This window comes from Biomphalaria glabrata, chromosome 3 (genome assembly GCF_947242115.1).
Source record: "Biomphalaria glabrata chromosome 3, xgBioGlab47.1, whole genome shotgun sequence".
Classification (NCBI taxonomy): Eukaryota; Metazoa; Mollusca; class Gastropoda; family Planorbidae; genus Biomphalaria; species Biomphalaria glabrata.
Window position 1 is genome coordinate 45,198,673 of NC_074713.1, and position 118,735 is coordinate 45,317,407.

Sequence of the window (118,735 nt, forward strand, 5' to 3'; positions counted from 1 at the left end):
CATCCCGCTCGTGCATAACACAAAGCGCGGTCTAATGTTTTGCAAATGATAATAAGTACAGTGTATAGTGAAACATTTTTTTTATATTCTTGGTGAATTTCGAAAAAAAAAAATTAATAATAGCAATAATAATAATTAATAATTTAAAAAAACACACAAGAAAAAGTGTTCGGGCATCTGTGTCTTGCTGCTGTCCCTTTTTTAAAAAGTCTGCATTGGAAAAAAAAAATATTTTTCTTTGGTTGCGACCAGACCGGCCCATTTGGTGCCTTCCCACCTGGCATTTGCCCGTTAGCCCATATTGCCAGTTCGCCCCTGACATTTTTATCTATAAAGTAAGAAATCTTGTTTTTCCCAAGTAGATTTAGTAGACCTATGGCCTAGACTTATGAAATAAAAACAAGTTTGGATTTTTTTTTTCTTATGTAGGTTAATAAAGATAAGTAGGCCTATGTATCGGCTAGTTAGCTGGTAGATTTTCAGCGAACGCGAAAAATTGAGCGTCTGCTAAGAAGTTTATTTTGCATCCCACTCCCCTTCCTTTCATTGAGCTCCCCTCCTCGGGTCAGCTACGCCCGAGTTGTTATGGTCATGGTCAGTGCATTATTGTTGTGGGTGTCAATGTCGCAAGTTTTCATTGTCGTAATACGATGCACTGTCTAGGTCGTAAGCGCATGCGTGAAACATTTATCTGCATCCGATTCATAAATGCGGAAATTGTACCAATAATAATTAGTAAACACGACGCATATACAGCTTAGTCACCTCTCATTTTCTAAAGAAAAATATTTTTCGAATTGTTTTAAGTTATTGAAAGATTTAGGAGGAGTTATAGACATTTGTTATCATCAAAGATAGATATTTGATCTATCGGTGACCCCAGTGTACTGGGCAAGGTTATGTCCCTTGTATGATAAACATGGCACTAGCAGGATTTGAGAAAATTTCATAAATCCAGCTGAGTTTTAAATTGCAAAGTCGCAGGTTTACCCTTCTAATTTGGCGATATGTTTCCGTCATTTTCACCTGGAGAAAATCAGTTACAACAGGAAAATGTATCAAAATGGAAGGGGATATTTACATCGGCATTGAAAGGAGTAAGTATAAGAAGACTAACTAACTGAGTAACTCACTAACTTCATTTAACTTCAAACTTGACTCTATAACTATAAGATAAGACAAGTCCTAGTCCTAGTCTAGACTCTAAGTCTAATTTAGTAATTAGTCTACGACTTGATTTAGAGTACGAGTCTAGCCTAAGGCCTAAGTGGACTACACTAAGTCTAAGTCTTTATCTAAGACTAAGTCCACTAAGTTGACTAAATGACTAAGTAACTTCAATCATCAATATTCAATGGCAATGAATGTCGTGTCTTCATCTCAATGGAATGGACTTGACTTCACTATCAGTTCAATAATTTCTTCTAAAGACTTAACTGACTGAGAGTAAATAGTGACTTTTATTAAGTTTTATAGACTAGATCTAGACTAGACAGTAGTCAGTAGAGACTAGTAAGTCACTAGTAGAGTGTAGACTAGTCTGAGATTCAACTTCTACTAGGTCTAGATCTAGAATCTAGAATAATCTAGATAGATCTAATTAAATCTAATTCTAGAATAAAGCCTAGCTTAGAATCTAGATCTAGTCTAGATTCTTATCATTATCAAAATCAAGTGGATTACAATCATAACAATGAATCTGAATGATTTCATTCTATATTTCTAGATCTATGACCTATGAATAGAGAGTGATTGATTTATTTAAAATTTGTCATTTGAACATTTAGCCTTAGGACTAGAATCTAGATCTAGACTAATGAATCAATCTAGAGTTCTAGAGAAGAGTGAGACTCCAAGATGATCTATTTGACTAATATCTAGAGCAGAATATATTATAATATAGAAAGCCTTCAGGATAGAAGACTTAAAAGTAAAGTATCAATTTTACATTTACATAGAATAGATATCTAAAACACTGAACCATGATCTTTGATATATAAAAACAAAACCTCTAATAAAATACTCAGAAAGACACTAAGATATAGGCACATTCCTTGTTCCATACTAGGACAAATTTCATTGGTTAATATGCATGACTAGATTGATTTAGGAGCATGCATAGGATGTAATCATCGATTTTGAAGTAATCTCTGTATTTTATAAGATAAGAAATGATAAATTTATTATTAGATCTAGATTCTTATAATTATAGAGGCATTTGAAGTGTTTTTTTTTTCTTTTTTAATAGTAATTCAATAAAATTATAAGTCAAGTACTCATCTAGATCTACATTCTTACAGATAGATCGAGATCTGTCTAGAATACAATGTATATCTATTTTTGTCGATAAGTGTTTCACAAACATTTTTTTTAAAAGGAACATATTTATATATTATATATATATTACATTTAATTTCCCATTTTTGGAGAATTTAGCAGAACCCTTCACTTCTTTTTTAGGTTGGATTATATTTAAATAAAAAATAGTTCTTAAATCTATTCATTAAACCATATTTCTAAATATTGAATTAAAAAAAAAAATTACTCACATAGAAAACTATAATAAAATACATTTTGTTTCTGTGTATTTAGCAATTATTACTAAAACATTGATTTGTTTTCTTCTGTAGGTACAAAAACAAGTACATCCTACCTTGTCGACCAAAGAGGATGCATTAGAATATATCGAGACTCTAATGATACGCCTCCTTATAACACTTTGTGCATCTCAGCCACATAGTATAGATGATGTAGATGATCGTATCGGCAAGACCTTTCCAGACCCAATTGACAAGTGGGCTATGAGAGATGCCCAAAATGCCATAAAGGATGGAAAGAAAAACTCTAGCATTCTTCTTCCTGTGGATAAAATCCATCCTTTACTTAAGGTAATCAAATATTAATTTACACTTGTTCTGTTCTTTGCTCACATGAGGGGAGGGGAGAAGGGGACGTTATCCATGTTTTAATTCAACTTTACTGCCTTATCTGAATTTACTGTTACATATATATATATATATATATATATATATATATATATATATATATATATATATATATATATATATTATATAATTCTTCAGAGTGCTCTGAGGTGGTCATGTAACTCATATAAAAAAAATATGCTTTTAACTTTCTAAATTCTTTATAAAGACCGTAACAAGCTATTTTAAAGGTTTTAACCTTTTACTCGTGTGGCAGTTTAGCCTCTAAGCACTTTTAAAGTAAACCTTCTTCTTCCAGAATGTAACTAATGCTTCCCTTATTTCCTTACAGTGTAGGCATACACAAACTGTATGATCAAAAAAGTTTCAACAAAGATAAGGGCTACTACATACTCTCATTTATCTGCAATATTTTAAGTTTGAACATCTCTGCCTGGTTTGTCGATCTAAAAAAATTTAAAATAAACTTAGCCCTAGATGTTGTTAGTAAGAATCAAGGCAAGAAACAAACGCCAATTGGACCCTTATTCACGAAAAAAGTAGTAGAAAGTTTTAAAAATGTTAAACATAAAAAGAAACACCCTCTGGGTCTCTATTTTAATATCTTTCTGATCTAAACTTCAAATGTAATGTTTAAGTGAAATTGTGCTATGAACGTATATTTTGTGTGCAATTATATAATTTATTTGTTTGTATTGTTATGTGTAATGCACAAAGTTGAAAGATAATGAAGGTTATTATCATTATTATTATAATTGTTATATTTCTCTGACTATCGTGAAGTCACCATTTCATCTCATTCACTTACTCTATGATTGTCTTATCTCATCATATCTATTATATAATAAAGCTGATTTGATTTTTTTTTATCTTAGAGACAATTGATATTGTTTTTTATTAGTTATTGGCTCAGTACGTCCGGATAAAATTTTGTGCATTTCTTTCACTAACAAACAGTTATTTGCTTGGTAAACTCTTGTTGCTGGGGAGATTTTACTGGCTTTTTAAAAACTTTACTTTATAAAGTTATTGTAATTTTGAAGAGAAAATTCTGTTTGCTATAAGGAATATTGTGAATTAGTGACTGAATTTTGTAATTAGAATGATATTTTGAGTGTTTAACAATGTCTGTGTTTGAATTGTGCAGGATGAGCTAGGCTACAGAGTTGATATTTCTTTAGCTTTATACATCACAGCTGTGCTTGAGTATATAGCTGCTGATATACTGAAGGTAAGCTTTTATTTATTCATGATTTATGTGCTGTAGTTAAGATAGGTATATGCATTCTTCTAAACAGTTTATCCCCAAATCAACTATTTGGGGAATCAAAAAGTTTTGAGGATAAAGTTTCATCTCCTCTTTGTTAAATGCATATTTACTTTTTTTTTCTCCACAGATATCAGGAATATATGTTAAAAATATCAGACACTTAGAAATAAGTTCACAGGATATTAAAGTGGCAATATGTGCAGATCAGGTTAGAAGACTGTTTTAGTATTTAAGTAATACCATTGTATCTTTTATTGAAAATGTCGCTTGAAAATTGGCTTGAATAAAATGTAAAAAAAATTTCCTTTTGATGCCAATACTGTATGTATTTCTTCTTTTACCAACTCTGAATTTTTTTCTCAAAACTCTACCTACTGGATTGTCTGATTCTCATCTTGTCATCTTTTAATTGGCTTTGATGGTCATGAGGAAGAACTGACCTGGACTGTGTATTTTACAAGTTTTGGATGTTCCTTCAGAAATTTGTACTGGATTAAGAGATGGTTCTTTGCTCTGTAAAATATAAGCATGCTAACTTAATTTTTCAGGTTTTGTACGATATGTTCTTTCAAGAGGAGGAGCTGTCTGTGGGGATGGAGGACGAACCAGTGAGAAGGGAGATGACTTATGAGGAAATTGTTAAAGACTTGATCATGGAAGAAACTCAATACCTTCGAGATTTGAACATGATCATCAGGGTTTTTCGTGCTCCATTTGTGAAACTCTTCCCTCGTTCTAAGGTAATCTGAGAAATAGTTATATGTTAACTATTTAATTTTTTTTTTAATTAAAAAATTGAGATTATTGATTGTGCTGTTTATGTTAAGTAGGCTTTGTAAGATAATTTCTATGGAGTTTTTAATATTGTATTTTGTTTTTTTTTTAGAATTAAATTCACTATATGTGACACTTAAGTTATTTTTTCTGTTGCTTTTAACTGATGCTGGGATATTTGAATAGTACAGTGATGTTCTGCTATTTTTAGTTTCCCTAACTAGTAGTAAGTATCAAATGCTAGATGGGTTCAAGGATTTCAAGCAGTTCAGCGTAAGAGTAATTCAATTATACTTGTTTTTTCAGGATCCTGAGATTATCTTTAGCAATATCCTTGAGATTTATGATTTTTCCACGAAGCTCATTAGTTCAGTAGAAGATCAAGTAGAGATGGCTCAGGAAGGTGATATTCCTCTAGTTGGGACATGTTTTACCGATCTAACAGAGGTATGTTTAACAAAGATTTTTTTCACTCATTTAATGATGGGCCTTTTTTTTTCTTTTCGACCATAGGAATTCTAGATTATCTTTGCGCATACACAAGCTGCAACCTTCCCTGTACCCAAGCTTCATTGTTTATCATTAGGGAAGACTTAGACTAATATGATGATTATGATACTTCAGGCAGAAAGAGCAATATTGTATGATGTTACCATATGTTTATGAAATAAGAGAGGAAATATCCCATGCACACCATTGAGCCTCATCAAAATTGGAATGTACATTTTGCTGTGAACATTTACTTAAGTTGTGCATCACCTGTCTTGTGTGTCACGAAAACAATTTATTGTTATCCACAGGGGGAAGAATTCAGTGTGTACGAAAGATATGTCACTGACATGCTGGCCCCTAATGGTAAAGCGCGTTTAAGGACACTGCTCATGAGAGAAGATGTCATTGCATACTTAATGGTGAGTACAAATTAGTTTCTATGACCATGTTTGGAATCTCAAATGGGTTACAGTAATGCAAGGAAAAAATATATTGAATTGACTTTTTTTACAAAGCTTGTATCAGCTCACTCTGTCGTACTTGTTATTTCTCCGACGCCCAATCTCAGATCAATCTGAAATTTTGCACAATTATTTCTTTTACTGGACAACACAAAGAATCAATAATAAAAAAAATTAGTTAATTAACTATTGGTAATAAATTACTTTGGTTGGTATCTCAAACACAGGAAAGAAATATTACTTGACTGAATTAGTTCCCTTTTATAGATTGTTGCCTGAGGCTTATTACAAATTTAATTAATTACCTGACTGATCCAAACTAATTGATACACTTAATATAATCTTTTTTTCTTAAAAAAGTTTTTTTTTTTTTTTTTTTGTATTTTGCTTGTTAAATATTACATACCAAGTTGTTCCACTATTGTGTCATGGTTGAAAAGCCCTTTTTTTGTTGTTTCATCAGCAAGCAGGTAATGGCTTTCGTGAAGCTTTCAAATATGTTCTGCCAAAATTACTCATGGGTCCAATTTATCATTGTTTGCAGTATTTTGACATTGTTAAGGTAAGAATGCATTTCTTAATTTTCGTATTATTGTATACATTGTTTGGATATTAATTTCATGTCGTGTTTTAATTTGAGCTCTTTTTAGTGAATATCAAAGCAGTATTCTCATGTATATAATGTTAGGATAACTAAATCCTTTGTATTTCTACAAATCTTAAATATAAAAAGTTTGTCAATACCTTTGAACTACTGAGTATGTTATGTATTTTTTGACAGGCATTGATTATCGCAAGTCCCACTGATGAGGACAGACAGTGTCTAACACAAGCTGATGGCCTTCTGCAGGCTCTAAAGGCAAGACTGGAGAGAAAACTTGGAAATATACCCAAGAGGAAAAACTGGTTGGTGTTTTACTAAAGTCTTCTCATAAACCTAAAACATTTTTTTTTAAATTGTACAGTGCTCTTGCCTTTGAACATTGTGGTTGAAATCTTGGCTGGGTTTGAATGTTGTTAAAAACTTTTTATCTGTGAATATCAAAAATATATCAAATCATCCCAGATTTTAAGGAAAAAAGAGGTGGTCACATAATACACTTATTCCAGAAATAGATCTGCTCTATAGGTAGAGCATATTTTTAGGAAATTATCTCACTTGCCTGTAAATTACTCTCAGAAATTGTTTCAGCTCAAAAATTTTAGCGAAGATATAGAGGTTATAGTCACTTACAAGTTGGACAAGTAAAATTGTATTAGACTTTGTTGCATGGAATTTCTTTTCAAATTCATTGTAACACTCTTGTTTGTGCATTATAACTTTCAGGGAGCTTTCTCTCAGGCTACACCCACACTCCAGGTCAGCTACTGTACAAAAGATGACTGAGATTCAAAAGAGTATAGACGGCTGGGACGGTAAAGATATTATTCAGATGTGCAGCGAGTTTATTATGGGTAAGTCTCAGTGACTGCCGATTTGGATAAATTCCTTTTGAAGATCAAGTTTTATCTTTGTAACAAAAATTTTCAGTACATTAAATTATTGGCTATTGGGTTGTTGTTTTTTTTTAGCTCTTCACAATTATAAAATTGAGTACTTTTTGTTAAAAATTCGACTGTCAATCATTTCTAGAATATCTCTTCAATACTGAAATCAAAATGAGATAGTTGTTTGAATTTCTTCACTGCAAAGTTATAACATTAATAAACCATCATTTATATCCACTCTATCATATCTAATTTTTTTTAGAGGGACCCTTGACAAAAGTAACAGGTCGTCGAACTAATCCTGAGAGGTATTGCTTCTTGTTTGATGGTTTGATAATTCTTTGTAAGCCTACTCCAAGGCGGACCTCTGGGACCGGGCCTGTGTCAGAGTATAAACTGAAAGAGAAGTTTCTGATTCGTAAAGTGGAAGTTGTGGATAAAGAAGACAGTGAAGGTTTGAATTAGTCTTTTTGTATTAGCATTAAGTTATTAAAATTATTAACGTATTCTTAGTTTGTGAGATTGAGGAGTCTCATGTTGGTTTCAATGCTACCAAACCAATAGTGCAACTGTATACAATTTTAAATGATTTTCTTGAAGTTTAAAAACTTTGAATGCTGATGAAATAGTCAATTTTACTTTTTAGACATGTGTCATTGTTTCACCACTTGGGTGCCAAAAGTTTACTTTTTTTTTTAGCTGGCATGTTAACAAAATGTTGCAATAAGTTAGCTGTTATGCTGGAGCTGTTGAGCTATTTTATGTGATACTTGTAGTTGTACTTTCTCTGAAACTTCCTTGTAGCTGATTTTGAAAGTTGAATGTATATATCGATAGGTCCAAATCACTTTTCTAAATATAGCTCATAGATGTTGCTTATACACCTTATAAAGGTGGATATTTTAAATTAACTGCTACTTTAGTCTTACAGTTACCCAATTTTTTTTTTTATTCTAAAAAAAGTTTTATTTTTTGGTACCTTGAACAATCAGCTTGGAAAAATGTTGTCATTCTCCTTTTTTGTACATGAAACATAATTTTAAAAATTTAATTACGTTTTTTGTAGATTTGAAGAATGCATTTGAAATCCACCCACGTGAACATATGCATTTAGTCCTTCAGGCCAAAACTGTGGAAGAAAAAACTAACTGGATGGCTGCCCTTGTTTCTTTGCAGACTAGGAGGTGTGTAGCAAACTGCAGTGTTCAAAGAAGAAAACTGATACAAAATTAAATTTGAACATTAGAATTTTTGTTGTCTACATTTTAAAAAATTTTCTCCCAACAAAAAAAATAAAATTTTGTTATAGTTTATTAGAGAATCTCATTACTCTTTAATTCTTAAATGAAAAATTAATTAAATAAACTAAGTGTTCCTCTACTTTGTGCAAATTTGCATCATTATTTGTGAAACTACATGTAGAAAAAAAAATGTATTAATTTTTCCTATTAAGATTAAGGTCTTCAATGATTTAGTCAATATAATTATTGCCATCTTTTTTCCTGAGAAATAATGCCTTTCTTCATTGCTTCTCTCTGTAGCCATTCTTAATCACTTAAATAAAATGGAATTTTTTCTTTAAATGAAATATTTAATTACAATAGCATAATTGTAGTGCTTTCTTATCTATGTACACTGTAATATGTATAAATACTTTTTTTTTTAAACCATTTTTCCAGGTTTCTACGACTATGATATTATAATTTTATTGAAATTCAATTACATTTTCTTATATAGTAATTGTTTTGATTAACTGTCTATGTCTTAACAAGCTTTTATCTCAACTTAACACGATGTATCAACACATTTTTGTTGTTTCTAGTATGCTGGAAAGAAGCTTAGATAGCAAGCTTAGGGAGGAAGAGAAAAATAACCCTCTTGTTCTTCCGCAAGCACGTCTGTATGAGTTTGCAGTGGAAGACTCGTCACAGAATATTATATTTGAAGATAATCAGGACTCTTCTCATGAAAGTCCTCTTATAAAGGTAAGACCAACCTAAGCAAATGTTTTGCTGTTTGTTAATTTTCTCAGCCCAATAGCTCCTATTGCTTTAGAATGAGGTATTTATAGTAGACTACTACTGCAGTATGATGTGATAGGAAGAAAGTTACCAGCAGTTTTTTTTATTTATTTGTGTATAAGAACAGGTCATCCCATCTCCTTCAGAACAAGAACTTATAAAATTAAATACTCTTTATTAGTGAGAACTGTACTTGTAAAGTTGTATTTTTTAAAAATGTATTCATTTAATTTCTGAATTAAAAGTTTTAATACTTTTGGGACATACCCAGGAGAGTTCATGTTTATGAAGCTTTTTTTTCTACATGTAGTATAATATATTAAAGAAAACTAGACATATTGTTCAATTTTTAAATGTGTTTATTGTTTTGATTTTTAAATGTATTCAATTTTTTTTATTCTATTAATTAATTTAAAAATTTTGCTTTTATTATTTATTTATTTATTTTTTTTTTGCATAGAGGTAATATCTATGCTTAGAAGTAAGGCACAACTTTTTAAAAGCATTAATATGAGATTAAACTATTTGTTTTTATTTATTTTAATGTCTAGTTGTAGGCAGATAAAATGTTAATTTGTTGGGCAGAAGGTGTCAACAATTGAATTTTTAGTTGATTGATAAGGTTTAGGTATTTATATATTTGAATTTGTGCTTAAGTGATACAAAGTCTAGTTGGAGATCATAAAGGAATTGAGTACAATCCTAACTGTGCTTTATTGCATAACAAATACATGCTCCATTTTGTAAATCATTTTGATAAGTCAAAATCTGTAGTTAAATGCTTTAAAAAAATAACACTAATGCTATTGGACCACTTTTACTAGCTCAGTATGTATCAAGAGTTTATTGCCATGTCACATTATTCAGATTGCACTTTAGATGCACTTTGATTTTGTTTAGGGTTCTAATGTTAAAAGTGAGATTTTTTTTTTTGTTTTTGTATTATTTTTTATGTTAAAAGCTATATAGTTAATGCTTAACATTAGAAAAAGAGTGTAAAAAACAACAACAGACCCTTAAAATTGAAGAGTACTTTGTAGGAGCTGTACAGTTTTAGAGTTGGGACTCAGTTACAGTAAAGTTTAGCAACTCAGTTACAGTAAAGTTTTGGGTCTCAGTTACAGTAAAGTTTTTACAGTTAAGTTTTTTAATTTGACTTCATGCAGTTCTGCAATTTATTACTTGTTTCATAATTCTGCAGTTGATTTTGCAACAGCTTTGAGCACATACACATTACAGTATGATATTAGCAGCGTGACTGTATTGATAAAACTTGATTAAAATGGAAAAACTGAATGATAACTTTCTTGTTTTTATTCCCCAGGGAGGTCAGCTAATCAAGCTAGTCGAGAGGTTGACCTACCACATGTATGCAGACCCTCGGTTCCTACGTACATTCTTGTTAACTTACCGGTCTTTCTGTAGTTCTAGAGAGCTTCTAGACTTACTAGTCAAAAGGTAGGAAATGTATGGGCTCAGCAGAACTGAGTTTAAATTGTGTGGTTAGAACTCTTTCTTCCGTTTGTTAAGTCCAAATGTATACAAGTAATTGAATAGTTAATGTAGTAGTTATTGTGACTTGACATTTCAGATTTGAAATTCCTGAACCTGTTATACCATGTGAAATGGATGATATGGCTCAATTGAAAATGAAAGAAGATTTAAAACGTTTTCGTAATGAATATGTCAAGCCTGTCCAGTTCAGGTAAATACAAATATCATGGAAATTTTTTTTAATTCTTAGACATGTTAGTGAAGGAAAGATTGTCAATCACTTACTAGGTATTTTATAGACTTGTAGTCTTCACTGTCCTGTGTTGGATGGACTCTTAGCCTTCAATGCATGATGTAAACCTTAACTAAAAATATAGTCATGATTAACAGGATCTAAATATGACATTTTAAGGTTGCTGTTTAACAGCATCTGTGCATGGCTTGAAGGTTGTTGTATTGTAAGTAAGCACAAGAATTGGTCACAACACCATAAAAGTGTATAGCAGAAGAAAAGTGACAAATAAAAAAGGCTCTGCCGCAACGGTATGCTCAGTTTGTATCCAAGCATTCAAATAAGCCTCACCTGCCACATGTGGAATAACAGAAATGCATTTCTAAGCCCTCTTTGCATCCAGTATGATGAACAAACTTGAATGGAATGAAACGTTTTGTCAGCTGTTTGTGGTGTACCACAAACTGTCCTCCCTCCTTAACACATTTTAATAGTCATTATAAAAATAACTAAACAAATGACAATTCTAGTTTGAAGTCTCTACCCTTTCTTAATTTTGTAGGGTGGCCAATGTATTCCGTCATTGGGTGGACAACCACTTCTATGATTTTGAAAGAGACCCAGAGCTGTTGGACAGACTAAAAGAATTTCTTCTTTCCATCAAGGGTAAAGCCATGCGCAAGATGGCTGACATCATTTCAAAAAGTATACAGCGAAAGGTAATCTTTTAAATTTTCAATATGTAGCATGCTTTTATTAGAGAACTCAAGGACTGTCTTAGTTTTAAATGAGCTAAAATTAAACCAACCTTAGCATTATCATTGAATGTTTGGCATTACCTGCAACTAGAACAAATACAAAATAGAGCTGTGAGATTTATAACAAATGAATATTCAAATTTGATTTGTGTCACACCATTAGTAAAATCACTTAACTTAGAGACACTTTAGGACAGAAGAATAAAAAGTAAAGTAGCTATAATACATAAAACACTGAACCGTAATTTACAAATAGAAAAACAAAAGACTAATGAAATACTCTGAAAGACATAAAGAAAGAGGCACATTTCTTATTTCCTTACACTAGAATAAAATGATACAAATGCTTCTTCTTCCCTAGTGTCATTAGAAAATGGAATGTGTTGCCTGAATCATCCAATGCATGACTAGATAAATGCATTAAATGCGTAGGTTGTAATTATCTTCTTTTTTTTAAGTAATGTCTGTAATATATAAGATAAGAATTATTTTTTTGTTGTTTTCTATTTCCAGCAAGACAGCTCAAGTACAGAGAGAGAGTTTACTTACCAAGAGAGTAAGCCCAAAATTGAATGGTTCATTGCCAGGAAACCTGAGGATTTTAACCTGATGACTGTGAGTAGACTGCAATACACCTAGTAAAATGTAGTGATCTAGTATGCAAGTGTTTTTGTATCACATTCATTGTCATAAATAAATAAATTATGGCTTTTATATAGCGCTACTTTCATGCTTATAGCATGCTCAGGGCGCTTTGGTCCAATCTCAGTTGTGGACCAGTTGGGGGGGGGGGTATCTAGGAGTCGGGGTCGGGTGTCGAACCTCAAGCCCCCTTCATAGGTAGCCAAGCCAAGTTCAAGCGCACTTAGCCTCTACCACGCTTAGCACCAAAATGTTACAACAAAAGACACTAAGACACTGCTCAGTTCTTTACAATTATTGAAATGTGTAATAAAATGAAGCCATTAAATGATATTTAGTTTTAGAGAAAAAAATATAATAGCCTTTAAAAGCATGCTTATGTCAGGTACCACTGATGAGTTTTTTTTTAAGAAAGATGACATTTATTGTTTTGTGTGTGTCCTTTTTTTTTTTTTATAAACTTAATACCGAAATAAAAAAAAATTTTTAATCCTCAAAAGTATGTAAACATTTTTATGACAGAAATTTACCTGCATAATTTTTGCTTACTTAAAAATACATTTTTGATTTGGAATTAACAAAACTTACAGAAGCTTGCTTACAATCTTGTATTAGAACTTTGAACTTTTCAGTTTTCTATTTGTCAATGTTTTATAAATCAAGTTTATAAATCTAGATTTCAACATAACATTGTGACTATATTTTTTTAAAAAGTTCTATATTTTAATTAAATATAATGTATCCTTTGCCTGCAGCTGCACCCAATTGAGATAGCTCGCCAAGTGACATTATTAGAATTTGACTTGTACAGAGCAATCAAGCCATCTGAACTTGTTGGAATGCCATGGATGAAGAAAGATAAACAGCAGACAGCGCCAAACTTGCTCAAAATGATTCATTTCTCCACAAATGTTAGTATTTCTTTTTTTTTTTTTGGGAAGGGGGGGGGGGGACCATAATATACTATATTTAGTCTGTTTGAAATCAATCAAAAATACTTTGACATACTTGTTTTTTTTTTGTATTAAAAACAAAACAAGATATGAATAGCAATTTTTATGTTACTATCAAATCAAATAAAGTTTTTTTCAGAAAGAACTTGTTCAATATCTTTTATTTCCATCATCATCTGAAGTTATTGATGAAAAGTTCCTCTTACTGACCTTGTGGTCTACTGGGCAGATGATGTAAAGGTCATCTGCTCTGTGGCCTACGTTTAACGAGGGTGTCATGTGGCCTGCACAACGATCAACCGCCTTTACTTTTCCCCAACGAATGTCAGGTACCCATTAGAGCTGGGTGGACTCAGAGGCGCCCAAAGATTTGAAATTAAAAATCCCAGTCTTCACCATGATTCAATTTCAGGACCTCCGGTTCAGAAGCGAAGCACTTTACCGCTCAGCCACCGCTCCTCCTTGTTTTTGATAACAATGTGGGGAAAAAGAATTACACATCGCTTGGCACCTGGGAATATTTTTTAAATTTTAGTGGATGATTTCCCTCTTGGAAATGCACTAAAAATAAATGGAATCCAATTATAAGGAACTTTGTTAAAAGCAAACTTGAGATAATTGAGCCTCTTTGCCATTTGTTATAATCATTCTTGCTTAACTCGTTTTACTATCTATCAGATTATTGAGAAACTCTCCATAATTTACACTTGTCAAAAGGTGTTTTTTTTAGTATAATAAAACATTATTTTTATTAGATAGTGATTTAGAATACGGTCAAATAATAAGAGAATTTGATAACATTATATTTCATAACATTATATTTCAATTTCTAACTGCAATCCTGAAGGAATATGGATTTTTAAAAAGGATTTTGGGACTTGTTTTGAGTCATTTCATCTTATGGGTTAAGGTGTTGGTTCTTGTGCTGGCTGCATTTCCCCCCCCCCCCCCCCCCCCAACTTACTAATTAACAAAATACCTTTCTATTTCTTTATGTTATAAAAGATATTTTATTACATAATATCTACACTATTGATTCTACAGTTTACATACTGGCTGGAATTGTTTATAGTGGAGACATCAAACCTTGAGGAGAGGGTTGCGGTGGTGTCCAGGGTCATTGAGATCATGCTTGTATTTCAAGAGTTAAATAACTTCAATGGTGTTCTGGAAGTGATTGGTGCACTCAACTCTGCCTCAGTTTTTAGATTGGAACATACTAAGAAGGTGGGTGAAGCTAATGATCTTAACATATTTAGTAGGGGGTTTACACTTACATACTAATTTCTAATAGTGGTTGGTATCACCTAACTAGTGTTGCTAATTTAACTATTTTATAGCAAATTTTTTTTATATACTACAGTAAAACGTTATTTATCTTGACATCAGTCATATATCTGGGCTGCCTTTTTTTTTTTGTTTGTTTGTGTTTCTGAAGCGTGAACAAGTGAACAGGTTTAAACTTGCAAGGGGAGGTGGAAAACATGGCTTTATCCACGCTATGTACTGACGACGGAATTGAAATTGGAAATCTTAAATCGCCGTGATAAGGGAGAAAATGGAGCTTCTGTTGCCAAGATTTATAGCCTTGGCACGTACACAATTTCGGACATTAAAAAATAATCAAGGCACCATTGTAAAATTTGTCTCACAACTTTTGACTCGAGTGAGGGATCAAGGAAAAGGAAGACAATGAGGAGTTTTAATGACAGTGCCCTGTAGTTTACACAATGGCAGAGTAAAGACAATCTGATATCGGGAACTTTTGTTGGTTCCCCTGTATATTTTACTTGAATTTCTGTTTACATATGGCACAATACCTCCATATGAATTTTCTTTAAATTGTAGGAGAAATAGGCTGTTTATAATATTCTCCATTTGGTTATCCAGAGGATATTTTCTTGAATTAAGGAATCCCAAACAGAGGATACGTATTCTAATTTTGGCCAGACCAATTTTAAAATAAAGTCATCAAGACTGTGTGAAAATTCATAAATGACTCACTGAATTAGCAATATAATCAAAATTAAGATTGATTAAAAAAATAAGGGAAAGCTTTTTCTATTTTGCTGTAGTGTAACTTGTTGACACTTTGTTGCAGGAGCTGCCTCACAAGTATCAGAGAGCTTTAGAAGATGCCTCTGAGCTGAACAATGACCATTTCAAGAAATATATTGAAAAACTAAGATCAATAAACCCACCATGTGTGCCCTTTCTCGGTAAGTGCTTCATTTCATATTACCCTTGATTCCATTTTTGTTTTTATGAAGTGTTTTTTATTTTATTCAGCAACATTAATTTCTATTCAGTAGTTACTTTAAGTTGGCCATGTTGATTTATTGTGGAAATATTAGCTTTAAAAAATGCACTTTTAAATCCCCAGTTGCCTTAATCTTAAGTAATGAAAAAAAAAAAAGGATTTTTTTTAAATTGTGTTTTTTTTGTTACTATTTAAATTCCATTGTCTTGTACAGTTTTTGTTTAAATAACATGATTTGGAGAATAAAGGGCAAGTATGAAACAATCCAGATGATACTAACAATCCTGATTTCTTGCTAGTTATTTGTAATGATATATATTTTATATAAAACTGTAAGTGATATTGTCTTTTTTCTCATAGGCATGTACTTAACCAACATTCTGAAAACTGAAGAAGGTAATCCTGACTTTGTGGCTAACGCCCCAGAGGGAATCATTAACTTCAGCAAGAGAAGAAAAGTGGCTGAGATCACCGGGGAGATACAGCAGTACCAGAACCAGCCCTATTGTTTGGACCAGGAGAACTCCATCAGGGTATGTCAAGTCTCTGGGCTTGGCAGTCCTAGACAAAGAAAGAACATAGGGTACAGCATTATGGTGTTAGGTTTATTTCTAAAATATGCCAAAGTTTGACTTTGTTTTTTCTTTATTATATTTCAGGAGTTTTTTGCTGCACTGGATCCTCTGAAAGGAAGAAACATCACTTCAGAAAAAGACCTGGAAGATTATTTGTACAAGACATCATTAGAGATAGAACCCAGAGATGGGAAATTGCAACGATTTGTTAGTAGAATTGAATTTAATTTTCAACATCCCTTTTCTCATAAAGCAGAAAACAGTTAACTTCCAAATTACATTTTTTAAAAAAAAGGCAAAAGCTTAGCATTTCACAGCCCAGTGCAGTTTGGGGCACTGAAAAGAAACTTAGGTAGTTTGTTTTGGTATTCCTACCCCCCTCCCTCCAATTGTCCTAAATAATAGATGAGATCTTTTTAAGATTGTATAGATGCTCTTATTCTAAATGCTGACCTGGTTTGGTGTAGCTGTCCTCCTCTTTCCCCTCCCCTCCTTTCTCCCAAAATGATAGGTAACATTGTGTAGATAGTGATTTGCTTGCTTATTCATAGTATTATTATGCCATGTATTAAACTTGTTTTTATTTTATACCCATCAGCCTAAAAAGTTCCATCCTGATGCCCTGAAATCTCCAGGGATCAAACCAAGTACCAACAGACATGGCAGCAGCACAAAGAGTACCTCCATACCACCTTCCTTGCCCAAAATGTCAGAGGAAGAAGACTCGTCTCAGTCAGCATGTGCCACACCGACATCCCCCAACAAACCACAGAGTCCCATAGGGAGCTCATTGATGAACAATGTGTTTGCTAATTCACCAGGTGGGTAGCAAAATACTTTCTTTTTATTGAACAATATGTTTTGCTAATTCACCAGCTTCATCATAAAATTGAAATATATATATATATATTTTTTACTTTTTTTTTGTCGTATCATATTTATGGGTTAGGGTTAGACTGAGTGGTGTAAACTGCTTGGCTGGTTATCATGCTGGCTCGAGTTTGAATCTTGCCTTGAGCTAAGTAGAGTTTGCTGCGCACCTATAGGCGGCAGGGAAAACTTTTCCAAGATACCCTTCAGGTCCACACAAGAGATTAAGCCAGAGTGGACTGAGCATGCTAGAGCATAAAAGATGCACTACTGGTATATAAAAGTAATTTTAAAAAAAACTTTTCTAAAGGGTACGGTGACCAAGTGGCAAAGCGCTTCCAAAGTAAGGGTCCCAAGTTCAAATTTAGTTGAAGGTAGAAATTTTCGCAGCATTTAACAAAATACCTTAAAATAAACTTGGCAATCTAAAATAATAATTGAAGATGCATATTCAAAACTATAATAAAAATTTAAAAAAATAGGGAAGTAAATCTAAATTTATATTATAGATTGTGATTTATATTTTTTTAACAATGAATATTGAATCACAAAAAGATCTTAAATAGAGGTACGACTTTTTGTAAATAATACATTTCAATTTCTTTTTAGCTTGAATATTACGATATTATGATATTATTTTGTTATGTGTAATTGTAAATTGAATTTTCTACTAGATTATAAAGATATTAAAAAACATTGTTTAAAAACTGTAATGACAATGTACAATTGTTCTGTTATTTGTTTTTTTAATAAGAAACATTTTTGTTACTGAGTGATCTGTGCACCTTCAACATGTTGAATATTGTTTAAGAAAAAGGATTTAAATGATAGATGAAACTTTCCTCACTTATTAAATGTCAAAACCTTGTTTTATCCAGTTCCCATATATCAAACACAATAATATTTTTAATGAATGTTTGCTCATGGTTGCACCTCTGGAAGTTTGCTTTCAAGGGCAGTTGCACTGAAGTATAGTCTTTAAAACAAAATATTCCTGCTTTGGGTTTTAAAGGGAAACTCTAATGGTTTTGACAATGTTTATATATAATATGTGTTTTGATTTACAGATAATAATATTTTTTTTTTTTTTTCAATTTGCAATAATAACTTAGTAATTGATGTTTTTCTGACGTAATGTTCCTGCGCATCCAAAATGGTCAGACTTTCACCGGGTTTCTATGTGACTTCACACAAACCTATTAATTTAATCTATTGACTTACTGTAAAACGGAAAACCATACAGTAAAGTTTACATTCTCGTAAAAGAAATACATCTTCGTCTATGCAGTTAGATCTAGATCTTATAATCAAAGAAAAAAATGGGTGTTAAAAGTAGATTTACTTGCTTGACTAACCACGGCAGTGTGTATTTTCTCGCCTGACCACTCAACAAACAACAAACACTATTGCCTGGTTGTCTTGTCATGTCTGACTACTGTAGTCTAGACTAGCCTTACACTGACCAGTTTGTTAGAATCAGTCAGACACATGACCTATTTACTTCTTGGAACAGGGAGGGGCTTAAATGTAAATGTTACTTTTTTCTCCATTTGGTTATCCTTATGCTTTTAGATCTATCTCTCTATATATAACTGTACCATAGCTCTGGACTAAGCTGTCACTAAGCCTAATAGCCTAACAGCTACTGCAAATCTTATTTGAAATCTAGTTTCCCTTTCAGTATAGTTGAGGGAAGTGACTCTTGCCTAAGGTTAAAAGCAAAATCTCAAAGAACCCAGTTTTCCTTTAAGGTTATGGTTAAGTTATGAAAAAAAAATGTTAATAAATGAATAGTATGTTGATCAAACAAAATGAATCATTGTAAGCACATGTTGTTAATTTGTTTTATAGTAACCCTATTTATTTGATCTCTTCAGAGCCAAGTTCTAGTCCTCCGATACATTCTCCTGCTTCCTGTATTGAGTCTGACTGTTGGCCCAACACACCGCCACCTTTACCTCCTCGCAGGGGCAACCATTCTTATGAGCTGCCACCCACTCCACCTCCGAGAGAGCCTCCTCCAGTGCCCCCTAGGAGGGAATCTATCCCACAGCACAATCAAAATGGCCGGGTGTCCAGTTCCACTCGCACTCACAGTCTGCCACATTCGAGAAACTCTAGCTTGTCACTTGAGAACTCTTTTCATCAAATGGACTTAAACGGTAATGAGGAACAGATGGACAGGCCTGTTCTACCGCCAAGGACATATCGTGACCATCTTCGTAAACAAAGTAATTAGCACCTGGCCATAAAGTCTTAACCATTTGGAAACTTTGGGTTGCACTTAAGATGATTTTCAAAATAAACCCATCGACCTAAATATAACTTACAATGCTGCTCATTGTGGGCACTGGTCACTGATAGCAATAGAAGCATTGGGAGATGTCGGGCTTTGGAAGCAAGCTTGACCACGTCACATGTTGAACTTCTAAATTTAGAATAGAAGCAGGCTGGACAACACTTGGCACCTTTTTCTGTAAGAGAACATAAATTCTGTGAATGTTAATTAATTTTCGACATGAAATGATTTGGTGGCAGAAGTAAACTAGCAGACTGTTTTGTTTATGCATTAATTATAAATCTAATGTGGATAGAGCTTATAAAATTTTCAACATCTTCAAATAGCTATATCTGAATTCTATGGAAATGGAGCAGATTCATTAGCCCACTTTAAAAACAAAAAAGGAAGAGTCATTCTAAATATTTTGTTTCCCCTTTCAATAGAACAATCAAATTCTCACGACTTCAGTTTGTTTGAGGAATGGTTTGTCAAATAGGGAAATCTTCCATCAATTGGAAAAGTGACATTTCCTCATGACAGGAATTCATCTCGAATTTTTTTTTATATGGAAAGGTCACAAAAGACTGTGCTTAGTTTGAGTTGGACATCTGCTTTTAGGTCAAAAGTTAATGGTTCAACTAATAGACATCTATCTTTATATAAAAGGCAATGGACAACACATGGAATGTTGGTCCCTCATCTGCCATTCCCCTGTGCCACAGATGTGGGTGTTGAATGTTTTATTTTTTTGTACCGGTACCTAAAACTGGCACTTGTTCTGCATTGTTGTTGTTTTTTTTTAAAACTCAACTGCATTTATTCTTCAAAGAATTGACCCCCCCACTTCACCCCACCCGATCAGAAGAGTAATTTTATCCTAAAAACGGAAATGCTTGGCATTTGCCATGATGTTTAGGATGCAACAATGGAAGAGCACATCTACTCTACAAGTCATATGATATTTAATTGATATTTGTTCTTGTCATCTTGACTACTACGTGTGTGTGTGTGTGCGCGTGATACAAAACCCTAAATAAACCTAAACACTGTGATGCATGTGCGGAGATAGTACCTCATAGAAGGTTCCCCGCATAGGGATTAGTCATGAACTTGGATTATTTTTTGTAAATAGCGGCTCGTGCAAGAAATAGTGGTGATTTGGTGTGGAGGCTGCATAGAATTAATTGGGTGATCAAATGATATTGTACATTCTTGACCATGTCATATTTCTTTTTTTCTCTCCCCTTCCCTTTGTGTCCCATATCATTGTTTTGTTTGGATTCCAAAGCATTGTATCCACCAGTTCTCTGTAGAGGTTTTAGAGACCAAAAGATTCTTTGTATGTATGCACAGTTAGGAACCAGTTGGTGATTTCACTTGATTTTGTTGAGAACATTGGATTTGTTTGAAGATGATGCATAAATTGATGGGACACAAAAATGGGTCCTCCAGTGATATATCTAGCTATACTAATGACACGATACCCTTGGTGTCAATTTGTACACATTTTATTATTAGTATTTGGTTGCCATGCTCATTAACACAAGTTCCTCATGAGGTATTTTTTTTTTTAAATAATTTTCTCATCTTCATAGTAGTTTAACAATAGTAAAATGTATAACTTTAAAAAAAAAAAGTGAATACTGTACCACGAGTGGTTGGGAGAGGGCAAAGAATTTCAAATGCCTACAGATATTCAAGTTCTATTTTTAGATTGTTTGTTTCAAATGCATTGTATTTATGATAAAAAATAGTTGAGTGAAATTAGCTGAAGCTGATTCAACAAAATGAAGCTAGTTTACTTGAACTTGATAGTCTTGGTCAATATCAAGTTAGTTCAAGAAATGTATCTCCTGATCACACCAGAGTAAGCTAGACTTGTTTTGCCAGTTCAGAGTTTTATAAACAGCCATGTATTTGATCTTGTGTTCCAATGCCGTGTTCTTCCAGTACACTACAGATTACATGGTAATTACAGGCATGCAAAATAAATTGCAACATAAGTTTTTTTTTGTTGTTTTTTTTTTGGGAGGGTGGGGGGCTTTGAAGAATTTTCTGAAGAAAAGGTGTCAAGGTATACTGGCTAATAAGATAATTGTATTGTCCTTACGTCAAATATATACTCTTCATATAGTCTTCCAAAATAACACTTTCTGTATCTTTCTGTCTAAAGAGATGTTTGCATTTGTTTTGTAAATGTTTCTTTTCACTCAAGTAGAAGTATAGTTCAATGTGCATAGTATTGGAAGAAACGTTTTTCAGGTGAATGTTAGGGAATAGGTGTTTTTGAGAGAATCAAGGATCCTTTACATTCTTAATTGAATAACTTCATGAATACCAGGACATGCCTAGAGAGTTCTCCACTTACTGTGCCAAGTGAATTATGACCTTTACCCTCCCTCTTTCCCAAACAATCAAAGTATACAGTACTGTTAATAGTTTAATAAACTTTGAAACATAACCTCTATCTCTTCAAGGATTCTAACCTAATAGTCATATTTTGTTAATACTGTTGTAGACATCATCAATTTTCTTAGCTTTATTGATACAGTGGACAATGCCGTGATAATAATTATGACTGTATAATATAGATCCTTAGATATGGTGAATTCAAAGTTAAATTTTGTTGAAGCCAATCCTGATCTTGATCCAGCTTACCATCTTTTTTAGTTTCATACAGTGGCTCACTTTTTCTATCTTGAACCAATGGCCAAGTACCATTTCTATCCTGAATCGATGGCCAATTAATTTTTTTTAAACCAATGGCCAACCACCTTATCTATCCCAAACCACTGGCCAACCACTAACCATCTCAAGCCTATAGCCAACCGCCTTTCTTTGCATGTCCCAGTGTGACAACCATCTTATTTTTATCGGAGCCAGCCAACCCAAAACTAAACCCAGCTAGGGAGCTTAGTTCTTAAAGTTAGGAGTATTCTCACACCCTGAGTTGGGAATCCCGTTTCTTCCTAAGCACTAAGTTTCTGTTAGTTTACTTATCAAAGAGGCCAAGATTATGACCCTGCATCCATTTTGGAACCCTTTTAGTCCTACCAGGTTTTAGTCCTATGTACTTCTGACTGTATTATTACATTTCTTCTTTACTATGTTATTGGTGTTCTCATTTGAACTCTTCCAAGAATATTGAACAATTCAAGATCTTAAACTTTGTCAAATACAAGAAATCATCTCCAAGTAAACCACTACAGTCAGATACAAGAAATCATCATCTCTAAGTAAACCACTACAGTCAGAATTATATGTATGTCTTTCATGTCACTACTTTTTTGAACAAATAAATATCAACTTCATATATCTTATCTACTCAAAACATCCAGACGTCATATCTAAAGCATCCACTTCTTACATCATAGCCTTAACATTCACTTACTGTATCACAACCATAATATCTACACATCAATACCTAAACATCTACATATCATTACCAAAACATCTACACATCATAATCAAAACTGTTGCACATCATTAAACATCTACACATAATCATAACATTACACATCAATACCAGAACATCCACACATTATACTCTAAACATCTGCACATTAACACTAAAACATCTACATTAAACCAAATGTTGTGTACATTGTATTATTTTTTAATGAATTTTTTTTTTTTTTAGTAAAAAAATGTTGAGAAATAAAATGTCTTCATGTAATGTAATAATTTGTGATGTCTTTTTCTATCTGTACATAACAGGCATACATTCACACTCATTGTGGTACCACCTTACACAGACACTCATGTATGCCCTGGTACTAGGCCAACACAAAACATACAATCAAACAATACAATAATATACTAGATACAAGTATATAGCAGTGGCTCAGCCCTTCTTGTAACTGGTCTTGTTTTAGTTTGTATAACTTGTTTTAATTACAATAATTTCAGCTGTGAAATAGTAGATCTCTAGTTCACAATATACACACTCTTTCATTCAGATATATTGTACTTCAGCTTATCAGCCACTGGTCAATTCTAAAAAAGCATATCTTTTGAACTATTCAAATAAAGCATAATTAAATGTCTTGACCACATTTCATGTTATTTTTGATATCGAAACATTGTTATGATCTTTCTTTTATTTATTGTAAATGTAATATAAAATAGTTGTGACCATACTTTAATAGTAAACTTTTTCAATCACAACATAACAGCAAATCATTTTTGTTTATCATTAGGGATAAAGGTACCATTTGAGCAGTCTTTTTAAAACTTTCTAGAGATTTTGGATTCAGTTTTGTAGAAAGCATGTTAACAACAAAATTCTCTAGCTATTCATAACAAATATGATGCTTGAAGCATTGCAACACACCTCCAAGACTCCAATGTGCAATATTATGACTTGTATCTTGCTCATCTCTGATAGGTTGCTGTAAGCTTGAATAGTCTGATGTCAACCTGTGGGTTCAATCAAATGTTCTATTGTGTTGTCTGTCAATAAATCTTGTCTATTTGAACTGCATTGTTTAAAGCTGTTCTAGAATTTGATAATTTGTCACAAATGCCAACGTTCTCGATTATTTGTTCTCTATTGTAAACACTGAATGCTTTTGTTCAACTTTTCAAACAAAACACAAAAGAGGCACAAATTATCATCATAATGTGTTGGAGGGTGGGTCTCATCAGTACCATGTCACTTTCTGCATTATGGCTATTCATACAATTTTTTTTGTGTTGGTTAAACATTGAGATGTGTGAACAAAAAAAATGTGTGTGGGGACATTACAGCTTGACCTGGGGGAGAGGAACCACACCAGGTGTACATGTCACTAAACAATTACTTTTGTTTTGCTTTAGTTTTTTTGTTGTTTTTTTTTGAGAAGTTTATGTCTTCTTCTTGATGATAACCTGAAACAAAACCATGTAGACCAGTTGAGGAATGTTACCATTGTATTCATTCATTTTGTAGACACCATGACTTGGTCAAGGATCAATGTGTTTGATAGCACATTTCATTAGTAGCTTGCACATAGTGTGCTCTGTCACATAACATTTGGATGTGTGTGTTTGTGGGATATTTTCAATCCATACTTTGCTTAGTCTACAGAACTTGGTGAAGTTTCAACATGTGTGAGAATGATGTTATAGTCAATGTTTGGGAGTTGGTATATGATATTACAGATGGAATGATTTCTAATGTTTGTATCAGCATGTAGATCTCATTGTTTTTTTTTTTGTACCATTAAAAGTTGTGCCATGTTGTCATCTGTTTTGTTTTCTAGATAAGAACTAAACTTAATGAACAGAATCAAAAAATTACAAGAATTTATTAGTTATTTTTATATTAGAAGAAAAAATAGAAATACAGTGGCATCCTTAATGATTAAAATTGATGTTTGAAAATGTGCACAAAGATGAAGCAACCATCTCATATTAGTACTGCTGGTGGGCTACACAACATCCTTATATATTACAACCACATCTTACTTAGTTGTAAAAACACTATTTCTTATACTACATCACAGTATTCATTTCCTAAAATAGAACTTTAGAAATACCTTTGAATTCTAGATTAGTTTTTTGTCTTTGTGAGTCATTTAGAAAAAGGCTTCAGTTCTGTAAAATGTGCACAAATAAATGTCATATACAGGTGCTACAAATGCATTGAATGCTACATATTGATTCTTTCATTCTTGATAATAAATATTATAATTCTACGTTTATTCTCTAACAATATGCCATATTCCATTTTTAATCAACACTTGTTTTTGACATGACAGTTTTGGTTCATAAATATGATTTTTTTTTTACTTCCACTATTGATATTTAAAACAAATCAGTTCCTATTGGAATATTTGCAAAAAAAGGTGCTGTCAGCTAAAAATACAGTGTGAACCATTATGAGATCAAAGTTGTAGGCATTTAAAAAAACAAAAGAAATATTAAGCAGATTGGTACATATTTTAGAGATGTTTAAATAATAGAAGTAAACAATAAGAGTTGCACCAACACTTGAAAACATCTAGAAATGACTGTTCTTATGTTGTCAATTCTGCTTCTTGACATACTGATTCAACTTTTGGCACTCATAACAAAACACCCAGCCATCCCTAATCAACTGGGAAGTTAATATAAAACTAATTCCCCATGGTATTTTTTTATCTACTACCCCAAATAATAATAATTTTCAAACAATTCATTAGAACCATAGAACTCTTTGGCTAAGTAAAGGAAAAAGATCACCAGGTGTTCAGTGAAAACATTTCACAGTCCCTCAAGTTATCTTAAAGAGTATTCAGTAGTGGCAGTGTCTTTCAGGGAGACCACAGCTAATGTCATAACTTTTTAGTTGTGACATTGAAGAGAAAACTGGGATAATACAAGATGCGCTGAAGCTGAGTATCACGATGCTATTTGAAGAGATAGACTTATGTTGTATCTACTCTGAATCATCTGATGTGGATGCGGAGGTGCTGTTATTATTAGACAAATACTTCTAAGATGCAATAAAATGACACAGTGTAGATATAATTTTCTTAGTTTAAATCTTCTAAACTCGAAATTAAAACAATGACTATAGTTACAGTAAATACAATTCAGATACAGGATACTATAATAGTACTGATCAAATAAACTAACCAACTCTGTACCTTAACTAGCAACATCTAGCTCTCACTCAAGTAAGTCCTAACTCTGACTTTAAAAAGAACAAACTTCAACTAATTAAATAGTCTCCACCCCAAAACCTCTAGAATCTTCTTTTCACGCCCACAATAGTTTAACCTTCAACCTTCTTTTCCAGCCTTTTTTTGTCCTCATCTAACTCACGCTTATTGACCTTGCATTCATGATCATCGGATCATACAATGTCCCATTCTTGCTACACCAGTGATGCTCAACCTTATACGGCCTGCAGGCCATTTTAATTTCTAAAACTCGTGTCGCGGGCCACATTAACAAAAAAAGATACCAAAAAATGAAATAGAAAATAAACCATTTTAAATAGTTATATTACAATTTCGTGGCTCCAATAGGCCTACTTACACCATAATTACGTAACATAGGTTTTCAGATGTCTTATAACTGAAAAAGTTCTCTACTAAAATAAGTACTTGTAAACATTGTGATCATACCATCAATTTTTTTTGCAAATGTGCAAGGCTTATGTAGACAACCTGGCATAGACATCTATTGTCCTCATTGTTCGAAATCTGGATTTGTAAGTCAATCAGTTCCAGCAGCAATAGTCATTATTTCGAAATCTGCTGCTCTGTTATTTAGTTTTGAATGGAGATTTTCACCAACATCGTCTGCTCGACTCGTTTTGCTATTGTCATGCCAGAAAGGCGGCACAGCTTCATTTTTTTTCACGCCGATTTAATTCCATCACTGCTAGCAAGCACTCTGTTTTGCTTCATTTCTCGCTAAACATCCAATTTTCGTTTCTTCAGCTCTCCCATTTCATTAACGTGCAAATGTGACACGACACGGCACCAATCATGCTGACGTCAGAAGTACACGAACCAAAATGATGCAGAAAAGATGTGCTGTGCTACACACATGAGATGTCATGAACACGGCTAGCTCTAGACAGCCGCGGTAGTGTCCAAGACTCTAAAACAACTGTCAATTCTTGTCGCCGAAAAAAAAACAAGAAAATAAACATGAATACTACAAGAAAATAGATTAGAATGAAATCCATCAAAGAAAAAGCTAGAGTCGTATCAAAGAAAAAAAATACATTTTTCTACCTTTTTTCCCCCCACATTTTGTGCCGATGTTTTGACGGGCCGGTCCAAACCACGTCGCGGGCCAGATGTGGCCCGCAGGCCGTAGTTTGGGCATCACTGTGCTACACATTTAAGCCCGACACAAAGTGGCGCACACCATCTACTGAAACATTGCAATCAGACATTCTGAACTGAAGAAGGCTGTACTAGTCACTTGCACAAGCTTAGAAATGCAGACTGTTCACAAGTCCCTGGATAACATATATATGCTGATATTATTAATGAAAAAACACCAACATAATCCAGATATGTAATAATTTCAAGATATAATTTTGCACTTTTCAATTATGGTAGCTAATAACTTTATCCTCAGTGCTAGCTATCTTGATAATTAAAAAAAAACTTCTTCAAAAATGTCATCCAAAACATTTCACTGCTGTCATTTTCATGTGTCCAAGTGTTAGTCTTTAAGTAATTGATCTTTTTTTTTTTTTTTTTGAGGAATTTTCCAAACCATTTCCATGCAGAAGAAAGTACAATATCACTTCAAGGAAATAAAATATGACACTAGTGTTACATGAAACTAGTAGCCTATCTCTAGAATGAACATATTTTTTTTTTCTTTAAGTTTTAAGATCCTCGACATCAGAGGTCTGAACTATGTGACACCAAGGCATGGAGCTCTTCAGTCGATTCACAGACTTATTTAGGTCAGGAACATCTTGAAGAGCAGACAAAATTAAAACTTTCAGATTTCTGAAATAAAAAAAAATATTTAAAAAATACTACTCATATATCAAGAAAGATACTTTTCAAGAGCAGTTGATAGAGAAAGCTATTGATAGAATGTATTAAACTACAACACAATGTAAAAGCCAGAAAAAAAAATGCAAACCTAAAACTAGTTGAATGCAAATGTGAGGACACTGTAGTGTTCTTGGGATATACAAGTACAAGTGATGAAGTGACAGTTTGTTTTTTTCCAAGAAAATTTCACTTCAAGTTTTAAATACAAATTAATTAGAATAAACCTTTGATGAGATGGCTATTTTTAATCTAAGTTCAGACTGAAAACAAAAAAACTATTTTAAAACCTTGAGCATATTGTCTCACCAAATGTTCAACTTACAATGTTTTGAGAAAGAAAAGATTAGCTTGTTTCTAAAGCATCATAGAGATGTACTTATAATAAAACCTCATGTAAGCTATTTTATTTATAAGACAGGCAATTAGGAGTAGGTGGTCATTTTGCAAGCAATTATTGAAACATAAATCTTCTGACTCCTCATGAAATTATTTCTACCTGAGTTTAATCAAATGATTCAAACCAGCATCTGTAATCATGGGGCAGTCAATTATTTCCAAATGTTCTAAGGTGTCTTTCACATGCTGCAAGTTTTTCAAGGCATCATCCATGATGGAAACACACTTGTACAGTTTGACCTTACGAAGATGTTTCAAGTTTTCTGATAGATGGATTATATAAGAGATCATATGCTACTTAAAGTTTAAGAAAGAATAACAATAGATGGATGCTGTGAACCAAAGCTCAGTTGAAAACAGGCACATGATTAATTTTATTTCTATTTTTCTGCACTTCAATTGCTGGGCCACCGAATTGCTTTAGGGGATGATGAGTTTTTCACTTCACCTGGTCACAGGCCATCTGCAATAGCAAAGTGAAAGACCAGCCTATCCACAACCTCGAATGTGTACACTGCACAGATGGTGTTACTTTTCCAGATTTTTCATAGTCTGACCAGTACTGGTATAGATAACTGTTTTGTTTTATCTCCATCCCTTTTTATGTCAGACAAAATTTATTTGATTGTTTGACATACAAAAAAATAGTGGTTGTGCTGTCAATGTCAATAATGAATGCTCGTCTATATCTATCTTCATTTTAGAAGCTCTAGTTCCAGCATCCAGTTTATTTTATTTTCAAACCTATATATTGTCAGTCAGTATGTACTAGATCTAGGATTTCAAATCTTTTATTCAAATAATACAATATTCTTTAAGCATTACAGTGGAACAAAATACTTAATGTTCATTATAAAATATTTCATGGAATTCTGCTTTAATTTTTTTGTTTTCATTTATATACTGTATATAATATAAATAAATAAATATATATAAACCCTGAACCAATTTAAATTTAACACTGCTGGGTCACATTTTAAGCATTTTTTTAAAATAATATCTATCTATTGTATTTCTTCTTACTATTTATCCTTTAGAAGAGTTTTTATAGTGTGTTTTTTAAATCAAAGTTTATCAGACATTTAGTAACTTAAAACCACACTATTTTTAAAATGATTAATTTAAGTCACAATTTATCCTTGGGTTATGTTCTTATGAATAATAAACATCAAGATAAAAATAACACATCACAAACATACTTAGGTGTTCAAATCCAAGGTCAATAACTTTTGTATTAGACAAATCAATTTCTTCCAATTTGTATTCTTCAAAATCTGATCGAGGGAGCATATTATAGTCATTGAGATGTGCAGGAGATGTTGTCCACTTGATAGAGCCTTCATTTCTAAGGACCCATTCTGCAGCTGCCCGGTCAGGTCCAGCCAATTTAACACGCTCTTCATCTACTCTAATGAAAAAAATAAACATTTTAAAAAGATACTACTGCATTTAAATTTTGTACAGTTGACCCTTGATAGTTGAATGGTTACAGGACAGGGATGGTGTCAGATTATTAAAAACGTTGGATTACCAAAGGTTAGATGTACTTCATAGAATTTAGCCAGGAAGAGAGAACGTTTTATGTTTACGTTGGCCAACTTTGCTCTACATCATACAAGACGTAACAAAAACTTCAACACTAAAAAATACAGGTAAACAGTCTGAAAGTAATCACAGAAAGACAATAAAGAATATATCAACACTTAAAAGAAGCACATGAGAAGAGGAGAGACTGAGTTGGATTACTGAGAGAGCCACATTAAAAGTGCTGGATTATCATGGGTCAACTGTAATTAAAGTTGTTGTTTTTTAACTGATGTGATCTACATTTAGAAAAAGTAATGACATACCAGGTATGCATATTGACATCAACATTTGGATTGTATTTTGGATATGTAAATGTATGGTGCATGAAGAATTATTATAGAACTATAGTAAAAGTATCCTTTTTCAGACCATGCTATAGAAAGGCAGATGATGTAAAGGTAATCTATTTCTATGGCTGATGGTTTCTGAAGGTGTCATGTGGCCAGCACAATGACCAACTGCCTTTCCTTTCCCCAACTAATGTCAGGTACCTATTAGAGTTGCGCCTTTAGTTTAACAGGGCATGACAGCTGATGGAGTAGATTAGTAGCTGCACAATTAAAGCTCTTGGGCTTCAATCTTGATGAAGTTGGAATTCTCAATCCAGTATTTTCTATCATTCATAAAACAACATACCTCTGATAGTACCTGACAACCACTGAGATAAATGATTGCAGTTAGAAGTTAGATTGCAGTTAGTCACAATTCTAGCCACATAAACTATAGAAACAGTCACAACTTCCAGTTTTACTTAGATCTTACTTTTTTTTTCAAAGGAAAATCTTAATTTAAAAAAAGAAAAACTCACTGATTAAATGCAACAGTTACTCCCCAGAAAGATCGACAAGATAGATAGAAATGTTGAGGACACAGTTCTAACAAAGGCTTAGAGTGTCTTGGTGCAGTTGGTCCAAGCTTTAAATTTTGAGCCTTATGGATTGGTGTCCCCTGATTGAAAAAAAAATGTATAAAGAGACTTTTGAAAGCACTGATAAGTATTGTTTCCAGGCTGATTCTAAAGCTTACAGGGTAAGGGAGGGCCATTGCATCTACCAGGTACTGTACTGCCCCAAATGATCTGCGTGCTACTATTTTAAAAAATATATTAATTATAATGATTAAAATAATAAAAGGACATAAATTATTTTAAAAAATATAAATAAATAATTATTTAAACATGGTAATTTCTTCACATAAAAATGCTTGCACCCATCCTCCAAGATAAAAGTTCTTGGGAATGGGGGGGGGGGGGGGGGGGGGGGGAAGGAAATCAACAGTGGAACAAGATAGATTGAGATCACTAGTAGCCTACTTAGTAGAGATCTTCTCTTATCTCTACTATCTATTTACTATCTCTAGAAATAGGAAGTATAATCTAATACAGAGATATATGTAAATCATAAGTATCTCTAATTTATGTGCTCTATACTAATTATAGTTTATTTATATCCACTCCAGACACTGAAAGACTATTTTCTTTTCCTGTATACTGCCATTAGAAAACAGAAATTTAGTACCGGTATCTCTAGATTTACAAGTCAAGTCAACTGAGTCTGAATGACTAAATCATATTTATATAAATTTGATTCTATATTGATTAGACTGACTAGAGTCGCTAGAGTGACTAGACTCTAATCCTCTAATCAACTCTAATGACTAATCTCTAGTCAGATCTAAATTATTCTAAATCTAGATCTAGATCTATAATAGTACTTTGAAATGGCTTTAAGACTTTAAATATAAGAGTCTAGATTATTAATTGAGATCTAGAGTCTACATAGATCTAGATCTGCATCTAGATTGGACTATTTTAGATCTAGATTAAATTTATATCTTACCTGGCTGAGCTGAAGCTGTTGGTATGAGTACATTAAATTCATAGAATCATAATCATAATGTTTAGTAGTTCGACTTCGAGTAACATACCCATGATCTTGATAATTATAATCATGCCCATAATAATTATGAGAAGGGGCATATGATCCATATCTTCGAAATCGAAATAAAATATGTGTTCTCATTATAAGAATCTCTAATTTTCTTTGCATTTTCATCATGTTTTGATTTTTGTTTATGTCTATAACTTTACTCACTGGACTGTAGTAATTTAGTAACTGTAACTGAAGAATGTGTAGACTGTGATTTCAGATTTGTGAAGTCACTCAATCAAGTCGCTGTGTGTGTAGTGACCAGTGTTACGTGAGTGTAGTCTGTAAGACTCTGTATCAATTTGATATCATGTCGATTCACGTGTACTGTATCAGTGTATGATATGTATCACAGTGTTACTGAGTGTGTGTGAACTAGATCTATGTGACAGTATGTCTATGTGACTATGTCCTATATGATTATGTCAATTATGTGTAAACTAGATTTGTATTATCTACTATTACTATGTTACACTATGTATGACTATGTAATGTTACTTAATGAAAGTTAATGTATACACTACTACTAGTAGTACTAGTACTACTAGTATTATTCGCTCTGAGCTTAAGATAAATGTATGACTCCAAGCTTCTCGATGCTATGTATCTAGATTTAAAATTCTAGATATCTAGTAGATTAAATTTAAATAGCTTCAAGCGTTAACCACTTAGTCTTTACTTTCACTTTAGAAGTGAAAAACAACCTTGTATCAGTAATATAATCAGTATGGTAAATAAATCGAAAGTTGAGTTGCTTTTGTTGTCAGAAGATGTATGTAGGTTAGTGTCTGTTATGCCAACTCTACACGCAAAAAAAATATGATGCATACATATAATAATTATTAAAAAAAAAAAAAAAAATTTGTCATGACAAAAACAACAGTAAAACAATTTTATAATGCTTTAATATGAAAATCTACAAATCTAGATATAGTTAGCTAAGTTCTAGACTTTATGACTGCTATGACTAGATCGCTAGTTTGGCTAGATAGGCAGCAATATGACTTTTTTAACTCTGACATTCTTTTTATACGAAGTTCCAAAACTTCTTGACTTTTAGAATATGGCAGAATATTGTAAACAGATAATATTTGTAAGTAAAGATATTTTCCCACTCGTCTAGTAGATCTAGATTCTAGATCTATATAATCTAGATCATACTAGATGTATACTTTTTACACAACCCAGTCATAATTATATAGTGAATTATTATTATTGTCGAATCATCTAGTGATGATCTAGACTAAAATAAAAAAAAAAGTGTATAAACTTTTTACTTTAACTTTAGTACTTTAGTCAGTTTAGTCTTTATATAAAATTATAAAGTAATAAAGGCTGCTAAATCTAGAATAATTATAATAGATCTAATTTTAATAAAATAAAATTAAAAGCGTCTGGATTGATGATGACCGGTATTGGTATTCAGAACAGCTAGATCTAGATTCTGCTAGATTACTCAAAGAACTAAGCAATGAGCTAGCACCAGTGACTGGCAGTGTTCAAAATACTTTTTCAGGCATCTTTTATTAGTTTAACCAGGGCAGAGTACAAACTAAAGTTTACTAAAGGGACTGGAAAATCTGACCCAGGACGTATTGTCACTACTATAACTATTGTAACTATTGTAACATTCCTCACAGTATTGTATTGTAATCATCTTCTTTTTTGAAGTAATGTCTGGATGATACTGTTACTCACTGTTACCTGTATCATAGATTATAAGATAAGAAGAATTAGACTAGATCATGATGTACAATGAATATCTAATATATAGATATAGATCTATGTCTAGATCTAGTTCTAGTTATTTTATTATATTACAGATTCTATCTAGTTTTAGTAATAGATCTAGTAATTACACTTATTTATATATATATATATAATTATATTAATTATTTTTTATAACTTTTAACTTTTATTCTATTTATAATATATATATATATATATATATATATATATATCTTAATCTTATATAATATAGACGTTACTTCAAAAAAGAAGATGATTACGTTCTACACACGTCATGCATTTAAATTAATCATTCATGCATATTAACCAATGACCTAAATTCTGCCAAGTCACTGGTTTTCCTGGCTAGCTCAGGCAACCCATTCCATGCTCTAATAGCACTATAGGGAAGGAACATTTATAGTTACAAATTTGTCCTAGCATATATATGGAATGAGGAATGTGCCTACTATATAATATATATATATCTGATCACTCATAATTCAGTATAACTACTATACTATAACTTCTCTAGATCTAATAAATTATCCTTACTTTAAGTCTGTTTTAAGTTATAATTGATATAAATATATATTAAATAATATATATACATATATACAAGTTGATTAGAGTAATACCATTAGTAAAGTCACTTTATTCTAATTTAGAGACAAGGCAGAAGAATACAAAGAAAAGTAGCTACAATATATATAAATACTATAATTAACTATAATGCATAAAATACTAAACTTGACTAAACCATAACTTACAAATAGAAAAACAAAACCTAATGAAATACCCAGAAAGACACAAGGATAGAGGCACATTTCTTATTCCATGCACAAGAACTAATTCGTACAAATGCTTCTTCTTAGAGCCCTATTGCCATTAGAGAATGGAGTTTAAGTCAGTGATTAACATGTATGACTAGATTGACACATGAAATGCACCAGACATAATTAACTTTTTTTTGAAGTAACGTCTGTAATAGATAAGAGTATAGATCTATGAATGAATACATGTTATTTTATACTACTCTATTAGTAATTAGATCTAGATCTAGAATAATTTAAATCTTTTCTAGATTAGATCTAGACTCTAAATCTAAGTTAACTAAGACTAAGTTATTCTAGATTGATGACATCTATATATATTAATTATTATTAGTAAATAACTAAATATTAGTATTTGTATGTGCTAAATCTAGAGCTGTTAGATATAAGTAACTGAAAGTAGCCTAAAATATATAGATCTATAAATGATATTCTAAGACTAACACTAAATAGCTCTATATAGAAACTAACTTGATTTATATATCATAATATAATAGACTATAGTCACTAGTATAGTAACATACTGAAATAATTACAGAATATATTTTATGTAACTAGAACAGAGTTAAATAGAGTAGTAGATCTATTATACCTAGTGCCATAGGCTATAGGGTTAAAGGGTAAAGTGGCCCAGACTCTACTAGGCTAAACTAGACTATTCAAGCCCCAAGAAAGAAAAAAATATAAGACAGTGAGAAAAGTCACATTTTATATATTCTAAATATAATATACTTATATATAGCATCATTTTGTACCATCTATAATCATTCACATTGTTATTGTTCTGTAATAACTTAAGGGAGGCAACTCAATGATATTGATCCTAGATGCTTATTCACAGGACATCACAAACACATAAAAACAATATCTGCCTTGATCACAATCTCTTCATAAGCTCTAGACTTGGAAAACTTTCTGTTGCTTTTCTCTAATATTTATAAACATCCTTCTCTGTCTAGTCTCAGTGCACACCTTCTGCACTAGCTTGGATGGCAGTGTGCATGGCAGGGTTATAACAGTACCATTAGATATTATATTGTGTTGACTAAACATAGCACAGTTCAAGCCAAACTTAAACAGTTGTTCAAGTTATGGTGCACCCACACTGCAAGGAAAAAGAGTTTGCCTCAGACTTGTCAAATTCTGCTCATGCTCTCGACTTGTATATAATATGAATATATGCATTCCACACAACCTATGGGTTTTTATCCTGGATTTTTGGAAGAAATGATTCAAACACTTTCATGGAGCTAAATTATAAAAATAATTATAATCTTTATTATTCATGAGGAAATTTGTCTTACAATTTGTGCATTTTAAAAAATACATCATTATATAATGTTAGGCGCATCTGCTGTGTCCAATGCAAATAAACCAAATGGAGGTAACACTCAACTTAATAAAACCGTCGAAAGGCCGAACAATTAATAAAAGTTAGTCGAAGCTGATACTGGATACTGAATGTCGAAGAAGTTTAATAGCAATGAAGGGAACCTTCAAAAGTCTGCTAACTCTGTATGTTTATAAAAGGCTTCCTATCTCTAATGTGTCCTGGAAGTACTCTGTTTACGTTGGCATATATTTCACTCTATCTAAAAAACCTGTTCTTGTTTTTACTAGTCACGTCATTGTCACTAAGTCAAAATTTCCCCTATTTCTGAAACAATTAATTCCATAACAACAGGTAACTATCAAAACAAAATATACATTCACACTAGTTTCACTCAAATGTTTGATGATTTGGTCAGGAGGTTCAAGGTATTGAGTACAAGGATCTCCTAACAATTGATATATACAGATCTACTTTTCTTTTTTTTTTTTTCCAGACAAGGAATTTCTTCAAATTATGTCATTTATCTAGAAGTTTAAAAAAGTTTTCTTGTAGAAGTTACTCCAAATCCAGTGAGCAAGAAAAAAAATCACCAAACAATGAACTGGCAGAAGTAACAGAGGATGAGAACGAGAAATTGATTGAAAAGTTCTTAAGGGAAAATCCAGTTCCCAACCCAGTTAGGAATACAGAAAAAGAGTACTTTGACAGTATGAAAGACTCCAAAAGAAGAGGTTTATTTGAGACCTTGCCTACTCACTTAACTTCTTGGTTGTATAAAGACTATGTTATTGATGACCACACAGAACTATTTTTACAGCATGAGATTAAAGTACGCCAGCTGCTACGTGAAGATCATAAGTAATGTATTCTACTCATCAGACATAAATGTTTTTTTTTAGTGATTAAATTAGAATTGTTAGCTCATTTATACATTTTCAATAAAGTCTTATAAAAATATCCTAATTTGTGATGATATTGCATGGAAGTCTGCAAAAGAAAATGAGTTTTAGTTGTATTTTTAAATGAAACCTAAACAAATTAATTTTTACCAAAATCATTTATTTGAAAATAAAATTTTCACCAACTATGGTTGTTTGGCTCCTAGCTATAAAATGTGCCATTTTATCAAATTAAAAAGAATATTGCTAAGATTACTAAAATAAAGACAGTTATTACTTTCAGACCTTGCATGGAGCAGATAGTGTAAAGCTCTTTTGTTTCTATGATTAACTATTAATTAACAAGTCTTGTGAACAGCTCAATGTCCAAGCACAGTTAATTTCCTCAACTAATGTCAGAATACCATCAGAAATGGGTGGACTCAGGGACATCCTAAAAATTCAGAAATTCAATATTCCAATCTTCAGCATCATCCGAACTTGTGACCACTCAGTTCAGAAGTCCATTGAATTAACACTTGGCCAGGACCAAGATGAAAATGTATTTTATAACTTTGTGAAAATTCAAAAGTAATAACTAAATTTATATAAATACATTTTTACAACTGTACTAAGACTAAGAGAAAGGCTTTTATACACTTATAATGGCAGTGTTCAAAATGTCAGGAAAATTTAACTTAATCAACAAATGTATTCTTTTTTTTCTTTTTTTTTATGAGCTATTTTCACATTTCATGCAAGTTTCTTGTTAAAATCATCACTTTCTACATTTTTGTCTTCAAGATATAGAGAAGATAGAGTCAAAGTTCTCGGCCATGACCTTGCAGCTGCTCATTTCATTGTTCATCGTGGAGGAGCAGTAAAATTTGTTGGCCGTGAGACTTGGCTTGTTAAAAATAAGGAAGGACAAGTTCCATTACCCAACACATGTATAGACAACATGCACCTTGAAGCTGTGGATCTCAGTAATACGAAATTTACCCATGTCTCAGCTGAAAACTTAGGTACTGGTATTTATAGCTAGTTAAAAGTTTGAAACATTCAAAACTACAATGTGATATTGATTACTGGTCTGTTGCATACTTCTAATTGCAACGGAAACATCAATAAGTTATGTCTTGCCAAGTCTATACAATCCACTTCTCTCATCACCCTGTTACAAGTCATTTACTACAAGTCAAAAAGGCACTCTGGGTGATTATGGAATGTTTTAGCATTCCAATGACATGATCTTTAAATTGTTGAACTCCATAACCCAGTAAAATTCTTCAGACTCAACAATGATGTCCTCTATCTAATTCCAATCTTGTTCTGGAAACATACCCTTCTTATACACAAATGATTGAAAGACGAAGCTATATTTACTTGAACATGGTTTTGAGGACTTAAGGTTCATGGCTCTTGTTTAAAATGTACATCATATAGATTTCACTATACTGCTGATAATTGCACTGCTTCATGGCATGACATTACTATCTCTGGCAGCTCCTTTGTCACACCTGCGCTACATCAGGATGCACAACTGCCCTTACCTAGATGACTGGTTTCTAGCTAAGCTTCATCCCTTAAAAGACACCTTAGAGTTTTTAGACATCAACAACTGCCCAGAGATTACAGATAATGGTCTGAGTTGCTTGCACCACTTCAGGTAAGAACATGATCATAAAGACATTGAAGTTGTAAGTACATTGAACTGAGAAGAGTTAACTTTCTTTTTAGCCTTGGCAGTTAGATGGCTTTATGGTGGGCAATATGGTGGGAGTTGATAACCAAAGGATAATATTGAAATTTTGCAAATTAAGCTATGTAGTTATACAAGTTTTTATAATGGAATAATTAGGTATAAACTGTGACATTATTTTGTTAGTCTTGGGCAATAGTTTATAAGAATCATATAAAATGGCATTAGTAAATTTGCTCTAACTATGTTCTGTTTTTTGTAATGCACAAATTTCCTCACTGATAATAAAGATTATTATTATTATTATTAATGTAGTTGTAGAAACGAACGAGTATTCCTTCTCTGGCACTGTCAGGGCCGAGTTTCATTAAAGAGAAACAAAATTCATTGTAGTCCCTTTATTATTTTTATTATTATGCTGTCATGTAATTCCAAAACTAGACTAAATTTCCATATCATCCATTGACTTATTTATAGCTCTAAAAATTAGCTTCTCATCTTCTGTACTTTTGTTAGCCAATGTAAGATTTCTGCAAATATTTGATAGATGAATTCAACTAATTGTCTGGGACTGCCTGAAAATAACAATTTTATGTAAATTTAAAACTAAATAAGATTCACTAACTGTTGTTGTTTATCTGGGACTCAAGGCTGTTTGCCTTAGTTTAAAATTATCCTCAGGGTAGCACAAGCAATCCTTGTTTGTGCTAAAACATGGTCAAGAGTGCACAATTTCAGGTTTCTGTTTTGCTTTTCCTGCAAACCAGAAACAAAAAGGTTCTAAAAGTAGATGTAGCCAAGGTGTGACTATAATCTAAAAAAATATTCTTCTCAGAAACCTGATAACTCATAAGACTCAATAGATTAATATTATATTATGGCTTAAAAAAAGTTATAAATGTAATCTTGTGAGGTTTTTTTACTAACTCATTTTTTTTTTATTCACCATTTTCAACTTCCCTACCATATTATTTTAAATTGAGCAACATTTGATGTTTTAAATTTGTCTCTGTGTGACACTACTAGCAATGATTTGAAACAGCCCAAATACATGAATGCGTTATTCCTTTTGTTTTTCTCCTTTATGCTTTTGTTTTAAACTTTGAAATCTTGAATAGTGTTTCCCTTTCATAAGCATCCAGAATTTCCTACTTTTAACTTTTTTGTTAAGAAGAATGTTTTTAATAAGCTGGGGCTTAAAAAAGGCTCTATTTTGATGTTCTTGATGGTAGCAGTATAGGATAAGGAGCTCAAGACAAGCATTTTGAGTTTTCAGATGTGTTTTTTATATTGTTTTGTGAAATATGAAAAAATATCGTAAAAATAATTTTTATTAATTTGAATCATAATATACATGGGGTTGCAAAAGTAGGTTTAAAAGTTCCCCTTTCAGACCTTGTGATCTATAGAGCAGATAATGTTAAGGTCAACCAGCAGCGCATCAACCAACCACCTTTACTTTCCTCAGCTAAGTCAGGTAGAGTTGGGTGAACTCAGGGGCGGGGCGCCTAAAAATCCCTAAATTCAAAATCCCAAATCCGAACCCAGGACCCCATATTCAGAAGCCAAATGCTTAACCACTCAGCCTTCGCGCCCCATAAAAAAAAAAGTAGGTATACAGTGATTAAAAAAAAAAGTAGGTATACAGTGATTAAAAAAAAAAAGAAAACGTTTTCACTCCATTTATGGATTTTTAGTTTAACATCTATAATACTTGTCCATCAAAATGTAATCTTTTGTTATAAATGACAGACGTTCCTTTTAACAGAAGAGAAGATAGTCGTAATAAAATAATGTTTCAGATTCTTTAACTTCTTGACTAGATCTACATGATGAAAATGAAAAAGAAGTAAATTAAAATTAGGCCAGCTGGAGCAAACAGGAAGTAGAAGAGTTTTTTAGCTATTAAAAAGAGGAAGTGCAAATGTTGTCTTTCAAAAACATTATGGTTCGAAATTGCGAAAAAAGGGATGGAGTTTGAATTTTCATGCATGGTAGCACAATCCAAAAGTGGAAAATAATCCCAGAGAGAGTTAAAACTGAGTTTTCTCTAGTACTGCATGTAATAAGATTTATTAATAAAAAATTGTATTGTCTTGAAAAAAAATCTGTGCTTCCGGTTTTAACCAAACCTTTCATTAAATGCATTGTGTTTAATTATTTTTTCCCAGCAATCTTCAATGTCTACGAGTATCTAATTTGGAAAGAGTGAAAAATATTGGCCTGATATGTCTTTTATTGGAAGATAAAATACCAAACCTGCTTGTGTTAGGCTTAACAGATGACCAATTACGGCCAGATCACTCGCAATCAACTGGGGAAAGAAAACTTGTTCGTGCGTTGTTAGGTTTTACTAGTGAGAAGGAAGATTTTATTAAAGGCAGCATCCGAGAAAAATTTGAAAGTACACCCTATCTGAAGGAGATGTATGGTGTAATCAAGAAAGTAGAGTAAAGTGTATGGCTAGATTATTAAGGATTCATCCTTAATGTAGTAGTGTAAAATGTATTATTTATTGAATTGTATATATTTGAATACAGATTTAATGCAATCATTTTTATTTTTACTTGTTTTTTTCTTTTTTTCATTCCATAGTTTTGGTTTAGAATGTCAGGTTCACTTAATAGTACAAATAACAAGAATGTTATTAATATGGCAATTTATTTACTGAATATGAACTGGAAAAAAAAAGCCAGTTACTACCATGAGATGGATGGAAAGGATAACCTTGCAATGGTTGTAACTAGAATTTTTTTATTTTTTTTATATATTGTCACTATGGTAGTTAAAGATTCAGAACTAATGATATTGTTCCCTATCTCTCATATGGTCATGGCCTCCACAAAGACAACAATGTTGTGATCTAGACATTCTAAATCTAGTAGATCTACCTACACAATTATATTAATTACTTAATTATTCTTTGTAATTTTAAATCAAAGATCTATAGATCTAGACTATTTCAGATTCAATTAATAAAAATCAATGAGGCCTTAGAACACAACGAGGAGACATGGGAACAACACATTAGATGTAGCTACCAGTATTTGATATTATAGAGTTTTTAGAAATCAGAGTAAGTCCAGAAAGAGAACTATTACTCTTATTCTCCCATGACCTGAAGATGACCAGCCATTTCGACAAAAGAGAGATCAATAACAGTGTTAATAGGAGAGCAGTTAAAGTTAGACATAGGTAGACTAAAGGCAGATGATATTGGGGTGTAGTTAGTTCTCTTCTAAAACTTGTGACAATTGTAAAAATAAATATCCCCTAGGATTTAAAGTGTAAGAAAGTATCGCAGTCACCTAGTGGTAACTACAGATAGTACATCAATATATAGCCACAGGAAGTAATGCATTCCTCATTAATCTTGAACTGGAAGACATAACATACCAAAATATTAACTTATCATCTAGCACTTTTATAACTTTTCATAAAAAAATGTATTACATAAGCTTGAAGCCTCTACACACAAAACAAAAAAACAACAGAAGAGTCAATTGTAACATTTATTATTGATTTAAAACTGAAATAAATGTATAAATAAATATGAATAGAAACATTTACACTTCAACATTTCTGGTCTTGAAATAGCAAAGTGAGCAAGTCTAAAGTAATAGCTTCCTCTCTTTCCATCTCTACACCATTCACTAAGTCAGCTCAAATGTATTCAAGTCTTGATAATCATACAGTTAGAAAAAAATCATTTCCATTTCTACTTAAGGTTATGATGTCATTAAATTTCTGTGAACATATTTTCAAGACTATGAACAGTATTTTGTGAGAGGTGCTTGATAACTCTTGCTTAATAGCTCATCAATATTTTCACCTTTTACACCATGACATGCATTTAGTGGATTATGTCAAAAACATAAACAAGTTGGGAAAATAAAGGGTATAGTCATTTTTCTCTGTGTATCCTCTCTGTATAAATTAAAAATTGTATAACCTAAATCAATAAACTACCAGTTTTGTTTATGAGCATGTAATATTGCATAATAAAAAAAAAAAAAAAATAGTCCTGAAAGATCAAATAACTTATCAAGCTATATTTATCAAATGGTAAAGAAATCAGATTTACTACACACAAGGAAAAGAGGTCAAAACTTAATAAAACACAGGTCCTCATTTTATGTAAGTAATCAATAGCATTTTGTCTACTTAATAGGCTTAGCACAATAATGATTTGGTTTCAATCATCCCACTGCATGTTTAATTAGAAGATTTTAAAGTAATGTATCATACTTTTCCCCGAAGTAGTGAAACAACAAAATTTTGATAGAAGTCAAGTAACACAAAGAAAAACAAAAATCTAAGTATACTTGTAATAATCATTTTAAAAAAATATCTATATACCGGGGTATATTTAAAGGTTGACCTGAAATAGAACATGAGAGTAGAAAGACATAATTTAAATTCTTAAGGGACTGGGAAGAGCTCAATGAGTAGCCAACAAATTGAACACAGAGGACTGGACTCTTGGTGTCACTGCTGCTCCTAAACTTTCATGTAGTTGTGAACTGTCCCTTCATCACAGATCTTATCTTTCAATCACATGATGAGCCATTAGGTTGGTTGCCTAATTGATTTAATATCCATAGTAGTTGTAGCCGGAGGGGTAAGCAGGGTAAGGGTATCCTGGGTAAGCGTTAGGCTGCTGAGAAAACAGAAAAACACTTTCTTTAGACATTAAAGGAGGTAATTTTTGTTTTGTTTGGTCTTATCAATCAACCATTTATGGAATCTCATTACACAGTCATTGACATGGTTGGAGGAATGTATTTACATAAAGTATTTTGTTAATTAAATTTTTTAACTTTTTTATTTACATCTTTTTGAGAACTTGCAGCATTAGTAAATAAGTTTAGTGTCTAAGCAGGTGTAACAGTAAGTCAGGTTTAGGTTTTTATAGGTCTCACAAGCCACATGAGGAGGCACAAAACCCCAGTGCAAAGCCCTTAGTCCCATAGATAATAATAATAATAATAATAATAATCTTTATTATCGGTAAGGAAATTTGTCTTACAATTTGTGCATTACACCAAACAAAAAACATTATAACTATAAGAAACCAAAGTGTACATTCACACCAGACTCACTCATAATTTACATGTGACAAAGTATATACCAGATTGTTCTTATTTAATGATTTGATTGCCAGGGGAACAAAAGAGTGTTTGTGTCTGTTTGTCTTTGCTATCGGTGTCTTGTATCTCTTTTGTGATGGTAAAATCACAAAATCCTGACACAAAGGGTGATTCTTTATTTCGAGGATCTTGTTAGCTTTTTTAGAGATGTTTGTCTCAAACAACTGCCCAAATGGGGTTTGTTTTTTGCCAATGATTTTGCCAGCAGCATTTAGGATTCTATTAAGTTTATTTTTAATGCTCAGATTGCCATACCAGGCAGTGATATTGAAACTTAAAATATTGCAGATGTGAGCGTGATAAAATATAGCCAAGGCCTTTTCGCTTACATTAAACGAGGACAGTTTTCTTAGTAGTCGTAATCTTTGCTGCCCTTTTTTGCTGATATAATCAGTATTTGCAGTAAAATTTAGTTTATTGTCTAGGATAGTACCAAGGTATTTAAAGGTTTGCACAATTTCAATAGTCACTCCAGCTACAGAAACAATATCATTTTCCTTCTTGTCCCTACGAAAATCGATTATCATTTCTTTGGTTTTTTTTACATTTAATAATAAAAAAATATTTTTACAGTATTCCTCAATGTGTTCTAATTCTTTGAAATACTCATTTACGTCTGAGCTCTCTGAGAGCAGGGCAAGAAGAGCCGCATCATCAGCGAATTTTGTGAAGGAGCAACAAGAACTATCGGATTGAAAATCATTGGTGTACAAAATGAACCACAATGGCGATGTTACAGCCCCCTGGGGCGCCCCTGTGTTAACTATGCGTTCATTAGATATAACATTGTTTACCCTAACCCTCTGAGCTCTCTGGGTCAAAAATTCATTAGCCCATAGTATTATGTATGGACTAATCTGCAACGCTTTCATCTTTTCAATGAGTAAATGAAGTTGTATAGTGTTAAAAGCTGATGAGAAATCCATAAAGAGCAATCTTACATAAGTGTTCGGTAAGTCCAGATGTTTGTAGACACAGTTTAAAATATTTAGGATGGCATCGTCTACACCTTTACCCTTTTGGTAAGCAAATTGTAAAGGGTCTAACTTATTACAAAGATCATTCAGAAGAAACATTTTAACCAATTTTTCTAAACATTTAGACACAATGGAAGTAAGTGAAACAGGTCTATAGTCATTCATTTCCTTCGGTTTGGAAACCTTTGGCACAGGTACAATTATAGATGACCTCCACACAGGTGGTATCTCATGGTTTAGTAATGAAGTAGAAAAAATATCTTGGAAAGGTTCAGCTAGTTGTTCAGCACATTCTTTTAAGATTCGCTCTTTTATTCCATCAGGCCCACCAGCTTCCATTGGGTTGACGTTTTTGAAAATGTTACAAACTTGCTCTTTAGTAATCGCTAATTCTAAGCAGTTGTTAACATTGACATCCTCAAGGGCTTTGAGTCTTAGATAATTAAAATCTTTCGTGTCGAAGCGACAATAGAAATCATTTAACTCGTTGGCCAATGTTTTTTCGTCTCTTGTAGCAAGAACCACGATGGACGAACTATATACAAATATACATCTTTAATTTTTGAAAAAAAAAAAGTGAGTGCCTTTTATTTAATATACAAGATACCACAAATTACTAGTCATGGCAGTCACCAGTTTTGATCTTTATGGTCCCAGGAGTAACATTTAACAAGACTAGACTGATCTTTTGAAGGAACAGTACTATATCATTAAACAAGACTAGACTGATCAAGGAAGTGAAATAAGTCTCAAAATGTCGGAGGAAGGGATTTTGTTGTATTTAAGAATGTCAGAGTCCATACAACTTTATGAGACAGCAAAGCAATAGCAGTTGGTCACTGTCCCTTGAAATCTTCTTAAACTATTTTCCAAAGAAACAGGCAAACCTTAAGTCATCTTGAGGCATGTATCACTGAGTAACCAAACTATATTGCAAACATATAACTTGTTGACAACAACAAGGGCAGTTAATAACATATAAATTTCACTAGAGAGTTATCTCTTGTGTTATTCTGATGTATACTGTCATGAAACAGAAGGGTTCAAGGCCATATTTGAAAAACAAGCTGTTAATTATTTCACTGGGTTATCTTTTTTAACAGAATAATTACGTAGCAAGGTCGCAGATGAAAGTAGTTTACTAGTTAGTTTAAATTTAATGTGTAATTAGGAAATTCCCTTGCATGTGAGAATAGGTTAAATGGTTCCAGAAGAATGGGCAAGATGGAGCTTGTAGAGGATTCATAAAAAAACGCATTAACTATTTCAGGCCTTCAGTATTGTACATTTATGAAGTGTGTTTATCATCACAGTGATTCCAAGTTCTAGAATAAATGTTTTATATTTATTTGAAAAATATTTCTGTTTGAGTTTATATTTTAAAGTAGTATCTCCAGCATCACAATATTGTTTGAGTGATCAGAAATTGCTTTGAAGAGAAAGCTAGACAAAATTGAAACATTTGAAAGTTAACTAAAATCTCTGAAATTGCATTGTCTGATCTACACAAACCCATCGAGACATATACCACTAACAAGAAAGAAAGCCTATTCTACTGTCAAGCACTTACCATTGGTGCCCCATAGGCAGCACTAGGCCAGGGTGCATACCCATAGTGTGGGTCAGGTGGTGGCGGACCAACAGGTGGTAGTGGGGGCATATTGTGATCAACAGGAGCAGGTGGTATAGATACTGGGCCGCAGACATCGATTTTGACTTTTTTGTCTGGAGGCTCTTCGACACTGCAGTAGAGAGATTTAATACATTAAAAATCTTCAACACTGTAATATACTGATTACAATTGTTTCTATACTGCTATAAAATAATGATTTAATACATAGCAAATTTTCACAATTGCAATGTTAGGATTTCATAAATTTAAAAAATAAATAACCAATCCATACATTTCTTTCTAAAACAACAACAATGGTATAGTTATAAGGTATAAATCATATCAAAGTTGGAGCTATAGATATCTTTAAGGAGTAAATGAATTTCTTGAGCGATGCAAACTGTAATTATTTTTGTTATTTTTTTACATTTATAGCCAGTAAAATACAATATTGCATAAATAATATGTTTAATTTAGGGCTACTCTTTACAAGCAGATGAGTTTCTAATTGCCACGGGTGTCTTGTTTGAATTTCAAAATTGAAATTCAAATCTATCCGTTTCCTAATTTTGCTAGGATTAACTTCATAAGTACAACTCATTTTAACAAATGAGTAAAAATGTTTAAAATTTGTCTTTTTTTTCATTTTTGTTGTACTATATTGGTAATAAACAAAAGATGGTAATAATTCCTTCGTATAGATAAATAAATTATGTAATATTTCTATCTTCATTTGTCACAGGTTAAATGTCTCTTGATTTATAACCAACATTGTTTCTAGGGTCGCTTATTTTTTTAAAAAGCTACAGTGCTGTCATGTAGATAAAAAAAGACTAAAACCCATTTCCTTCATTTGTTCAATAAAGGTCTTCTGAAACCTGTATTACTGTGCTTTAAAATCTAGCGTGCATCAAAAATAATAATTTTTGTTCAAAGCAGGTCTTTTGTCTGATCGTCACTAGAAGTAAACCATTATTAAAGCAAAGTTCTGGTTCAAGATAATCATTTTCTCCAACAAAATCTGATATTTGTTAATTCTAGGCCATTGTTGTGAATGTGGTATATTGAGATTGATATTAAGAAAATCTGAGAGTACAGCTGCCCCGGAGGGGTTATTTATACATACATTGGCCTCCTTCAGTCGTAGAACGACTATGGTTCATCTCAAACACTTTTTCATATGGCTTTGGAGCCTTATTTTGGAGAGACACTCCCGTCCACATATATTGCAGGTCAAGGTGGCTTTTGCTTTGGTGGTAGAGGAGCTGGCCATTTTCTGTGTGGCACGCTTTTCTTCATGATCTGAGGCCCATGTTTTCTCGCTGTCCATAGCTTTCTTGGTCACTGTCTCTCTCCAACTAGTGCGGTCTAAGGCTATGTCTTCCCAATGATCAGTATCAATGTTCACTGATTTTAAATTCCTTTTTATCACATCAATGTAATGGAGGTGGGGGGCGACCAGTTTTTCTTGAGCCAGACGCAAGTTGTATAACATAACACACCCCTCTCGACATCACATTGTTTTGAATTTAGTTCATATAAGTTATAAAAAAAAAATTTAAAAAAAAAACATACATTATTTCCTTATCTGGTCTTTTCTTTTTAGCATTGGCTTCTTTAACGAGTTTTTGATGTTCATCATAGGCCTCAGATATCCTGTTCAAAAAATAAAATGTTACATATAATTAAGCTCAGAAGCTAAATGTAATTAAATGATAACAATGACATTACTTGTAAACAAGATCATGGATACAAGTTGAATATAACTAAATGATAATCAATTACATTAAGCAGCTTTACACTTTATGTTGTCTATAAAGAAAATGTCATTTTTAAGACTACAGTCTGTCCTTCAATGTCCAGCTCCTTTCAAGATTTAGTGCTACTGTAATAGTTTCTTTAACATGAGCTCATAATTATGACTTACAAAATGTTATTGAAAAACAATTACTTTTGTATGCAAGTGCCAAAGTCCTCTAGAAACTCCATTCTTCTTTGTGAAACTTTCACTTTGAAGTCTAAGGACACATCACTCTTTAGGAGCCTACTGAAGGTTTCCATAACTCTGTCTTCAACAATAGGTTGAGACTGGTACTCTACATCAAGTAGTTGAAGAAATACTTTCTCATTGGCCTGATGAAACAAAAAAAAACAAAACTGACCTATGAAACAAAAATTTGGATTTTTATCATATAAAAATATTCTTAGAATAAAAAGTCCTGTGGTGTTTTTTTTTCAATTATTCAAACTGGTTTCTTAAATCCCAGCTGTGTTTAGTGACACTATAGTTTGCTATTATTTTTCATTGTCCTCATGCCTAACTATCACAGTGGGTGTTGGCTAGACAATTCCATTTATTTTCATCCAAATCTTTATTTCAAAGCAATTAATGTTTTGAGGTTTGCTGGTTTTGTTGTTCTCGTTGACAATTTAAATCAGACTTTTGTAAAAATGTATAGTAACAAGTGAAGTCTAGATATGATGTAAGAAAGGGTCACTCTTCCAACTACAGAATATGTGTATTTGATATAGACACATATAATCATACCTATATAAAACAAAGCATACCAGATGTACAACTATAATAGTAACACTACAATCTTAAGTAAATAGAAAATGTATTTTATAAAGTTGACTTACATTATCCATTTGTAATGCATCATTTAAAACTTTTCTAGCTCTTTCTGTGTCACCAATAACCTGGGGTTGAGAAGAAAACAAAATGTTAACATTAATTATACCCAATTCAATACAATTGTATTTATGAACGTATAGAGGAAGATTGTGTGGTATACACTCTTGACTGATGTCTTGATGGTCCCAAGTTACAACTCTGCCCCCATGCAAGAGATTTGGGCTAGGTTGTAATAAACTTCAATTTTGAAGGAGTGTGCAAAACTTGAAAAATAAAACAAGTTGGGTTTCTTTTCAATATTTTCATTACAAACCTTTTTAATGTTTCTTCAATATATTGATTAATTATTCAGTTTTTAGGAAATAGATCATAAACCTCAAGATTAAAATACAAAATTTTCATTTTCAACTTCATAACTTTAGTTCTCTTTAATGTTACTATGAAATTTGTTGGGAAAGTTCAAGGCAGTTGGTTTTGATGTGCACTACTTGCCCCTCCTACAATCATGGGTTAGTGAACTAGTTAAAATCTACTTCACATGATCATTACATTTTAAATTGGAAATTCATTTTTACTTACAATTCATCATTGAGGTAGCTAATACTTTTGACCAAAGAATAAACTGGTTTGGCTATAAATATAAAAAAGACATTGGATCACAAGTTCTACTTACTTTCTGTAGATAGCGTGCGTACTTGATAGAGAAGAAGGTTTTCGTCTTGTTGCTGACTGCCTTTTCTAGATAGCTTTGAAATAGATCTTCAGCTGCCTCATGGTTTTTACTTCGCCGCTCAAGACTTATTCTCCTCATGCAGACCATGGCCAAGCCAGGGACATTGTTTTCAATATTCATTAATATCTTTCGTGCTAGTGGGTAATTGTCTGAAAAAAAACAACAAATTAGTGCTGATTCCATAATGAGTTTTTCACTTAAAGAGCAATACGTTCACTGACATCAGAGATATCACCAATGTGGTGCATAAGCAATTGAAAGGTGGGTTATCAAGTCAAGGTTCCTGGAATTTGGTCCAGGTGAAAAGGTTTTATTTGCATGGACATGAACAAAGTGTCACAACAGCCATCCTCAATAGCAAACATCAAAGAGAAGTTACAACCAGTTGATTACTGAGCGGCTACTTTGTAAAGCATTTTACCAGCCTTTAGAAATAAAGCTTAGACTAGTGGATAAAACAAGACATTGGTTTACTATTACTAAGACTAAACTTCCCACTCTACCAAATGACTCTTTATGTTAAGAATTGGTCTCTACTCAGATACTGATACCAAACAAAACCAAGCATTGACTCCCCTGAAACTCGTTTATAAACATTTCAAATCAATAATTGAACAAAAAAATCTGGAATAAAAATGCACATGTCTGTTAGAATGAATGAAAGTTCTAAAACTATGCAGAGACTTTGAAACAACAAAAAAATGCTTTTCTTTTACAAAAGATATATTCTTAAATTAGGAATGACATTTCTGAATTTAAAAAATTTGAAGTCATTTTTGTGCAAAAGTCTATTTTGTTCATTGAGCAGCACAGCCAATCAATGCTGAGTAATGATAAGTATGATAGAACTGTTTTAATTTCAATAGTTATACAATTAGTCAATACTGTTCTGTGGTAACAGTAGTTGAATAGGATTGAGGTTGCTCTCAGAATGTATATGGGTAATATTTTTTAAACTAGTTTTCTCGCCAGGCCTTTTTCTCACAGCTAACCTCCCAGCCCATATGCCAGCACTGTATGAGTAGCTCTCCTTAGAAACTGGCCTTCTCACCTTGCCTTTCTTCAAATGCTGCCCAGGCTAAATGAATGTAGGGTTTCTTTGGTAAATGAATATCACAAGCTCTTTGATAAACCGAGCGGACTCCATCCAAACTGTGTTGCTCCAAGTACTTGGCATACTGAAAGGAATTTTGTTATACAAAAAGTCATGATCAAATAAAAACTAAAACAACTGCAATGCCTAAGAACATCGGCTTTTGGACAAAAGTGAAGAGGGAGTGACAGTAAAAAAAAACATTAGGTTTCAGTGAAGAAATTTTACAAAGGGATTATAAGAATTTACTTAACAATCAATCTATGTATATTTCTGTATCCAAAAAATACATTTACAATGTACAGCAACTATTTATAATAAAAATTATTCATTTCTGTTAATTTGATAAAAAAAAAAGAATGTTTTAACTGGTTTAGCTGTGGTAAGCCTTGAATCTGTAGATTTAACTAATAGTAAAGTTCCTCTTTCAGACCTTGCGATCAATAGGGCAGAAGAAGTTAAGGTCATCTGTTTCTTTGGCCAATGATTAAGCAGCAGGGTGTCACATGTATGGCCAGTACAATGACCAACTGCCTTACTTTGACCAACTAAAGTCAGGTACCCATTAGACTCAGGGGCGCCCTAAAAATCATGACATTCAAAATCCCAATCTTCAGATACAAACCCAGGACTCCAGGTTCAGAAGCCAAGCATTTAAACATTCAGCCACCAAGCCCATATTTAACTAATAAACATGTATACAGATATATGTGACATATATATATATATATATATATATTATATGTTATTATATATATATATGTATTATATGTTATTATATATATATATGTGTTACGTTTTCATATTGGATGAGACTCTTTAGACATGTAAACGACAAATCACAGTTTATAAATACTTTAATCTTTATTAATACTCAAAACACTTTCTTGTTCATCTTCCTCCATTTCGGTTCTTCTTTCCTTTTAACACGCAATCGCACCATTTCACATTCACACTAAGATGCGCACGTAACACCCCCCCTGTTTAACAAGTTCGATGCACATCGAACGTCCAAAATACAAATCACTGAATATATTATCAGACTATTCCAAGTTAAAAAAAAATCGGTAACATATAAAACCATAATGTAATAACTAAACAAAATCAAACACAATGTCATGTTAATACCAATACAATTCCAACATAGAATAACAATTATATTCATCACAATAATAACTGTTATTATGAGCAATTGAAACCACTTTTGTTAACATATATCTATAAGTAATCATATTTCTATTAATACAACTCCCCACTCATAATTGTATGCCTGTACAAAACACCATCATTCCAGTCGCAATCAAATAGTTAACAAACAAAGTCTCTCTTGCTCCATGCATATTGTAACAACAATATTCAATTCATTACACATATATTTATTCATTGTAGAATAGAACAATAATTAATGTCCATCATTCCTACCTTTTCTAATCATATCTATATAATTCTAACATTATTGACATGCCATCCTTTCCGCTTCCCTCCTTTGCAATGATGTCCCATTGTGATCCTACTACCTAATGATCTAGCTGAACTGTTTTCTAGGCTGCTAATATCCCTCTCTTTTCTCGTATACGCCTCTTCACTATTGTACCTTGAATCCTTAATTCTAATTAACTGTTGACACTGTCTTCTAATATGCCCCCTTCTCCCACAATTAAAGCATAAGATGTATGGACTTGTACGTCTATATGTAGGTTTAAATCGCTTTCCCTGTACCACTGATTGCCTTACTTTACTTTGATTTGGACCCATTCCTATTGCATTGCTTTCTACCTTATCTGTTAATTCTTTCTTCTCGTGCTCTCTGCTACCCATGTCATCTGATGTATGAGATCTTATGTCTTCTTCCACATCCCCATTTCTACCTCGTGTAGACTTTATCCCATAATATTTCTTCCAATTCTCAATCTCCCTTACTGAACATATTTTCACCCCATGAATATTCCCAATAATTAAATCTATCTCACCCTGATCTACAACACAAGCTTCCACTGTCCCCTTAACATACGGTGTGTCTATACTAACTTTAGCAATTGGTAATTGTACAATATTCCCATTAAACATAACACACTTCCTAGATTCGCCTGTATATTCATGGTCTTCCACTAAATTCTTATTCACTCCAATAATAGTGCTCCCCGTATCCCTGATGGTCTTGGCTGCCTTGTTCCCTACGAATGTCTGAAAAATCTCCAATGTTCCAGTATCAGATGACAATGATAAGCCTTGCTCTATTCTACCTTTCTCCCAGTCCTTTCTTTCCTGTCTGTTTCCTTGATATCTTCCGCTGCGGCTATCATTTTGTCTTTCATATGTACCACTTCTATACTGTCTATCCTGTGTCTCCCTTGTTCTGTGAGAGTTATTCTGTGTCCCACCTGTTCTGTTAAAGGCAACTATTTCTTCTATATCACTGCCTCTAGATAATTTCTTTTCGGGATGTGCCACTTTATAAGCCCTTATCAGTCTTACTATGTCTTCTATGGATTTCGGTTTCCTCTCCAACAGAAATATTTTTAATTCCTCCTGACACTCGTACATCACTTTGTCCAGCATGAGAAATGTCTTAAGACTGTCAAAGGTTTTTTCTACCTCAGCGGTTTCTATCCAGTTATCGAAATGGCTGCTCATTTTGTCCAAGAAGGTCTGCGGGTCATCCTCTGGTTCTATCTCACAATTAACAAACTGTTGGCGATAGAAAGCTTCTGTTTTCCCGAAAGTTCGAAGTAGTTGTTCTTTCACAATGCTGTAGTTACTCTGGTTCATACATATTTTTGAAGGCACCTCCGCTGTAAATGATCTCGACAATAAGAATGTCCATTTGTCTTCAGGGTACTCCAGTTCTCTCATTTCTATTTCGAACTTCTTCAAAAAAATGTCTATGTCCATTTTGTCTTCGTTGAATATCAAACCTTTATATTTTGCTAGTTTGTTCCCTGTAGTTTCCCCTTTTCTTTTATCCCTCTCTTTTTCTTGGGTTGTTTTTAACTTTTTCTCGGCCGTCTCTTTTTCGAACGCCAATCTCTCTCTTTCAATGGCAACTAATTCGTTTTTCTTCTCCCTTTCAATGGCTATCTTTTCTCTTTCTCTTTTGTCCTCCTTGTCTAATCTTTCCTTTTCTTTTTCTCTTTCTCTTTTGTCCTCCATGTCTAATCTCTCCTTTTCTTTTTCTCTTTCCATTGCTAATCTCTCCTTTTCTTTTTCTCTTTCCATTGCTAATCTCTCCTTTTCTTTTTCTCTTTCCATTGCTAATCTCTCCCTCAACCTTTCTTGTACGTATTTTCTTAGTTCTGCCCCTTCAAGCTCCAACAACCTTCCCTCTTCCTTCAACGCTGCAACCTCAGCCTTGTCCGCCATAGTCGATTACTAATAATATCGAATCGAATGTTCTCCTGTCTCTAGATCTAGACTTTACTATCTCTACTGTCTGCTGACAGGAGATCCCCTGTATATAGAGGGGTACGTGGGTTTTACCTTTGCGTTGGGCGCCACTTGTTACGTTTTCATATTGGATGAGACTCTTTAGACATGTAAACGACAAATCACAGTTTATAAATACTTTAATCTTTATTAATACTCAAAACACTTTCTTGTTAATCTTCCTCCATTTCGGTTCTTCTTTCCTTTTAACACGCAATCGCACCATTTCACATTCACACTAAGATGCGCACGTAACAATATGTATTATATATATATTTTATGTATGTAATGTATATGTGCATATACTTTTATTGCTTTCTTGTAACAAAACTATTAATCTAAAATTTTATGGGTAAAGTATATTTGTATGTCAAATTAGAATTTAAAAAATTTAAATGCATTTACTCAGAATACATTAATAACAAAAAAAAATTATTTTCTTTATGAAATTCATATCTAATTTCCATTTATTAATAATTAAATTCTTAAAATAAGGTTAATCATTTAAGACAAATTAGGTCAGTGGTAGGAGAAATAGTTATATAAAAACAACTTATCAAATAGTCAAATCTGGTAAACTTGTACCAAAGTATCAAAACAATATTATAACATACATTTAGTTTTATTTGCATAATTGGATTCAAATTTCTGTTTGATCTGGCCAATGAACATGAGAGCATATAAGAAAAAAAGAAGCCACAAGTAAGAAATGTGGAAAAGTTAAACAGGTTGAAATATTAAGAAAAATTTGTATCTATTGAAAAAGAGCTTTCATGCTATGATGAAAATGAAGATAATGGTGTGGCTATTGCTGCTTGACAACGCAGGATGCTGGTAATGCACTGAAACTTTGTGCTGCTATTTTGTGCAGTAGAGAAAAAGTTCAAACTCTGCGCTAGATATTTGTGATTTTGAAGTTTGTGAAGAAAAAGGTGTCAGATCACACTGGATAAGTTTTACAAACATTTACTGAAGCTCAGTAAGAACTAAATTATACTTGGCACGCATACATTTTGTTGTAGATTATTTTGAAAAACTTTGTAATTTATTTTTTGATTAACAAAGTTGGTAAGCAAATGAGGTCCAATTAAACAAATTCACCTGTACATTACATTTTTTCCTGACCCCCAACTAACAGGCAAGAAACTTATATTTTAAACAGTATTTTATATTTTTGATGCATAATTATACAAAGACTATTGAGATGAATTGTTTCCATGTATATACAAAGAGAACTTGAATTTTACAGTGTGGGGTACTTCAAGTTGGAAATCTGTAGCTGTGATGTCTAGGGTACAAGTCATACAAAGCATAAATACCAAAGTTGTTATAAACCAGAGCACTGACCTTCATCCAGAAGTCCTCATACAAAGCACAGGCTATCATACATCTCTCAAACAAAATTACTATCCTAGTGTGATTGCCCTGACTAATTTCTTCATCTAAATATTCCCGCCAGTTCTTTAACTGACCCCTCTCCAGCGGTTTGACATGAAAGTACGGCCGTCGAATCTATTGAGATAAAAATAAAAAAGCAATGAAATGTCCCTCGGTAAAAGAAAATTATTTGTTTTAGGCATTGTATGTGTTTATCATTTGGTTCTTTTAATTAGAGAGAAAGTCATGACTAATTTTAATACCTTAAATTCAACACTCTAATGAAAAAGAGATAATTTAAGTCCTCTTATTTATTTGATATTATTAAATATGATCCACATACATTCTCTTCAAAAGTCCACCTTTTGCTAACTTCTGCTTCATTCTGTTTAAAAATTGTCTCCCTTGACTCAATGTATTTGACTCGAACTTTCTTGACTTCTTTTTCATCTCCCTACAAAATCAAAGGAAATGAAAATAAGACTATTTATTATTTTAGATGTATTGTTTAATATTTACTGTTCACAATACATTACATAAGATTGGAAATATTTAGACATTTTAATATTTGTTACATAAGTTGCTTAAATACCAAAGGAAAAATTATTTAAAACAAAACTTTGATTAAAATATGAAAGTTTTGTTAACGCTTTTACAATAAAGTAGAGTATTTAGAATTTACTTTGTGAGACTACACAATAAAACAAAAACAAAAAGGACAAAGAATTTTAAGAGATTTTTAAAATCATCATTAAGGTAAGTGCATTTTTAAAAAGCATAATTATAATGTTGCTAGGTAGGTTACCATTGTAGCCAACATGCCAGGAGGAGCGTCCAACTCCATGCTGTCCCCTACTTGCAAGGCCTCGTCAAGCCCTACCTCATCCTCATCATCAATATGATAGTTGGAGGACTTGTTGAGGATCTCTGATCTCAGTTTCAAAAAAGTGTCAATATCTAGAATTTCTTTGGGGTGATGTGAGTTGATGTGTCTCTTGTAACTAAAAGATGTGCACCAAGTTGAAGTGAAATTAATGGATGAGTTCTTTCATATCTCTACACTAGCAATGCAATGAAAACAAATGTAGGTGGTGGACGTGTATGAAGCTGAGAGGAGAAACAAAAGGGGCATGCTTTGAGCTGATGTATGTAATATTATGAAACATGTTAGCACAAATGAGGACATTGGAAATGGTATCACACTAGCAATGGAGCCTCATCAATGGCCTGCTGACCACAAAACTGAAATTTAAACGGTATGGTCATACCACGAGGTCCTCGGGGCTTGTAAAGATCTTCCTGCAGGGATGTGTACCAGGGAAAAGAAGAAAAGGATGAGAAGACAACATCAAAGAAAGAGTTTCTAGTCAAGGGGAAAGACAGAGAGGAATGGAGAAAGGTGATGGACAAATCAACAGCCTAACAGACTAAGGGATAGATGAGGTGAGGGTGGTGAACTGATATCATTTTCACTCAAGTCTTTTTTTGGTTGAGCTTTTGAGTTTTAAAAATATGTTCTTAAAGTCAGTTTCATCTATTATAATAATAACAATAAGATTAAGTTAAAAATAGAGTAATATTTGTTGCTTCTATTTTGTAATATTTCCAACAAGAAAGATATTTCTATTTTCTTTTAATGGTCTTTTTAAAATGTAGGCCTACTTTCAGTTAGGAAGAGAAATCTTGTGTATAAGAAACTAATGTTTTAAGTCATAATTTTATGTATAGATATACTTATAGAAAACAATATCTTGAAGAGTGTTTTAGAATGTTTGTTTTTTTTAAATTAAAGAGTGGTCATTCTTAAAAGCTTCAACTTTTGACAAAACTAAAAATTACCTTCAAATATGGTCTCTATGGGATGTGTGGCTGAGTGGCAAAAACCACTTAGCTACCTATCAAAGAGACTCAAGTTCAAATACCAGCTCAAACTGAATTGTGTTTGCTGAATGCCTAACTACAGCATGGAAACCTTCTCCCAGATACTCCCTCCCCTCACTGTTCATCAAAAGAGATTGGAAAATAGCGCTCTAAGAATGAGATGTACACTATGCAAAAGCAATTTCTAAAAAAAAAAAAAATTGATAAGGTACACATTATCATTATTTGGATTTTTCTAATTAATGAAATGTTTGTAGTTTCAAAAAAAAATTATCAGTCACTATTCAGAACTGGATTGTAAAAAGAAAATTAGACTTACTTGTCCCAGTGGTGACTGTATAATTGTGTAGGTGTGCGAATCAATCTCTCATAGATGCCAGTGACTGCCTTCAAGTTACCGTTCATATTCTCCCAAGCAATGTAAGAGTCCCAAAGCTTATCAGACCGAAACTCTAGACCAGCTGCTGATAAGGCTCTTTCATAGAGTCTGTGCAAAAATAAAGAGACAAAGGTATTATCTGTACCATTGTTGCTGAAAATATTAAGCCAGTGCTTTCAAATATGTTTATGACTTGAATGGATAACTTGAGGATGTTTTCAGGTCATTTACAACTAAACTACACCCACTTCAATGCACCTTTTAAGTGAAGAGTCCAGCAGTTCTCAAAATATTAGGTTTTCAAGAGAGAAAGTATCTCATCAACAACTGAAAAGAAACCCTTTTACATGTAGACTTGCTTCAGGGTTGATATGGGAGTCATCAAACCAATATTGTAATTATGAACTCCATTTTCTTGCTAGTTGCATAATGTGAAGTTATAGAGTTTTCTTGGGGCAACCTGCAAGCCACTGGGTGAGGTATACTTCAGTTAACCAATTCACATTTCACCAAGTGCTATTGCAGCCTTCAATCTATCAAGTATTCAAAGAACTGTGAACATAGCCTGAATAGACTATTTTTTTAGAGACTGCAACTTTGTTTTAGGATCAGGGTTGTTGAACTATTTCTTTTCACCAGTGATGATTTGCTTCTAAGTTGCAGACTTGCCTCCCAAGCACAAGAACCTTTGCATGCAGTGACAAAGATAACACGAGAGTAGCTTTTTTCCCTGGAGAGAAAATCTGAGAGATTCATTTGGCAGATTTTTTATGAAGCCAAGTTCTTTGGCCAGGACTTAAGAAAATGATATGGTATCTATGTCAAAAAGGTTTCCTAAAATTTGGAGGGTTTTTTTTGCTGATCTTCTTTAACTGCTGGTTTCACAACAACTACATATTTGTCGTCCATGCAGTAATGGCCACCAATAATGAGGGGCCTGTTCAGCAAATGGCTTGAACCAATTGGTAACCATGGAAAGGTTTTATTAATTAATGTTCACAAAAAACAGTATTAACTTTAAGGCCCTTCGGTGGCTTCAGTTCCAAAGGAAATGTAAAGAATAAGATCCAAGATGTAACTCTAACTGAACTTCACTTTTTTCACATGGCCAGCGCTACCTAAGGGGGACACAAAAACTGATTACTTACAAAGCGTCGAAGAACAAAGGAAAAAATCTCTTACCTCTTCTGCAGGCATAAAATAATCAAATTAATGAATTTTTAAAGAATGAAAAAAAAAAAAATAATATAGAAATTTATTCAACTCTTTTAGTCTACTAGTATATTGAAATCCTTGATTAAGAATAGAAACAAAAAAAAAATACTTTAAAAAAATAAATATTTTACATATATAAAATATTTGGTTGCATAATATTCCTTTATGGCTCAACATTTTTTTAATCTTAATTGAATTATCTTAACTCAGGAAACACAAGAAAACAAACTATCTTTAAATCTTTAAATAACATGAACAGTTGGACAAAAATTTGATAAGAAATGTGTACTTCTCCTTCCTTAGAGAAGAAAACACAAAAAGAACAAAAGGTTTCCAAAGTTACTTTTTAATTCTGTCCTTAGAATTGTTGTCAGAAGAAAACTCTGTGATAAAAAAGTTGATGTAATGGAGCCACAGCTCTACACTTAGTGGAATACCTCGCAGACCTTTCTCAAAAACCTGAAACAAATGTGTAAAAAAGAAACATTATGTCAACTGGGTAGAGAGAAAATAAGTCGAAAATGTGTAAAAATAGCGAGCGACAACACCTTATATTTGAGGTGGTGCACGAACGACGAAGTTTCTTCGAGTTTCGATACAGTGCAAGTGTTAGTGTATTACCATAAAAAGAAGCTCAGAGCAACTGTGGTGGCCACTCCCTTGGTGGGCTCAAGATTTTTTAACTATCCCCAGTGGTGGGCCAGAGACACAATCACAATGTGGACTGGCACAAGGTGTTGGATGAATACAATTGACCAGTTGGTACGATGTCCTTTAGGAGATGCAAATAAAGCATGGCTATTTATAACAAAAAAAAAAACAGACCAGTTTCAAGCTGACCACATAAATGAGGCTACAGTAAAAAAAATATTTTGAAAGCTTAGCTAACTTGTAAAGCTTAAAAATTATTTTTCATACTTTTTTAAAAAGTAGTTTTAACAAGTATTTATCTACATTAAAAAACTAGTGTAATCAAAAAAGATACCCACCTTGAAAAGTATTTTTAGAAAATATGTATTTATATTTTATAATAGTTTTTGCTAATATTTTAGAGCTATATTTACACTAAAATACTTCTAACAAATTTTTTTTTGTAAAATTGTCTAACAAAATATTCTACATTTTAAAATACTTTAACCATTTTTTTAAAGGCTAAAATACTTTTAAGTACTTTCAGCAAATTCTATCTGCATTTTAAAAAAAAGTTTTAGCAAATATTTGTACTTATTGGAAATTTTTTTTTTTTAATTTAAAAGAAAAATTTAAAAACTTTAAAAATTATTTTGGAAAAATAAATTGAAAAACAAAACAATCATTCTTTAAAAAAGAAAAAAAAAAGTAGAATAGACTCATTTTTTTAGGAAACTATCTTAACAACAAGTGTAAAACAGGGCATATTTTTAGACCAACATGTTTACTTACATGTTTAACTTACAATAAGTTGAAATGGCTGGAGTTAGTGAAAGCTACATAAAATGTTTAAATACAAATCATTATTAACATTGTCAAGTAAAAGTACCAGTAGGGAATGAAATTCAGTGATTACTCCCCCCCACCCAAAACCAAATGATCTAAAAGTATGCCCATGTTAAAACAACAAAAGATTTATATAAACCCTTTAAAAATTGGGATTTAATAAGTAAAAAAAGTATAAATTAAAAAAAAAACAACTTACATAGTAAGTATAGAAAAAGCTAAAAAAAAAAACAATGTGGCTTACTTCTTTGGCTTTTTCTGGGTTGCCATGTTTCTTTTCCATGTCACTATACTTCTTCCAGTAACCATAGCAATAAGGGTAGTGAGAAAAAAATGCTTCATAAGCCCTACGGCAGTCTGCTGGATCACTCTAGAGGAGAATTTTTTTTTAAACTATCAGAAATGTTTAGCCTAGATGCTTTGTTTTAGAAGTTCAAATTTTTTGTCATCAATGGTAAACAGCACTATTTGAAACAGTTTGTTGATCAGTGAACCAAAATGACATTAATATGATAAATAAAGTAAGAATAAGTAAAGTTCACATTTCAGACCTTGCGATCTATAGGGCAGATGATGTATAGGTGCCCAAAAATTCCAAAATTAAAAATTCCAGTCCTTCCTAGGATTCGAACCCGGGACCCCAGTTCGGAAGCCAAATGCTTTACGGCTCAGCCACCATGCACCCAATATGATAAATAAAAGTAAAATAAAGTTCCCTTTCAGGCCTTATGGTTTACGAAGGTGTCATGTGGACAGCACAACGACCAACCGCCTTTACTTTTCCCCAACTAATGTCAGGTACCCATTAGTGCTGGGTGAACTCAAAGGTGCCCAAAAATCTCAAAATAAAAAATCCTAGTCCTCACCAGGATTCGAACCTGGGACCCCTGGTTCAGAAGCCAAGTGCTTTACCGCTGAGCCACCACGCCTCCTAATATGATAAATAGTGATTAAGAATTGCAGTTGTTTTTCTATTTCTGTATACCATTGACAAAAGTATTTAAAATATAGCAAGACCAAGTGAAATAGCTATACATAAACACAATCCACGGGTATCTCATAATTGACAAAATGTAAACATAAAATATTTATAAATAATCATTTGTACTTTATATTTCCTAGGTCAGGTTAGTTAAAATTATAAATCTTAACACTGGCCACCAAGAACTTAAGTTAGAACTGTTGGAAGAAACAAAGAAAATGCTAATTTAGAGCTCAGAATACCTCTTGTTCCACATACTGCAACAAGTAAGTCCAGCCAGTAAAATCCATAGGATTGTCATCAACAGTTTTCCAATACTTGCCCAGTTCCGTTTCTTTTCTTAATTTTTCTTCCTGCTCTTTCTGCGCCCTATCCTGGTCATCTTCAGTTGACTCTTCCTCAATTGTTGGTCCAGTATTGTTAGAGGATAGTGTATCTGTTTCTTTAAAAAGAAAATGTAAATTATATATTAAAAATTAGTAATATATATATATATATATATATATATATATATATATATATATATGGATGCAAGCGACCGAGCCCCATTTTGCCTGTAAAGGTGGGTCAACAACCACAAAAAGCATGCAAGAGAATGGGTGGGCCTGCCATTGAAAGAGATTCTATCCAAGGCAAAATACAGTGAGGAATGGAGAAAGATGGTTGACAAATCTTGTGTGGTGCCCCAACAGTCCAAGAGATAGGTGAAGCTGAAGATATATCACAGTCATTTCAATTTCAGTGATGATGTGATGGTGAAGATATTTATATCATGGTCATTTCAATTTTAGTGATGATGTGATGGTCTTGTAAATGAACGATGTGATGGTCTTGTAAATGAACGTTTTCTTATTAGTCTAAACTTATTTGATAATAATATAATTCCTATGATTATATGACATTCTCCATAATCTACCTGCTAGAGATTCTAGATCTATAATATATAAATGTTTCACTATCCAGGCTCTCTGCAAACTGCACCACACGACACAACAAACTCAAAGAGCTTGACAACTCAGTGCTCCAAAGTAAAGTAACAGTTTAATGTCCAATACATCACAGCCAATACTGTACAATCGGCAACAACATAACACTGACTGTATAAAAACTTCGCCTCTTCCTTGCCTTGTACTCAATTCTGTTCCAGATCGAATTCACAAAGTGCTGGTTCTGACTCTGACTTTGCCTCGTACTTGTGACATTGTGACTCTTATATAGGGTCACTATAGGCCTTCTAGAACCGGATGGAACATCGCTCAACCATTCACTACACCCATCTGTGTCACCACCAGATTTATTACAATACTTATTTAGATCACAGATATCTAGAGTAACTTACATCTATCGAACACCTTTGTTTTAAGGTACTTATCGAGCACCCCATTGTATTTTTTTTAATTCTCCTTTATTTCGATGATTATGACGAAACTAGTCCATTCCTATTGTGCATCATCCATTTCTTTATAGTTACGTTATATTTAGTTTCATTTTCACCCCAGGATAATTTTTTTACTTATATTCAAAGTGCATTGGTAATATTGGTATAAAAATTTCACTTTTTTTGACCTCTTGGGAAGAGTGAAGCGAGTCTCGGGTTAAGGGTATTTTTTAATGCCAATGATGCTTTAGCTAAACAAAACCTATATAATATGCTTCTAATTAGGCTGAGAAATAATTTGCAACTATTTGTTTAAAGTGTCCTTTGCTACCCAAACATGAAAATTGAGGTTTAAATAGGGGGTGTTCGATAGTAGCTGTTTTTATATAAGCAATCTCAGCTTTGTAAGATATCGAACACCATTTCAATGTTAAAAATAAACATCAAAGGGATATAACCCAAAGAAGACAAAATATTTAAATTATATATTTTTTAATAGTTATTTTTTAAAATAATGTAATGCAAAGTACATATATAAATTACTCATGTGTTACAATTTGTATCAGCTATTTGTGATTTACCGTAAATGTGCTATATTTTTCTAAGTAAATAGATTTACATCAATATGCACTTTTTGTACCCATTTTAAAAGCTTGATTTTATGACACATATAGTTTGATGCTATTATCATCGTTGTAACGACACAGAAACAGAATATACGGAATATATCCAGTTGTGTTTTTTTTTCAGATGCCCCATTCTATTAACTTCTGAATTATGTGTTATAAACAAATACCTAGCGCATGTGCTTGATGTGAAGAGATATTAATAAAACGAAAGGGCTAATGGGGGGGGGGGGGGGGGGGGTATAGAATGTAGATATGGTATTTTGAAATAAAAATGTCTTTGGTAGGTAAAAAAAAAATGTGGGGGGGAGAGAGAAACAGTCAAGACACTGTATCAAGAGATCATCAATAATTGATCGACCATTAAAATGTGACGTCAGCCTCAAATACATCTATAGTCAGTTGTGCTTCTCGATCTAGACGTGTGGCGGTGCAGGGTCTATAAAATTATATATATATATAATATAATATTATATATATATATATATATATATATATATATATATATATATATATATATATATATATATATATATATATATATATATATATTGCCATAAAGTATGATAAAGCTCATAATGCGCTTCTACAAAGACACTTTTTTGAAACATCACAAATACACAAAATAATAACAATAACACATTTAACCACTCTCTTATTCTGCCTACACACCCTTACCCGCGCTTTCTTCTTACGCAATTCCATTCTCCAACATTCACACTTTTTCAGTGCAAAGTAACAACGTAAATTTCAAGACTCAAACCAAACGCAGCCACCAAACTAACACACAACAAAAAAAAAAAAAATGGTCAGTGATAGCCCAACACACAGGTGTAAACCAGGCCACCAACACAGCCCCAAAACAATGTTCAAGTTGTAGTAAGAACAATGTTGAGGGGAAAGGGGGAGGAGACATCAGTCGAGTACCTACGGTCAAGCCGCTAATTAGGTCACAAACACTAGGCGTAATAGATATATAGATATGTTGTTTGTGTGTGTATGACAAATACTAAGCATGCTCTAAAATACTGTGTTTTTTTTTTTGGTCAACGAACCAGGTGGTTTAGGGAGGGCGGATCTATCTACATCTAAAGGTAACACAGCTCGCAAGCTACCGTAGCTTTTCAGCCCCCCCCCCCCCTTCCCAGCCCCGATCAAAAAATATCTAGCACTGACTTTTGGGCTGTTACATACACTGAGCGTGCTAGATGGCGGCTAGTTATGTAGGGCCGCGTATGTTTTGGTTTTAGGTTGTGTCCTGCAATGACTTAGGGAGGGCGGATTATCTATTGGCTACCAAAGCTTATTAGGCTCTCCCCCAAATAAATAATATCTGGATTTATTAATGGCCTTATATCTCAAGATAGCTTAGACCTAAATAAGTACTGGTACGGTAATGACGTAATGTGTCGGTAATGCGTTACTGGGCTTAGCACTGTCAGTTTTTAAGCAGAGCTGATCATTGATAGATTCCTTCGATGTGGAGCATGTGAAAATGACTAAAATCTGTCTGTCTTGACATGGCGTAAAAAGAAAATGATATAAATAAAAAAAATATAGATTATAACACTTTTGAAACACCATACTTTTCACAAAATTTTACGATTATAACACTTTTAAAAAAACATACTTCTCGTGTGTTCGATAATTTCTTATTATGTTCGATAAGATAAGATAAAGGTAAAACAGTGTTCGATAATTTAAGCTTTTGAAAGCATCGACCTGACCCACTTTAACATCACATTATAAGTTTAACTATGAGTAGTAATAGAATAAAACATGTCTACTTTTTAAGAAAAATGGATGAGGAGTTCATAGATAGTAGATACAATCAGTTTTTTTCTAGGTCTAATTTTTACGGAGATACACAAATTCAAACATAAAAAATGTCTGCGACTGAGCTTAACTTGTTCGATAAACGTAAGTTACTGTAAATTGAAATATTCTAGAGTCTAATTAATTATTAATTAATATTTTTAATTTTATTTTTTATATTCTAATTTCTATCGATTTGATTTATTATAATTTATATTATGATCATTTATCTGAATCTAAAACTAGGAATCTAGATCACTAATTGGCTAAATATCATAAATATGATTATCATTATCATATCATTTTGATTTTATCATTATGAAGTTCATCGTACTTAGTAAAATTACCTCGATTTAAAATATCGGTTTTTCGATTTATGTTCAACGACAACTCGTTGACATCCGCCATTTTTGTTTTCAAACTCAACTCCAGTGTAGCTAAATATAGATCAATTCTAGAGCTCTAGTCTAGATCTAGATCTATAAATATAATTCTATAGACCTATAGATTAGAATCTAGATCTATCTATGTCAGTCGCAGTTTGACCCACATTTTCCCAATGGACTATGTTGTTGCACGTAAAAAATTATATGTGCCAGTAGTGGTTTTTTTTAATAAGAGTTATGTCCCTTTGAGTTCTTTCCATGATATTATGTTCTTTCCATAGAGCATAGACATAGAATGATTAGATCTAGACTAATATTTTTAAAAAATGAAAATGTCTATCATAGTCTATGGTATGGTTCTTTCAATGGTTCTTTCCATCAAGTCTAGAGTCCAGTAGAATCTAGATCAAGACTGATCTAATATTAGTAATATAGATCTAAATTATAAGATAATTAATTAAATTATATTTTTAGCGATGGCGATTGGCTTCTCTTTCTGTATCGAGATTCGAGGTGTCCCGAGACCGAGTGTCGCATTTTTGGGCATCACTGACACTAAGACTGTTCGTGATCTAGATTGACTAGAAAATTAGATAGATCTAGACTAGTAATTAGACCTAGATTACTAGATCTAGTCTTTAAATTTAAACTTTACTAGACTCTAAAACTCTATATAATAATTATAATATTATTTATTGTCTATCTATATAAAACTATCTATATACTATATTACTATATTATTATTATTTTTGAGTATATATTATCTATCTAGATTACCGATTATTCTAGATCTAGTCAATCTAGTAACTAGTTAATATTAAATAATATACTTAAACTTACAGTATTACTATATAAATTATACTATATATATATAGATCTATATTAAATATAGATCTAGTAATTATATAGTTACTAGACTAGACTATATAAGTATAAGTAAAAAATAAGTAGTAATACTAGTAGTACTAGGTCATAACTAGGTGGTGCTAATGTTTCTAGTGGTTAATGTAGTAATACTCTTCTATTCTATATCTAGTGAGAACAGATGTATAATCATGATTAAATCTAGATTATTCTAGATCTTCATCAGATGACAGATCTAAATTTTGAGTGCTTTCAATGAACAATTTGTTATATTTACATGGATATGACGCCATCCAGTGATCTTCCTATACCAAAATGTTTTAGCCACCTAATAGTGGTTAATGTTGGCGATGGAGAATGCCCGCAAAGATTAGGTCTAAATATTGACAATTTTAACCATTTAATTGATTCACATCTAGATCTAGCTCTGGAACTTGATTTAACCAAAGTGAGAAGTGAAAATTGTAGCTTTAGCAATGACTGTGTCTGTGGTAGTAATTATAATACTGGCTCAAAGTCTCCCAATGTGCCTTATAGTTCAACTAAAATTAAAGTAGATCAATCCATAGATTTAGATCTAACTAGATCTACCCAGACTCAAAGCTCAATGACACTAGAAGACTGTGAATCAATTTCTTATTCACACCCAGAGCAGTCTAAATTTGATAATCAAAGCTCAATTAGTGAAACTGAAAGCACTGTAACAATTTGTAATAAAAAATCCACATCAGACAGCAGTGATGCATTCTATTTTGAGGAGAACAGTACACAAGCTAAAGAAGATGGTACTGCAGAATATAAAAATCCATTTTTAAAACTGAACTCATCCTTAATGAAGCTCCAAAAAGAAATGGTAAGATTGTTGTTATCAGGTGTGTGTAAATGCTGATATGATGGCACATATCTAAAATGTTAGTTTTACAAAACTTCAACTCACTCTGTCTGTCTGCTAAAAATTGTTTACACACTTCTATTTCTTCTATGTACCCAATCTCGGATCAAGCTGAAATTTTGCACAATTATTTCTTTTATCTGTCAAAACAAGAATCAATAATAAAAAAAAAAAAAATTAGCTAATTAACTATTGGTAATTAATTATTTTCTTGGGTATTGAACAAGGGAAAGAAATTATATTATATTATATATGACTCATGTGGTGGTATAAGTTAAATTAGTCCCCTTTGAAGAGAGAAATAGGTTGCCACTTTAAAGTTTGAAACTAACAATAGATTAGTATAAAACCTTCTATTTTCATAAGCACTTTGCTGACACAGTGGTTAGTCTTAGGAGGAGGCTTGAACCCTCGAGTTTGAATTCAGGTCGTTCCACTTTTTTTAAAAATGCATTTAAAAGCGATCATGGTAATATTCATCCCTTTCTTTCTCCCTTTTCCTAGCTGGTCCAGACAAGTAATAGACAAGTTCATATCAGAATGTATTGAGAATGTTAAAAAATAGCGCTAAACAAAAACAATTGTTAAAGATACTTCTAATCACACAGATTTATTTTGTTACTCTAGATCTATTACACATTTAAATACATGACTGATCCAAACTGCTACAACTACTCTTAATATAAGCTTTTTTTTAATTAATTTTTTTATATTATTTTGTTATTACACATTATTTGTCTATTACACATTTAATACATGACTGATCCAAACTGATACAACTACTCTTAATATAAGCTTTTTTTTTTTTTTTATTATTTTGTTAGAGGATGGATTGCACATAAGCCTATTAATGTTATAGTTTTGTTTTTTTTTCTGTATTTTTTTTAACTAGTCAGGGTGTTTTAAAAAGGAAGTAAGGGCTCATGAAAGCAAGTAGATTTATGGTTGCTGAAAGATAATTAAAAAATCCTTAAACATTCTATGATTATATTAATAGTATTTATATATAAACTTGGTATTACTAAATATATATATATTTTTCACATTATTTTTCAAAATATTTTTTTTTTGTTTAAATAAAAAAAAAAGGACTTCAAGCTTTTATTCAATTTACTTTTTATTAAATATGCCAGCAGGTGAGATTGGATAATTAGCTGTTAGGAATGACACCACATTCATTACCAACAACCATTGTCATTTTTTTTGTGGCCCTATACTCCCCTGGGAGTGCACAGGATCAAGTCAAGTCATTGTCATTTTTGCATTGATATAATAAAAATATTATATAAATTCAATACTCACAGAATTGCTAGTCAGAAGCTCATCTCTCATTTCTGAATTATATTCTTTTTTTTTTTTTCAGAAAGATCTGCGATTTCTTGACATCTCTTTATTTTGTCAGCTGATGTCTTTGCAAGAGTCAATTCAAGACCTGAAGTTGACAATGTCGGACCGCTTTTCAGATACTGGTTCAGAGTTTTCCCTAGGCACAGCCAGCTACATGGGTTCTTTGTCCAGTCTTACTGAGGAAAGTGACTGGGAGGAGTCTGGGACATCAGATGTCTTTGACCAGAGTAAAGATTTGGATTTTGACTCCAGCTTTAATGAAACTCAGGCAAGAAGTGCTTCTGATTTGCTGAAACAAATTACAGACCTGGCACTTAAAGTTGAGGAAGATTTTTAAATTTTTCCTGTAAGGTCTGTCTATATATAGATTTACTATAGAATAGACATTTTTTGTTTTAAAAAAAAAGGTTATTAAATAACTTCACACAATTAGCTCAATTTATAACTGACTGTCTGTCATGAATCTCCTTGTTTAACATTTATTATATCTATCTCTGTGCACATATAATGTGTTTAAAAACATACTCAGCCATGCTAACTGATATTAATACAATTTAAATATAAAACAAGGCATTATAATGATCAGAGGATGGCAACATGCATTGACAATTTTATACAATTGTACATTTATTTATATATATATATTGCTTTTTTTCTTTATTCTTATTCTATTTAAAACCCTTGGTGTTTCAACTTGAAAATTGTAAAATATAGATAAAAACAATATACAAAGTAGCCTATCACCTTTGAGGATAAATATTAAAAATAATATATCAATGTTTAAATGCAAGTCAAAACTGAAAATCCTTTTTTTTCTTCCTTTTTGTTTATTTATTTTAAAGAAATATTTTTTCCATGTTTTTACAAAGCTTAGAAATATCTACTCTTTCTGTCTGTCTGGTAAAGAGTTTGTACACTGTATTTCTCCTACACTCAATCTTGGATCAAGCTGAAATTTTGCACAATTATTTCTTTTACCTGACAACACAAGAAGCAATAAAAAAAACAACACAAAAACAATTAAGTAATTAACTATTGATAATTAATTATTTTCTTTGGTATCTCAAATAAAGGAAAGAATGTGTAGTTGACTGAAATGGTGGTATAAGCTTTTATAGGTCATCATCTGAGTCTTAGTGAACGCAGCATGAAAAATAAGATGATAAATTGAAACAATAGATAACTATACAATCTTCCATGTTCATAGCCTTTCCACTAGCAGAATGGTTACTTTGTTGGCTTGAGCCATGAGTTCAAATTCAGGTTGTTCCCCCCCCCCCCCTTTTTTTTTTTTATAAATGCTTTTTTATTCTCTAGATCTATTACAAATTTAATTGCTTGACTGATTCAAACTACATGATACAACTATGCTTAACATAAGCTTTTTTTTTTAAAAAAGTATTTTGTATGTTTTTGTAATTTATTTTTTTTCAATCTAAATTTTTTTTATTTTCACCTAAATTTTTATTTTTCAATCGTGACTAAAATTGAAGGTACATTTTTTAATAAACAAGATGGTTTAATTTTTTAAAAGTATGTAGTTTATATGTTAGTGGATTATAAACTATTCATCATTAAACTGGTTTAATCATGAAGCATTATTCAAAGCAGTTTTTCTATTTGCTGTTGGGTGTAGAGATACAAGTTATATGAATGAAACTCACAAAAGTACAATGTAATAGCTTTATGATTCCCGGTGACTTTTATGTTGACATTTATTTATATTTTAAAAGTTAAATTTAACTTTTTTTCAATAATTGGATCTTCAAGTTAATTAGCAAAGATCACTCCGTTGATTGTTCAGTCTTGGCTGGATAAACAGTATATATATATATATTTAAAGTTAGGTGTATTTTTAAATGATTGTTTACAAATTAACTTATTAGATTATAAATCATAGTACAAAAAAAATTGATGACATTTATGTATTGTATGTTAATGTACCCTGCTCTGCATGGTGCTTAAAAAAAATCCAAAATAACAACTGAGTAGAAAAGTATTATACACCATGCATGTATGTTATGTTTCTTTTTAGTATAGCTTATTACCTGAATAAATACATGGGTATTTTAGAATTTTTATATTTTGTTATACTTGCAGTTTAAAAAAAACAACTAGTTTTGATTTTTCAAATGTATTCACCTTTTTTTTTTTTTATCTAGTTGGCTTGCCTAAAATTGTTGGTCCATTACATCAGTTTCCATTTATCCGTAGATTAAGTTTTCAACACCTTGTTTAGACAGTTCAACTAGTGAAAAAAAAAAGCTTTAGGCCTATGTGCAAATCACTACTCTATAGCTGACTTTAAAATGGTAACTAAAAGAAAAAGATACATTAAGAAAAACAACAATAACATATATTCTTTTATTATTAGGATAATATTTATGAATGAAATATATATTTTTAAATTAAAATTGTTTTCTTGGAATATTTTTATATAATTAGAGTTATAATAGAGCACACTATTATTAACTAGTAACCAGACAATGTCAGCTTGACGCAAGCTTTTTACTCATATTTTGTTTTTATGACCATTTTGGCAATGCTTGATTTTGGTACTCTGACTTGTGCTAGTTGACCATGAAATATGATCATAATTTTCCTGCAGGCATTAGTTCTTTGTAAATTATAGAATGTTCTTAATATAGATTTTAGTGAAGCATTTCTTTAAAGTAAAACTATTTTGTAGAACCTTTAAATATGAAATAGCCATTTACAAAAAACCAAAACTAAACATAAAATTAGATCTTTTAAATACATGCTAATTGAAGAAGAAAATATTTTCAAAAAGATTTTATTTTGGTTTGAAGATACATGTTTTTTTATAAGCTGTTTCTCTGTTGTGAAAATAATTGATAATTGGTGCAGTTGGTGGAAAGATTTCCACTTAAGTTTGTTTTTTTTTTTTTTTTTTTGTGTGTGTGTGTGTTTTTTTCATAGTGTCTTTTTCCACTTGAAAAAAAAAAAAGTTAGTTATTTAATTAAAGATATGAAAAACTCACTAGAGAAACAACAAACGTTATACATAATGGAGGTTGTGAACTATTTAGATATGGTATTGATATTGCACTTTGGCCATATCGTTTGTAATTATGCTTTTTGATTTTTTTAATGATGTTATTAAAAGACATATCTTTCCAAGTGGTTGTGAACTGTGATGTTAAAATGAATTAACATTTTATCAGGGAACAAAAAAATGTCCTTCCTAGTTTTAAAAAAAATTAGTTTTGTGTTTTTATGAAATATTAATACTCATTGTAAATATGTTATTATTTTTTCATTTTAACTTCTATTAATACAAAAGATTAAAACAAAATGATGAAATCTTTATAAAGTGGTAATTTTTTTTTTTAAATGTTACTCGAGACAAAGATTTCAAGTTTTAAATTTTACCATATATGGCAATGTATATGAAACATACATGGTTTGTTTTAAATTTCAAGAATCTTTTTTTTTAAATCTCATATCTTTTACCGCAAAATTGTTAGTTGTGCAATCTTGTATTATAGTAATAGTACTATAGCTTTTATTTTTTTTATTTTTTTTTAGTCTTTAAATGTCTTCTTACCTCAGTTATTTCCCTTTGCAAACTCATAGTTTGTTGATTAAGAATGTACAAAGGCATTTTCATTATTAAATATTACATATAATATGTAAACTTGTATTGATATAATATACAAAGTCTGTTCTTATACCCCTTATGTAATTATACTAACTATTTTGAGATGCATACCCTACTAATATTTTATTGTGCTAGATTTGAAAATAGTATACAAGTTTGGTGTTTAGAAGAATTGCTGAGTAGAAAAATGTGCTTTTTGTGGCATACATTCACCTCAACATGTTTAAGTTTTACTTGTAAGCTTTAATGAATTGATCTGGGGAGAACAAAATCCCATCAAACATGTGTCTTTCCTTGGTCTTTTTTTTTTTTTATTATCATGTGATAAGACTGTGTGCCTTCATTGCTTCAATGTTTTGGTCTTTCTTCGGCCATTGTGCTATTAGTAGTTAATTGCAGATGTCAGAAAGAAATGGTTGGTGGGACCTGGTACTAGTGTGTAGGTAAAATGTCAGTTGGGCTGAAAAGGGGGAGGGAAGGGAATGACTTTGTATATGAATGTAAAAGTAAAAACTAAATAAAAATCCCTACAGTGGCAAAAGTTTAATTGAATTTTCAATTGAAAGCTTCTTTTTTTTTTTCATCTTCCATTTTCATATCAATCTATAGCTTCCAGGTATTTCATTTTAATATACTGCTCGATAACGCTATATATATATATATATATATATATATGAAGTGTTATATACATATACATGAATGATCCTGAAATTTCTGAGCTAAGGTGTCCAACATTCAATGGTCAAATAGTATGTCTCCAGATTCACAGTGCTTGTCTATTGGTTTGTGACACCTCTATGGTTCACTTGTTTGTGTATAGTTAGGGCAACAGTTTTTTTACTTAAGCATTATAATAATGCTAATAATAAAAATATCCAACAAAGCTTAAACAACAAACAAAAACCATTAGATTATAATACATTTTAAAAAATGTTGTGTTTTCTTTTATTATTTAATTACTTAACATGTGTCAGGGTTAGGGTAACATACTAACTGAAATGCAATGTACTTTAGCATTCTTCTGTGTGTAGTTCATATCAGCACACTTAAATCACCACACTATCTTGTGTAAACCAGAGAACTTTGAAAAATAAAAACTATTGTATTTAAGAACTAAATAATTGGTCTACTCTTTGTTTATTTTATGTTGTAAATTTAAATTAGGGTCTTTGTCTGTATTGGAAAGATGCCTCCAGCTATATTATATCTTGACCCTAAATATACAATTGTTTAATTTAGTTTGTTTTATAATTTAATTTTTGAAGTACCATATTAATTATTGATTTTCAGTCAATCCATATGTTTATATGATAGTATTTGAGCCAAACATTCAAAAGTACCTTTTTTTTTTTTACTTATGTGCATTTGTGTATTATAAACATAATATTATATTAAGTAAAGTTCCCCTTTCAGACCTTGTGGCCTATCGGCAGATGATGTATAGTTCATCTGTTTCTATGGCCTACGGTTAACGAGGGTGTCATGTGGCCAGCATAACGACCAACCGCCTTTACATTTCATTAACTAATATCAGGTACCTATTAGAGCTGGGTGGACTCAGAGGCGCCAAAAGATCCAGTGTAATTGAAAGTCCCAGTCTTCACCAGGATTTGAACCCAGACCTTCGGTTTGGAAGCCAAACGCTGTACCACTCAGCCACAGTGCCGCTTAATGTTATATTACAAAGTTCATAAAGATCTTAAGGGATGTACTAGAGTCAGAATAAGGTGCTCATTCTTGATCAAAAACTAAAAGGGGGCTGAAGTAAAGGGAGCACATTCATTAAAGTAGTAGCTAGTTTAGATTAGCAAGTAGCCTACTACGAAGGTACATGGTTTCCAAAACAAAATCAACACACTTTAGTTGAGTTTGGGATATCGGTACTAAATCTCAATTTACTACATGCCCTACAGGTTGTTCTGACTTGTTGTTACCAGTTAGTCACCTAAAATAAAGGCAGTTGGTAGTGAAATAGTTGTTATCTACAACACAAATATAACTATTCAACACTGATTCAACAGCTAATTGGGCTCTTCGGTTCAGGATGGATGCCTGGTCGTGTGTATTGCTCTTGATGTCATGAATTTGAACCCTGCTAACTTCCATCAATCCATCACCAACGCTGCTAGCTTCCATCAATCCATCTGTAACGCTGCTAGCTTCCATCTATTCATCACCAACACTGCTAGCTTCCATCAATCCATCTGTAACGCTGCTAGCTTCCATCAATTCATCACCAACACTGCTAGCTTCCATCAATCCATCTGTAACGCTGCTAGCTTCCATCAATTCATCACCAACACTGCTAGCTTCCATCAATCCATCTGTAACGCTGCTAGCTTCCATCAATTCATCACCAACACTGCTAGCTTCCATCAATCCATCTGTAACGCTGCTAGCTTCCATCTATTCATCACCAACACTGCTAGCTTCCATCAATTCATCACCAACGCTGCTAGCTTCCATCTATTCATCACCAACACTGCTAGCTTCCATCAATTCATCACTAACACTGCTAGCTTCCATCTATTCATCACTAACACTGCTAGCTTCCATCAATCCATCTGTAACGCTGCTAGCTTCCAACCCCTGACGTCCTGCAGGTGGGGTTTGGGCTGGGATGTAATAATCTTCATTAATAAAACAAAACAGTTTCAGAGTCAACCATGTTCTCGGTACTGTGGTGGCTCAATGGAGGTTATGATTCCTTTTCCCTATCCATTTCCTCTTATGGACGTTGCCACAGGGTGCCATGCTAAGCAGCTAAAGAATGAAAAAAGATTACCTTCGACTATGACGCCCCTCCCCCTTTTACAGCAAGGGAAAAAAAGTAAAGTTCCCCTTGTGATCTATGAGGCAGATGATGTAAAGGTCATCTGTTTTTGTGGCCCAAGGTTAACGAGGGTGTCATGTGACCAGCTCAACGACCAACAGTCTTTACTTTTCCCCATCTAATGCCAGGCACCCATTAGAGCTGAGTGGACGAGATGAGGCGACCTAAAGATCCCAAATGGGAAAATCCCAGCCTTTACCTGGGACTTCCGGTTCGGAAGCAAAGCGCTTTACCACTCAGCCGCCGCGCCTCTTTTAGCCTACATCTAGAATAAAGACCAAAATGTCGGGTTTAGAAATCACGTGGTCGACTCTGGTACTCAGGTATATTCTTGCCTGTTAACTCCGACAGTGGTGTACTCCCGGTGTCTCTTATTGTTCTTGCTAGTTCGTTCCCAACATAGGTCTCAAAATACTCTAAGCTTTCTGAACATGTTAACATTGACAAGCTTTGATCTATTCTGTCTCTTACCCCGCCTTATCTTCCCTGTCCATATTATTGTACAAAGCCTTCTCGGCTCAGGTTGAAACTCTGCTCTATTATTTAAGACATGAATTAATTTTTAAAAAATTATTCAATTAATTACGACACTTGTAATTCTTTATTTTGTTTGATCTAACAAGGGAAACCCTTCAGTATTCAAAGATGATGCTAAATATTTCCTTAGATAATTGAATACGTTATTTCTCCCTAACCCATTCTCGGGTCACGTTGAAACTTTAAACAATTGTTTATTGTAGTCTACCTAAAAAAACATGAATCAATTAATTATTGGTAATTAATTATTTTGTTTTATATCGATCAAGGAAAGCAACTTTCACATTACCGAGAGCTATAGCTGCAAGTGTGGAGTTCTTTCCCTTAGATAAGCATAGTCTTTTTTTTTAAAGAGGATTTTTTAAATACTTTGGTTTGCAATGTCTACAAAAACAAGTTTCGCACCAAGTTTACGCACATAAGCATTTAAGTTCCCCTTTCAGACCTTGCGATAACGTTAAGGTCATCTGTTTCTTTGGCCAGTGGTTAACGAGCAGGGTGTCATGTGGCCATCACAACGACCAACCGCCTTTACTTTCCCCAACTAAAATCAGGTACCCATAAGAGTTGGGTGGACTCAGGGTCGCCCTAAAAATCCTGAAATTCAAAATCCTAGTCTTCAATGAGATTCGAACCCAGAACCTTAAGCTCGGAAGCCAAGCGCCGAACAAAAGTATTTAAATACGGTACCGGTAGTGTATAAAAAACGGAAGAAAGTTACATTTGTAATTTTGAGATATGTTGGCTTTAAAAAACTAGTAAATACAAAAACTTGCTATATTTTGGTAAATTCGGTTACATTCATGAAAATATATTAGTTGTTTTAGATCTAAATTTTCGCATTTTTTTCGTCCAAAGCAAGTATGAGAATAAGCGATAGGCGAGTGAATGAGGGCTTATATAGATTATTATGGTTATGCTTGCCCTGGATGTGGAAAAATATGTAGGTCACAGCTGGGGGCTGCGTAGCCACGGGAAATACTGCATCCCTCATGAATCCTCGGACCTTATTAAAGATATAAAGAAAACTTTGTTGCGCACCTACTAATGAGCCATTCATTTCTATCAAGAACGGAAGAATAAGCCTTCTCACTTCATGCTATATATCAAAATCTGACTCTCAATATTTAGACTAGAAATCTAGTTCTAATCAGGTACTTTCGAAGAACTTACAGCCTGTCAACAGGTTTTTCCATAGTATAAGCTACAGCAGGCCCTACTGATTTGCGGTAGGCTATCCCAAACAAACAAAAAATAGTTAATTTGCCTATTCTGTTTTATTAGGCTGCAATGTTAAGCTAAACTATCTAGATCTATAGTAGGCTATATAAAGTATTTTCAAATGGACCTCATTCACCAATCGTAAACAAACAACATTTAGCCAGGTGATAATATTGATAAAACAATGAAAAAAAAATCACGTGACAGCCTTTATGGATTACGTAATTTGTATAGAAGAGATAGAGAATCACGTGGCTAAATGTTTGTTTACGATTTGTTTTCATTTGCATATAATTTATAGTTATCATTATATTTTGCTAAGACCTAGAATATGATAAAAGTATTTTTTTTTTTGTCTTGGAGTAAAAAACCTTGCCAGCTGTGAATGTATTTAGCCTACGTCTTGCGGAGTTGTGGTCAGTGTTAGCGCTCAATAAATTAAATAGCAGGTTAAACACGTCCACCAGTTTGTGTTATAAACAAATGTTCTTCCCAATATCACCCGAGTCAAAACGTTGATTTGTATCAACGGAGCACTGGCAGCAGCAAGAAATCAAAATTTACAAGCAGCAGCATGAATTAACTGCATTTTCTTGATATTTCGTTAATAAAATGCAGATATCACAGGCACTCACAGATGTGTTTGAGCGTTTGATTTGTTGATGGTGATTGTACTCGAGAAGAATTCATTGGTTTTGCCATTGTTGTTTAGAGAGACGCACTGCCTGTGTCCAACTTCATTGTCAGCGAATACAGTATGTACATTTTTCACATGACAAACTACTCGGCCACGGCTACGATGGCTGCCCCGTGATGGGTAGCATTTTACACTGTGTTTTGGCAAGGATTCGTGAAAAATATCAAAAAGCAGACTTTTTCCGTTGCGAATCCCATATTATTATTGACCTGAATGTCATTTCAGATATACGTAATGCTGTTGGTGTCATTCAGGAGATTATCTATTTCTTCCATAACAGTCCCAAGCGAGAGTGTTGATGCTAAATTTACTTCTTTTGTGTGAAACATGATGGACTGAGAATCACGAATTTATTCGCGCTTTAAGTCACTCATTTGAGAAGATCTTTGACTGGTGTATTTTAAAATAACGGCTGTAAGTGAGACCTGGCAAACTGCATATGTGTAATCTGTGCCTGTTTCTCGTGTGTTTCTGATTTGTCTTTTAATTGTCAATTATTCATCTTTCCATGAACCAGTTTCCGTGATGTTGCAGTCTGTCCATCTAGCTTGAGCGGCCTCTTAACAGCACATCAGCAGTCACGTTAATGACAAATACCAACTTGGCCATGTTGAGGAACACTTCGTGGATGGCATCTTGAGGAAGGCAAGACTTATGGCAGGCAAACGGGGTATTGAGTGGGTGCTTGGATTTCGGGAGTTATTACAGAACACTGCTTTACATTTCGTAACTTTGTTCGTTAGTTTCTTCATTAACGTTTCGCTTTTCAAGCAATAGTAAGCCTAATGCTCCGTTCAATTTGTTTTGTCTACATCCTAAAAGGATGCAAGAGCTGCAACATTATGAAGAACAGCACTGCAGATAAGCGTTCATCGCCGGCTTGTCCATTGCGACGAGAAGCAATTCAGTAGTAAAGTTATTGACAGTTTAGGCAGCGTTTGCATTTTTTTTTTGATCAACCGTTGAGATGCATGAGCCGCACGGATCAACTGACCGAAGTGTACAGAGTACACGGATCAACTGACCAGAGTGTACAGAGTACAGTAACTAGTTTATTCACGTGTTCGTTGTTGTTGTTTTTTTAATTTCATGAACCAAATATTTACTGTGAACTTAATATCACATAGGTATGGGGGTGGCATGGTGCACCATTTCTTTTCTTTAATATTCTTTGTAATAAAAAAGGTTACGACTTTGAGCCATGAGTGGCGACTTGCACCCCCCTACAAAAAATCCTGCGGGCGCCCATGCGCGCACCCCCAGCGAAGGAATAGCAAAGTGCAGCGACAAGAGATGCCAGCGGAATGGACAGTGTCTACGTTTTTTTTTCGCTTTTTTTTTTTTTTTTTTTGCGTTGAGAAAATGTAAAGTGGCTATTGGCGGCCCGTACGGCCTGAAGAAATATCCACCGCACTAGCACTACATATTTAATACTACTAATAATAAAGAATCTTAGTGAACCGTTAGCTCTATATGTCCCTCCAGAGAGCTCTGCGCTCCATGGACTCAACGCTTCTAGTCATGTTTCTCCCTTGAATATTTAGGTTTGCGGGCCTTTTCAGTAGGGCCTACATGGACCAAAGGTTTGGAAGTCACTCGTCATTGATGTCAGACAGACATGTTTCACTTCATTCAAGAAGAACACTGAGACCTATCTGTTCAAAACTTTTTAAAGATTAGTTTGTTAATGTAACTCTCGTCTTCATGTTTGCTATGTTATCACAGCGCCTTGAGCCTACATTATGTCTGTTATCAGTGTTGTTTAAATTAAATTATTATGATTAGACCTATATTATTACACAACGACTGCGCCCGTTGTTTTTCCCCTAAATATTTATATTGTTTATTATGGCCGGAACATCCCGTCCTCCCTTTTCGTTTTTTTTTTAATATTCAATAAGCGGGCCACATTTTAACGATCTCCTGACATAATTTATATTATTATTAGTTAGTAGTTAGTTTCAACGAGCTTTTATGAATAGCTTCAACTGGATAGGGTTTTCTCCCTGGATCGCAGACCTTACCAACACACCGATGTTAGTAGCTATTATTATAAGTACATACTCTCTTGTTTTTTTTTTTTGTATCTATAGAGAGAGATCTCTGTCGGGATGGCGTTTAACCGCTTTTCAAACGAGCAATTAACTACAAAGAAACGAAGGGAACCTTTCATTTTCCATGATCTGAGAAAATTTAGAAGCCTCAGTTCACACTTGATCAATTTACCATGGAGTGAGTAGGCTATTTATCTATCTGTCTGTCCATCTCTCTATCTATCTATTTGTCTGTCTGACTGTCTGTCTATATATCTATCTATTTATCTATCTATCTATCTGTCTGATCCATCTATCTATCTATCTGTCTATCTATCTATCTGTCTGATCTATCTATCTATCTGTCTGTCTTATCTATCTATTTATCTGTCTGTCTGATCTATCTATCTATCTATCTGTCTGTCTGATCTATCTAACTGTCTGTCTGTCTATCTATCTATATGTCTGTCTATCTATCTATTTATCTGTCTATCTATCTATCTATCTATCTATCTATCTATCTATCTATCTATCTATCTATCTATCTATCTATCTGTCTGTCTGTCTGTCTGTCTGTCTATCTATTCTATCTATCTATCTATCTGTCTGTCTGTCTATCTATCTAGGTATCTATCTATCTGTCTGTCTGATCTATCTATCTGTCTGTCTATCTATCGCCCCCCCTCTCTCTCATCATCATCATCCTCCACATCAATATCTTCATCATGACAAGTAATCTCCTGTCTGTCGGACACACGCAACTTCTTAGCAGAAATATAGTGCTTCCACTTCTTACTGCCTTGCTTGAACACAAGATGTTTTTGTTAGACTTGTCATACAGGAAGTCACAGACGAATTCCACACACTAACAACACTGCCGTTATTCACGACTTCTTCACAAAACTATCACCCAGGCAAGACAGTTTTATAAACCCATCTAACAAAAAAATGCCATGTCCATAAAACATCCAACTAGGTCTATATCTTTCAGTGAATCACTTGAAAAGTAGGTCCGCAGTTTCAGGCATCATGGATGATTCGAATGATGCCACTAGTCCAAAGCCTAGTCCACAAATGGTAAATGTTTTAATATCATTTGTAGTCGTTTTAGACAGTCTTCTTCATCATTTTTTGTCCTCAAAGGAAGTAACGTCTGTATTTTATAAGATAAGATAAGGACACATTATTTGTAACATATTTGAATTATTTTGCTACTTTGTCATTGTGGAAACGTCAGATTAAGACAGTGTTTCTCAAACTTTTATGATTGGCACTCCTCCTCCAAACGAAAACATTTTCGTTCGCCCCCCCCCCCCCAACCCTTTAGCCAGATGCTTTCTGGGAGAGTGTTGAAAGCTCGCTCGATGAGATGGGGAAAAAGGGGGGGGGGGGGTTGAAATGAAATAGAAACTTACAGGCATATAAATACAACGCAATTTTCCCGTTTTCGCTAACATATTTAGAATATCTTAGAAATATAACTTATGTAATAAATGCTCATTTAAGCTACTCGTTTTTCGAATGAAATATTTTTTAGATAATTTTCTTCAAATAAAAAAGCGCGCCCCCTCCCCTTGAAAAAAAAAAAAAAAAAAAAAAAAGGTTTAATTAAAAAGGGGTCGGACAGGTAAAAAAATGGATGGGCATAGCATTGAAAGAGATTCTACTAAAGGACGTCGCGCCATCCCCCTCATTGGTGGCCCGCTTCACAAAGGGTTACAAGTCGTCCAGCAAAAGGAGGACATCTTTCTTTATTTGTGGTCTTTTCCTAAATTGTGAAAATGCCCGGCTTTTATGTGGGACGTCTTCATGACTTTTTTGTTGTCCTGAACTCGTTAGGACAATTCATACAGGTTCCTATACTTGTGACTCGGAGTCCTAGCAAGTTAGTCTACATGTTTGACCAAGGACATTGACTATTTAAATGACACAAATTTTGAGGACATTTTTCTGGATTACCCCATGAAGAGCATATGAAATGTATGTGTTGTCTGCCTTATGTGTTGTGAGTCTTTTGTGTTGTCTGTCTTTTGTGTTGTTTTCTTGGACTTGTGTTCTCACAGTAGATACAGTATGCCTCAAGTTGGGTTCAGTCACACTCAACATACCGGAGGAGTTACACCATAGTCCTGAACCCGCCTTCACGGGTACCTTACTAAGCCATTGGCACCATACTGCGGGTGGGATTTTTAAAACAAACATTGCAAGATTAACATTTTCCAACAAACAAAAATTTATACGCTTTCCAGCCGCACCGCCCGGAAGCTAAAAGTTTTGTAGAAAATATTCACGGGAGGATCTCCACTTTGCTGCTCTCAGAACTGACCAAGTCGATGCTCTCCCGGCACAACTCTTTGGATATGAATGATTTCGCCCCCATGAGGACGTTGAGAAACATTCTTCTGGTGACATGTTTTTTATCGTTTCTAGTCGCTCCTTTGACTTACATGCCCTTAGGGATCATTCAGGTACATATAGTGTGTGTGGTTACGTTAAGGCAATGAAGCTAGGACTTAATAATAGGCCTAATGGTAGGCGAAAAGGCCTTGCCGATGTTTTATCACATCTGCACGATTTAAGTTTTAAAAGAAAAACATTCATTAGAAAGCTAGAAAGATTCCAGAAATAAACAAGGTTACAAAGACAATTTGTGTGGAAAAACAAACTCAAAATCGGCTCCCCCGAAGTGGTCCACCCAGGCAGGTAAAAAGACAGGTTTCAATATTTTCAGAAATAATATCAGAATGAAATGCATTCGAAGGCAAATGACAGAGAAGAATGGAGAAAGAAGGTTGACCGATCATGTGTGGTGCCCTAACGGTCCAGCAGACCAAGGGATAAGTGAAAGTGAAGGATGTGAACCTGGCCTAAGTTATGTCATACATGGGGGTGGGGGGTGATTGGACGGGTAAAAAAATGTTCCATTTTTTTTAAATCTAGCATTCATTAGTTATTGAAAGCAAAGTAATCGCTGTTACAAAAAGGATCAGCTTTAAAGAAAATAATTTTTTTTTAATGTCACTTCTTTTATTGAAAGTATCGATACATCATCATACTCTTGCTAAGTTTTATATTCTCTAGCTTTCAACAAACCACAGCAGAACTGCAGAAACATTCGCTGATACCATGCTCTTATTATCTTTTACTAAAACGCCGGTCTTTAAATAGATAACTTGAATCATGTTAATTAAGTTGCGTTGAAAGACCTTTGTGGACCCGCCCATTACGAGTTGAGCTTGAGTTCTAATAGGACTATTTAACAGCGAGAAGAGTTTTACCGACAGACTAGAAATGAGAAATTGGCTTCTACTCGGAAGCTACCATCAACTACATTTTATTAGATAACTATTTTATCACAAAGACCAATATGAACAGCATGTATGCTCTCCTGACACAAAGAAGATTACGCTGGCTCGGACATGTCACCCGCATGCCAGATGGTAGAATCCCGAAAGATATCTTATATGCTGAGCTTGTGGAAGGAGTCAGACCCAAGGGCCGCCCAAGACTAACATATAGAGATGTCTGCAAGCGAGACATGAGAGCCTCAGGCATCAGTGAAAGTATGTGGGAAAACATAGCCAAAGACCGGAGTGCATGGAGACAGACTGTGCGTGCTGGGACAACCCTTGCTGAGAACAAAAGAATTGAAGCGGCTTTAATCAAGAGTGAAAAAAAGAAAGCTGGCCTGTCTGCTAGCCCTAAATCAGAGGCATACACATGTACGAATTGTGGCAAAGTCTGCCGTTCTAGAATTGGCTTGATTAGCCACACCAGATTCTGCCCCGTCTCAAGATTAAGCCAAAACCAGTGACTCACTTGGGCGCATCCATTGCCTTTCGAGACAAAAGGAGCCATATATTTTATCACATCCGTTTATTGTGTTGTCACACATTTTCATCCAAGCCTGTTCAGCTATTCGGCGAGGCCGGAGTCCGAGCCCAATGAGAGATTCCTTCATATTTCTACATTATAACGTCACTAACCGTGAGAAAGTCCCCAGAGTTCCAGTTTAAGACCAGAATAGTTTGCTGCTCGAATTATAAAGATAATTAGTAATTGACAATGAAAAGGTATCCCCCCCCCACACACCCTTATTATTTCTGTATGGACTGTCTAAATAATTTAAAATGTAGGCTACTAAATAATCTGTATTTATATTTTGTAGGCCGCTTACAATGAGCAGTGCTTTTTGTACACGAGAATAAATTTCACATTTAAAGAAGAAACCTCCAACAGTACGTCTGCAGTGTGTAAAACTATAACGTAAGAGTCGTTTTGTAAAGCAAGAACTTTATATTGTCTCTCTCTCTCTTGTTCCGAAAACATTTAGAAGTAGGCTAGATCTAGATCTTGAGGTCTAATGTTGACTTGATCGTCTAAAAACATTTAGAAGTAGATCTATATCTTTAGGTCTAATGTTGATGACTTGACGTCTGAAAACATTTAGAAGTAGGCTAGATCTAGATCTTGAGGTCTAATGTTGACTTGATCGTCTAAAAACATTTACAAGTAGATCTAGATCTTTAGGTCTAATGTTGACTTGATCGCCTTAAAACATTTAGAAGTAGATCTAGATTTTAGGTCTAATGTTGACTTGATCGCCTTAAAACATTTAGAAGTAGATCTAGATCTTTAGGTCTAATGTTGACTTGATCGCCTTAAAACATTTAGAAGTAGATCTAGATCTTTAGGTCTAATGTTGACTTGATCGTCTTAAAACATTTACAAGTAGATCTAGATCTTTAGGTCTAATGTTGACTTGATCGTCTTAAAACATTTACAAGTAGATCTAGATCTTTAGGTCTAATGTTGATGACTTGACGTCTGAAAACATTTAGAAGTAGATCTAGATCTTTAGGTCTAATGTTGATGACTTGACGTCTGAAAACATTTAGAAGTAGATCTAGATCTTGAGGTCTAATGTTGACTTGACGCCTAAAAGCATTTAGAAGTAGAACTAGATCTTTAAGTTTAATGTTGACAAATAATGACGTCCAAAAAGATTTTTGGTTTTATTGGACATTGAAAAAAAACTTTTTATAATGTTTCTGTTCATGAATGATTTTTCTAACATCTATTCCACAATCGGCTAATTCTCAAAGATTAAGAATCAGATAAAGTTATTTCTATTTTATTTTTTGCCCAATGAAATTTCAAAGATACTTTTTCCTCAGCTATAAAGATTATAATTATCCTTCTAAATTCTGCAATACTGATTGTATTTGGTTTAATATACAATACTTCGCTCATCAATACTAACGTGTAGCCTACTTTGTAGGATACAGTGCAAGGGCCTATTGGATATGCAGTGCTTACGATTAGGACTGGATAACCCCAGGTACACTATTAGATCTTTATGTCTCTAGTGGACAGGAGCATCATGAAGAGATTTAAATTTTCATATCTGACAGTGACAGATGTCATCATTTATCTGGACATTATAGTCTTTCATGTTTCATATTGTTGTAACCCTGCCTTGCACCAGTGCTTGAGGTGCGCACTAGCGCACTAGTGAACGTAAACAGGAAGAGACTAGAACGGAGATAATAACATTGCATCAGGGATTGTGAAGAGTCTGAATGTTTGGAAACTAAGAAGCCAGCTTTTGGTGCTGCCTGAAGGTTGTAGAAGGGACCTGGAGCGAAGCGGGGAAGGCTGTCGTTGGTCCACATTCGGGTTGCTGTCTAAAGGACTGGTAAATTAGTAGAAAGACTCTGAGGAAGCTGAAGGATGCTATGTGTTTGTCCTAGTGAATAAACACCTGTATTTATTTCCTGTTACACTGTGTTGAGTTGCATGCCTATTCGTTGAGTGCCTAACCTAGAGAGTTACAACAATTGGTATCAGAAGTGGGATTTAGGCAGCTCAACGAAAGGAAACAATGACAACGCTGAGGAAGCTAGATGAACTAAGCTGTAAACAGTTAAAAGAGGAGCTCCGAGCCAGGGAGCTGAGGATCTTCTGTGCCAAAGAAAAAATGAGAGAACGCCTTCGACAAGCCTTGCTGGACGAAGATGAAGATCCGGACTCGTATCTGTTCGAAGTACAACCAGATATCAGAGAGCTCATGAATACCGTGACAGATCAGATGAACTCGTTCCAGGTACAGCTAAAAGAGGTCAACGAGCAGATCTGTACCATGATTAAACAGATAGGTATCAGTACCTCGCTGAACAAGACTGATGATACGTTTGATACCGTGATGAGCAAGACCGACGATCAGATGGCTACCATGTCGACAGGTATAAACAATCCGTTACTCAACGGAGACGCCGTTGATGGTGGCGCTGTTTATGACTGTAATAGTGAGCCGTGCAAGCTTGGCTCCTACGACAAGAATCCTAACATTTGTTGTGAAAGTACTGAGCACAGATCTGATCATGCTATCGTGATTCCTGCCTACACTCAGACGTTGAAAAATAACTGTGATGACGGGACCTCCTCAAAGGGAGAATTCGAGCACCGGAAGACCTGCCAACTAAGTATTTGTCCTGATACCAGTATCAGCAAGAGAAGCGCTGATGGTGGTACAGCAGATGGACACATAGGACGTTGTAAACGTGCCCCACAGATATGTCTTTCAGACAAGCTTAAAGATTATACCGTGTTTGACAACCTGGCCTCCTGGGGGCCCACGGCACATCGAGAAAGCCTGCTGGAGCAACGTGTAAGACAAATGGTCTTGATGACCTACGCTATGACATCCACTGCATCGCTTCTTGCCATGAGTCTGCCGTCGGTGGTAACTAAGAGAAAGGCCAGACAACGAAAACGACTTCCCCTTAACCAAAGGCAGGTCAATTGGAGCAGAAGGAGAAAGCGGTACCTGCAGAGAGCAGTGTGGATTGCTTTGTGGGGAGCACGATCAATGCAATCTGTGACTCCCACTGACCGACCTCCACCTGCACTGGCCAACCGTGAACATGTTTCTTTTCGGGACGAAAAGACTAAGGTGGGGGTAGTGTTGTAACCCTGCCTTGCACCAGTGCTTGAGGTGCGCACTAGCGCACTAGTGAACGTAAACAGGAAGAGACTAGAACGGAGATAATAACATTGCATCAGGGATTGTGAAGAGTCTGAATGTTTGGAAACTAAGAAGCCAGCTTTTGGTGCTGCCTGAAGGTTGTAGAAGGGACCTGGAGCGAAGCGGGGAAGGCTGTCGTTGGTCCACATTCGGGTTGCTGTCTAAAGGACTGGTAAATTAGTAGAAAGACTCTGAGGAAGCTGAAGGATGCTATGTGTTTGTCCTAGTGAATAAACACCTGTATTTATTTCCTGTTACACTGTGTTGAGTTGCATGCCTATTCGTTGAGTGCCTAACCTAGAGTTACAACAATATACTAAGTGGAAATATAGACGGTCAGTATGGGGTCAAACCCAAATTATCTGATTATTGCTTAAACACAGACAACTCTGTCCCGAGTGAGTTAGCTTCCTTATCCTTTTCAAATCACAACCAATTCTGAATGAAGAAAGCAGTGAATTTCACCAATTACTAGATCTAGTTATTAGTAGTAAAATTCCAAATAAAACTCCAAAATATACTTCCATTTATTATAACCTTCTGTATAACAATGAAATATATTCAGCATAGTTAGGCTCTCCTCTATAGTAGGCTACTAGTTCTTTTTCTTGCTCCAGATTTGAAGCAGTAAGCACCGAATGGGGACCACAGTTCTACTGCGACTGCACAACCTACGTACCCGTATCGATAGCCATAGTCTCTGTGATTATTGGTTGGTCAACTCTTACTGTGTGGCCTCTGATGTTATCAGTTGGGTTGGTTTTTCTTAATTGTGAGGTGTTAAAATGCAGAGATATTAATAATACTACTTTCCATTTTAAATTAATAGATCTATATATCGAATTTTCCCCCCTATAATCGAATAATGCGAAACTGCGACTTTAAATCTAACTAGTGATATTAAGTACAAGTGAATGCTTGTACATGAATTGTATTCTTAAAAAAAAAAGGTTACATAAGTAGTTAGGATGTTATTCGATAGAGTCAACACTCTTGCCAGCTTTCGCAGTCATCACTTCATCATATCCCTTTAATTTCCTTTAGTCTATTGGACCGTTGGGGCACCACAAAAGATCTGTTGACTTTCTTCCTCCATTCCATTCGTTTGTCTTGAATAGAATTTCTTTCAATGACAGGCATGTGCATTATTTATGTTGCCCTTCCATCGCTTTCTCTGCTTCTTCTTTTTTTTTCTGGTACTGTTCCCTGAAGGAAGTTATTTTCGAAATTTGAGGACCTTGTGCTATGGTCATAGAGTTTTAGTTTGCGTTTTTTTTTCTTACATAGTTAGCTGGTCATCGTGGGGTCCAATCGCTGTACCAATCCTGTCTCTAATCTCCTCGTTTTTTTATGCCGTCTTCGAATGTGATACCTAGGATCTTTCTGTCAGGGGCGTAGCTAGGAATTTTCCATCATTTCGGGGGGGGGGGGGGGGGGGCTTGATCTGTATTTTGCGTAATATTTAATATTTAATGTGAAAAAAACACTCATTTGCCCCCCCCCCCTTTTTCAAAGTGGGGCCCGGGGGGATTTTCAAATTCTCCCCCTCCTCCCCCACCCTAGCTACGTCACTGCTTTCTGTAGCATCCAAATTCCATTGCTAGGAGCCTTCTCACATTTATAGGAATACTAATATTGAAAGCTTCCACAACGTTTTCTTTGAAGGATAATAATGTTTCATCTCTCTTATAAAAGAAAAATGTCTTTTGTCTTTACTATAGGGCCTACACTTTCTAGTTTTCCCCATTAAGCTCAACACTTTAAAATTGATTGTAATGATTGATTTTAGATTATTACACAATAAAATACAACTTTGTTATTTCTGCGAACTACTGATAAAGATTGCATGTTATAAAGATGTGCGAAAACGCCTGAAGCCTAACTAGACGGGAAATAACTGTTTTAGTAGGTGGGATAATTTCCATTTCCATTCGAAACTAAGAGATTTAAATTTAAACGTTAAAGAAAAATCCCTTAGTTTAGATCAGTGATGCCCAACCTAATTCGACCAGCGGGCCGTTTTAATTTCCGACACTCGTCTCGCGGGCCACATGACCGAAAAGTTTCAAAAACGAAATGAAATTGTTCTGAAACTATTTTGGTAGAAATTGTGAATTTAATACTTAATTAATAGGTTATTTGGCATATTTTTTTACGCGACAGAAAACAGCTTCATTTCTCTACTTAAAATGTGAACAACAGTGAAGATAGCTTTACAACCGACTAAATTTTTTGGTCTCTTTTTGGTAAATATTCACATGGATCCTCCAATCTCTAGGCGTAGTTAAACAATATTTTATTTGCGACTCAAACCAATAATGCCGCCATATTTATTTTATAATGCCTTTTTGATGTTGTCGTTTTATTACAAAGTCCAGACACTTTCTTTATACAATAAATATGTTGGTTTATTAACATGTTTAACAAAACAAAACTAAAGATAGGTTCACTTTTCATGGTAGAGTCTACATTCAGACGTTCCAATGCATAAACACACAAATGTTAAAGATCATAATACCAATCTATCGGAGAAAAAATGAGGGCCCAAACGTAGGTAACGATACATTATTCAACCTTTTTTTGGAAGGGAGATTTCTACACGACGTTTCGGCGGGACTGATGGAACCACGTCGCGGGCCGGTTCTGGCCCGCGGGCCGTATTTTGGGCATCACTGGTTTAGATCGTTTACATCTTTATATATCTTTAGATATAAATTTGTTTTACTGTAATTATTGAGTTTTATGAAAAGTTAAGTTTAAAAACTCTAGATCTAGGTATATTGTACACAGCTTTTGTTCCCAGTCCTACGTTATTAGAGTCGCGGTATTAACCATAAGAGTTGCATCTCTTTGTTCACAGCAATGGCAGTCTCCTAATGCTGTCGTATCTGTCTGTGGCAGTGGTCTGTCTGGCAGTAAGTACTGCGAGTGCTCTGGTGCAGCTCGATGGTTACCGTGAGACGTGCACACAGCTGTCACTGGACGCCAATGCAGAGGGGTAGAGTGTGTACTTTTCCCTTTCAGCGTTGTAGTGCATTATGTCATGTCTCCAAGTCCCCATACGCAGGGGCGGTCTGGCTGTATTGGGCAAATGCCCAATATGGGCCGGCAGGGCCACCTAAAGGTCCTCACGAATGCCACTATAGAACGTATTAAATTGTCAATATTAACACTATTTTCTTGTAAAAGAAGCCCCTTGGGCGTCGAGCTTTAAAAAAAAAAAAACGTTTACAGACTCTACACTACAGTAAGACTATAGTGGTATTTTAATCTAACATATTTTCCGACATAATGTAATAGTCTACATCCGTAGACAGTACTACTAGTAAGCTTCATCATTCTAGGGCCCACACTTTTAGCGATTAAGAAGCAACAAAAGGCCTACTATATTTCTTAAAAAGATACAGAGTTAATTGTATGCATGCGTTCAGTTATCGATACATTATCAAACTTAATAGAATGATTTTGAGGACAGGTAGACCTAGAAATGGATGTCCATCATTGGATATACAACTTGTGGGCCGGATTGTATGGAAATGCCCGATCCGATTGTAACACTCAGTCCGTGCCTGCCCCACAGTACATTTATGCCAACATTAAGTTCCCCTTTCAGATCTTGCGTTCTGTAGGGTAGATGATGTTAATGTCATCTGTTTCTTTAGCCAACTGGCAACTCGTAACGTGCAGTGTCTCATGTGGTCAGCACAACGACCAAACGCCTTTACTTTCCCCAACTAAACTAAAAACCCATTAGAATTGTTTGGACTCAGGGGCCCCGTAATTCAAAAATTCCAGTCTTCACCTAGATTCGAACCCAGGACTCCTATTCAGAAACCAAATGCTTAATCACTCAGCCACCGCGCCCACCACCCCAGGCTAACATTACACTTGTCTTTTCTTCTAAATATGTGTTTTTAAATGCAAAATCCAGTATTAATTACAAAGAGCCTTTTGCAGTCCTAACCCCCCCCCCCTCTTCTATAAAACAAAACCAAAAAAAAAAAAAAAAAAAGAATGCAAACGAGAATCGCCAGTTTCCAGAAGCATAGCTAAGGAAGATTTTGATTTTAAAAAAACCTCCGAAATCTACGGTAAAACCCCCTCTTCATGGGGTATGGATATATTTCAATCATTCTACACCAATAGTGAAGTATTTTCATACTATGAGTTAATTACGGTAATATGCTCTTTGTTAACTTTTTATTTTCAAAAATGCCATTCAGATACAAAAAGAAAATAAAGTGATATGAAGAGATGTGGTGGCGATATAATGAAACGTAAAGAAAAGCTTAGCAAAAGGAGAATAAAAAGGAAGATTTAGGGAGATATGTACTGTAATAACTGAAGGGAGGCAACTCAACGAGGTATAGATGTTTATTTACATGGAGACGTGACAAACACTTAGGACATCTGCCTTGAACGCAGCATCTTCATCGGCTCTAGACTTGGGCGGAAATCGTTCCCTCCTTCCCTAATGTCACAAGTGCACCTTCTGCACTATCTTGGATGGCGGTGTGCATGGCAGGGTTATAACAGTACATAATAAAAAAAATGTTAAGAAAGCCATACTGAAAGATCACTTTTGTAAAAAAAAAAAAGCTTAGAATTCGTATTCTAAAGTACTGAAAAAAACACATAATGTATTTGTTTTTGGTTTAATGAAATACTTCGCTCACCAATAAGCTACGAACATATTCTTTACACCGGATACACTAACAAAAAAAAACTTGTTTTTGTGTGTGTGTGTGTGTGTGTGGATTCGACTACATCTACTAGAATCTCAAATAAAAGCAAATAACTATTTACCAGTAATATTCACTGAATCATGACAATGTTTATCATAGTTATAAAAACGTCACGTCTAAACCGATAGTAAAACTTTTCATACAGGGCCCCGCACTTTCATAGTTCCCGCACTAACTCTAGTTGTAAATTATTAAATTAAACCATTTTAACTTATAACAGTGTTCCCGCGGCCTCCTGATTTTCCGGGAGCTCCCGGAACTCTCCTAAATTGCAAAGTATACGAAAAATTTATGAAAATCTCCTGAAATTATTAAAATATCCTGAAAACTCATAAAAATGTCCTGAAAAATAGAACAAATTGTCATTTTGGGGTGTCATTCTTTATGGAAAACGCCAATCCTACTCGCGATTTAAAGAAAACGGCATTGTCAGCTTTCATGTAATAAAAATGTTAAAATAAGGCAAATTTTAACCCAAAACAGGAAGTTCCAATACTTAATTTAATACGTTATAGTCACTTAATTGGCATATACATATCAAAAGCGATATTTTGCTTGTGGGTAGTAAATCTAAAAGACAGATCGGCTTTTTATTGGAAAACGACTATTGTAGATGGCTTGTAACGTTAATTTGACCATTATCAGTAAAGTGTAATAAAATGCAAAGAAGAAGTTATTTTCTAACAAAAAATCTTAATTTTCACGTATTATCCTTATCCCTACCCGCGCAATCCGTTTCGCATAGGGCCCCACAATCTGTAGGACGGGCCCTGTTGGAGAGTTAGATTTCTCGAATTTTCCTAGTGGCTCAAACATTGGATATTATAATATAATTAACACTTGAGCTGATACATTAACGAGAGATAGATCTAGATCGATGAAGTTTTTTTTTTAATAAATGAAAAATGAACAGAAAAATTTAGTCTAGCAAATTTACAAATATATTTTTTAAAAACTAGATCTAGATCCGTTTCCGTGAATGTAAACATTTGCATTTATTTAATAAATGTATTTAGTCTCACAGGCATAGACTGTCACCGTAGCATAAATAGATAAAAGTGCTTACGCTTAAAATCTTCCTGGCCCAAATTGATGTTTTTCTGACGTAATTTTCATGCGTATCCAAAACAGTCAGACATTCACCGGGCTCCTTCTTCCCTAGTGCTATTAGAGCATGGAATGGGTTGCCTGAGCTAGCCAGGAAAACCAGTGACATGGCAGAATTTAAGTCATTGGTTAATATGCATGACTGAATGCATGACGCGTAGGACGTAATTATCTTCTTTTTTGAAGTAACGTCTGTTTTATATAAGATAAGATATGGTCTTAGAATGCACAATTCACGCATGTCGCCATACAGGTCGATAGAGTGTAGCTTCCCTGACATGTCGAATCGGAATTCAAGTCTGGGGTTATCAAAAAGAATATGTTTCTTACACAATCGATCATATTATTTTTTGAACATCTATTTCATAATGTTTTTTTAGAAGGTTATAATAGTTGATTGCTTTTTTGTGTATGTTTGGATAAACAGGCAAGTATCAAAGTGCATTTTTCGAATCCAGTCTGTCAGTAGGCCTATTGTTTATCCAATTTAAAATAGTATTCAGTAGTAATTACACACATTGTTACATATTTCCTATGCATGAAAACCAGCTGTGTTATATTTCTAGGCGGAACTTGACTTGTAGCGAGCTCGCTAACTTCACATTCACAGAGTTAGTTCAGGCACGCACTCTTGTGGCGAAAGACGTGAATTTCGCTATGGAACTGGCTCAGGTTAGCTCATTTTTTTGTAACTTAAAAGAAATTAAGCAGCATGTTCATAATAGTATTTTTAATGCTCATTTGAATGAATCACAATTTGCCCCCTCCCAAACACCAATCGTCCCCCCCCCCTTTCCAAGTTGTGAGGCCAATTTTTTTAAACTGTGCTGTTGGCCAGTAGCGTACCTAGGGGTTTTGATGCTTAGTGCGACAGGTCCTTTAAATGACTTCTATAAAAATGGCTTTGTCTGCACGAGATGTGGAAGAATGAGTTTGCGCAGTCTGGTAAACACTGCACTCATCCTTAACTCTTTCTCTCAGTAATTATTTACCACATTCTGTTGGAATCAACGTCAGTTAGGAGAGAAAGAGTTAATCTTCTGAATTATTAGAAAAACGAAATAAAATACCTACAGCGGGCCAATACGTGTGAGCAATATTCGAGCTGACTTGACCTTTCAATCTCTTAGCCAGTTTTGTTTTTGATCGAGAAGAGTGGGGATAATTCGTTTATATATAATATTTTATAATAATTTCGTTTATATAGTCAAGTGGAGGGTACAATGAACACTGATGGCTATGCTTGCATTTATTTATTTACCCGGTTGTGTTTTTTCCCTTTACATGTTTGATTCTATGCGTTTATGGCATAGATCGATGTCTAGGTAAATAATCTTAATTACTTATGCTTTTTTTTTTGGTTAGATTGGAGTGTGGTGTTTGGTTGCTCTATCGAGCTGTAAAGTTCTGATCAGCACCTACAGCCTGTATTTGACCTGGTTCCACGCTCACTTCGTCTCTTTCTTTATGGCATTTGAAGAGAACAGCGTGTACACATCTGATGAGTCCTCGTCTCAGTAGCTACGTGATTGGTGCGCATGAGGGTTAAATTTAGATCTGTAGAGGCTTATATTGTTTTGTATGTAGACTTAATCATCGATAAAGGTTTATAACGTTTTTCATGCATGTAAGTTTTTTTTTTTAAACCCAGGAGAAATAGCCTGCAAATCTTGCAGAGAAAATGGAACAGTTCCTGTAGAACGACTATAAGATATAGATCGATAAATCTACTGAGAACTAAAGCAGGATTGTTGAATGTCTATTTCCTCTTATTGAGATCTAGATCTACACTTCAAGATGATATGATAGCCCCAAGATAGTATTGGAAATCGCAGAGTTGTCTGAAATACACTATAAAAGTTATTGTTATTTGTATTGTAACTTTCTTAGTACACTACCGTTCTACTCGTCATTTAGAAACATTACATTTTTAATTAAAAAGAAATTTGCGCCTGTAAGGCTTTTTGTTTTTTTATTTTTTGTACTAAATAAAAAAGCAGTTATAATCAAAACAGCCTAATGCTCTCTCTCTCTCTCTCTCTCTCTCTCTCTCTCTCTCTCTCTCTCACACACACACACACACACACACACAAGCACACAGCCTTTAAAAATAAAACATTGCTAGACTACCAGAAATCTGGCCACGAAGTCATCATCGTCATAAGTCTTGACAAAATCAAACGTCATCGAAGTTTGAAACATGTAAATATCCGCCCAAATATCTCGTGGGACAATATATGTTTGCATCTGATTGGTCAAGTCTTAATTTGCTACCTCTAAATGTGTTGGTAGCGGATGTTAACACTCGCCAGACTGCTGAGTGAAATGTTAGACCCAGAGACTATCTAGATCAAGTTATTCGGGTGTCATTATGGCGATAGGCAGCAAAAAACTGCATTTTTTTAAAGTGCAGACCTTCCATTACGCTTCACATATTATATATTCTATTGAACTGTTGGGGCACTACACATGATCTGTCGACCGTCTCTCTTCATTCCTCTCTGTCTTTTGACTTGATTAGAGCATCTTTCTTTGAAGGTTTTTTCTTATCGCTTTCTCTGCCTGACTCTTCTCTGGTCGTGACTGTTTCCTGCAGGAATATCTTGGCGAGCCCTGAAGACCTCGTAAAATGGCCGTACAGTTTTAGTTTGCCTTTTTTTTTTTTTGTACAGTGGTCAGCAGCAGAGGCGTAGTAAGGGATGAGCAAGGGGGGCACGATGCTCCGGGAGCCACCCTCGATGGGAGGGTGCAACACGCAGAGAGGCGCCAAAAAATAATTATTAATCATATTTTAGTTATGTAATACATTCTAAAAGGTTATTTGTATTATATTATTATTAAATATTTCTATGTGATGTTCATGAAAAAAAAAAACAGTGTGTGATCGGGCGCCAATAAAGTTTCTTGTCCCGGGCGCACGTTTTGCTAATTACGCCTCTGGTCAGTAGGTCATCGTGTGTCCAAAAATATACATATAATGTTTGATATGTTTAGTTTTTAGCTTGGGCAATAATTTGAGACCATCTTGGATTTACCAATAAGAGATTTTCATAAAAATGGTGGCAAATATATAAATAACAAGCTTTTTAGTTAGTGTATCCGGTATACAGAATATGAAAGTAATGATGAACCCATAGACTTATAAATATACTATATCTAGACTGGACTTGGAGATTTTTTAACGTTACAAAAAATTTGAAAATTTTTTAGAAAGTTGGATCAAGGCCTTTTTTTTTTGTAAAGTAGTTGAAAGTAGTACGCTTTGTTTTTTGTTTTTTTTTTTCAACCCTAACCTATGTAACATATTATTTAATTTTTAGATCTAGATCTAGTAGTTGAACTCATAAATATTATTTTACAATTTTTAGATACATAATCTAGAAATATCTAGGTGATCAATCTATTTAAATGTACATAAGATGATTTGAATCAACATGAATTATTTCCATCTAGGATTTTTTAAACATTAACTCAATGGAAACAAACAGGAAATGGCTTTGTTTCATATATTTGCGTGAATATCCGAGAAATGATTTTGCATTATTTCTAAACTTTGGAAACTAAAGATCATTACTTTTCTAAGACAGAAAAGATTGATTGGGGCGACTTCCCTTAGAGCTTGAAAAAAAGAGTTTACGTACATAAAAATCTATATATATATGTATAGGTCTGTGAATCGATCAGTCGCGGATAATAATTTATTTCCGGTTTCCAGTCTAGATATGATATATATAAGTCTATGGATGAACTTTACATATTTTTTCCCACTTTTAAACACTGTAGAATCAAATGTAGAAATCAAATGTAGAATCAAATGTAGAATCAAATCGAAACAAAGAGCAGATCACTGTGAATAACCTTTGCTAAAGCATAGATAAGGTCTCTAAAAAATGCTTTATAACCGAGACCAATTGTTATATAAGGCCTTAGCACAGACGTTAAAACCTGTGGGCAGTTTAAACCAATAACTCGTTGCCACGTCACAAGTCTATACGAGCTATTGGTCTCCACTCCCCATAGGCTGTGACGTCGCATGTCAGTGTTGAGGCCTACTATAACGATTGGTTCAGTTAAAACCCATTAAACGACGCTAAACTATGAGATCACTGAAGTTATAATGTTTTATCATTAAACGAGGCTAAACTATGAGGTCACTGAAGTTATACTATAATGTTTTATCATTAAACGAGGCTAAACTATGAGATCACTGAAGCTATAATGTTCTATCATTAAACGACGCTAAACTATGAGGTCACTGAAGTTATACTATAATGTTTTATCATTAAACGAGGCTAAACTATGAGATCACTGAAGTTATACAATAATGTTTTATCATTAAACGAGGCTAAACTATGAGGTCACTGAAGTTATACTATAATGTTTTATCATTAAACGAGGCTAAACTATGAGATCACTGAAGTTATACTATAATGTTTTATCATTAAACGAGGCTAAACTATGAGGTCACTGAAGTTATACTATAATGTTTTATCATTAAACGAGGCTAAACTATGAGATCACTGAAGTTATACTATAATGTTTTATCATTAAACGAGGCTAAACTATGAGGTCACTGAAGTTATATTATAATGTTTTATAATTAAACGAGGCTAAACTATGAGGTCACTGAAGCTATAATGTTCTATCATTAAACGACGCTAAACTATGAGATCACTGAAGTTATACTATAATGTTTTATCATTAAACGAGGCTAAACTAGGAGATCACTGAAGTTATACTATAATGTTTTATCATTAAACGAGGCTAAACTATGAGATCACTGAAGTTATACTATGTTTTATTTTTGCATACATACGTTGGCATTGGGTCACTTTTGATAGTGGATGTGCCTTAATAGTTTGTGTATATAGCTCCTCCTTTATGGTCGAAGATGAACACATTTTCCATCAATGGTCCCCTTTCAGCCCCAAAATCTTTCCAATGTAGGCTAACTCCTAGCGCCACATTTGGTGTTAACATTGGGCGAAAGGCCTACTCGACTAAGGTCACTGGCCATGTCAGAGGAGTCCCAACATGGACTACAACGGCCACATGTTCAGGATCAAGGAGAGCTATCGAATTGGATGTTGACCTGAATCAAACGTTATGACATAATTACTTTTTAAAGAAAAAGGTACGATCTTTACATTGGAATGTCTTTACATTTAGATTATACATTTTTTTGTCACACACTAAATTTGTCTTATTGGCTGAAGAGGAGCCCATCAAGATGTTCTTGAACCCGGAGTACTAGTGTGATATTTACTTGTGTAGCAGGCAATGGTTACGTCCTATAGTCCTCGCAGTACTGGTGTGATTTTTTTTTGTGTAGCAGGCAGTGGTTACGTCCTATAGTCCTCGCAGTACTGGTGTAATATTTACTTGTGTAGCAGGCAGTGGTTACGTCATATAGTTATCGCAGTAATGGTGTGATATTTACTTGTGTATCAGGCAGTGGTTACGTCGTATACATCTACAGTCTATGGCCATCACCTAAATTAAAATTTGACAACACTATTAGTCCAATATTTAAACTACATGCTTACATATTAATTCCTAATGTGTCTTAAAACGAATAGATATTAATTAATAATATCGTTTTATCCCGTGCTTTTAAGAATGTGCGCTTATAATACTGTCTCTAATTCAGTCACAAGAAGCACTGGCACTTGATTTCCAACATCAATTCGGTCCAACACCAAGCAGTGTTTATGCCATCTCCCAATTAGCTCGAGCCTGTCACACAAGTCCTGGGTTGGATCCCCCTACTAAATGAAATATAAATGTTAAATGTTTTCTTGGAGGTTCAGCGCGTGTCTATTTAAATTATTCCGATAGCGGATTCCAGCGATGGTTGATTTTGAAACCAATACGATGCCAATGCCCATACATTCTCATCCTATGACCTCAAAACCATCCATTCGAAGTTTTGTTTGTTTCTTTGTTTTCTTACGATGGTTGATTTTGAAACCAATACGATGCCAATGCCCATACATTCTCATCCTATGACCTCAAAACCATCCATTCGAAGTTTTGTTTGTTTCTTTGTTTTCTTACGATGGTTGATTTTGAAACCAATACGATGCCAATGCCCACACATTCTCATCCTATGACCTCAAAACCATCCATTCGAAGTTTTGTTTGTTTCTTTGTTTTCTTACGATGGTTGATTTTGAAACCAATACGATGCCAATGCCCATACATTCTCATCCTATGACCTCAAAACCATCCATTCGAAGTTTTGTTTGTTTCTTTGTTTTCTTACGATGGTTGATTTTGAAACCAATACGATGCCAATGCCCACACATTCTCATCCTATGACCTCAAAACCATCCATTCGAAGTTTTGTTTGTTTCTTTGTTTTCTTACGATGGTTGATTTTGAAACCAATACGATGCCAATGCCCATACATTCTCATCCTATGACCTCAAAACCATCCATTCGAAGTTTTGTTTGTTTCTTTGTTTTCTTACGATGGTTGATTTTGAAACCAATACGATGCCAATGCCCACACATTCTCATCCTATGACCTCAAAACCATCCATTCGAAGTTTTGTTTGTTTCTTTGTTTTCTTATGGTGGTTGATTTTGAAACCAATACAATGCCAATGCCCACTCATTCACATCGTATGACCTTAAAACCATCCATTTGAATAACTTATTTTTTTAAAAAAGGTACGATCTTTACATTGGAATGTCTTTGCAGTTAGATTACTCATTTTTGTCACACACTAACTTTGCCTTATTGGCTGAAGGGGGGGGGGGGCACCAAGATGAAGATGTTCTTGAACCCGGGCCCACCAAAATGTTCTTGAACCCGGGCCCACGGGTACCTTGCTACGCCACTGAATCAACTCTTAGGTAGTAGGAGAGCCTAGTGTTGCATCTACTATTAATGATGATAATCTTATATAATACAGACGTTACTTCAAAAAAGAAGATGATTACGTCCTACGCGTCATGCATTTAGTCATGCATATTAACCAATGACTTAAATTCTGCCAAGTCACTGGTTTTCCTGGCTAGCTCAGGCAACCCATTCCATGCTCTAATAGCACTAGGGAAGAAGGAGTATTTGTACAAATTTGTCCTAGCATATGGGACGTGGAATGTGCCTTTATCTTTGTGTCTTTCAGAGTATTTTATGAAATTTTGTTTTTGTATTTGAAGTTTATGCTTCAGTGTTTTATGTATAATTGCTACTTTACTTTTGAGTCTTCTGTCCTAAAGGCTTTCTAAATTTAGTGATTTTACTAAAGGTGTTACTCTAGTCAAATGTGAATATTCGTTTGTTATGAATCTCACTGCTCTATTTTTGTTTTTGTTCCAGTTTCTTAATATTTTCTTGAGTTGAGGGGTCCCAAACGGAGGATGCATATTCTATTATTGGCCTAACCAAGGTTAAATATAATAATATAATTAGGGACTGATTGAACTCTTCGCGCCATGGATACTACGCCACTGTAAAACCCATAAAAGGTCTTTTATCAATGGTACTGAAGATTCAAACATGGGCTCTGTGGTGTCCTTTTTTAAGAGAATATTATTCAATCATGTATGGACCTCACTTAAATGATTAAAAGTGGCTCCACCAAACTCTTGTCCGAATTTTAAAACAAAATGCAAAAAAAAAATACTTTAAAAAAAAACAAGGCTTTTATTAATGTGTATCAATTAGTTGGGATCAGTCATGTTTTTAAATTTGTAATAGATCTAGACTAACAATAATAAATCTGTGCGATTAGAAATATTTTTTTACTAATTTTGTTTAGCGCAATTTCATGCTTTTAAAGTTCTCAGTACGCTATGATCTTGTCTGGACCAGTTGGATAGGGGGAAAAAGAACGGGGTATCTGGAAGATAGCTTTTTAAAAGTTTTTTTTTTTTTAAAAAGAGAACGACCTAAAATCGAATTTGTGAGCTAAAGCCCTCTCCAGCTTGTCAAGCCAACGCGGTAACCACTCTGCGAATGTCTATGAACATGGAAGATTGTATAGTTATATATTGTTTCTATTTCATCTTTGTGTTCAGAAAGCCTCAGACTCAAATATAAAGGGGACTATATATATAATAAGGCTTGTTTTCGAGTCCGAAGATTAGTGAGGAGTGCAGTACTTCCCGTGGCTGCGCAGCCCCAGATGTGACCTACATACTTTGCCGCATAACTATTGTCCACAGGTAGTCGATTTTCTTTTCGCCGTCTGCGTTTGTCCTCGGCAGCGGATTTTCTTTTGGTCTAAAATGTGTATCCCGCAGCCTTCGTGAGTGACCTCTAGCTGTCTCGTTCTGAGGCCGCATGCAACCAGGTGCTCTCTTCTATGTCGGCCAATGAAAGTTGACGCCTAAGCTGGTCTTTTAAGCGTGTGCGCTTATAATACTGTCTCTAATTCAGTCACAAGAAGAACTGGCACTTGATTTCCAACATCAATTCGGTCCAACACCAAGCCGTGTTTATGTCATCTCCCATTTAGCTCGAGCCTGTCACACAAGTCCTGGGTAGGATCCCCATACTAAATGAAATATAAATGTTAAATGTTTTCTTGGAGGTTCAGCGAGTGCCGATTTAAATTATTCTGACAGCGGATTCCAGCGATGGTTGATTTTGAAACCAATACGATGCCAATGCCCATACATTCTCATCCTATGACCTCAAAACCATCCATTCGAAGTTTTGTTTGTTTCTTTGTTTTCTTACGATGGTTGATTTTGAAACCAATACGATGCCAATGCCCACACATTCTCATCCTATGACCTCAAAACCATCCATTCGAAGTTTTGTTTGTTTCTTTGTTTTCTTACGATGGTTGATTTTGAAACCAATACGATGCCAATGCCCACACATTCTCATCCTATGACCTCAAAACCTTCCATTCGAAGTTTTGTTTGTTTCTTTGTTTTCTTACGATGGTTGATTTTGAAACCAATACGATGCCAATGCCCACACATTCTCATCCTATGACCTCAAAACCATCCATTCGAAGTTTTGTTTGTTTCTTTGTTTTCTTATGATGGTTGATTTTGAAACCAATACGATGCCAATGCCCACACATTCTCATCCTATGACCTCAAAACCATCCATTCGAAGTCTTGTTTGTTTCTTTGTTTTCTTATGTTGGTTGATTTTGAAACCAATACGATGCCAATGTCCACACAATCTCATCCTATGACCTCAAAACCATCCATTCGAAGTTATGTTTGTTTCTTTGTTTTCTTATGGTGGTTGATTTTGAAACCAATACGATGCCAATGCCCACTCATTCACATCGTATGACCTTAAAACCATCCATTTGAATAACTTATTTTTTTAAAAAAGGTACGATCTTTACATTGGAATGTCTTTGCATTTAGATTACTCATTTTTGTCACACACTAACTTTGCCTTATTGGCTGAAGGGGGGGGGGGCACCAAGATGAAGATGTTCTTGAACCCGGGCCCACCAAAATGTTCTTGAACCCGGGCCCACGGGTACCTTGCTACGCCACTGAATCAACTCTTAGGTAGTAGGAGAGCCTAGTGTTGCATCTACTATTAATGATGATAATCTTATATAATACAGACGTTACTTCAAAAAAGAAGATGATTACGTCCTACGCGTCATGCATTTAGTCATGCATATTAACCAATGACTTAAATTCTGCCAAGTCACTGGTTTTCCTGGCTAGCTCAGGCAACCCATTCCATGCTCTAATAGCACTAGGGAAGAAGGAGTTTTTGTACAAATTTGTCCTAGCATATGGGACGAGGAATGTGCCTTTATCTTTGTGTCTTTCAGAGTATTTTATGAAATTTTGTTTTTGTATTTGAAGTTAATGGTTCAGTGTTTTATGTATAATTGCTACTTTACTTTTAAGTCTTCTGTCCTGAAGGCTTTCTAAATTTAGTGATTTTACTAAAGGTGTTACTCTAGTCAAATGTGAATATTCGTTTGTTATGAATCGCACTGCTCTATTTTGTGTCTGTTCCATTTTCTTAATGTTTTCTTGAGTTGAGGGGTCCCAAAAGGAGGATGCATATTCTATTATTGGCCTAACCAAGGTTAAATATAATAATATAATTAGGGACTGATTGAACTCTTCGCGCCATGGATACTACGCCACTGTAAAACCCATAAAAGGTCTTTTATCAATGGTACTGAAGATTCAAACATGGGCTCTGTGGTGTCCTTTTTTAAGAGATTATTATTCAATCATGTATGGACCTCACTTAAATGATTAAAAGTGGCTCCACCAAACTCTTGTCCGAATTTTAAAACAAAATGCAAAAAAAAATACTTTAAAAAAAACAAGGCTTTTATTAATGTGTATCAATTAGTTGGGATCAGTCATGTTTTTAAATTTGTAATAGATCTAGACTAACAATAATAAATCTGTGCGATTAGAAATATTTTTTTACTAATTTTGTTTAGCGCAATTTCATGCTTTTAAAGTTCTCAGTACGCTATGATCTTGTCTGGACCAGTTGGATAGGGGGAAAAAGAACGGGGTATCTGGAAGATAGCTTTTTAAAAGTATTTTTTTTTTAAAAAGAGAACGACCTAAAATCGAATTTGTGAGCTAAAGCCCTCTCCAGCTTGTCAAGCCAACGCGGTAACCACTCTGCGAATGTCTATGAACATGAAAGATTGTATAGTTATATATTGTTTCTATTTCATCTTTGTGTTCAGAAAGCCTCAGACTCAAATATAAAGGGGACTATATATATAATAAGGCTTGTTTTCGAGTCCGAAGATTAGTGAGGAGTGCAGTACTTCCCGTGGCTGCGCAGCCCCAGATGTGACCTACATACTTTGCCGCATAACTATTGTTCACAGGTAGTCGATTTTCTTTTCGCCGTCTGCGTTTGTCCTCGGCAGCGGATTTTCTTTTGGTCTAAAATGTGTATCCCGCAGCCTTCGTGAGTGACCTCTAGCTGTCTCGTTCTGAGGCCGCATGCAACCAGGTGCTCTCTTCTATGTCGGCCAATGAAAGTTGACGCCTAAGCTGGTCTTTTAAGCGTGTGCGCTTATAATACTGTCTCTAATTCAGTCACAAGAAGCACTGGCACTTGATTTCCAACATCAATTGGGTCCAACACCAAGCCGTGTTTATGTCATCTCCCATTTAGCTCGAGCCTGTCACACAAGTCCTGGGTAGGATCCCCATACTAAATGAAATATAAATGTTAAATGTTTTCTTGGAGGTTCAGCGAGTGCCGATTTAAATTATTCTGACAGCGGATTCCAGCGATGGTTGATTTTGAAACCAATACGATGCCAATGCCCATACATTCTCATCCTATGACCTCAAAACCATCCATTCGAAGTTTTGTTTGTTTCTTTGTTTTCTTACGATGGTTGATTTTGAAACCAATACGATGCCAATGCCCACACATTCTCATCCTATGACCTCAAAACCATCCATTCGAAGTTTTGTTTGTTTCTTTGTTTTCTTACGATGGTTGATTTTGAAACCAATACGATGCCAATGCCCACACATTCTCATCCTATGACCTCAAAACCTTCCATTCGAAGTTTTGTTTGTTTCTTTGTTTTCTTACGATGGTTGATTTTGAAACCAATACGATGCCAATGCCCACACATTCTCATCCTATGACCTCAAAACCATCCATTCGAAGTTTTGTTTGTTTCTTTGTTTTCTTATGATGGTTGATTTTGAAACCAATACGATGCCAATGCCCACACATTCTCATCCTATGACCTCAAAACCATCCATTCGAAGTCTTGTTTGTTTCTTTGTTTTCTTATGGTGGTTGATTTTGAAACCAATACGATGCCAATGCCCACTCATTCACATCGTATGACCTTAAAACCATCCATTTGAATAACTTATTTTTTAAAAAAGGTACGATCTTTACATTGGAATGTCTTTGCATTTAGATTACTCATTTTTGTCACACACTAACTTTGCCTTATTGGCTGAAGGGGGGGGGGGCACCAAGATGAAGATGTTCTTGAACCCGGGCCCACCAAAATGTTCTTGAACCCGGGCCCACGGGTACCTTGCTACGCCACTGAATCAACTCTTAGGTAGTAGGAGAGCCTAGTGTTGCATCTACTATTAATGATGATAATCTTATATAATACAGACGTTACTTCAAAAAAGAAGATGATTACGTCCTACGCGTCATGCATTTAGTCATGCATATTAACCAATGACTTAAATTCTGCCAAGTCACTGGTTTTCCTGGCTAGCTCAGGCAACCCATTCCATGCTCTAATAGCACTAGGGAAGAAGGAGTTTTTGTACAAATTTGTCCTAGCATATGGGACGAGGAATGTGCCTTTATCTTTGTGTCTTTCAGAGTATTTTATGAAATTTTGTTTTTGTATTTGAAGTTAATAGTTCAGTGTTTTATGTATAATTGCTACTTTACTTTTAAGTCTTCTGTCCTGAAGGCTTTCTAAATTTAGTGATTTTACTAAAGGTGTTACTCTAGTCAAATGTGAATATTCGTTTCTTATGAATCGCACTGCTCTATTTTGTGTCTGTTCCATTTTCTTAATGTTTTCTTGAGTTGAGGGGTCCCAAAAGGAGGATGCATATTCTATTATTGGCCTAACCAAGGTTAAATATAATAATATAATTAGGGACTGATTGAACTCTTCGCGCCATGGATACTACGCCACTGTAAAACCCATAAAAGGTCTTTTATCAATGGTACTGAAGATTCAAACATGGGCTCTGTGGTGTCCTTTTTTAAGAGATTATTATTCAATCATGTATGGACCTCACTTAAATGATTAAAAGTGGCTCCACCAAACTCTTGTCCGAATTTTAAAACAAAATGCAAAAAAAAATACTTTAAAAAAAACAAGGCTTTTATTAATGTGTATCAATTAGTTGGGATCAGTCATGTTTTTAAATTTGTAATAGATCTAGACTAACAATAATAAATCTGTGCGATTAGAAATATTTTTTTACTAATTTTGTTTAGCGCAATTTCATGCTTTTAAAGTTCTCAGTACGCTATGATCTTGTCTGGACCAGTTGGATAGGGGGAAAAAGAACGGGGTATCTGGAAGATAGCTTTTTAAAAGTATTTTTTTTTTAAAAAGAGAACGACCTAAAATCGAATTTGTGAGCTAAAGCCCTCTCCAGCTTGTCAAGCCAACGCGGTAACCACTCTGCGAATGTCTATGAACATGAAAGATTGTATAGTTATATATTGTTTCTATTTCATCTTTGTGTTCAGAAAGCCTCAGACTCAAATATAAAGGGGACTATATATATAATAAGGCTTGTTTTCGAGTCCGAAGATTAGTGAGGAGTGCAGTACTTCCCGTGGCTGCGCAGCCCCAGATGTGACCTACATACTTTGCCGCATAACTATTGTCCACAGGTAGTCGATTTTCTTTTCGCCGTCTGCGTTTGTCCTCGGCAGCGGATTTTCTTTTGGTCTAAAATGTGTATCCCGCAGCCTTCGTGAGTGACCTCTAGCTGTCTCGTTCTGAGGCCGCATGCAACCAGGTGCTCTCTTCTATGTCGGCCAATGAAAGTTGACGCCTAAGCTGGTCTTTTAAGCGTGTGCGCTTATAATACTGTCTCTAATTCAGTCACAAGAAGCACTGGCACTTGATTTCCAACATCAATTCGGTCCAACACCAAGCCGTGTTTATGTCATCTCCCATTTAGCTCGAGCCTGTCACACAAGTCCTGGGTAGGATCCCCATACTAAATGAAATATAAATGTTAAATGTTTTCTTGGAGGTTCAGCGAGTGCCGATTTAAATTATTCTGACAGCGGATTCCAGCGATGGTTGATTTTGAAACCAATACGATGCCAATGCCCATACATTCTCATCCTATGACCTCAAAACCATCCATTCGAAGTTTTGTTTGTTTCTTTGTTTTCTTACGATGGTTGATTTTGAAACCAATACGATGCCAATGCCCACACATTCTCATCCTATGACCTCAAAACCATCCATTCGAAGTTTTGTTTGTTTCTTTGTTTTCTTACGATGGTTGATTTTGAAACCAATACGATGCCAATGCCCACACATTCTCATCCTATGACCTCAAAACCTTCCATTCGAAGTTTTGTTTGTTTCTTTGTTTTCTTACGATGGTTGATTTTGAAACCAATACGATGCCAATGCCCACACATTCTCATCCTATGACCTCAAAACCATCCATTCGAAGTTTTGTTTGTTTCTTTGTTTTCTTATGATTGTTGATTTTGAAACCAATACGATGCCAATGCCCACACATTCTCATCCTATGACCTCAAAACCATCCATTCGAAGTCTTGTTTGTTTCTTTGTTTTCTTATGTTGGTTGATTTTGAAACCAATACGATGCCAATGTCCACACATTCTCATCCTATGACCTCAAAACCATCCATTCGAAGTTATGTTTGTTTCTTTGTTTTCTTATGTTGGTTGATTTTGAAACCAATACGATGCCAATGCCCACACATTCTCATCCTATGACCTCAAAACCATCCATTCGAAGTTATGTTTGTTTCTTTGTTTTCTTATGGTGGTTGATTTTGAAACCAATACGATGCCAATGCCCACTCATTCACATCGTATGACCTTAAAACCATCCATTTGAATAACTTATTTTTTAAAAAAGGTACGATCTTTACATTGGAATGTCTTTGCATTTAGATTACTCATTTTTGTCACACACTAACTTTGCCTTATTGGCTGAAGGGGGGGGGGGCACCAAGATGAAGATGTTCTTGAACCCGGGCCCACCAAAATGTTCTTGAACCCGGGCCCACGGGTACCTTGCTACGCCACTGAATCAACTCTTAGGTAGTAGGAGAGCCTAGTGTTGCATCTACTATTAATGATGATAATCTTATATAATACAGACGTTACTTCAAAAAAGAAGATGATTACGTCCTACGCGTCATGCATTTAGTCATGCATATTAACCAATGACTTAAATTCTGCCAAGTCACTGGTTTTCCTGGCTAGCTCAGGCAACCCATTCCATGCTCTAATAGCACTAGGGAAGAAGGAGTTTTTGTACAAATTTGTCCTAGCATATGGGACGAGGAATGTGCCTTTATCTTTGTGTCTTTCAGAATTTCTTTATGAAATTTTGTTTTTGTATTTGAAGTTAATGGTTCAGTGTTTTATGTATAATTGCTACTTTACTTTTAAGTCTTCTGTCCTGAAGGCTTTCTAAATTTAGTGATTTTACTAAAGGTGTTACTCTAGTCAAATGTGAATATTCGTTTGTTATGAATCGCACTGCTCTATTTTGTGTCTGTTCCAGTTTCTTAATGTTTTCTTGAGTTGAGGGGTCCCAAAAGGAGGATGCATATTCTATTATTGGCCTAACCAAGGTTAAATATAATAATATAATTAGGGACTGATTGAACTCTTCGCGCCATGGATACTACGCCACTGTAAAACCCATAAAAGGTCTTTTATCAATGGTACTGAAGATTCAAACATGGGCTCTGAGGTGTCCTTTTTTAAGAGATTATTATTCAATCATGTATGGACCTCACTTAAATGATTAAAAGTGGCTCCACCAAACTCTTGTCCGAATTTTAAAACAAAATGCAAAAAAAAATACTTTAAAAAAAACAAGGCTTTTATTAATGTGTATCAATTAGTTGGGATCAGTCATGTTTTTAAATTTGTAATAGATCTAGACTAACAATAATAAATCTGTGCGATTAGAAATATTTTTTTACTAATTTTGTTTAGCGCAATTTCATGCTTTTAAAGTTCTCAGTACGCTATGATCTTGTCTGGACCAGTTGGATAGGGGGAAAAAGAACGGGGTATCTGGAAGATAGCTTTTTAAAAGTATTTTTTTTTTAAAAAAGAGAACGACCTAAAATCGAATTTGTGAGCTAAAGCCCTCTCCAACTTGTCAAGCCAACGCGGTAACCACTCTGCGAATGTCTATGAACATGGAAGATTGTATAGTTATATATTGTTTCTATTTCATCTTTGTGTTCAGAAAGCCTCAGACTCAAATATAAAGGGGACTATATATATAATAAGGCTTGTTTTCGAGTCCGAAGATTAGTGAGGAGTGCAGTACTTCCCGTGGCTGCGCAGCCCCAGATGTGACCTACATACTTTGCCGCATAACTATTGTCCACAGGTAGTCGATTTTCTTTTCGCCGTCTGCGTTTGTCCTCGGCAGCGGATTTTCTTTTGGTCTAAAATGTGTATCCCGCAGCCTTCGTGAGTGACCTCTAGCTGTCTCGTTCTGAGGCCGCATGCAACCAGGTGCTCTCTTCTATGTCGGCCAATGAAAGTTGACGCCTAAGCTGGTCTTTTAAGCGTGTGCGCTTATAATACTGTCTCTAATTCAGTCACAAGAAGCACTGGCACTTGATTTCCAACATCAATTCGGTCCAACACCAAGCCGTGTTTATGTCATCTCCCATTTAGCTCGAGCCTGTCACACAAGTCCTGGGTAGGATCCCCATACTAAATGAAATATAAATGTTAAATGTTTTCTTGGAGGTTCAGCGAGTGCCGATTTAAATTATTCTGACAGCGGATTCCAGCGATGGTTGATTTTGAAACCAATACGATGCCAATGCCCATACATTCTCATCCTATGACCTCAAAACCATCCATTCGAAGTTTTGTTTGTTTCTTTGTTTTCTTACGATGGTTGATTTTGAAACCAATACGATGCCAATGCCCACACATTCTCATCCTATGACCTCAAAACCATCCATTCGAAGTTTTGTTTGTTTCTTTGTTTTCTTACGATGGTTGATTTTGAAACCAATACGATGCCAATGCCCACACATTCTCATCCTATGACCTCAAAACCATCCATTCGAAGTTTTGTTTGTTTCTTTGTTTTCTTACGATGGTTGATTTTGAAACCAATACGATGCCAATGCCCACACATTCTCATCCTATGACCTCAAAACCATCCATTCGAAGTTATGTTTGTTTCTTTGTTTTCTTATGTTGGTTGATTTTGAAACCAATACGATGCCAATGCCCACACATTCTCATCCTATGACCTCAAAACCATCCATTCGAAGTTATGTTTGTTTCTTTGTTTTCTTATGGTGGTTGATTTTGAAACCAATACGATGCCAATGCCCACTCATTCACATCGTATGACCTTAAAACCATCCATTTGAATAACTTATTTTTTAAAAAAGGTACGATCTTTACATTGGAATGTCTTTGCATTTAGATTACTCATTTTTGTCACACACTAACTTTGCCTTATTGGCTGAAAGGGGGGGGGCACCAAGATGAAGATGTTCTTGAACCCGGGCCCACCAAAATGTTCTTGAACCCGGGCCCACGGGTACCTTGCTACGCCACTGAATCAACTCTTAGGTAGTAGGAGAGCCTAGTGTTGCATCTACTATTAATGATGATAATCTTATATAATACAGACGTTACTTCAAAAAAGAAGATGATTACGTCCTACGCGTCATGCATTTAGTCATGCATATTAACCAATGACTTAAATTCTGCCAAATCACTGGTTTTCCTGGCTAGCTCAGGCAACCCATTCCATGCTCTAATAGCACTAGGGAAGAAGGAGTTTTTGTACAAATTTGTCCTAGCATATGGGACGAGGAATGTGCCTTTATCTTTGTGTCTTTCAGAGTATTTTATGAAATTTTGTTTTTGTATTTGAAGTTAATGGTTCAGTGTTTTATGTATAATTGCTACTTTACTTTTAAGTCTTCTGTCCTGAAGGCTTTCTAAATTTAGTGATTTTACTAAAGGTGTTACTCTAGTCAAATGTGAATATTCGTTTGTTATGAATCGCACTGCTCTATTTTGTGTCTGTTCCAGTTTCTTAATGTTTTCTTGAGTTGAGGGGTCCCAAAAGGATGATGCATATTCTATTATTGGCCTAACCAAGGTTAAATATAATAATATAATTAGGGACTGATTGAACTCTTCGCGCCATGGATACTACGCCACTGTAAAACCCATAAAAGGTCTTTTATCAATGGTACTGAAGATTCAAACATGGGCTCTGTGGTGTCCTTTTTTAAGAGATTATTATTCAATCATGTATGGACCTCACTTAAATGATTAAAAGTGGCTCCACCAAACTCTTGTCCGAATTTTAAAACAAAATGCAAAAAAAAATACTTTAAAAAAAACAAGGCTTTTATTAATGTGTATCAATTAGTTGGGATCAGTCATGTTTTTAAATTTGTAATAGATCTAGACTAACAATAATAAATCTGTGCGATTAGAAATATTTTTTTACTAATTTTGTTTAGCGCAATTTCATGCTTTTAAAGTTCTCAGTACGCTATGATCTTGTCTGGACCAGTTGGATAGGGGGAAAAAGAACGGGGTATCTGGAAGATAGCTTTTTAAAAGTATTTTTTTTTTAAAAAGAGAACGACCTAAAATCGAATTTGTGAGCTAAAGCCCTCTCCAACTTGTCAAGCCAACGCGGTAACCACTCTGCGAATGTCTATGAACATGGAAGATTGTATAGTTATATATTGTTTCTATTTCATCTTTGTGTTCAGAAAGCCTCAGACTCAAATATAAAGGGGACTATATATATAATAAGGCTTGTTTTCGAGTCCGAAGATTAGTGAGGAGTGCAGTACTTCCCGTGGCTGCGCAGCCCCAGATGTGACCTACATACTTTGCCACATCCAGGGCATGCATAACTATTGTCCACAGGTAGTCGATTTTCTTTTCGCCGTCTGCGTTTGTCCTCGGCAGCGGATTTTCTTTTGGTCTAAAATGTGTATCCCGCAGCCTTCGTGAGTGACCTCTAGCTGTCTCGTTCTGAGGCCGCATGCAACCAGGTGCTCTCTTCTATGTCGGCCAATGAAAGTTGACGCCTAAGCTGGTCTTTTAAGCGTGTGCGCTTATAATACTGTCTCTAATTCAGTCACAAGAAGCACTGGCACTTGATTTCCAACATCAATTCGGTCCAACACCAAGCAGTGTTTATGCCATCTCCCATTTAGCTCGAGCCTGTCACACAAGTCCTGGGTAGGATTCCCATACTAAATGAAATATAAATGTTAAATGTTTTCTTGGAGGTTCAGCGCGTGTCTATTTAAATTATTCCGATAGCGGATTCCAGCGATGGTTGATTTTGAAACCAATACGATGCCAATGCCCATACATTCTCATCCTATGACCTCAAAACCATCCATTCGAAGTTTTGTTTGTTTCTTTGTTTTCTTACGATGGTTGATTTTGAAACCAATACGATGCCAATGCCCACACATTCTCATCCTATGACCTCAAAACCATCCATTCGAAGTTTTGTTTGTTTCTTTGTTTTCTTACGATGGTTGATTTTGAAACCAATACGATGCCAATGCCCATACATTCTCATCCTATGACCTCAAAACCATCCATTCGAAGTTTTGTTTGTTTCTTTGTTTTCTTACGATGGTTGATTTTGAAACCAATACGATGCCAATGCCCACACATTCTCATCCTATGACCTCAAAACCTTCCATTCGAAGTTTTGTTTGTTTCTTTGTTTTCTTACGATGGTTGATTTTGAAACCAATACGATGCCAATGCCCACACATTCTCATCCTATGACCTCAAAACCATCCATTCGAAGTTTTGTTTGTTTCTTTGTTTTCTTATGATGGTTGATTTTGAAACCAATACGATGCCAATGCCCACACATTCTCATCCTATGACCTCAAAACCATCCATTCGAAGTCTTGTTTGTTTCTTTGTTTTCTTATGTTGGTTGATTTTGAAACCAATACGATGCCAATGTCCACACATTCTCATCCTATGACCTCAAAACCATCCATTCGAAGTTATGTTTGTTTCTTTGTTTTCTTATGTTGGTTGATTTTGAAACCAATACGATGCCAATGCCCACACATTCTCATCCTATGACCTCAAAACCATCCATTCGAAGTTATGTTTGTTTCTTTGTTTTCTTATGGTGGTTGATTTTGAAACCAATACGATGCCAATGCCCACTCATTCACATCGTATGACCTTAAAACCATCCATTTGAATAACTTATTTTTTAAAAAAAGGTACGATCTTTACATTGGAATGTCTTTGCATTTAGATTACTCATTTTTGTCACACACTAACTTTGCCTTGTTGGCTGAAGGGGGGGGGGGCACCAAGATGAAGATGTTCTTGAACCCGGGCCCACCAAAATGTTCTTGAACCCGGGCCCACGGGTACCTTGCTACGCCACTGAATCAACTCTTAGGTAGTAGGAGAGCCTAGTGTTGCATCTACTATTAATGATGATAATCTTATATAATACAGACGTTACTTCAAAAAAGAAGATGATTACGTCCTACGCGTCATGCATTTAGTCATGCATATTAACCAATGACTTAAATTCTGCCAAGTCACTGGTTTTCCTGGCTAGCTCAGGCAACCCATTCCATGCTCTAATAGCACTAGGGAAGAAGGAGTTTTTGTACAAATTTGTCCTAGCATATGGGACGAGGAATGTGCCATTATGTTTGTGTCTTTCAGAGTATTTTATGAAATTTTGTTTTTGTATTTGAAGTTTATGGTTCAGTGTTTTATGTATAATTGCTACCGGTACTTTACTTTTGAGTCTTCTGTCCTTAAGGCTTTCTAAATTTAGTGATTTTACTAAAGGTGTTACTCTAGTCAAATGTGCATATTCGTTTGTTATGAATCTCACTGCTCTATTTTGTGTTTGTTCCAGTTTCTTAATGTTTTCTTGAGTTGAGGGGTCCCAAACGGAGGATGCATATTCTATTATTGGCCTAACCAAGGTTAAATATAATAATATAATTAGGGACTGATTGAACTCTTCGCGCCATGGATACTACGCCACTGTAAAACCCATAAAAGGTCTTTTATCAATGGTACTGAAGATTCAAACACTTGCTCTGTGGTGTCCTTTTTTTAAAGTAAATATTATTCAATCATGTATGGACCTCACTTAAATGATTTAAAGTGGCTCCACCAAACTCTTGTCCGAATTTTAAAACAAAATACAAAAAAAAAAATACTTTAAAACAAGATTACAAAGAGAGTTTGTGTTACACAAACTCAGAGGTGGCCCCCGTCGAAGTCGGATCCCTGTCGGATCTGCATAATCGCAAATAATATTTAAGAGGTGATTTAATTTTGATGGTCAAAAGTAATAATGTTTCAAAGATTCATTTGCCGTGAATTTAAATTTAAATTAAATAAAAAATAGTAGATTAGTTTTAGTATATTAAAACATTGCAATATTGATCAAAACGTTTGGAAATGAAAATCTACACTTTTTTTTACACTTTAAGTTTAGAAATTGAAATTCTATATCTTAATCTAGTCTATTTTAGTCTAAACTAGATCTAGAAATTCTAGATCTAGACTCTAAAATAATTTTAATTAGAATATAAATCCAGATCTAGATATACTGTAATAAAAATCTAGATCTAGTTTAAAAAATTTAGATTAGATCTAAATCAAGATATCATTCCTTTTTTAAACGCGAGTCACTTAACGATGCTTAATAAACATTACTATACCGAGTTCTTTTTTCATTTTATTTGAAGAATTAATTCCATATAACGTCAGCCTAGCTAGACTAAAAATCGCCTTCATCATTACGAGCCATTTATTGAGTGTTCATAGACTTTGGTGCACCGAGTGCATTCTTTAAGCATTTCATTTAAAGAATTCATTCCATATGACGTCAAAGGAAAAAAAAACACTACGTCACACGGCCTAGCTAGACTAAAAATCGCCTTCATCATTACGAGCCATTTATCGAGTGTTCATATACTTTTGTGCACCGAGTGCGTTCTTTTAGCATTTCTTTTAAAGAATTCATTCCATATGACGTCAAGGAAAAACACAACACTACGTCACACGGCTTAGTTAGACTAAATTATGTTTTCATTAATCCGAGCAATTTTTCGAGGGTTAATTGACATTGGTGCACCGAGTGCGTTTTTTTAGCATTACATTTAAAGAGTCCATTCATATGACGTCAAAGAAAAACAATTCCATTACCTCACAATAGGCTAGTACCGGTACCATAAAAAAATGTCTTTATTTACACGAGATATTTAACGAGGGTTCATAGACATTGGTGCACTGAGTTCTAATAGAATTTATTTAAAGAGGATCAAAGCCGCATTGTTTTTGCGTTTTGTCTGTCAGTCGGTCTGTCCGTCATCTTGATATTAAAAAAAACAACAACTAAAAGTTATTAAAAATTGATTAACCTTTATTTTACGTTTCAAAACATAGCAATAATTTTTAGGTATGAACACAATTAAGAAAGTTTATATAATGGATTGTTCAGGATGTTTGTACAAATAGTAAAAGAAAAAGAGAATTTCAGATAAATGTAATACCGTTAATTACATTTTTTGGATGGTCTCGTATAAAAATTAGATGTACTACAGCCATGTGGAGAGATTTTCATACCTTACTTTGGTGTTTGGATTCTGTTCCTTAAAAATCGGAACATAATATTAACGATAATTAGATTTTTTTATGTTTTAGGTAGAAAGTTAAATGTACTGTAAGAGAGTAGTGAGTTAAAATATTTTTCATAAAAATCCGTAAAAACATTATTTCGTAAATGAGAAGATTATTTGTTTATTAATTAGAAGAGGGAGTTCAAACAATTATTTGGCGTTAGTAGATTTTTAAATAAATTCGGAAATTTCTGGCGACGATTTGTAAGAAACAAAATCCGGAACATTCTTTATCGATTACAAAACTTCTATGTTATGTTTCAGCAAGAAAATTAAATGTCTAAAAAGTAATTTTCAGTAATCAATTCTAGTAAATTACTTTTTTTTAAAGCCCTGAACAACCTATTGTCGATATTTTAAAAATTTGTTTAAAGATGAAAATACGGAACAATTTGATATTGATAACCAAATTATATTGACGCATTGTCAAATAATATAAGTGTAATATTAGTAAATTTGCGATTTCAAACAATCATTAGGCATAATTCATGTTTTATAAAACAATATCCGGAACATTTTTACACTTAATGAAATATAAGTCAGTATAGAGATTTTGATTTAGCATTAATATGCTATTTACATAAAAAACGGAACAACATATTATTGATAATGTGTTTTTTGCAACGTTTAAGCATGGAAATGGAATGTAATATAAATTAGAAGAGCAAACAAACATTTGTTTCGGTTGATTAGTTTTGCACAAAAAAATCCGGAACAATAAATTTTTAGATACTTAAAACTATTGAGATGTTACGGGAGGAACATTAAAGGGTAAATCAGATTTTCAATAGCTTTTAGAGTTCTAGTTTTTTTAATCTAATCGTGACGGACAGACCGACCAACGGACAAAACGCACAAAAATAATCTTCTTTTATTCGGATGGGGGCACTAAGCAAAAAATAAATAAAATCTGATTTTTTAAAAAAGTTTAAGGAATTGGTTTAGCACCTGGTCATATTGCGACGTTACGCTACTGCACGAAAATCGCTGCATAAAAAGTCCATTTAAAAAAATGTGCGTGATATTTACATACAAAGTGCATGATTAGCCTTTATAAACAAATAGAAATGTTTTCTTTTAATTTTAGCTGCTAGTTGACCAGAAAAAACATCTTTATTATTTATATTTGTTGTAAACATTTCCTGTACATTTTAGAAATATATTTGACTTAGTGATACTGAAAATACACAAAATTTGTCCATCTTTGTTAGCATATTGTAACATTGCCTCCCTTACATTTACGTAATTGTTTTAGAATTGGTGTATTTTTATGAAAAAATCGCTTGCATAATTAATTTTATAAATTAAACGGTTTGCTTTTAGAAAACCAAAAGTAGCCGTTGCACCTAAACTTTTCAAGCCGCATTTAATGATGAAATAATATTTTTCATATCTCTTCTAGTTTTCGAGATCTGAGTGTGACAGACGGACAGACGGACAGACGGACATTTTGCACAAACCTAATAGCGGCTTTTTCCCCTTACGGGGGCCGCTAAAAAACAAGGCTTTTATTAATGTGTATCAATTAGTTGGGATCAGTCAAGTTATTAAATTTGTAATAGATCTAGACTAATAAATCTGTGCGATTAGAAATATTTTTTTACTAATTGTTTTTGTTTAGCGCAATTTCATGCTTTTAGAGTTCTCAGTACGCTATGATCTTGTCTGGACCCCTTTTCATAAAGGGGGAAAAAGAACGGGGTATCTGGAAGATAGCTTTTTAAAAGTATTTTTTTTTTAAAAAGGGAACGACCTAAAATCGAATTTGTGAGCTAAAGCCCTCTCCAGCTTGTCAAGCCAACGCGGTAACCACTCTGCGAATGTCTATGAACATGGAAGATTGTATAGTTATATATTTTTTCTATTTCATCTTTGTGTTCACAAAGCCTCAGACTCAAATATAAAGGGGACTATATATATAATAAGGCTTGTTTTCGAGTCCGAAGATTAGTGAGGAGTGCAGTACTTCCCGTGGCTGCGCAGCCCCAGATGTGACCTACATACTTTGCCACATCCAGGGCATGCATAACTATTGTCCACAGGTAGTCGATTTTCTTTTAGCCGTCTGCGTTTGTCCTCGGCAGCGGATTTTCTTTTGGTCTAAAATGTGTATCCCGCAGCCTTCGTGAGTGACCTCTAGCTGTCTCGTTCTGAGGCCGCATGCAACCAGGTACTCTCTTCTATGTCGGCCAATGAAAGTTGACGCCTAAGCTGGTCTTTTAAGCGTGTGCGCTTATAATACTGTCTCTAATTCAGTCACAAGAAGCACTGGCACTTGATTTCCAACATCAATTCGGTCCAACACCAAGCAGTGTTTATGCCATCTCCCATTTAGCTCGAGCCTGTCACACAAGTCCTGGGTTGGATCCCCATACTAAATGAAATATAAATGTTAAATGTTTTCTTGGAGGTTCAGCGCGTGTCTATTTAAATTATTCCGATAGCGGATTCCAGCGATGGTTGATTTTGAAACCAATACGATGCCAATGCCCATACATTCTCATCCTATGACCTCAAAACCATCCATTCGAAGTTTTGTTTGTTTCTTTGTTTTCTTACGATGGTTGATTTTGAAACCAATACGTTGCCAATGCCCACACATTCTCATCCTATGACCTCAAAACCATCCATTCGAAGTTTTGTTTGTTTCTTTGTTTTCTTACGATGGTTGATTTTGAAACCAATACGATGCCAATGCCCATACATTCTCATCCTATGACCTCAAAACCACCCATTCGAAGTTTTGTTTGTTTCTTTGTTTTCTTACGATGGTTGATTTTGAAACCAATACGATGCCAATGCCCATACATTCTCATCCTATGACCTCAAAACCATCCATTCGAAGTTTTGTTTGTTTCTTTGTTTTCTTACGATGGTTGATTTTGAAACCAATACGATGCCAATGCCCACACATTCTCATCCTATGACCTCAAAACCATCCATTCGAAGTTTTGTTTGTTTCTTTGTTTTCTTATGGTGGTTGATTTTGAAACCAATACGATGCCAATGCCCACTCATTCACATCGTATGACCTTAAAACCATCCATTTGAATAACTTATTTTTTTAAAAAAGGTACGATCTTTACATTGGAATGTCTTTGCATTTAGATTACTCATTTTTGTCACACACTAACTTTGCCTTATTGGCTGAAGGGGGGGGGGGGCACCAAGATGAAGATGTTCTTGAACCCGGGCCCACCAAAATGTTCTTGAACCCGGGCCCACGGGTACCTTGCTACGCCACTGAATCAACTCTTAGGTAGTAGGAGAGCCTAGTGTTGCATCTACTATTAATGATGATAATCTTATATAATACAGACGTTACTTCAAAAAAGAAGATGATTACGTCCTACGCGTCATGCATTTAGTCATGCATATTAACCAATGACTTAAATTCTGCCAAGTCACTGGTTTTCCTGGCTAGCTCAGGCAACCCATTCCATGCTCTAATAGCACTAGGGAAGAAGGAGTTTTTGTACAAATTTGTCCTAGCATATGGGACGAGGAATGTGCCTTTATCTTTGTGTCTTTCAGAGTATTTTATGAAATTTTGTTTTTGTATTTGAAGTTAATGGTTCAGTGTTTTATGTATAATTGCTACTTTACTTTTAAGTCTTCTGTCCTGAAGGCTTTCTAAATTTAGTGATTTTACTAAAGGTGTTACTCTAGTCAAATGTGAATATTCGTTTGTTATGAATCGCACTGCTCTATTTTGTGTCTGTTCCAGTTTCTTAATGTTTTCTTGAGTTGAGGGGTCCCAAAAGGAGGATGCATATTCTATTATTGGCCTAACCAAGGTTAAATATAATAATATAATTAGGGACTGATTGAACTCTTCGCGCCATGGATACTACGCCACTGTAAAACCCATAAAAGG

At 34.2% G+C, this 118,735-nt stretch overlaps 6 protein-coding genes across 15 annotated transcripts; 4 read left to right on the forward strand and 2 right to left on the reverse strand.

Annotated features, from left to right (window-relative positions):
* Positions 1–682: 682 nt before the first annotated feature.
* LOC106075971 (son of sevenless homolog 2-like) lies at positions 683–24,738 on the forward strand. 2 transcript variants are annotated; one of them, XM_013236852.2, is made up of 24 exons: positions 683–1,097; positions 2,631–2,888; positions 4,093–4,176; positions 4,343–4,423; positions 4,764–4,955; positions 5,296–5,436; positions 5,790–5,900; positions 6,406–6,504; positions 6,724–6,848; positions 7,270–7,397; positions 7,693–7,884; positions 8,497–8,614; positions 9,253–9,415; positions 10,776–10,909; positions 11,043–11,156; positions 11,740–11,896; positions 12,449–12,550; positions 13,333–13,488; positions 14,575–14,757; positions 15,632–15,749; positions 16,151–16,323; positions 16,450–16,572; positions 16,964–17,186; positions 19,113–24,738. In XM_013236852.2, exons 1-24 carry the CDS (start codon positions 1,008–1,010, stop codon positions 19,472–19,474), a joined length of 3,627 nt encoding a protein of 1,208 aa, XP_013092306.1. In that variant the 5' UTR covers positions 683–1,007; the 3' UTR covers positions 19,475–24,738. The 2 variants fall into 2 exon arrangements, with proteins under 2 accessions (XP_013092306.1, XP_055878257.1); XM_056022282.1 differs by lacking the exon at positions 19,113–24,738 and having other exon boundaries at positions 16,151–16,327; positions 16,453–16,572; positions 16,964–17,105.
* Positions 24,739–24,788: 50 nt separating this feature from the next.
* LOC106075972 (ATP synthase subunit s, mitochondrial-like) lies at positions 24,789–32,666 on the reverse strand. Its single transcript, XM_013236855.2, has 5 exons — positions 31,836–32,666; positions 30,806–30,945; positions 29,610–29,818; positions 28,511–28,673; positions 24,789–27,963 (listed from the first exon to the last, which is right to left on the reverse strand). The coding sequence occupies exons 1-5, from the start codon at positions 32,052–32,054 to the stop codon at positions 27,831–27,833; spliced, it is 864 nt and encodes a 287-aa protein (XP_013092309.2). The 5' UTR covers positions 32,055–32,666; the 3' UTR covers positions 24,789–27,830.
* Positions 32,667–32,899: 233 nt separating this feature from the next.
* On the forward strand, positions 32,900–40,955 carry LOC106075973 (distal membrane-arm assembly complex protein 2-like). Of its 2 annotated transcripts, XM_056022284.1 has the most exons (6): positions 32,900–33,018; positions 36,313–36,677; positions 37,118–37,288; positions 37,502–37,722; positions 38,204–38,366; positions 40,571–40,955. In XM_056022284.1, exons 1-6 carry the CDS (start codon positions 32,989–32,991, stop codon positions 40,851–40,853), a joined length of 1,233 nt encoding a protein of 410 aa, XP_055878259.1. In that variant the 5' UTR covers positions 32,900–32,988; the 3' UTR covers positions 40,854–40,955. The 2 variants fall into 2 exon arrangements, with proteins under 2 accessions (XP_055878259.1, XP_013092310.1); XM_013236856.2 differs by lacking the exon at positions 37,118–37,288 and having other exon boundaries at positions 32,901–33,018.
* Positions 40,956–41,897: 942 nt separating this feature from the next.
* On the reverse strand, positions 41,898–65,698 carry LOC106075974 (pre-mRNA-processing factor 39-like). Of its 3 annotated transcripts, none has more exons than XM_013236858.2 (15): positions 65,499–65,698; positions 61,575–61,774; positions 60,595–60,720; positions 59,218–59,333; positions 57,600–57,767; positions 56,205–56,400; positions 55,743–55,853; positions 55,370–55,534; positions 50,558–50,684; positions 49,447–49,655; positions 48,779–48,838; positions 48,090–48,271; positions 47,714–47,794; positions 46,097–46,268; positions 41,898–43,056 (listed from the first exon to the last, which is right to left on the reverse strand). In XM_013236858.2, exons 1-15 carry the CDS (start codon positions 65,557–65,559, stop codon positions 42,991–42,993), a joined length of 2,040 nt encoding a protein of 679 aa, XP_013092312.2. In that variant the 5' UTR covers positions 65,560–65,698; the 3' UTR covers positions 41,898–42,990. The 3 variants fall into 3 exon arrangements, with proteins under 3 accessions (XP_013092312.2, XP_013092311.2, XP_013092313.1); XM_013236857.2 differs by having other exon boundaries at positions 41,898–43,059; positions 65,499–65,696; XM_013236859.2 differs by lacking the exons at positions 61,575–61,774; positions 65,499–65,698 and adding an exon at positions 59,496–59,646 and having other exon boundaries at positions 41,898–43,059.
* Positions 65,699–65,786: 88 nt separating this feature from the next.
* On the forward strand, positions 65,787–72,076 carry LOC106075995 (uncharacterized). 2 transcript variants are annotated; one of them, XM_056022285.1, is made up of 3 exons: positions 65,787–65,888; positions 66,574–67,254; positions 68,657–72,076. In XM_056022285.1, the coding sequence occupies exons 2-3, from the start codon at positions 66,679–66,681 to the stop codon at positions 68,975–68,977; spliced, it is 897 nt and encodes a 298-aa protein (XP_055878260.1). In that variant the 5' UTR covers positions 65,787–65,888; positions 66,574–66,678; the 3' UTR covers positions 68,978–72,076. The 2 variants fall into 2 exon arrangements, with proteins under 2 accessions (XP_055878260.1, XP_055878261.1); XM_056022286.1 differs by lacking the exon at positions 65,787–65,888 and adding an exon at positions 65,968–66,100.
* A 4,578-nt stretch (positions 72,077–76,654) lies between these two features.
* On the forward strand, positions 76,655–94,409 carry LOC106075996 (uncharacterized). Of its 5 annotated transcripts, XM_056022288.1 has the most exons (10): positions 76,718–76,861; positions 79,644–79,782; positions 80,575–80,660; positions 81,833–82,051; positions 83,752–83,849; positions 87,228–87,365; positions 89,471–89,608; positions 93,029–93,134; positions 93,828–93,994; positions 94,114–94,409. In XM_056022288.1, the coding sequence occupies exons 2-9, from the start codon at positions 79,662–79,664 to the stop codon at positions 93,981–93,983; spliced, it is 1,062 nt and encodes a 353-aa protein (XP_055878263.1). In that variant the 5' UTR covers positions 76,718–76,861; positions 79,644–79,661; the 3' UTR covers positions 93,984–93,994; positions 94,114–94,409. The 5 variants fall into 5 exon arrangements, with proteins under 5 accessions (XP_055878264.1, XP_055878263.1, XP_013092343.2 ...); XM_056022289.1 differs by having other exon boundaries at positions 76,655–76,786; positions 93,828–94,409; XM_013236889.2 differs by having other exon boundaries at positions 93,828–94,409.
* The last annotated feature ends 24,326 nt before the right edge of the window (positions 94,410–118,735 follow it).

Coding starts and splice junctions, on each gene's coding strand:
- LOC106075995 (XM_056022285.1), top strand. CDS start 66,679: ATGGATATGACGCCATCCAGTGATCTTCCTATACCAAAATGTTTTAGC. Junction 67,255..68,656: donor TGAAGCTCCAAAAAGAAATG/GTAAGATTGTTG, acceptor TTTTTTTTTCAG/AAAGATCTGCGATTTCTTGA.
- LOC106075974 (XM_013236857.2), bottom strand. CDS start 65,559: ATGGCGGATGTCAACGAGTTGTCGTTGAACATAAATCGAAAAACCGAT. Junction 57,768..59,217: donor TCTAAGGACAGAATTAAAAA/GTAACTTTGGAA, acceptor ATTTTTGCACAG/ACTCTATGAAAGAGCCTTAT. Junction 56,401..57,599: donor TACAGTCACCACTGGGACAA/GTAAGTCTAATT, acceptor CACATCTTTTAG/TTACAAGAGACACATCAACT.
- LOC106075973 (XM_056022284.1), top strand. CDS start 32,989: ATGGCAGAATATTGTAAACAGATAATATTT. Junction 37,289..37,501: donor AACTTTGTGAAAATTCAAAA/GTAATAACTAAA, acceptor TTTGTCTTCAAG/ATATAGAGAAGATAGAGTCA. Junction 38,367..40,570: donor AGTTGCTTGCACCACTTCAG/GTAAGAACATGA, acceptor ATTTTTTCCCAG/CAATCTTCAATGTCTACGAG.
- LOC106075971 (XM_013236852.2), top strand. CDS start 1,008: ATGTTTCCGTCATTTTCACCTGGAGAAAATCAGTTACAACAGGAAAAT. Junction 10,910..11,042: donor CTAGACTTACTAGTCAAAAG/GTAGGAAATGTA, acceptor TTGACATTTCAG/ATTTGAAATTCCTGAACCTG. Junction 12,551..13,332: donor AGGATTTTAACCTGATGACT/GTGAGTAGACTG, acceptor CTTTGCCTGCAG/CTGCACCCAATTGAGATAGC.
- LOC106075996 (XM_056022289.1), top strand. CDS start 79,662: ATGGCGTTTAACCGCTTTTCAAACGAGCAATTAACTACAAAGAAACGA. Junction 80,661..81,832: donor CAAAGCCTAGTCCACAAATG/GTAAATGTTTTA, acceptor TACGCTTTCCAG/CCGCACCGCCCGGAAGCTAA. Junction 89,609..93,028: donor CTGGACGCCAATGCAGAGGG/GTAGAGTGTGTA, acceptor TTATATTTCTAG/GCGGAACTTGACTTGTAGCG.
- LOC106075972 (XM_013236855.2), bottom strand. CDS start 32,054: ATGATGAAAATGCAAAGAAAATTAGAGATTCTTATAATGAGAACACAT. Junction 30,946..31,835: donor AACAGCTTCAGCTCAGCCAG/GTAAGATATAAA, acceptor TTTTTCAATCAG/GGGACACCAATCCATAAGGC. Junction 28,674..29,609: donor CCTTGGATTTGAACACCTAA/GTATGTTTGTGA, acceptor TCCATCTATCAG/AAAACTTGAAACATCTTCGT.